Here is a 144,179-nt window from a genome sequence, read left to right on the forward strand (position 1 = left end):
GTGACGTCACGGCAACAAAAAAAAATTAAAGTCTGCACATGGTTTTAACAGCCAATCAGGTGGCTGTTAACCATTTTGAGGGTAAATGTGACGTCACAAGCCATATTTAAGGCCGTGAAGCCTCATTTGAGCCCAAGAAGCCGACGAGACAGCATCGGCTGGGATTTAACATGGGGTATTTTGGATTGATAGATGAAGAAAGAAGATAAAGAAGAACAAGAAATGGTTACAGATGAAGATAGAAGAAGGTGATTAAAGAAAGAAAAAAGAAGATTGGGGTACCTGAGCCGGATCTTCATGGCGGATTTCATCGGATGCTGTTGGAGGCCTTCAAGGTACGTGAGCTTCCTGTTACCCCGGGAGTCGGAGGGCCGCTGCTTCTAATGGTAAGTAATATATTCAATGTTTGTAAATGTCTCTTTTTACAGGTTTAATCTTTGGATGTGTTTTTTGATTTTTTTGGGGGAGGCACATTGACTGATAATATATTAATCGGTACCTCTTTAGGGTACAGATTAATACATTATTATGACAATATTTGGGGGGCATTTCTCGCTTGGTATTGGTGTTGCTTTTTGGCATTTCATGTATTATGTGTATGTCATTGTTTGTTTTTTCATGCTTAATGTAATTAAAGGTTTGCGATTGGTGTTCATTTGTATTTAATGTTATATTATGTTAGCTAATATGTTTTATGGTTACTTCAGAGATTGTTAGAATTTCTTTCTATTTAACTGTTTAAATTCATTCATGTTGGAGTAATTCATTGTTTACATTGGTTAGTGTTACTATTCATTTTGAGTTGTTTCGGAATTAATTGTTTAGATTGGTTAATGGTTTAATTAATTCATAGTTGATGTTGCTATTGATTGTATTGATTGGATTAGCTGGCTACGGTTTGTATTTAGTGACGTGTGATTTTTTGGAGTTTAGTTAAATTTTATTATTGTGTGTCTTGTGTATTAATGTATTGTCATTAGGGTGCCCATTGAGTGCTATAGGGGCTTATCATGCCCATATTATTATATGGGAATGATGTACCACTATACTACTCAATGGGTATAGGGTGGGTATAGTCAGTCAGGGTGGGTGCTTAGGCCTCCCGGGTTGGTATCGGGTCAGGGTGGGTTAACCCCTTAATGACTATAGCGGTTAGTAACCGCTAAGGTGATTAAGGGGTTAGGGGCCATTAGAATGTATTTATTTTGTATATATTCTTTCTGGCAACGGAGGACAGCGGGACCTGCTGTTGTGGTAAGTATAACTTTATTTATTTACTTTATTTATGTATGCTAATGCAATGTTTAATAATGGGCAAATAATCTATTATCCATATCTGGATAATAGTTATGTTGCCCATTACTTTACTGTATGGGTTTGGGCGGGGGGGGGGGGGGGGGGGCGTGTATTGATGTTTTTTAAAATATTTATTAATATACGTTTCTTAATAGTGTATAGGTGCAGGGGGTCTCCGGAGCTGAACCACGTTGGTTTTATGTCCGGGGACCCCCTGCTTCCCGAGATACAGGCACCTTTATGGGGTGCCGGTGTCCCTCTGCATTGAAATGTCCCGCGTCACGTTACCGGGACATTCCTTGCATAGGAGATACCGGCACCCCATAAAGAGGCCTGTATCTCGGGAAGCAAGGGGTCCCCGGACATAAAATCAACGTGGTTCAGCTCCGGAGACCCCTGCATCTCTACACTATTAAAGAAATGTATATTTAAATAAATAATTTTCGGCCGACATTTCAGCTGGGAGAGGCGGCTCTCTCAGAGCAGCTCTCTCTGCAGCAGAAATGAATCACTGGTTTTTGCCTTTTCAGAGGCTCGATGCTCTCGCTGGCAGCAACTCACCCGTTTGGGCATTTTGATATCACTGGTAATCGAGGCTTTCTGAATACCGTGATAGCAACGCCCAAAAAACAGTCATTTTAAATTCCCTGGCGATTTTTTTAATGAACCCTCTCTGAATAAGGCCCACAGAGTTTTATCACATGCCAAACAGTTTATGTCATATCTTTTGACATGTGGGAGCTCTAAGCAATATGCTGGTTTGACCACACGTATGTTGAAAACCCGTATACAGGAACATGTTAGGCTTAAAGTCAAGAAGGATGTTAATCATCCAGTGTCGAAATATTTTGCTATTTGCCAAGCAAGCTCATTGAGACTGTTTAAATGTACTGCCCTTGAACATTTCCCGGTACATAGTTACATAGTTACATAGTAGATGAGGTTGAAAAAAGACGTACGTCCATCAAGTTCAACCTATGCTAAATTTAGACAACAGATACTTTATTCTATATCTATACTTACTTATTGATCCAGAGGAAGGCAAACAAAAAACCCCATTAAGGGGAAAAATTAATTCTTTCCTGACTCCAAGAATTGGCAATCGGATTAATTCCCATGTATACTTATTTGGTATATTCCTGTATACCTTTCCCATCTAAAAAGATGTCCAACCTTTTTTTGAACAAATCAATTGTATCTGCCATCACAGTCTCCATGGGTAATGAATTCCACATTTTAACTGCCCTTACTGTAAAGAACCCTTTCCTTTGTGGCTGGTGAAATTTCCTTTCCTCCAACCTTAAGGGATGGCCCCGAGTCCTTTGTACTGCCCGTGGGATGAATAGTTCTTTTGAAAGCTCCTTGTATTGTCCCTGAATATATTTGTATATTGTTATCATATCCCCTCTTAGACGCCTCTTTTCTAATGTAAATAAATCTAATTTAGCTAGCCTTTCCTCATAAGTTAGAATGTCCATCCCCTTTATTAATTTGGTGGCTCTTCTCTGCACTCTCTCTAGTTCCATAATGTCTTTTCTTAGGATTGGTGCCCAAAATTGTACTCCATATTCAAGGTGTGGTCTTACTAATGCTTTGTAAAGGGGCATAATTATGTTTACTTCCCTTCCATCCATTGCCCGTTTGATGCAAGATAAGATCTTGTTTACCTTTGCAGCTACTGCATGACATTGGGCACTATTGCTAAGCCTGCTGTCTACAAGCACTCCTAAATCCTTCTCCATCAAGGATTCCCCCAATATATCTCCATTTAATTTGTAAGTCGCCTTTTTATTCTTGCATCCCAAATGCATAACCTTACATTTATCTGTATTAAACCTAATTTGCCATTTACCTGCCCACGTTTCCAGTCTCTCCAAGTCCTTCTGAAGAGAAATTACATCCTGCTCTGATTCTATTACCTTACACAATTTAGTATCATCAGCAAAGATGGAGACTTTGCTCTCGATCCCAACCTCAAGGTCATTAATAAACAAGTTAAAAAGCAGGGGACCCAGTACCGATCCTTGAGGTACTCCACTCACGACTTTAGCCCAACCTGAAAAAGTTCCATTTATGACAACCCTCTGTTGTCTGTCCTTTAACCAGTTTTCAATTCAGGTGCATGTATTATTACTGAGTCCAATTTTCTTTATTTTGTACACCAACCTCTTGTGTGAAACCGTATCAAAAGCCTTTGCAAAATCTAAGTAGACCACATCAACTGCATTACCCTGGTCTAAATTCCTACTTACCTCCTCAAAGAAACAAATAAGGTTAGTTTGGCAAGATCTATCATTCATTAATCCATGCTGACTATTACTAATAATTTTGTTTTCCATTAGGTATTCCTGAATATTATCCCGTATTAAACTTTCAAGTAGTTTCCCTCCTATTGAAGTCAGGCTTACAGGTCTGTAATTCCCCGGGTGTGATCTAGCTCCCTTTTTAAATATAGGCACCACATCTGCTTTACGCCAATCTTGTGGTACTGAGCCTGTGGAAATGGAGTCCTTGAATATTAAATATAATGGTTTTGCTATTACTGAGCTTAACTCCTTGAGAACTCTTGGATGTATGCCATCGGGGCCAGGTGCCTTATTTACTTTAATTTATTCAAGTCGCTTATGAACTTCTTCCTCAGTTAACCAATTGTTCATTAATATGGAGGTTGTGGCTTCCTCCTGTTTGCATAAAAGGGATGGTGATCGATCAAGGACTTTGCATCAGAGGGATGCACTCTGGGGACACTCCAACTGGCGGTGTTGAACTCAGAGTGGGGTCTCAATTGCTTCCTCTGATGCTGAGTCCTAATACACCCCTGTTTGTTCACCTTTGGTTTGTCATGCTAATGTATGCCTTGCTTTATATACTGGTATTTCTATATTTGCTGCCTTTTATTTGTCTCTTGGGTAATATTTCATTCATTTAATGTCATACCTGATGTGCAGGGATCATGTGATTCAAAATAATATCTTTAGGGCTGCCAATATTATACTTATGACAGCCTAACATTCAATGTTTTTGTATCTTTTGTTCCACGATTATATCCGTGGATGAGTAATCTACAGTACATGTACATATTGTGACTTCTTAGGCTGGGGCCATAGAGGGGTGAGGAGTTCGGAGCCGCACTGACGCTGAGGCTCGCCTGCTGAAATCTGCGCGATTTCATGCCCATGCAGGCGAGCCAGCGGGCGCGATCGGAGGCAGGGGGAGACTGAGGGAGGCGGGGCAGTGACGTCACTGGGCCAATCACCCGCGACGGACCGACGTCAACGTCACGGTGCCGACGTCACGGCGCCGTGACGTTGACGCTGCTTTGCGCTGATTGGATTTTTTCAGCCGACAGCGCACTGAAAAACAGCTTGGCTGTCGGCTGAAAAATCCAGCGCCTCCGCACGCCTGCGGACGCTCGCGTGAGCCCCCTCTCAAGACATCCTCATTGAGGATGCAGGGGCTCAGCGCGGAGCGTCCGCACAGCTCCGCGCGGCCTGTCCTTCTATGGACTCGGCCTTACTAAGTACACACTGACTTGTATCATTATCCACGGTATGTGTATGTGTTGTAGTTCTTTACTAAGAACACATTGTTATTGTATCATTATTCCCCATGTAGTTAATTTCTTTTACTTACAGTTCAGCTTGTTTCTATTTGGCTTATTACAATCTGTATAGATCTGTTTGTATCATATGAATTATTGTGGAAGTGGGGTTTCGTTACCAATATGAATCAATATCTTATTATGAAATTTGTTTCTAATCTTCATACCATTTTACAATATAATCATTGGATCTAGTCCTTTTATTTGGACATTTCTTCTGATATATGGTATATATAGAATTTGAATCAGCAGGGAAGTTCCAAGATGTCCACGTAGGTAAGGAACCAGGAAAGCACAGCAGCTCAAAAAGCGGGGACCAGGCAAAGCGTGAGCTATAAAGATGAGGTTTATTCATATAGAAGACACAGCAGCATACACAGGAGAAAGGGAGGTATCCCTCTTACACGTTTCGCGCTCTTCCAGCGCTTTATGAAAGTGATAAAGCGCTGGAAGAGCGCGAAACGTGTAAGAGGGATACCTCACCTTCTCCTGTGTATGCTGCTGTGTCTTCTATATGAATAAACCTCATCTTTATAGCTCACGCTTTGCCTGGTCCCCGCTTTTTGACCTGCTGTGCTTTCCTGGTTCCTTACCTACGTGGACATCTTGGAACTTCCCTGCTTATGCACAATGAATGGAGATGCACGCTGCATGAGAGCCCTGATTAGCCACAGACAGTGAGTACTTCAATGTAACGCCTGTATGCCCGCAGACCTGGCCAGTCCCCAGTACTGAGGTGGGTAAGGGTATAACACGCACCCACAGCAGTGAGGGCGTGCCTGGAGTGTGGTAATTGCGTTGCCGGCCTGGTGAGTAAGGGTTAACGTTATACTTGCTGAATCCGGGGTGACAGAGGTCGGAAGGTAAAGTCCAAGAGCCAGAGTTCAGGGGTTGAAGAGAGCAGCGTAGTGATGTCCGAAACCAGGGTTCAAGGGCAGGAGAAGGCAGCGTAGTCAAGTCCAAAGCAGAGTTCAAGTTCAAACCAAAGGAATCCAAACAGGGGCAGGGACAGGAACCTGAGCTAAAACAGACAAGGGAGCTAGGCATAGACACTGCACACACAGGAGCTACAGGAAAGCTAGGCAGAGCAAGGACTGAGAGGACAGAGTGGGGTTATATGGTTAGAATGGCCAATAGGGGTGAAGCTAGGAGCAGAGGTTTGAGTGGGGGAAGCATCGCGGAGGAGGCGCTCGACACGAGAGACAGAGGGGATGGAGGAGCGGAGGAACCAGGTATGGAAAGGGCTGGGATGACGGAGGCACGCCGAGGGGCGCGTGTACCAAGATAGGGGACAAGAGATCGGAAGCGCGCGCGCCCGGTGAGGGAAACGCGCGCGTGCGCAGAACGTGTGCCTGGGCGTGCGGACAGTGCCGTGCAGGAGTGGTTCAGGGAGGAGGATAGAGATTGGGGACGTAGGGGAGCGGGACAGCTAGCCTCCGTGGGACCTGGGGTGACGGAGACACGCTGGGAAGCGCTGGTCCCCCGATCCGTTACATTCAATCAGTGCCATGTTTGCTGCTTGTTCATACTGAACTCTGTTACTCTGCTGTTTGTTCACTTGATTATTGGGACACAGTGCCATCTGTGACTACCATCAAGATTTATTGAACTTCTATCTGCAAAGTTTATTCTACTGTGGCTATCTGTGCTTTCACGAACAATCAGTGATTTAATTACTTTATATAGGTTGGGCATTGGTGGTTTGAGCCCTGGGAGAGACTCAGCAGTCTCTTTTTCACATAGAATTTGAATCAATTGGTATGGTGTCCACTTATACAAATCTAATGATTTATGTGCTTAGGTTCTCAATGTCTATATGTTTCCTTTTATCATTATGTTCTTTTAAAATTTTGGGAGCGTTACTATATGTAATTGCCTCCTGGATTATACAACCTGTTTCAGTTGTTTGTGATTTTTAATTGTTCATGCACTTATTTATAGTGCTTTGTCTACCTCAGTTTGCCACTCCTTGACAAAGACCACTAGTTGGTTGAAACGCGTAGGAAGTACTTTTATTGATCACCTATGTTGCAATAAATTCTTTTTTCACTTTATTCAATTTTTTGAGACCAGTGTTTATTATTCATTCAGTTGGGATCCTGTTTGGTTTAGGAGTGCCCTGGACACTGTTTTTTCTATTCTATTAGCATACATAGGGGCCTATGCTATAAGCGTTCATAAGACACTTATCGGCTAAAATGCCTGCTGCGATTCTGTAAGCCTCGATAAGTGGGCGATAAAGGAATGAATCGCTCAAATTTTTCAGGCGTCAAAAAAACATAGCCGGGTGAACGGCGATAAGCCACTTATCGGCAGGTTCTGAAACTCGTGCAATTCTAGTAGCCGCGATTAAGTTATCGAGGCTAATCGTGGCTCTAGAATGGTGAGTTTCTCCCAAAATCCTCACGCCAACTTTTCCAGTATGTGTTGGGTGGGGGGAGGGGGGTGTATTTATTTCAATGTATTGCACTTTTTGTTGCCACAGGATTGGTACCGCAGGCCAGCGGGGACCACCCGAGGGCCCCCAGACACCCGTGGGAACCACCTGAGGACTCCTGGACACCCGCGTGGACCACCTGAGGACCCCCCGACACCCACGGCCTCTGGTATCAAGCATGTGGTGGTAGAAGAGGTAGGTATTAGTGTTGTGTTTTTAATGTCTATTGTGGGTAGCAGCTGTTTTAATATAAAATGTAATACTAGTGTAGATGAGCAGGGGGTCTCCGGAGCAGAACCGCGTTGATTTGAGGTCCAGGGACCCCCTGCTTCCCGAGATACAGGCCTCATTATGGGATGCTGGTATCTCCTATGCATTTAAATGTCCCGCGTCACGTGACCGTGGGAATGAAATGCATAGGAGATACCAGCACCCCATAACGGGGCCTGTATCTCGGGAAGCAGGGGGTCCCCGGACCTCAAATCAACACGGTCCCTGCTTCGGAGACCCCCTGCTCATCTAAACTAGTATTACATTTTATATTAAAAACTTTTGATCGCTGGCGAGATATGCGCAGGGAGAGGCGGCTCTCTCTGTGCAGCTCTCTCTGCAGCTGAAAGAAATCGCCGGATTTGGCCTTTTAGAGGCGATCATCACGTCGCCGGCTACTCGCCCATTTTGGGAATTTTGCTATCACAGGTAATCAAGGCTTTCTGATACCATGATAGCAACGCTCAAAAAACAGGCGATTATATGGCCAGGTGATTTTTTTTATGAGCGCTTATAACAACATAGGCCCCATATTCTTGTTTTAGTCACAGCCCCTCCCCCCAGTGTAAACTCAGTGTTCTTGTACAGAGTGTGTTAGGTATCAACATCCTTACAAACTCCTGGACATTTCTCTTTGCAAACCAATTCCAGATGTCCCTTCCTCCTCTCCCCCCCCCCCCCACCCCGCACAGCTAAATTATTATTTCATATTTTCTCTACAGTACGCTGTGCAGTTACTGCGGCCTGGTTGGGGATTCCCATCCCTCAATGGATCAAATTTAAAGGAGGATCTGGAATGTAATGACTATGGAAAAGCTGACCAACAATCTCCACTATATAACATTTTCTATAAAAATCTGGTCTCCCTGGCTGGATTACTGGAATGCTTAGCCTGCTTTTTGTTTGTTATAGACAGACCTCCTAGATCTCCAAGAAATAGACGTTTAATGCGAACTCCTCTTCCGGGCTTTTAATGTAGGGCTACATTAAACTTTTCTTTTTTGTAACATTTTTTTATTGATACTTCAAATATAGGGGGGTAGGGGAATTAGAAATAAAATGAGGGGATCATCCCAAAATATAAGGAATACAAACATGAAAAGGGGTGGTGAGGGAGGGGTAGGGAATTGCCCATAGTATTTCAAACAGTGTTTACATTGCACATAGTAATATAATAGCAGCAAGGAGACTACATCATAAGAGTAGCATCGACAAATTATGGATACCTGTTAATCTCCCTCCCCACATGTACTATTTCTATCTATTAATTCAGGGATCCCAAATTTTGTTAAACTATTTGGTATTATGTTTTGAGAATTAGGTTAATCTCTCCATTAACATCACTTCCTCGACCTGCCTTATTATTGTGTTTTTCGGTGGTGCCAGCTGTTTCTTCCAGGTCCCTGATATTGTGCATCTGGCTGCAGTTAGAGTATAGGAAATGAGCTTCCTTAAAAATTGATTCACATTTTCAATCGATTTTGAAAGGATCATGGAAACCGGGTCCAATGGGATTCTAATTTCCAGGGTTTCCTTCTTTTAGGTAGACCATTTCTTAATTGAGTCTGTGTACTTCATCGGATGTGTTGGTATGTATTTTGCATTCAAGCTTACCTGGTCTTTCTCTTAGTAAAGACATCTCTTGCTTGAATTCAGAGATAGCTTTTTCTATTGCAGGAACAGGGCTGGACAAGCAGAATACAGACAAGGATCTTTAATGATAACTAAGACTTAAATGTGGTACAAAGAACAGGTCATCAGAACAGGGAACAGATCATGGTAGAAAAGAGCCACTAGAAAAAAAACAAAGGCAAAGACTAAAACAGGAATAGGAAACTATAAAGGCAGGTAAAAGAAAGAAGACAGGAACTAATAGAACCAAGAGGAAACAGCAGAGGGAAACCAGAGAAGACAGGAGCACACCTGTTGGGCAAGCAATGAAACTGTGAATAGAGTGAGGGCTAGGATGTCCCTGACACCAGAGCTACGTCTACATGTGACCACTTCCGCCTGTGTCACGTGTGTTCCCCGTCTAGTAGCAGCTTTAAAGGAATACCTTGTTCCAGATTTTGTACAAGTCCTAGCTTTGCATTCTGTATTTTGTATCTGTATTGCTTTTTTGTATAATTCCTCGTTCTCGTTCCCCCCACCATTCTGTTCTACATGTTAAAACCTTTCAATTTAATTCGAATTGGGGGCAGGGGCACATAGGGGAGACAAGTCAATAATGCACATAAGAAGTACAGAGGAAACATAAGAGGGGAAAATGAGGCATAGAATTAAGACAACAGTCTAACGGGAGACCAGACTATTTATACAGGGATCACAGCACCAGGCAGAGAAAGGGGTTAAATAAATGGGTTTATTAAGTCCTTGATTCTCCCCTGGCTCTTATTCCCAGGCAGCTTCCGATCATCGACACTACACACGAGCAACTGTGGAACTCTGCGACCGGAATGGGACATTTAGTCGTGGCCGTTTCTCCACGACCAAATGGCGGCCACCGCTTCACCGCAGATGGACCCTCTATCGCAACCGATCTGCCGCTTGAATCTCACCGCCGGCCGCTTCTGAGGTAACTTTTATTACTGTTTAGAGTAAGGGGTTAATTTAAGGGTTTTAGCGGTTGGGGTAGGATGTTTTAAGGTAGAGGGTTTAGGCACTTACCATTAGCGGCGAAGCTTCCACAACCAATTGTAATAAACCACTCTGCGACGGCCAAGTACTTGTAGTTTTGCATTTCCCGTTTGAATGCATGGAAGAACGGAGTTCAGACAATCAGAGCATGGCGGGAAAGATGAATGGGCCAATCACAGGTGAGGAGGTGTTGGCCTCCAAGTCTATCCATTTGCCAATCATGATGTCAGAGCAAGCGGGAGATCAGAAGAGCGCCTACCGCGGCCATTGCCAGACAAGCTGATCCAAGCTGGATTTCAACAAGGGACGAATGGATGGCGCTGACTTGTCAATCAAGACAACAGCGCAGCTTTTTGCCACTGTGAGCTTTCCATCACAACCATAACTGTCTTGGAACAGGATTATGTTTTTTTCTCTGCTCTCTGGATGCAGCCCACTTGCCCTGAAATGAGTAGTGTATTTCTCCCTGTTATGTGATTCCTGTCAATGTCCAGTGTAACATTGAAACAAATGTATCCTTCCCTCCCTGGTTTGTCTGTTGCCAGCAACTATAGCACAGTTTCCCCAGGAAACCATGGTTGTATAGTTAGTCCTGACTATTTCCTGTGTGCACAGACTAGCTCACTTCCTTTTGGATCCAGCAGTCTGTGAGTACACATCTCTTATTGCCTCTCCCATACAAGGCATTCGTAATTTCTTTCTCCCCCACATATGCCACTCACCCACAGTTCCCCTCATCTGTTTTTATTGTTTGTTTTGCAATAAAAGAACAGAAAGAAAAGAAGGGCTCAGTGTGCATCTAAAGGGAGTGAGTTAACCTGCCTCACCCTACCCCTTAGTTACAAGGGGCTAGAGGGCCAGAACAATAACCATTTCAGCCACAGAAACACTAATGTGAAAAAAAATATTTTATTTACTTTATATACTGTAGTATTCCAAAATTTGTGAGGAAAGCTGGAACAATATTCTAAATGTTCTTCAGTTTGGGAAGCCTTCAATCCTAAAAAAAATAAAAAAAATACGAGGTAGTGTAACTCTAGTAAGTGATCAGTAGAGTATGATTCCAGTGCAAAACGAGAGACGGATGGATCAATATTTAAGCCCAGATTTATTAAATGGTTCTAAACCTTAGCACTCCTGGTCAGTAAATCTTCGTCATAATCTCTTCTGTTAGTCATGATGATTAAAGCAAAAAAGTTTAATTACTTCATAATGCATTATTTTGTATTTTGCATATTTGGAGGATCTTTAAATAAGATAGAATTGGCTATACACAGAACATGTAATACCTCATGGAATTCACCTACACTCCTGGGCATAATGAACTCCACTTAAGTTCTAATAACAAGAACAAACGTGCTCAGAGGGATCATACTTCTTGTCATTTAATGAACAGGAAAAGCAGGCATGGAGCTTTTATCTCAATTATCTGTGCCATTGTCATTAACTTATTTTAAGGAGTCAGAGAGAAAACATTCACCTTGCTTGCAAGGACCTACGGGCTCTATTCCTTGTTAGACACACATCTAACTCCAAGAGACGGGGGATATTGGGAAAAACTCCCAGCTCGGACCACAAGGGCGGCAGAGCCTTTTTTTTGCCAAGGCGGAAACTCTCATCACTTATTCCTGTTTTCCATATTGTTTCCTTCTCCAAATGTATAGGTTTTCTAGAACATGAAAGTGCGATTTAGAACAATGAGAACCACATTGGAATTTGTGTTGAGTTGTTTTTTTGCAATGATCAATTTGCATATCGAATATGGAGAGAGGGTGAGATATTTGGTGATCATTTACCAACACTAAAAGTAATGATGCAAATGAGAAAGTGACATTACTAGTATACATTATTCTGGTAAAGCCAAAATGTCCTAAAATAAGAAAACTTTCAAACGGAAATGTGTGTTAGAAATGGATAGTATAGCACAATAAAGTCACGTATGAGTAAGAAGAATGCAGAATTACACTGAATATGTGGCAAGTTAAAGCTGCAGTTCAAACAATATCCTACATGTGTTTTTTTTTTTTAAATAAATCAGTTCTGCATTATCAGAAAATACTTGTAGCGCTAAAAATTAAAACAAAAATTAAAAGACATTTTGAATGTATCCCAATGTAGCAAACATTTTTGTTTCTATAGCAACCATTTACAAAGTCACACCCCCTTTCTTTTCTGAAAGATTCTCTGGCTCTGGAGCCCTGCCCTCTCTCTGGCAGTGCACCAATTTTATCTAGTGACTGCCAGGTCACATGATCTTCCCCACAGAACTTTGCATCTTTGGTCCTCTTCTGCTGCACTGACAGAGATTTAATGAACCCCCGAGCCGATTCTTCGCCGATCGATCACAGGAGAACGGATCGATCGGCAACTTAGCTAATCACTTGTCAGTGTGCAGATTGTATTGATGCGCATATTAAATGGAATTTTATTTATTTTTAACGGCAGCTTGAACTGCAACTTTAAGAGGCATAGTGTGGTTTCTAAGCCTGGGGTTCCAAGTTGTATTAAATGTATACGAAAGCAAAGTTAAGTAACCCTTATAGGTCATAACATGATAACATTTTTGAAATCTATTATTCTGCTGAGTTATGGGTCTACAATAAGCCAGACCTGTGAGCTCCATTTAAAGTGGATAGAATGTGATGGCAGATAAGAACCACTTAGCCGACCTAATCTGCCTACTTTCCCATCTGCTGTAAAACCTCAGGCCCCATTGATCCATGGCTGTCTTTTACATAGACATGTCTTTTTTTGGTTATTTTCATTGCTCCTGTATTTTCAATCCTCATCACATAATGCCTTTTTAAATCCAGCAGTCGTTTTAAATCTTAGAGGAATATTAATTAAAAATATACATTTTGTAGGGCTTAAGTGGCAGCTTTTGGGGATTTTGTAAAAAAAAAAAAAAAAACCTTTCTCCTGTGCGTAGTAGGTAATTTCACTCTAGCACAACAACACTAAAATCTACACAATGAATCACACTACGTGCTGTTAGAATGGACTGGCTTTCACATGTCATTGGCTATAAAGGCTTGAGCCGCTCCTGGATCTTTGTTGAGAAGGATTTTAACCTTACGAAACCCGAAGGCCTATATTTACTACGCAGTACTATTCCATAAGACTCCTCCCAGGGCAGGAAGACACACTGTACTCTTGAGTGGGCTGTGATGTGTCTTCCAGCATCAGAATGTATCTTATGGAGTAACACTGCTTAGTTAATCAGGGCAGACACGTAAGCCATGCAAACCTGTATAGACCCATGTTGTCTTGGGTGCCAGTTTCTCTGGGATAATCAGACAATGCGAAGCTGCTGGACTTCTTTGGAAGAGGAGGATTCCAGATGATGAATCTATCATGGGAGGAGGACTGGAATTCTTTCACCTCTCTGCTCCATCTCTCTGCTTCCTGCAGCACTGGGCATGGACGGGACAGGTGAAGCTCAGAGCTTGTACGCAGCTGTAACAACAACAAAAAGTGTCTCATGCTCAGCAGGCAAAGAATATGGGATTTGTTTGCTTTTATAATTCTGGTGTATTTTTGCACCAATTTTGTTCTTGGGCGGCTTTGCTGTATAACTCAAATTATCTGCAAAATGATGTCGAAAGTTCATCAGTATAAAGATAATGCTACACCCAGGTGGACTTTGTGTAGCTTAAATATCCAGGCTATAATAAAACCCATAAGTCTTTTTATTCCCAATATAGCTCTGTATCTCAGTTAATAAAAGCATTTAACTAGTTTACCTCTGATATTTACAGCATTGTTAACAGGGCCGAGATAAGTAATGTTCAAACACTGCTCAACCTTAATATTCGAATATTATAGGTAAAAAGTGGTGCATGGGAAATGGTTACATAGTGGGTAGGGTTGGTCAAAGATGACCAACAGAAAGAAATCCCATTAGTTTGCACTCAACTAAATAATAACTCTGAGTATAGATAATTATTTATCAAACCATATGGGTACCAGGAGGTTTAAAACACAAAACAAAAAATTATTTATTACTATATAAATACACATCTAATTGAAAGCTATTAAACTAATTTAAAAGTAATCTTAAAATCTCTAAAGATAGCAGCGACGGAGCAGGTGGGCAAACCCCAGTGTGGGTGTATAGATATAGAAAAAAGTTGTGTGTGCTGTGCACGCGCATAGTAAGTGAAACTTCTTTGACTTTTGTCACAGAAATTGTGTTTGTGATGTTTTAATTAAAAATCAAAATACAATTTCTTTGACAAAACGCAAATAAATTTGGACTTAGAATGTGCGTGCTCGGCACACATCCCCTGTATTAGCTATTTGCACTAAGCGTGAATTCCTCGTGCGTGTGACTGTGTGTGTGCGTGTGACTGTGTGTGTGTGCGTGTGACTGTGTGTGTGTGCGTGTGACTGTGTGTGTGTGCGTGTGACTGTCTGTGTGTGCGTGTGACTGTGTAGTGTGCGCGTGTGACTGTGTGTGTGTGCGTGTGACTGTGTGTGTGCGTGTGTGATGTATGCGCACCCATCCTGCACCTTGCATATGCCTCTGCACCTCGCATATGCCCCTGCACCTCGCATCACCCCCCTGCACCTCGCATCACCCCCCTGCACCTCGCATCCCCCCCTGCACCTCGCATCACCCCCCTGCACCTCGCATCACCCCTCTGCACCTCGCATCCCCCCCCTGCACCTCGCATCAAACCCCTGCACCTCGCATCAACCCCCTGCACCTCACATCAACCCCCTGCACCTCACATCATCTCCCTGCACCTCACATCACCCCCTGCACCTTACATCATCTCCCTGCACCTCACATCACCCCCCTTCACCCCCCTGCACCTCACATCACCTCCCTGCACCTTACATCACCCCCCTGCACCTCACATCACCTCCCTGCACCTCACATCACCCCCCTCCACCTCACATCACCCCCCCACCTCACATCACCCCCCTTGCACCTCACATCACCCCCCCTGCACCTCACATCACCCCCCTCCACCTCACATCACCCCCCCACCTCACATCACCCCCCTTGCACCTCACATCACCCCCCCTGCACCTCACATCACCCCCCCCTGCATCTCACATCACCCCCCTTCACCTCCTCACATCACCCCCCTTTACCTCCTCACATCCCCCCCCCTTCACCTCCTCACATCACCCCCCTTCACCTCCTCACATCACCCCCCCTCACCCCCTGCACCTCCGATCACCCCCTGCACCTGCGAGCACGGCGGCAGAGCAGTGTGGTAGGAGGAGGGATGGGCACAGTTTGTGTTGCCCCGCAGTGCCGGGGATCAGGGCAGGGAGGACGGCACATACGGCGAGGAGGCCCATGTGAGTGTGACGGCCCCCCCCCCCCGGGGAAGAACACCATGATGCCGGTGGGGGGTGTGGGGAGAGGAATAGAGGGGGTAATTGGGGGGAGAGGGGTGGGGGAAGGTTGAGACGCGGCCGCACCGGGCCCGCCGTATGCGTGGGAAGCGGCGCGCTCAAACCCCCCCGCTTCACACTTTACCCGAGCAGGAGCCCGGAGTCACTGGCGCCATCGCGCATGCGTGGCACGGCAGTAGGCAGCGGGCGGGGAACGGCGGCCGTTATGAGCAGCGCCGGCGGCTATCGCCGCCGCATGTCAGCGGCTGTGTGGGGGGTGCGGTAGCCATTAGGAGCGGCGCCGGCGGCTATCGCCGCCGCCGCCGCCGCATCTGATTTGTGGAGCGGGTGTGATGTCAGTGTTGGGGTCGGGCTGAGCCAGAACACAGCCCGGCCTCAACTGCCAGCACTGACGTCACATCCGTTTCATTTCTGTCTCCACAATCCATTTTTGCCCCATCACGAATGAGGTGCCACTAAGGAAGTTTCACTTCAACAAGTGTAGTATTCAATATACTGTCACGGCGGTCCTGTAAGTGGGTACAGGTGCATATATTCAGAGCTTATCAATATAAGTTTGTATATAGTAAATCAACAGTGTGCCAATGGGCTTGGGTATACCTGGCTGATTGCACTTCATGCACTGACTAATGTATGCCCAGGACCGTCTAGTGTGCGTCACTATACAGGTTGCATCTATATGCCCTTAAATTGTATACTCCTCAAAGATAGGGCATAATACTCCATGAGTGTGCAATGTGTCTATAGTGCGCTAAATATCACCTGTTTCCGAGATGTAGCTCGTGAGTTAATGGGGATGCCTCACGCTCCGTCTTCAAGCTCCAAGACAAAAACTGGCTGACGTCATCGGTCTGCACGTCGCCTGACACCCGACGATCGTTTCACGCCTCTTGGCGCTTCTTCAAGGGGGGAGGAGTGTACCATTGCTCCTCTATGGTATGTATTTATACACCTCCTGGGGGTGGGATTAGGGGCGTTTTTAGTAATAACGCGAGTCCCTATTCGTTAGTCTGCCTCAGTTTGATTAACTGATTAGATGGCTCTTATTATTGTAGCCATATCGATTAGTATTGAATAGCAATGCATAGAATTAGAACAGAATAATTAGGTAGTACATATGACTCTTAGTGCGAGTGACGTGGTAGGTAAGTATGAGAGTAATGCGTGCATACATGCACTAATATGGACATGCAACATATAAATCTTGGGTCTGGTGTATGTGGAGGCTAATTGGTAGGACCGTGGATGGATATAGACGTACAACATACTAAGTGTATATTGCTAAGGTATATCTCTATGTCTGTCGCGGTATGTACACATATATCCCATAGAGAGTTATGTAGGTGGGTAGGTTAACATCAGGGCTAGATTGAGTGTGTAATGCCCTAATGCCATAAATTCATGTTAGATGGTAATATAGTTAAACATATAGAGGTCCAATGTTGTATATGTACATATATATGTGCCATAGGTACAAAGAGGTAGTGTAAGGTGTAGGAATGACCTCTAGCTGTTTAGACCGCCCAAAAGGGTCAATGCGGTCTTACTAGTTCTTAAAATATATTTAAGCTGACTATAAATAGTATATTATTCAGTGGTCCCACTATATGTAAAATGTATGCCTACCGAGTATATATACATGTGGGGTAGTGACCCTTAGCCCATTTCAAATAAGGGATGGGTAAGTGTATGATATCCTAGAAATTCCAGCATGGTTGACACTTGGGATGAACATATATATATGTACCAAGGGTACTGGGGGAGAGAGAAAGGATGTATAGTGAGTGTAGGAGTGACAGCTAGCTGTTTAGTCCGCCCAAAAGGGTCAATACGGTCTGACTAAGTATTAAGTATATTTACCCTGACTGTGTTCAGATGTTAGATGAAGGGTGAATATATGAATCCCTCATTCAGTCCTATAGGGCTGAGGGTCTTTAACGTGTATATCCATTTACACTCTTTTTGTAGGAGTAACCTATTCCAGTCCCACTTTCGTGGTCCCAGTGGTACCAATTCTATCCCTGCGAAACGTAGATGTTTAGAAACACCCTCGTGAACACCATTTACATGTCTGGCCAGGGGTGTATCTTGTTTATTGCGTATGGATCCCAGATGTTCCAGGATTCTTACTTTAAGCTGGCGAAAAGTTTTACCCACATACATTTTGTTGCATGAGCACGTGATGATGTATATAACTCCTTTGCTATTGCAATTTATGAAATCATGGATTTTAAATGTATTCGCTTTTGTATTGTCTGTGAATGATTTTGTGGGAGGCATGTGTATACATGCCTTGCACTTACCGCAAGGGAATGATCCCTGCGGTTTGTGGTCAAGCCACGTCCTATTGGGTATTGGTTGGTAGTGACTCTGTACCATCCTGTCTTTTAGGTTACGTGATCGTCTACATGTAAGTGTTGGTGATGGATTCAACACTTCTATCAAATCCTCGTCCTCAGTGAGTAGGTGCCAGTGCTTTGTGAAGATACGTTTTAAATCTTGCCACTATGTATTATAAGTGCCAATAAAGCGTATTACTTCTTTGGTGTCAGTCCTCGCTTTATTTTTCGTCAAAAGCATGTCTCTCTGTGTGCATTTCCAGGCGAAATGTACGCGGACAACATTATTATGTGGGTCCGGTACATTGACGATATCTTCATGCTGTGGAAGGATCCATCAGACCTCTTACATGAGTTCTGTGAGAAATTGAATAACAACAAATTCAATTTAAAATTAACTATGCAAATGGATAAAAATCGCATTGACTTTCTGGACATAGCTATTTACAAGGAAACTGATGGGTATCTGCAATCCACACTATTTAGAAAACCCACAGCTACTAATAGCATTCTACAGGCGGACAGCCACCATCCCAATCATCTTGTCCAAAATATACCCACGGCACAATTTCTCCGCCTTCGACGCAACTGCTCCACATTGGCAGAGTTCACAACCAAGGCAGGGGAAATGAGCCAGCGGTTCTATGATAGAGGGTATAGTAAGAATGTAGTCCAGAAAGCATATAAAAGAGCCAAATACACACATAGAGACATGCTTTTGACGAAAAATAAAGCGAGGACTGACACCAAAGAAGTAATACGCTTTATTGGCACTTATAATACACAGTGGCAAGATTTAAAACGTATCTTCACAAAGCACTGGCACCTACTCACTGAGGACGAGGATTTGATAGAAGTGTTGAATCCATCACCAACACTTACATGTAGACGATCACGTAACCTAAAAGACAGGATGGTACAGAGTCACTACCAACCAATACCCAATAGGACGTGGCTTGACCACAAACCGCAGGGATCATTCCCTTGCGGTAAGTGCAAGGCATGTATACACATGCCTCCCACAAAATCATTCACAGACAATACAAAAGCGAATACATTTAAAATCCATGATTTCATAAATTGCAATAGCAAAGGAGTTATATACATCATCACGTGCTCATGCAACAAAATGTATGTGGGTAAAACTTTTCGCCAGCTTAAAGTAAGAATCCTGGAACATCTGGGATCCATACGCAATAAACAAGATACACCCCTGGCCAGACATATAAATGGTGTTCACGAGGGTGTTTCTAAACATCTACGTTTCGCAGGGATAGAATTGGTACCACTGGGACCACGAAAGGGAGACTGAAATAGGTTACTCCTACAAAAAGAGTGTAAATGGATATACACGTTAAAGACCCTCAGCCCTATAGGACTGAATGAGGGATTCATATATTCACCCTTCATCTAACATCTGAACACAGTCAGGGTAAATATACTTAATACTTAGTCAGACCGTATTGACCCTTTTGGGCGGACTAAACAGCTAGCTGTCACTCCTAGACTCACTATACATCCTTTCTCTCTCCCCCAGTACCCTTGGTACATATATATATGTTCATCCCAAGTGTCAACCATGCTGGAATTGCTAGGTTATCATACACTTACCCATCCCTTATTTGAAATGGGCTAAGGGTCACTACCCCACATGTATATATACTCGGTAGGCATAAATTTTACATATAGTGGGACCACTGAATAATATACTATTTATAGTCAGCTTAAATATATTTTAAGAACTAGTAAGACCGCATTGACCCTTTTGGGCGGTCTAAACAGCTAGAGGTCATTCCTACACCTTACACTACCTCTTTGTACCTATGGCACATATATATGTACATATACAACATTGGACCTCTATATGTTTAACTATATTACCATCTAACATGAATTTATGGCATTAGGGCATTACACACTCAATCTAGCCCTGATGTTAACCTACCCACCTACATAACTCTCTATGGGATATATGTGTACATACCGCGACAGACATAGAGATATACCTTAGCAATATACACTTAGTATGTTGTACGTCTATATCCATCCACGGTCCTACCAATTAGCCTCCACATACACCAGACCCAAGATTTATATGTTGCATGTCCATATTAGTGCATGTATGCACGCATTACTCTCATACTTACCTACCACGTCACTCGCACTAAGAGTCATATGTACTACCTAATTATTCTGTTCTAATTCTATGCATTGCTATTCAATACTAATCGATATGGCTACAATAATAAGAGCCATCTAATCAGTTAATCAAACTGAGGCAGACTAACGAATAGGGACTCGCGTTATTACTAAAAACGCCCCTAATCCCGCCCCCAGGAGGTGTATAAATACTGTACATACCATAGAGGAGCAATGGTACACTCCTCCCCCCTTGAAGAAGCGTCAAGAGGCGTGAAATGATCGTCGGGTGTCAGGCGACGTGCAGACCGATGACGTCAGCCAGTTTTTGTCTTGGAGCTTGAAGACGGAGCGTGAGGCATCCCCATTAACTCACGAGCTACATCTCGGAAACGGGTGATATTTAGCGCACTATAGACACATTGCACACTCATGGAGTATTATGCCCTATCTTTGAGGAGTATACAATTTAAGGGCATATAGATGCAACCTGTATAGTGACGCACACTAGACGGTCCTGGGCATACATTAGTCAGTGCATGAAGTGCAACCAGCCGGGTATACCCAAGCCCATTGGCACACTGTTGATTTACTATTTACAAACTTATATTGATAAGCTCTGAATATATGCACCTGTACCCACTTACAGGACCGCCGTGACAGTATATTGAATACTACACTTGTTCTATATCTATACACCCACACTGGGGTTTGCCCACCTGCTCCGTCGCTGCTATCTTTAGAGATTTTAAGATTACTTTTAAATTAGTTTAATAGCTTTCAATTAGATGTGTATTTATATAGTAATAAATAATTTTTTGTTTTGTGTTTTAAACCTCCTGGTACCCATATGGTTTGATAAATAATTATCTATACTCAGAGTTATAATTTAGTTGAGTGCAAACTAATGGAATTTCTTTCTGTTGGTCATCTTTGACCAATCCTACCCACTTGTTAACAGGGCCACCAGCAGATTTCCTGGGGGCCCAGTGCCCAGGGCTGTTGAGTAGAGGGAGGTGTCCGCTTCTCCCCTGTCTCTTTCACACACACCCCCATCTCACTCCCACATGCCCCTTCTCTCTCCCACACTCCCCCTGTCACTCCCACATTCCCCCCTCTCTCCCACATGCCCCATATCCCACACTCCCCCTCTCTCTGCCACTTGCCCACTCTCTCTCTCTCACTCATCTCTCTCCCACATGCCCGCTCTCTCTCTCACACTCCCCCTATCACTCCCACACTTCCCCCATCTCTACCCAACACCCCTCCTCTCTCCCACACTCCCCCTCTTTCCTCCCTCTCTCCCCCCCCCCACATACTGCACACTATAGTCTAATTTGTTTGGGAATATAAAATAAAATGGTCTCCCCCCCTTTTTCTCACACTTCCTCCACCCTGCTCTCTCACTCTTCCTCCTCTATCCCACCTTTCTCCCACACCCCCGTGCCCTACCTGTGGAGTTTGGGTTTTCAGGGTCCGTCCGGGCCCTAGCCAGAGGCAGAGGGGGGAACAACCAGGCGGCTGGTAGCAGAAGTTGGGCCTGACTACTGGTGGGCCCTAACTTCTAGATTAGGACCATTAAGGCGTGCCCCCCTCTGCCGCTGGTACAGGTGTCTCTGCGTTCCCTCTGATGCGCATATAAAACTGCTGAAGTGACGTAAAAGATGGGATTTATGTGCCTTATTGCGTGTCCCAGTGCCACTAGGTGCTTTATGGAAGAGCACTTCTTAGTTAATATGGGATTTAATTTTTTAATAATTTATAATAATAATAATAGCTTGTTCTTGTATAGCGCTGCTAGTTTTTTATGTAGCGCTTTACAGTGACATTTTTCAGACACAGTCCCTGCCTAGTGGAGCTTACGATACACTGGCGACACACTTTATTCGAGCTTGGCTAGTCCCACGAATTCGGGTATACCCGGGTGTATTGAGGTTTGTGACTGTTTTCTGCCCGAGTACATTGAGTTATTTTCCAAGCAGGGATTGAAGCATTTTATTCCCGCTGGCTGCAATACTGCACAGTATATATATATAAACTGCATTACAATTCATGAATTTATGCCATCTGGTAGACACGCGAAGCATTGCAGCCTATTAAATCCTAATCATTATCATTTAACAGATCAGCCGCCCATCAGCCAGGCATGAACCCAGGCTGGGAAGGCAAATGCAACGGGGCTTGTCAGAGGTTAGTAGTGGCTTATTCCAGGTATCTGCCAGGTACATACCGGGTATTTGCTCGAATAAAGTGTGTCGGTGCAGTATATGTTTTTTTTTGTTTCTGAGGCACAGGGAGATAAAGTTACTTGCCCAAGGTCATGAGGAGTAGACATCAGGAATTAAAACAGGTTCCCCTGCTTCAAACTCAGTGCCAGTCAGTGTCGTTACTCACTGAACCGCATCTTCTCCACCCTCTCTCTTAGGCTAAGGTCCCACTGCATGCGCCGGCGCACCCACCTTGCATCCTGGTGGCGCATCCACGGCACTTCACCGCGATCTGCGGTCTGCAAGCAGCTGTTTTTAGATGCCGGGGCGTGGCCAAAAGGGGTCTGGGGGCGCGGCCATGAACTTTTGCAGAATGCGCAGAAATGCTGCTCGGCTCTGTAGGCGGACGCTCACAGAGGTATGCAAGGGAGACTGATTATAGTGAAATTAAATAAGCCTTTTATTGCGCCTGTATACCTTAACATCAGGAAACCATCCAAACAAGGGGTAAACAAAGCTTCTATTCACTTGGGAGTATTTCTAGTGAAATACTATGCAGTTCACAACTCCCTTAGATAAGCATGTCTCCCAGCACCAAACATATAGAATGAGATGAACAGATATAAAAAGTCTTGTATATGAAAGTCTTATCTGTTTGTAGTGGTTTGGAGGGAAAATCTTCTCTGTCCCTGGTTCAGCTCCCTTTTCCTCAGGGTGTGTCAGCATTCAGGTTTAGAAGTTTCCCCTGTGTCTCGAAAGCAGCTCTGCTGTTTCTTCTGGCAGGGCTCAAGACTGTTTGTCTCCAAGTTCAGCTCAGGTGTGAGCTAAGGAGTCTAACTTCCTGTCTCAAAAGACAGGCTTTTCTAACCAGGCTACCAGCAGTTAACCACCACACTGCTGGATTAGAGGTACATTACCTGAACAGGGATAACTCCCCTGTTACAGGCTCCAACAACAAAAAAGTTTCATTTAGCAATACAAAAGTCCAACACGAATGCTGCATATTTCCCTTGCAGAGATAGAGCCGCGCAGAGCATCGCCTGATCCCTGTAGAATTTAATTATTCATATGGATGCCCTGCTGAGCGCTATTTGCTGCCTTGTGCTCCTGTAACCTTGCTTAGCAACTCCTATTAAGTGGCTCCTTAGCTGCCTTTGTGTGTGTGTATCCACCCCGCTCCCCTGCTTATGCCAAGCTGCCGGCGATCTCCCCTCTTCATTGGCTCCCTGGCGCACCACATGACGCGTCGCCGCACGGGAACACCATCCTGTTGTAGCCCCTGCTGGCTGACGCGTCACAGTACGCAGTGAGCCAGGGAGCGAGGAGGGACTGGTGGGAGCTGCGCGTGCCGCAGACTGCAGCGGGGACCTGGCCTTAGACCCAATGCAATATGCTGTGAAGATATTTCTTCATTTCAGGGAAGCTTTGAGCTGTAATAATTTCAATGGTGCTCAGAGCATCCCTATAATGGAGAACTGGCTTCAGAACATATTGTCTGGGTCCTTTGCAGGACTACGTATCAAACTCCAAAAATGTTCATTCTGCAATAGAATTGACATTAAAGAGATATCATTTACAATATGCATATTTTTCATTAATTCACACAGAACTCTGTTCTAGTGCCCTGCTTGCTTTAGCAAGTACTGGAACGTAGATACATGGAGCAATATGAGAAGGTTCTGGGTGCACATGTAATGAGGGCATACTGTATATTGGTCTTTTTCTGAACATTAACTTAAAAAAAAAAAACCTCCATACATTTGAAACAGATTCTGAATGACCATTATCATAACTTCCCCCCCCCCACCATCATCATTACTTCCCTCCCCCCACCATCATCATCATCATCATCATCACCTCTCTCCCCCCCACCATCATCACCTCTCTCTACCCCCACCATCATCATCACCTCTCTCTACCCCCACCATCATCATCACCTCTCTCCCCCTCACCATAATGTCTCTCCCCCCACCATCATCACCTCTGTCTCTCTCTCCCCCCACCATCACCTCTCCCCCCCACCGTCATGTCTCTCTCTCCACCCAACCATCACCTCCCTCCTCTGCATTATCCCTCATCCTCATCTCTCCCCTCCCCATCATAATCATCATCTCTCCCTCTCCCCATCTCACCACCCTCATACTCATCATCATCTCTACCCCTCATCATCATCTCTCCCCCTCCTCCTCCTCTCATCTCCCCCACCATCATCACCATGCTCCCCCAACATCATCACTACACTCCCCCACCACCATCACCAGTGGTTGACAAATCACCAAAAAATCTACTCGCCACACAAAAAAATCTACTCGCCACCTAGTACCAAACGTGTGTTGCTTGGGCCAATATTTACTCGCCCGGGGGTTAAATCCACTCGCCCGGGGCGAGCAAATGTATAGGTTTGTTGAACACTGACCATCACCTCTCTCCCCCCCACCAACATCATCACTTCTCTCCCCCCACCGTCATCACCTCTCTCTCCCCTCCACCATCATCACCACTTTCCCCCCTCTTCCCCTATGCCTACCTGTGGGTGGTCCGGCATTAAACAGGAGGATAAGCCGGCAGAGGAATCAGCATCTGTAAGGCCTGGGTCCCACTGCATCCGGCGGCGCGCACGGCCGCGTGCACGTCACTCACCAGACCAGTGTTCCTCCTGAGCTGGCTCCAGTCCCTCCTCGCTGCAAGGCTCGCTGCACACTGTGAAGCGTCAGCCAGCAAGGGATACACGAGGATCGTGATCCCAAGCGATGACTGTCAGAGCTTCCCCCACCTCCAAAAGGTAGGGGGGGGGAAAGTGTGTATGTGTGTATGTGTGTGTATATGTGTGTGTGTGGGGTGGTGGCGGACGGGAAAGAATGGACGAACGGATGAACGGACGGGGGCGGCGGACAGGAGCTGCACGGAGAGCAGCAGGGGGCATGTGGAGGGGGGGAACGGACCAGGGGGCGCGGGGGGGAGCTGCACGGAGAGAAGCAGAGGGCGTGGAGGGAGGGGGTACGGACTGGGGGGAGGGGGCGGACAGGAGCTGCACGGAGAGCAGCAGAGGGCATGTGGAGGGGGGGGAGTAGCACGGAGAGCAGCATAGGGCATGTGGGGTGTCCCTCCTGCAGCCCGGGAGACCCCCGGTGCTCCCCTCCGCTTAAACCACCCCCCCCCCGGCCACCGCTCCTGCTCCCTACCGACCGCAGATAGTGGTCAAGTGCCTCTCCACGCGCCGCCTATCTGCAGTGCGGGCGCGTGGTCTGAGGCAACGGGGCCTTAGCCTTACACAGCAGAACAGGACAGCAGGGGAGGAGCGCGCTCTAGTTGTCTGACCCGGAAGTCTTTCTTACTTCCGGTGTCTGCTGCTAGAGCATGCTCCTCCCCTGCTGTCCTGCTCTGCTGTGTAACTGTGAGGATCAGCCCAAGGCCCCGCTCCCGTCACGTATTTCACGACGTCACAATGACGCGCACCTGCCACAACCTGCACCCAGGCACCGCGCTGCTGGAAGGGCAGACACTGCAGGGACCGTTCCCTGTCTCCGCCCCTGTGACGCATCACCACGCTCCCCCCACCATCATCACCACGCTCCCCCCACCATCATCACCACGCTCCCCCCCACCATCATCACCACACTCCCCACCACCATCATCACCTCTCCCCCCACTATCACATCCCTCCCCTTTCTTTCCGCACAATATTGCATCAAATTGGGCAAAAAGTGCATGCAAATAGGATGTCAAATTGTGTGATTTTTCTGCATGTACAGTATAAGTGTTAATTACAGTAGCTTTCAACCTTGTCAACTTGCATTCCATTGAGAATAACAGAGTCTAATAAAAAGACCCCATAGACCCCTACATAATTAAGTGTACCTTATTGGAGAGATAATCCATTCTGCTCAGGCAGCTGCTGCGCTCCTGCTCTGAAAAGGCCTGCTTGTCTGCCCATCGCTGCAGACTCTTCCTTTGGTAATCATCAAGTCTGTCTAGGAACCCACGCAGATTCTTCACCTCATTCTCCTTTCCCAGCTGGCTCACACTGGCCAGACGTGAGATCAAGTTCTGTCTTTAGAGGAACACAGGAGAAGTTACAGCTCAAAGGGGTCTTTTATCAGCCGACATTAGGTATTGCTTTGGGGCTTGTGACACACATTTGCTACAGTGAATTGCACGGTGATTAACCCTTTCATGGCCAGAGAGGCCTGCAATGCACTGCTGTTCCCCTTGGTCGTGAAAGGGGTCGTTATTGCTGCAATGTAATATTTATTGTAGCATTAATATTTACATAAGATTTATTAAAGGTTAATCTATGCGTGTAAGTAACGAGCTCGGCAAGTGTCAAATCTTAGTTGTTCTGCAGTTCCTTATGCAATCCTGTGGCTGTATTTAATGGCGCTGGTGCATATTCATACCATACATCACAGGCCCTAGAGAAACACACACAAATGTGCCAGAAGTCACTTTCCACCATTAAATCCCATTTATCAAAAGTCTCCTGGCTGCCACACTACTGCAAAACAAACTGCATCAGATTTATCAAATGAGAACGTCTCACTGCCTTCAAAGGATGATTTCAATTTTTTTAAGCAGTGTTTTAATTCCAATTTTGAGAATATGAAATACAACAAATAGCCTTCACAGCACATATTAATACAGTGGCAAAGCTGGAAACATGTTTACAATTGTATTTTTACTCTAATGATGCTGCAAATAATTCATATATAAAACGACGTACAGTATAACATTAAAAAAAAAAGCCGAGCAGAAAATGAAGACGAGTAAAAGAAATGACAAAGAAATATACTCAGAAATATTTGACTCCATTTTAAAATGTATTTATTTATAAAAATGTTTTACCAGAAAGTAACCTCTCGTTTCAAGTATGTCCTGGGCACAGAGTTATGATGACAAACACATTATTTTCTTCTTTCTATTCTTCTGTCTTCTTTACTTGTAATCCAATGGGGCAGATGCCAGCCATTTTTTTAAAGGATGCGACATCATCCCTTTAAGATGTAAAATCCTTAAAAAAAAAAGGAAGCTGTCACATGGTACTTCAACCAATCGGATTGAGGGTGTACCATATGATGCTTCACATGTTATATCTCACAATCCGATTGGTTGTAGTACCATGTAATGGCATGTGATGTGATATAAAACCTCCTTTTGTTCTCGAAAATGGGCTTTTATATCAGAATGGGGAGTTGCATTGTGTGGTTCATGAACATTTCAATATTTTCTTTACATGTTACAATCGTGAAAGTTCGGGTCACATAGGAGAACAGAGACTGGTAGAAGTGCTCAAAGAAAAATTATTTTGGGATAAATTGGAAAATGCTGTACAGAACGTAGTATAATCTTGTTTCATTTGTGCACAAATTAATCCTAGGCCCAAAGGTCAAAAACCACCTATCCAACACAATGCACCTGCAGACGGTCCAATGGTCCAAACAGCAAATTGATTACATTGGTCCCTTACCTTTAGGGAAGAATGGGTTGAAATAAGCTTTGATAGTGGTAGATGTGTTTTCAAAATGGGTAGAAGGCATTCCAGTTAGAAAAGATCATGCAATTACAACAGCAAAGGATCTATGGAATCATGCTTTTTTCCAGATGGGGTTTCCCACATATTCTTGAACCAGAGAGCAGGGCCCATTTCACAGGTCAGGTTATGAAAGCTACATGTGACGGTACTTATCATCCAGCATTGACTGAAATTGTGGAGCTAATGAATCAGACTTTAAAGTCCAGAATTGCAAAAATGTTGCTAGAAAAAGGTACCACATGAGTACAATCATTATCTGCTGTTCTCATGAATATTAGAGGTACGAGTTCTTCTACATGTTATATACCCTGGGGTTGGGTTTATAACTCTGCCCCATAACAGGCAGGTCTGATACTGATAGGTGTCATATCTGCACATGTGACCCAGCCAGTACCTCCCCCAGGCTGACACTCTCTAGTTGTTGCTAGGCCGGTCCTTGGATACACTAGAGGTATCCAAGGCTGCAATAGCACACTAGGCTTTCTGGAGGAATTAACCCATCCACTGCCTGTACCTAACAGGACTTACACTGGTAGGGCCCAGGGAAATAGGTAGCAGCTAGAGGAAAGGCTACAATCTCCCCCTGGTGAAATTCCAACAACCCCGCTTGGGAATACAGTATGCACAACATCAGCATACTGTACCAACAACATGGTAATTACCTCAGCACATTATGCATTACATGTTGTGACAAACGGCTTACTCCGGGGCTCCGTCGTTTGTCCGGGACTGTTTAGAACACGGTCTTTTAGGGTAGGTTAAATGATGAGGCGTCACGTACTGTTCCTTTAAACAGGCTATGCCTGGTTTATTCAGTCCCAGGCACTGAGACTGCCACAGTGCATACAACAGAAAACAGATCAAAACAAAAGCTGCTCACCTGAGCGATAACTTAACTTAGATATCCCTGACTCAGGGTTGGAAGTGGCTTTTCCACTTCCAACATCAAAACACGGTACTTTTGCAGTCTTACACAAATGAACAGAAAGATTGAACCTGTTTGGGGAAGAGGCTTCTCCCCTCTGTAGTTCAGCAGCCTTCCAGCCTCCTGGCTCTTGTGGGGAGACCAGAGCAAACAGGAAATCAGTCTTTCATACCTGATTCCTAATTAGCATGACAGGTGACAGAAATCAGGCAGCAGACAAACTCTGGTCTGGATCTCTCATCCCTCAGTTCCAGCGCTTGCCAAACTGTGGGATGGAGTGTATGTATTATAAGGCTGCACTCCCAGGCCAAACAGGATAGAAACTGTCTAGTATCCTGGGAGCCCTATATACGGAATTTATTACCATCCCCTGGTTTCTGTCACATATCCTCCCCCCCAGCTCAGACCTCGAGGGATGAGCGACCATGGATATTAGGGAGTGCATCCTTGACAACCCGTCAGCATTGCCATGTTTGTGCCCTGACCTGTGTTCCACAGAAAATTTAAAGGGTTGTAGGCTTAGGAACCACCTGGTCACTCTAGCATTCTTTTCCCTGTTTTGACACATCCAGGTAAGGGGTGCATGATCTGTGACCAACCGGAATCTTCTCCCCAACAGGTAGTATTTGAGCGTCTCTACAGCCCACTTTATTGCGAGACACTCCTTCTCTACTATGGAGTAATTTTTCTCCTGGGGATTTAGTTTCCTACTTAAATAAAGGGTGGGGTGCTCCTCACCTTGAGACTCCTGGGAGAGTACCGCCCCCAGCCCTACCTCAGATGCGTCGGTTTGGACTACGAACTCTTTGGAGAAGTCAGGTGTGACCAACACTGGTTGGGCACAGAGAGCTTCTTTCAGGCTTCTAAAGGCCTGTTCGGTTTCGGGGGACCACTTTACCATTAGCGGTCCTCTTGCTTTTGTGAGGTCAGTTAGTGGGGTTGCCTTAGTTGCAAAATTGGGAATAAACCTTCTATAGTACCCAATTAACCCCAAAAAGGTCCTTACTTGTTTTTTTGTAACTGGCCTTGGCCAATTTTGTATCGCCTCCACTTTGAGTGTTTGGGGTTTGAGTAAACCTCTGCCAATAGAATATCCCAGATACTTGGCCTCCTCCAGACCAATAGTGCATTTAGCGGGGTTAGCAGTTAGTCCAGCAGACCGGACTGCGTCAAGCACAGCTTGGACCTTTGGAAGGTGGGATTGCCAATCTTCACTATGGATTACCACATCATCCAGGTAGGCGGCAGCATACCGAGCATGTGGTTTTAAAATTTTATCCATCATTCTTTGGAATGTGGCGGGAGCTCCATGTAAGCCAAAAGGCAACACCTTATACTGAAAGAGGCCGTCTGGGGTTGAGAAGGCTGTCTTTTCTTTTGCCCTTTCTGTGAGGGGAACCTGCCAGTACCCTTTTGTTAGGTCTAGGGTTGTGAGATATCGGGCTTTGCCCAGTCTCTCTACAAGTTCATCTACCCTGGGCATAGGATAAGTATCAAATTTTGACACCGCGTATAGTTTCCGGTAGTCATTACAAAACCTTGTTGTACCATCTGGCTTTGGGACTAAGACTATAGGGCTGTTCCACCCACTTTGGGATTCCTCAATTACACCTAGTTTTAGCATTTTTTTAACCTCTAAACTTATAGCCTTTCTTTTGGCCTCTGGGATTCGGTACGGTTTAAGGTTAACTCGGACCCCTGGTTCAGAGACTAGGTCATGTTCAATTACGCTAGTTCTACCTGGCCGTATAGAGAAGATTTCTTTGTTTCTTTTCACTAAATTCTGAACCTCTCGTTTCTGATGAACAGACAGGGTTTCAGCTATGCTAACCTCTGGGTCAGTTTCTTGATTCTCTGACGGACCTGGGGGTACTAGGGTTAACAAGACTTCTCTATCTTTCCAGGGCTTGAGTAGGTTTATATGGTAAATTTGCTCAGGTTTCCTCCTACCTGGCTGTCTTACCTTATAATTTACCTCTCTCACTCTTTCCAAGACCTCATATGGCCCATGCCATTTAGCAAGGAATTTACTCTCCACGGTGGGAACCAGAACTAGTACCCTATCACCTGGAGAAAAAATTCTGACCCTAGCACCCTTATTATATGTATTCCTCTGTGCTTCTTGAGCTTTCTCCATGTGTTCCCTCACTATGGGTAGGACAGCAGCAATGCGGTCCTGCATCTGGGCAACATGCTCTATTACACTTCTGTAAGGGGTAACCTCGTGTTCCCAAGTCTCTTTGGCTATATCCAGTAAGCCCCTTGGGTGTCGGCCATACAATAGTTCAAACGGGGAGAAGCCAGTGGATGATTGGGGAACTTCCCTAATGGCAAATAACAGGTACGGTAACAAACAATCCCAGTTTTTCCCATCTTTATCAACCGCCCGCCGTAACATGCTCTTTAAGGTTTTATTGAACCTTTCCACTAAACCATCTGTTTGTGGATGATAGACTGAGGTTCTGAGATGCTTGATTTTTAGGAGTTTACATAGCTCTTTCGTTACTTGGGACATAAATGGTGTTCCCTGGTCAGATAGAATCTCTTTAGGAATCCCGACCCGGGAAAACAGAACTACTAACTCTTTTGCTATGTTTTTAGCTGAGGTGCTACGTAGGGGAACTGCCTCCGGATATCGGGTGGCATAATCTAATATTACCAATATATGCTGATGTCCCCTAGCAGACTTTATTAGGGGTCCTACTAGATCCATAGCAATCCGGTCAAATGGTACCTCTATTATGGGAAGGGGTACCAATGGGCTGCGGTACGCCTTGAACGGGGCGGTGATCTGACATTCTGGGCATGAGGAACAATAATTCGTAATTTCTGCCAGAACCCCAGGCCAATAGAAGCTTCGGAGAACCTTTTCTTTTGTCTTTTCCACCCCTAGGTGTCCCCCCAATGGATGACTATGTGCGAGGTGTAATACTACGTTACGGAATGTCCGTGGTACCAACAATTGTTTAGTTGTAACTGATTTCCTTTTATCAACCCGATATACTAGGTCGTTCTCTACCTCGAAGTAGGGGTAAGCAAGTGACCTATCTGGTTGGCCAGGAGTACTATTCTGGTCCCGTATATTTCCCCTTGCTACCGCTAATGTGGGGTCCTCCCACTGGGCCTTCTTAAAACTCCCAGGACTGACCTCTATGTCAGCGAGGGTCTTATCCGGTTCTGGGGTGGTAAGTGTCTGCTCAACATCTTGATTTGGGGTATTCCCTACCAAAGTAGTGATGGGGAAGGGAATTTTACAGCACTCCTCCTTTTCCCCCTTCTTATTTGGGCCCTCGTCAACCTCCATTTCTGAAAAAGGGAAAGGATTTGTTTCTTCTAATACTTCGTTATGGTCCGCTATTGAACTCTGGGCGCTATTCTGAGCGGGGGACCACATTTTTAGAAAATGGGGAAAGTCGGTCCCTATTAACACATCATGTGCCAGTTTGGGTACAATACCCACCTTGAAATCTAAAGAACCAAACTCTGTTTCAAAAAAAACATCAACAGTGGAATATTCATGATTATCCCCATGTATACAACAAATTGCCACTCTTTGTGAACTGTTTCCCTGTTTCTTCTTAATGGGCAAGAGGTATTCGGACACTAGTGTGACCATGCTCCCAGAGTCAAGAAGTGCCCGAACCCTCTTACCATTAACCTTTACAAATGCCCACAGATGGTTATTCAAGGGGTCCTCTGGGCTAGGGCCCATACATTGGGACAACAGCGAATAAGGTTCCACGCTGTTGCATTGCATGGGCTCATCATTTAGTGGGCAGATTTTTGCTGTGTGGCCCCTCTCATGACAATTTACACATTTAGGTACATAGTCTGTGTCCCACTTAGAGCCTTTTCCCGGCTCCCCATGTTGGCTATTGCCCTTAGTGTGCGAACCACTGTTGCTGGTGCTGCGTGAAGGTGGTCGCCGCTCTTCAGCGCCCCTTAACCCCGGTACCCTTTTACCGTCTCTGGAAGAGTCCTGGAACCTCGGGTAGTGGGGTTGCTCCACGACTGTGGGTTGCGGGTGCTCTTCTGCTGCATTGTACCTTTCTACGAGGGCCACAAGCTCATCCGCATTGTGGAGGTCACTCCGACTGACCCAACGGCGTAAGGCAGAGGGAAGTTTCCTCAAGAACTGGTCCATGACCAACCGTTCCACGATGTGGCTGGCTGAGTTGATCTCGGGTTGTAGCCACTTCCGGGCGAGGTGGATGAGGTCATACATCTGGCTTCGGGTGGCTTTATCCATTGTGAAGGACCATGCGTGAAACCTTTGGGCGCGAACAGCCGTGGTTACGCCGAGGCGGGCGAGGATCTCGAACTTCAATTTTGCATAGACGTTAGCTTCGGCTGGCTCTAGATCAAAGTAAGCCTTCTGGGGTTCGCCGCTTAGGAAGGGTGCGATTAGACCAGCCCACTCAGCTTCTGGCCATCCCTCTCTCTGTGCCGTGCGTTCAAACGTGAGAAGATAGGCTTCCACATCATCCGAGGGTCCCATCTTCTGAAGGTAGTGGCTTGCCCTGGTCATTTTCGGTACTGGGGCTGCCGCTGCCAGTGGAAGGTTACTGATAGTCCCCCTCAGGATCTCGAGTTCCTGCTGTAAGCCCTGAGCGAACCGCTGTTGCTCCTCTCTCAGCAAGCGGTTTGTCTCTTGCTGGTTTGCATTCGCGTTTTGCAGGGCTTCATTCGTCTGTTGCTGGTTTGCATTCGCCTGTTGCTGGTTGGCATTCGCCTGTTGCTGGTTGGCATTAATCTCTTGCTGGGCTATTAGCAGCTGTTGCTGGGCTGCATTCGTCTGCTGCTGGTTTGCATTAGTTTCTTGCTGGGCTATTAACAGCTGTTGCTGGGTTTCATTCGCGTCTTTCTGGGCAGCGACATTGCGTACCAGCGCACCCACCACGTCTTCCATCTTGTTTGCAGAGGATGAAAAAAACTTTTTTTTTTTTTTTTTTTTTTTCAAAGTTCTTCAACCCGCAGACCCCCTAGTGCTCTGCCCGCATTCTACACCATATGTGACAAACGGCTTACTCCGGGGCTCCGTCGTTTGTCCGGGACTGTTTAGAACACGGTCTTTTAGGGTAGGTTAAATGATGAGGCGTCACGTACTGTTCCTTTAAACAGGCTATGCCTGGTTTATTCAGTCCCAGGCACTGAGACTGCCACAGTGCATACAACAGAAAACAGATCAAAACAAAAGCTGCTCACCTGAGCGATAACTTAACTTAGATATCCCTGACTCAGGGTTGGAAGTGGCTTTTCCACTTCCAACATCAAAACACGGTACTTTTGCAGTCTTACACAAATGAACAGAAAGATTGAACCTGTTTGGGGAAGAGGCTTCTCCCCTCTGTAGTTCAGCAGCCTTCCAGCCTCCTGGCTCTTGTGGGGAGACCAGAGCAAACAGGAAATCAGTCTTTCATACCTGATTCCTAATTAGCATGACAGGTGACAGAAATCAGGCAGCAGACAAACTCTGGTCTGGATCTCTCATCCCTCAGTTCCAGCGCTTGCCAAACTGTGGGATGGAGTGTATGTATTATAAGGCTGCACTCCCAGGCCAAACAGGATAGAAACTGTCTAGTATCCTGGGAGCCCTATATACGGAATTTATTACCATCCCCTGGTTTCTGTCACAATGTGTATACAATTAATACATTTTAACACAATAGTACCATACAGATATCCATCCCCAGCTGGAACTTGGATCTAATGTGAGTGGTACTTGGGCTACCTCTATGGTAGTGGGCCGGATCTGGCTTCTTGACCATATTGCCCTGACTTTCAGGTACCTTTACGGAATAGCACCACCTTTTCCAGACTCAGAGATATATTCTACACTGTCTAGGTGGATGTTGCGGCCTACGACCCACAGCTTGAGTAGGTGTTGTTCCCTATTAAAGTCACAAGACTTAGAGCCTCTGGTAGTGTTAACTAAGAGCTCTAGTATAGCTTCCTTCACCCACTCCACCCTGTGTTCTTCTGCACTCCTTATGAGGTTCTCTGGGAGATATAGCTACTCATAACCCATCTTGCAGAACCTTTGTACTAGAACTCTCTCAGCCCTACTGAATTTCATGAGACCTTTCTCTCTGGCTGTGCCGGGTAACACCCAAAATAGTGGCCCTTCCCATAAAGGTGTTTCTATACTCTCTTCCTTAACTAGAGATGTACTGAGAACTGACCCTGACATGTTATTCTTATCTGTCACCACCGATGCTGGATCTAACAGAGACACATCACCCTGTTCCATTTGATCCCCCAAAGGCAAGGCCTTCCCCACAGATAGTACAGGCATGTTACTACATTTAACATTACTAGAGGGGCCACAGGACTCACCAGGGACAAGTGCAGAGGGGTTAGGGGTTTATTGCTAGGACTTATGTCAGTATGGGCGGTCGAGGCAGATTGGGGCAAAGTGGCCACTATAAAGTCTCTGAAGAGAGAACTTTTGGGAATTTCACCAGGAAGAGCGATAGACATGTCCACAGTCCTGGGTAAGCATAGTTGACCGCGGCCTCTAGCCTTTAGAAATCATGCTTCTGCCATGGCTGCAGCATCGAGAGAGTCCTTCACTTCCTTCCACTCTCTGCAATGAAGGAAGAAGGGGTCCACAGTGGGCCAGTCACTCACTGGAGAGGTAGCAGCAGCTGGTAAGCCCTTCCGGCCAGATGGCTTTGCGACATTCTCTTCTCCCGGTGGTGGAGCTGTAATCAAAATGTCATCTGGGCTGGTGTCGGCAGACACTTCCCTGGGGAATTGCTCTAGCAGCCCCAGCGCGTCATAATGCCTCTTGGCAGCTTCCACATAGGTGGCAGCTCTAGAGCGGGCCTCGCACGTCTCCTTCCGGCAGCGTAGGTGCAGGTCGGCAGCCACCTGCGCTCGGTTCCAGCGCGGATCGCCCTCCTGGATCTCCCGTAGGACACACGTAACGACGACCTACAGTTCGACATCAGACTCGGATACGTGGGAGGTCTCAGCATACAAGGAGGGAGTCTCGGTAGGTACCTTATAGATGTCATCAGTCTCGTCCTCCGATTCACCGATGGTGGTCACCTCCATAGGGTTCTCCCTCTCGGAGTAGCTTACCGGGGCGGCAGCAAAACACACCTCGCAGTACGCAGGTGGTTCTTCTCCGCAGGGTTCTGACTGTTTGGCACTGGTGTTGCGGTGGACACGGCAGAGCACTGCTCTGGTGGCAGGGTGGCAGCGGACATGTTCCAGAAGGCACTCATCCATGCTGTAGGCGTATAAGGGAACCTTCTTTCCGCCCCACATGGCGCACCAAGTGTAACAGTCCAGACAGATAGGAAAAATGCTGCACTCCTAAAATTGTAAACAAAATTGATACAGTTACCGGTGCTCCAATGTTTGTACGAAAGCCTGTGATCAGTCCTGGATAGATGATAAAAGGAACAAAGGGCACAACGGATAGTGCCACTATGTCACTTGATAAAGACCAGTACGGTCGAAACGTTGTGTTGGCTCAATAAATGAGTTTGGATATTCTAAATCCGTTGTGCCCTTTGTTCCTTTTAGCACCAAGTGTAACTCCATGGTAAAGTCTGACTCTGGGTAATCTGATACCATTTGCAGGTCAGGATAAAATAGTTCATAAACCCTTGACAGATAATGGTTGATGTTATCCTGGCAGATCCCTGAGCCAGTACCGACAGTTATGCACCAAAGTGTAGAGTGTACGCAGGTCCTCAGTACTCATATTGGGATTAGGCCAATGAACCTCCTCTGGTTTAGGCCGCAGGTAGGGCACACGGCAGATTAGACAACTACACATCTCCGGGAGCTATCCACCCGGGTGATTGCATAGAGGGCAGCAAGAGAGTTCCGTATTTGTCCTTAAGAAATCATAAACTTGAACTTGAACATGAACTTGATAAAATTTCTTCCATGTTTGGGTAGTTAGAGCAGCTTGTCACACACGTCTGTAGCTGTTGAAGTACACGTGCACCTGGCTCCTCACATCCTGTTTGCTCCATTTGGGCACACCCAACTCCTCCCCATGGTGAACGCGATCGTCCAATCCGGGAGCAAGAAGGGGGCGGGGTATCCGCATCTCGCGCCGATTCTGCAAACTGAATGCCAGCCAAAGCTTGCAACTACATGCAACCTTTAATTAATGTTAATGTAATTAATTAAGGTTAATGTAATTTAATATAATGTAATTTCTACCATAATAGATATTACAGAAGCCTATGGTGGAATTAGTAATGCGACAGCGAAGTGGCTATTAATGCGTTATTAACGGTCTCTTTAATTCCTACATTGTGACTACGAGTAAAATATCACAATGTGTAAATCATTAACACAATCTTGATGACTTCCATCATAAAATTGTGGTAATGAGACCCTCTGTTTATTTTTACAGGGTGCGATATTAACTCGATGTATCTAGGCCACGGATTGGAAAAATACTCCAGGGCATCTACAGATGTAGCTAGACTTCACGTCTCTGGTCATGCAAACGCGATGGTCGCAGCACCGTAGGATTAACCCGTTTAAGGGGTCCCATTGAGAAGCAGGGACCCTGGGCAGAGTGACCACAGCAGACACTGGCCCCAGCGCCAAAGACTTGTGCTTGTTCATCCGCGCGCTGGGCACAATAAGCCTGGCTACATCTGTAGGTACCACAAAAACATTACTACTTTAACAAATATTTTAAAACATTTAAAGCCGTCAAAATACTATTAAATATGGTTCCTTAACACAAAAACACAGCAGCAGCATCACCAGTGATTATATGGTGCTGGTGCTTGACACGGAGAGAAGGATAAGGCTTTGGACATGGTCAAAAGGGAGAAAAAAAGAATCCCTATATTGTGGCACTTCGGGAAAAATCACCCTAGTTAAAACTTAATATTTATTAACGGAGAGGTGTGGTGGAAGTACTAATAAAGCAGTATTTTATATATACATTCTTATTAAACTTAATGTAACCCTTTAATTGTGTATGGGTAGCCTGTCTGTATCCTGAGTGAGTAGGTGTAGTTAAGATACTGTTAGATCTCAGATCCCTTATAACCAATCGTGTAAAAGATGTAGATTGGATAGGATGTATAACACACAATCTCAGTGGAACATGTCACTGGCCCCCGATGAAGCCAGTTACGGTGAAACGTACGTAGGGTACGTCTGACGTCATCATCACGTGACGTCGGCTCATCGGAGAGGTGTGGTCCTGTATACCGCCTGAGTGCTTCACAGACTGCGTCCGTGGGCAGCAAGAGCACTCAGACCTTAGGGTTAGCCTTCTCTATCACATACTTGTACAAGCTTGTCCTGTTAGAGGTTGGATATACTGATACTATTAAGCAGCCAGGGCTATATGTATGGTTGCTCTACATCTACTATATTTAGCCAAGCTTAACCTTACACTAATACCTCTTCACCAGTGACATGTTTCACTGAGATTGTGTGTTATACATCCTATCCAATCTACATCTTTTACACGATTGGTTATAAGGGATCTTTCACCACACCTCTCCGTTCTTTTAATTTGTTTTATTTAGCTTTTTGTCCTGCACCTGTGGTTTTTCCAAACAGTTTTATTTTAAATTATCTAATAAATATTAAGTTTTAACTAGGGTGATTTTTCTCGAAGTGCCACAATATAGGGATTCTTTCTTTCTCCAATTTGTCTATACCCCATTCCCTGTGAGCACAACCCTCCCTTCATTGTTTGGTTCTCTTCTCCCTCTATATATGTTTGAGCATGGTAGCATCTGCAGTATCTACTATATGCAGGTTTCTCTCCTATATACATTTTGGACATGGTCAGGCAGATGGCGCTGAACCGTGCTGAGGCAGCGGACTTACCGCCCGCACCCTTTATGAGGGCGGCTTCAGTAGGCATTTCCGCACGCTTCCGCAGGCGTGCGGAGGCGGAGGAAACAGATCAATTTAAGTTTTGGCGCTGAGGGGAGCGGAGAGGCACTAAGGCCTCGGCCATGTTCCCTGCTTGCTGGCGGAAGCGCGCTCCCACTCAGCACTGAGCTCCTACAGCCGCAATTAGAGCGGCTTTAGTAGGGGCTCACCTATGCTTCCGCAAGCGCGTAAAAGCGTAGATCTTAGGGGAATTTAAAATTCCCCCGCTTGCCGGCGCGACAGGCCGGTCACGTGAGCGGTTCGCCCAATGACGTGCCTGCCCCCTGACGGCCCCCTGACAGTGCGTGCGGTAAGCAACCGCAAGGCCAGGGAAAGCATCCGCTTTCCCTGAGCCTCAGCGCGCCTCAGCGAGCAAGCAGGGAGCTTGGCCGAGGCCTAAGGCCAGGGAAGGCAACCGCTTTCCCTCGGCCTCCGCGTGCCTCCGCACGGCTGAAGTCTCTATGGACTCAGCCTTTATTACTATTGAGCCCTGTCTTTTCTTTTTTACTCAAAGCAGCAGTACCCATCTTACAGTATCCTGTATCCTTGCCCCCCCTCCCCCTTCCAACTGCAGGACATATACAGGATATTTGACTTTTTGGGGGCAGCGTGTGACACATAAAAACTACAAATATGACTGTGAGAATAACAATAGAAAGTCACAACATCATCTCCTGATAACATTGCAACTTTCAATATCCGGCAGAGGAAGCCTGACCCCACTGCCATATTTTGTCCACCCGGCAAGTATTTTTGCTCGGTGGACAAAGCTAGTTCTAGCTAGGAAACGGGCTGGTCCCTGGAGGGCAGGCCGCAGCTTAGAGGGAAGGGATAAAATACTCTCCGCACCCAAAAGAATAAAATAAAAATGAGCGGCATAGACTGCTGCTTTAAAAGAGCAACAGTTCAGCTAATACAGAGTATGTTGCATAAAGCAGCAATGCCTCTCAAAAACTGATGCGTTTATCATTACCTGTATTGCAATACTTACAGCTCCTGGGACACTGTGGTTCCAGAGAAATAAGCATTTTTAGGCCTGGGACATAGTGAGTTTGTCCGGGCTGAGGCGCGCTGAGACTCAGGGAAAGCGGTGCTTTCCCTGGCCTTACACAGCGCGCCGTCAAGGGGCGGGCTGGGGGCGGGCCAGTGACATCACGGAGCTGGTTCGCCCTCACGTGACCGGCCCTGCGCTCCGGCAAGCAGGAAAATCTCAAACCTCCGTCAGACACACGCTTCCCCAAGCGTGCGGACGCGTGCGCTAGCCCCTGCTAAAGCCGCTCTCATTGCGGCTGCAGGGGCTCAGTGCCGAGCAGCAGCACGGTTCAGCACGGGTCAGCGCATAAGCGCTGACCATGTCCGAGGCCTAATTCTCCCACTGCTACTGAATCAGACACCACCAACCATTTTGTTTTCCTGCACAGGTCTGTTTGTTAAGGACAAAAGTCAAAAATACCCAATACTACACCGAATGTGACAAAATACATAGTTAAATACTTCAATGTTTGTATTCTCATTAGTAAGGGTCATTAAGTTAAACCCTTTGGCCAAAGCGTTATAAGCCTGCAGCCACTCCACGGCATGACCAGTATGCAGGTCCTAACACTACCTGTGAGTATTCTCGTTTACCTCTGCAGTGGAGGGAGAAAGAAAGGCAGAGGCCCAGCATGGGCCGTCGCCCACACAGGGGCTGCTGTGCCTCTAGGGGGTGCATGCTGTTGCTGGCTCTCCTCATCCCCTCCTCCTCACCACGAGGTTTGTTAGCTTCACGTGCGCGCCAACAGGGGAAGGGGGACAGGGGGGTACTCTCGCTGGCTATTTAAACCCTGAGCTGGCTGGAGCTACTCATTGATTTTGTTAGGAATAATTAAAACATATGGGGATGGAGCACTATTGGCTAAATTTGACATAGAATCAGCCTTTCACCTGTTACCTTTGGCCCCCAGCAGCTTCAGATTCACAGGGTGCAAATTTGAGGGTGCGTATTACATTGATAGATGTCTCCCCATGGGTTGCGCTATTTCATGCACCTACTTGGAGGCATTTAGTACTTTCCTACACTGGTGCATAGTCGGTAAGACGGGGACTAGCACAGTTGCACAGTCATACTGTCATTCCTCGGTATAAAGATTGACACGCTGGCGAGGGAATCACACTCACCCGCAGACAAAGTCAAAAAGCTTAGAGCTAGCCTAGGTCAGGTCAGGGAGGCCAAGAAGGTGACCCTGAAACAAATGCAGTCACTGCTGGGTCTGCTAAACTTCACCTGACAAGTAATCCCCATGGGCAGGATATTTAACCGAAGGTTGCAAAGGGCCACTGCGAGGGCAAGGAAGCCCCAACACAGTATCCGAATCACTAGGGAGCGAGGGCAGACCTGGAGGTATGGGGGTTTTTTTTCTCAGGCAATTTAATGGGAGAAGGCTGTGGGTCATTGACAGTGAGACCAGCAACGCCCTGCAGTTATTCACTGATGCGTCAGGGGGGCACCGGTTTGGGGCATACTTTAGAGGGGAGTGGGGTGCAGGTCCATGGCCCACTGACTGGGCGGAGACGGGGCTAACTAAGAACATGGCTTTCCTGGTGTTGTTCCCCATTATAGTAGCAGTGGAGTTATGGGCCAAGGAATTGGCAAACAAGCACATAATATTCTAGTCAGACAATTTGCGGGTGGTGGAGGCAGTGAACGGCCTATCGGCAACGTAACCACCAGTGATAAGGTTATTGCGCAGGCTGGTCCTGCAGTGAATGCAGGGGAATATAAAATTTAAAGCAAAGCATATCCCAGGGAAGCTTAAAATATAATCGCAGACATTATCTCGCTTTAATTGGCCCGCATTTAGGCGGCAACAGTAGCCTCCAAGCAGGGGCTGCCTATTGCGCAAATTAAGAAACTGGGGAGGTGGAAATCAAATGCTTACAAGGAGTACATTAGGTCCCAGCAGGCCAGGAATTAAATAATCGTGCAGTTCTAACATGCTTTCTGTCTTCACAGTGGAAAAAGCAGGCGCAGTGAAGGAAGTCTGGGTGACAGGTCATTCTTTCATTTATTGGGCCCGGGAGCGGGCAGAGAGCACGCTGTGTTTGCAGCTGGGAATCCCACAAGAGAGCATAAAAATATGATGGCTGTGTAAGAGTGGAATGTGCTGGAGAGATTTGGTGCCGACTACCACAAGTGCATCGGCAGTCTATAGAAGGAAGCCCCACATGATAATGATCCACCTGGGCGAGAACGATATGGTGTCCACCAAGTCTTTAGACTTAATCCTCCATACACGCAGACTGCGCCAGATTTAAAGCTAGGGTGACCACATTGTCAAAATGAAAAACCGGGACACATTAAAAAATTATTTATAAAACAAATGACATCACGTGACGCACCCCGTTGCCATGACAACGAGACACTGACATCAGTCAGTGACATGTTGCCATGACAATGTGGCATCACGTGATGCCTCGGCGCCATAATGCGTCCCGTTGTCATGTCAACTTGATGCCGCGTGACGTCACGGAGCGGGTCGTTGTTATGGCACTGTGCATTACGTAACGTCGCGCTGCCATGTTGACGGAATTTGGAGGGGTGGATACAGCCAAAGGCAAGATAAATATATAATAAATAGATCTAAAAGATCCACACCACCACTGACCCACACACCCACACCGCCACACACAGAGCCACTGACCCATACACACACCCAGAGCCACTGACCCATACACACACCCAGAGCCACTAACCCACACAACCACACACAGAGCCACCGAACCACACACAGAGCCACTGACCCACACACCCACACCACCACTGACCCACACACCCACACCGCCACACACAGAACCACTGACCCATACACACACCCAGAGCCACTAACCACACCCACACACAGAGCCACTGAGCCACACAGAGCCACTGACTCACACACAGAGCCACTGACCCACACACAGAGCCACTGACCCACACACACACACAGAGCTACTGACCCACACACAGAGCTACTGACCCACACTGCCACACACCCACACAGAGATCCACTGACCCACACCGCCACTGACCCACACAGAGCCACTGACCCATACACACCCAGAGCCGCTGACCCATACACACACCCACTGACCCACACACAGAGCCACTGACCCACACACCCACAGCGCCACTGACCCCCCCCCCCCACACACACACACACACAACCAGTGACACACACCCACAGAACCAGTGACACACACACACACAAAACCAGTGACACACACACACACACAGAACCAGTGACACACACACACACACACACACACACACACACAGAACCAGTGACACACACACACACACACACACACAGAACCAGTGACACACACACACAGAACCAGTTACACACACACACACACACACAGAGAACCAGTGACACACACACACACACACAGAACCAGTGACACACACACACACACACACACACAGAACCAGTGACACACACACACACACACACACAGAACCAGTGACACACACACACACAGAACCAGTGACACACACACACACAGGACCAGTGACACACACACACACACACAGAACCAGTGACACACACACACACACAGAACCAGTCACACACACACACACACACAGCCAGTGACACACACACAGAACCAGTGAGACACACACACACACACACACACACAGTCCTACCTTTCACTCTGAAGCATTGGGGGGGGGGGAAGCCATCTTGACTGGCAGCAGGCACCTCACTTCCGGCTCTCATTGCTGAGGCTCCGCTGACACTAACCCCACCCCCACACTCTGCAGCCAGACAGGCCTCCTGCTCTCCTCCTGCTCTCCTCTCTGCCTGTATTCTGTGCTCTCTGCTGCCCCCCCCTGCTCTGATGGCTAAATCCGGAACAGCACAAAAAAACGGGCCATTTGAAAGATTGCGGGGCAGCCGGGACAGCCATTAAAAAACCGGGACAGCCATTAAAAAACCGGGACAGCCATTAAAAAAACGGGACTGTCCTGGCTAAACCGGGACAGCTGGTCACCCTATTTAAAGCCCTCTGGAGTGACACAGTCATTATTTGGTCAGAAATTATACCTCGGCTAGTATGGAGGGGGGCATTAAGTTCGGTGGGCATCGAGAAGGCAAGGCGAGAAGTGAACAGAGACATCCGTAAGTTCATCCTCTCTTGTTGGGGACTGACTGTGAATCATGGGGAATTTGAGGACAGGGGGCGTACTTGGCACAGAAGGGACGGGGTGCACCTAATGGACGAGGGCATGGATATTTTTATTAATAACATGTGCAGGCCTTTGCAAGCGATCAGCAGTCAGGGTTTAGGGTCACAGCTTAGTTTGTGGGGTGAGTCCCCAGTAAGTGGCCTTATTGGGTCCTCCAGGTGGCAGAACTGTCAGGCCAGTCATTGTAGGGAAACCGTAAATACCCGAAATGGTTCTCCACTCGTTGCGGATAGGCCCCAGATAGCGCCCCCCCTCCCCCCCCCCCCGAAAAGATGGGGCGGATCAGAGGAACCGTGGCGTGGTCGTGAGACGTCTCCCGCCGAACGGTAGATTAAGGTGGTTGGAGAAGTGCTCGCCCCGGAAGATACAGTGAATAGGGCTGACAAATTACTAAGCCAATGGCTAACAGATATTTTCAAGTATTGTTAAAGCAATAAAGCTGGACCAATTTTTACTTCCACAAAACTGTGTCGTCTCAGTTTGTGTAACATGTGCTCACCACAAACAGGACCGCGAGGCTGAGGTGGGGATGTTAGTAACCACCGACATGCAACCAAGTACGGAGTGCAGAGTGAAGGTCGTGTAGCCGGGTCAGCGTAGGAGAAGACAGAATGGTCGTGGTACTTGCCGTTGTCAAGGGTAAGAGAGATTGGATAGTCGTTGATCGGTGCCGGGGTCCAGGAATATAGAAGGTAGAAGTCCAAATGCAAGCCTAGTCCAGAGGTCAGAGAAGGCAGAGGTCCAGGTACAAGCCAAAGTCAAACAGGAGCAAGAGAAGCAAGACAAGGTCAGACAAGGCAATAGCAGGGCAGCAGGGTGTTTGAGGCAAACACTACTTGCACAAGCCGAAGTTTATGCTCAGGCAGTTTTCAGCAGGGCGGGCTGAGCATTTAAGGAACAGGCAGGATATTGGTAGGATAGCAGACAGCTGCAGGGTAATGAATGAAACCTGCCCCTTAGACATATTCAGTTCACTGATAGGCAGGGGTGGGGAGAAGTGCAGGTCAAGAATAAGTGGAGATGAAAGTAACCGCTCGTGGCTACGCGGTGCCTGCGCGTAGTTTGCGTGCAGTGTGCATCACCCATGACGTCACAGGGGGCGGAGTCTGAGTGTGGTCCATGCGGTGTCCCCCAGCCTGGTAGCACGGTGCGCATCACCCGTCTTGTCACGAGTCGAGTCACGGAGGTGGGGCCGAATGCTGATCCTCACAGTTTGTTAGGTGGGGTGTAAGTAAACAATGCGGTAGGCACACTAAGCCTTTATGGCCTCAGTGGACCTGTCCTGCACAGGCACATGGAAAACTAGCTACTTAAAAAAGTGGGGAGGGGTGAACTTAAACCATGGGAGGAGGGGCCTCTGACCTCCAAACAACTGATACCTGTTGAAAATTACAATGAATGAACGTAGCTGCAGGCTCACTCTCCCTTGCCCCCGCCGCTCTCTCTTTCCTGCTCTCCCTTCCCCCCCACCCCTCCCACTTTCCCTCTCTCTGCCCTCCTCTCTCATTCTCCCTAACTCCTAACTTCTGGTTCGGATCGCCGTGAGTCCCCAGTGGCCACGGCTGCATGTGCGTGGCAGCGCGTGCACAGAGCGAGATCTCCTGTCACACGAAGGGGCTGATTCTATAGGTTCCTAATGGAGAGAATAAGGCCTGATGCTAATGAGCCTGATTTCATTCAGGTTAAACAGTACATTGCAAAAGATCAATATCTGATTCCACTGAAATTGAAAAAGATTAAACTTTTGCTGTATGGAATGAAATACATTTGTTTTACCTGATTAGATACAATGAGGCATGTTGTCTATCATTCAAGCCGATAAACTCGAACTTTGAGACTTTGAGACTCGATAACCGGATTTCCCAAAACACACTGTTTTTAAACACTGACAAGACTGTAACAATGGTATTTGGGACCAAGACAACATTTTTAAAGCTTCCAGTGACTGAGCTCCAGATCAGAGCCAACGCTAACACCACCCTAACTCCTGTTACAAGTTTTAAATACCTGGGCATATGGTTTGACTCCCACTTAACATTCGGGATGCACATTGATACCCTGACATCCAAAACCTATGCCAAACTAGGGGTACTTTACAGGAACAAATCCTCCCTAAGCCTGCTGGTCAGAAAGCGTATCGCACAGCAGATACTAATGCCAATTATCGACTATGGAGACATAGTATATGGCTCGGCACCCCAACCCCACCTTAGCAAACTTGACATCATCTACAATTCAATATGCTGTTTTGTTCTCCAATACAACTACAACACACATCACTGCGAAATGCTCAAAGAACTAGATTGGTCATCACTCGGTCTAGGCGCAAAGTTCACCGTTCCATCTTGCCTTCAGATACTTTATGGGCAAGCTACCCATCTATCTGAACAAGCTCCTCACCCCTACCACATGCAGCACTTATCATCTGAGATCAGACTCCAAAAGACTGTTCATGGTCCCAAGGCTCAACAAAATATCCGTCCGCTCCTCCTTCTCTTACCGTGCACCCCAAAACTGGAACAACCTACCGGAGACTCTCACATCCACCACCAGTTTAAGTTCTTTCAAAACTAAGGCTGTCTCACATTTGTATCTGGTCTGTAATGTTATATGCCTATAATATATATTTTCTTTAACTGCGAATGCAATGTGTTGTATATAATGTATACCCCGTTCACTTATGTAACTATGTATTTGTAACCATGTATTATTTGTCTTAACTCTATGCCCAGGACATACTTGATAACAAGAGGTAACTCTCAATGTATTCTTCCTGGTAAAATATTTTATAAATAAATAAATAAATTATAACGCTTTGGCCAAAGGGTTTAACTAAATGACACTTACTCATGAGAATACTAATAGTTAAGTATTTAATTATGTATTTTGTCACATTGGTTGTAGCTTTGGGTATTTTTTGTCTTTTGTTGTATACATTTGGTCACGCTCAGTAGTACTCTTTTTGACACAAATATATATAGAGTATATTAGTAAAGAAAATAGTTCCCAGCACTCAATGATGGAAAAAACTGGTAATCAGCAAAAATGATTATATAATGTGTAGGCTTATAATCATAAAAGGATATACAAAATGGAGAATGTGGGAGTCAACAATACTCCAGGTGCAACCAGACACTTGAGGGGGAAGGGTGCAATGGAGGATAAGGAATGGGGAAAACGAGGGGAGGGAAAACAAAGCTTGGAAGGGAGGGGGGTCTGAGAGGGTAGAAAAAAGGGAGGATGAAAATATAAGTCTAGTAGAGGGGGGCAACGTTTCTGGGATGAACCCCTTCTTCTGGCCCATTCCCTATGGTCTGTGAGACGACAAGTACTTCCCTCTCCCTTGATCCTAACCTCCAACAAATGCACAAAAGAGGAACAAATACCCCAACCAGCACAATAAAGGGGTAAGCCCAAGTATGCCTAACAGGTTCAAGTGTGACCGTTCAGGGGATTCCTGCTCCGCAATGTGTCCCTGCCACCTCTGTTTCCCCTGCCTCTGACCGTTCCCCCTTGCCTCCTCATTCATCTCTCCCTTCCTCCTCCCGCACCCGTCCCTCTGCGTGTCCTGACGCGCACCCAGCTCGCACGCGCATTCCCCGCAAGGCACGCGCATGTCCCCAAACAGCCGATCCCCTCCACGGCCCTCACTGCTCGCGGCGTCTCTCTATCCCCTCTCCTGTCACCATACCGCCTTCAGCCGCTTCTCCCGTTCCTTCTCCCTCCTTGGCGGGCGCCCCCGCGGTGCGGCGCTCCGCGTGCTTCCTGCCACACGCTGTGCGCGCGCACTCCACTCTTACAGAGGGCGCGCGCACACGCTCCTGTTGTAGGCTTTCACAGAGCTCCAGCTCCGCCCCTCATAGTGTGCAAGCCATCTCCCTCTCTGATCCACCTGTATCCTCCCTCACTCCTTCCGACCTATCCCTGCAACCTCTCACTCAACCCTCTGCTCCTCCTCTCTCTCCCATTGGTGTTCCCTCCTTTATAATCCCTGTCTGTCCTCTGGCTCATTGCTCTGCATAGCTTCTTGTGACCCCTGTGTGTGCAGTCCTATGCTTGGCTCTCCTGTCTCTTTCAGCGCTGGTTCCTGTCCCTGCTTACCTTTGGATCTCCCTGGCTTGAACTCTGCTTTGTATCGGATTACCCTGCTTTCTCCTGCCCCTGGACACTGGCTTACGGACATCACCTTGCTGCTCTCTATAACTATAGGGAGAAGCTTGTGGGGAGCGCAGATGTCACATATGTGGGGAAAGAAATATATATAGTGTAGTATGTTCTACAAAATAAACAATCAATTCAAAGAATCACGATTGGGAACTCACACTTTCCCAGTGAAAGATCAGCAGTGGAAATAATATTGAAGACTCGGTCAGTGTGAAGTATCAGGAATCAGCAGAATGGTCCCTCAATGAAAAAAGATGACACACTTAGTGCAACATTGCATGTTCCAGTACAATATATTATCCAAGGCAATAAGTATTGCACTTACATTTGGCACTTTGTGCATAGACACATAACAATAATGATGCGCAGCTTGTGTATGCCACCAGCCCTGCTCCCGAGGGTGCGTCGCGTCACTTCCGGTTGGTCCGTCGCGTCACTTCCGGTTGCGATCGATCGCAGGAATGGAGTCACCGGGTAGAGGGGGGGGGGTGCTGGATACACTTCTCAGGCTGCTGCAGGTTCATCTCTCCGCGTTTCGCTGACTTGGCAACTTCGTCAGGAGTTCAATAGGATTCACATCACAACCGGAAAAGACGCGACGGACCGACCGGAAGTGACGCGACGCAACCTCGGGAGCAGGGCTGGTGGCATACACAAGCTGCGCATCATTATTGTTATGTGTCTATGCACAGAGTGCCAAATGTAAGTGCAATACTTATTGCCTTGGATAATATATTTTACTGGAACATGCAATGTTGCACTAAGTGTGTCATCTTTTTTCATTGAGGGACCATTCTGCTGATTCCTGATACTTGACACTGACCGAGTCTTCAATATTATATCCACTGCTGATCTTTCACTGGGAAAGTGTGAGTTCCCAATTGTGATTCTTTGAATTGATTGTTTATTTTGTAGAACATACTACACTATATATATTTCTTTCCCCACATATGGTGACATCTGCGCTCCCCACAAGCTTCTCCCTACAATCAACGACAGGAGGAACTGCATCTTCTCCTTAGAGGGTTGAGCAGCGAAGTTCACCATTATTTAATTATTCACTTATAATTGATGAGCACTTTTTTATAAAAGTTATTTTATAAAAGGTTTATCACTCACAAGTTTATATTATTGCACCTCTATTAGAAGCCCTCACGCCCCCTTTTTTACACTTGCTCTCTATAACCACTGAACTCTGGCACACGGACATCACTATCCAAACTCTATACCCAGGACATTGCAAGTATATATTAACCCTTTCTCAGCAGGCCCGGCAACGCACTACCACACTCCGCGCACGCCCTCACTGCTGTGGGTGCGTGTTATAACCTTACCTACCTCAGTACTGGGGACTGGCCAGGTCTGCGTGCATACAGGCATTACATAAAGTAAGACACAGTGGTCCTGGTACAAAGGAGTCTACATCAGCAAACCCTGGCTTCCAAACAGAGTCCAGCAATAAATTATGGTTCAATCCCTGCTAAAGCCTTGCCCCCGCTGCCTGCTACAGCGTCCGCTGTGGCGGACGCTGCGCTCACGAGAGCCCTCCCCGCAATGGTGCCGGGCCCGCTGCAAGGGGGGGCCGCAGCGCTCGCACGAGAGCTACTCCTGCTCTCAATAGAATTGAGAGCAGGAACTTGCGTCGAGCGATTAGGCACGCCCCCCGGCGGTTCAGCCAATGAGGGCGAACCTGCCGGGTGACGTCTTGGCCGCGCCCCCGTCACTCCTCCGCCACGCCCCCCCGGTCTCTGCTCCTGCAGTGAGCTGCAGACCGAGGAATCGCCGGAACGTGCAGCCAAAAGCGCGGGCGCGCGTTACAGCGGAGAGACCGGGGCCTTAGCCTAAGCAGTAAGAGCCCACAAAACGGCAATAGGCTAGATACAATGTCAACACGATAAGTCCAGGCTCAAAGGTAACCAGATCACGATTTGTCAGAAACACAGGAAAACTTCTGCCAGCTGTTATGAGTCTGCTGTTCTCTTCAAACTGAGGAGTATTTAAACCCCTTGCTTCTGAGCATGTGACACCAGGGGGTGTGGCTATTGTCCGTTGAGATTGCTTCCTATAGGCTATACCAGGACCACTGTGTCTTACTTTAACCTGTTAGGCATACTTGGGCTTACCCCCTTATTTTGCTGGTTGGGTTATTTGTTCCTCTTTTGTGCAGTTGTTGGAGGTTAGGATAAAGGAAGAGGAAAGTATCTGTGGTCTCACAGACGGTAGGGATTGGGCCAGAAGCAGGGGTTCATCCCCTATACGTTGCCCCCCTCTACTTGCCTTATATTTTCATCCTCCTTGTTTTTTGACCCTCTCACACCCCCTCCCTTCCTCCCTCCCCCCTTGCTACCTTTGTTTTCCCTCCCCTCATTTTCCCCATTCCTTATCCTCCATTGCACCCTTCCCACTCGGGTGTCTGTTAGCACCTGGAGTATTGTTTACATTCTCCATTTTGTATATCCTTTTGTGATTATAAGCCTACACATTATATGTTCATTTTTTGCTGATTACCAGTTTTTTCCATCATTGAGTGCTGGGAACTATTTTGTTTACTAGTATTATTTGGGAGGGTTAAGCCCCCCCCCCCCCTGTTCTCGTTTCACCACTCACGCAGACTTTTCCTGCTGTTTATTTCATTGAGTGCTGTCTACTTCTTATACCCCTTTATAAATATATATATATATATGGGTGATAATGGTGAAAGGCAGGGTTGCAGATCTGTCTAAGACATGTGAATGTGCTCACAAGTGATCGTTTTATTTGCTATATGCTATACGGTGGAGGTTTCTTGTTGCCTTTTTCATCCATCATAACTTAAAACGTATATATATATATATATATATATATATATATATAGTGGTGGGTTCTGGGGTTAGAGCTTACAGGTACTGTGTGTTCATTAATCTGCTTGTTAAGGAGATCTAAATGAGAATATTTCTGGAACTAGCTCTTCTGTCCCAGCTTGGGCTCTAAGCACCACAGTACAGCTCTGGGGATCCCCATGGTTCAGATAAGGCTAATAAAATCACTAACAAAATGCAAGCAGCATGGATAGCTCAGGTGACCTGTGGTTACCCAAAAATTTACATAAACATTTTGAGGAGCAGAGCTACTGTACATGCCCTAGCAGAGAGATAATGTGTTAAGCACGAATGTGCCGTACCGTACACTTTGTATAAGGCGAAATGAAATATATTTGTGAAACAGGTTCCCCAGGCGTGTAAGGTCAGCCTCAAGTGCCTGAAGGCTGAGGTCTCTTGCTTGAGACTGTAGCTGGGGAGGCAGAGTCTGCATCAGATCAGCTTTTCTCAGCAGGTTCAGTTTGTTTGCCTCATTCTTGTCTGGAGACAGCCAGATCTCCTGTCCCACCTTCTGTAGCCTTTCCTGTTTCTCTGTGGTTCTGATTGTATGTTCAAGTTGTTCAAGATGGAGCTGGTTCACTTTAGACATCTTATAGTATCCAATATCCTGATGATCCCCCAGCTCAGCAGTTGTTTTCTCTAGTGTCAGATATTGTTTTTCCTTTTCATGTTTCTGTACTTGTTTGCTAATTGTTTTGTCTTCTTCAGTCATAGATATTTTCCTATTTCTTGCTGATTGTATATGTCCTAGAACAAGTGATTCCTGTGAGATAGAATGAGGTTCCCCATTTCTATGTTCCTCGTCAGTTAGCTGCAGGTCGGGTACAGATCCTGGTTCCTGAAAATAACTTGTAATGGATTCCTGGCTTACTGGAGGGATGTCCACTTCATGTTCTTGAGATGATCTTTTGCAAAATGTTTCGCTCTTAAGGCATTCCAGGTTTTGAGGGTGGCCAGATACTGAACCCACAGAAGCTCTTCTGGGAGATGTTTCGCTTGTTAAGTATTTTTGTTCTTTTGGGTGCCCAGAATGTGGTGATCCCTGGGAAGGTTTTGTTAGAAATATTCCACTTCTGATGAGCTCCTGTTTTTTTGGATGGCCAACAGGCCTGAGAGACCTGATACCTGATACCTGAGAATGTCTTGTAGACTTTCTTCTTTTGATGTATTTCTGGTATTGCTCAATTTTTAGGATCTGTTCTATCATGGGCTCTGGGTGTTCAGGTTTCTGTGCTGCACCCACTTTTGAATAAACTGCCTTCATTTGATCTTCTGGGAACATTTGTCCCAGATTTCTTGATGCTTTTACCTTCATCAAAGTTTCTTCAATTTTTTTCTCAGTTATTCTGTATAGTTTGTGAACTTCTGGGTTCAGCAGTAGGATCTCTGTATTCTCGTCAGTAATCTTCTGGGCTGGATCAGAATCTATGTCAGAAGATGCAGATTTCTGCTTTAGGAGATAGTGTATGGCCTTTTGGAAATTTTCAACTGCCAGCAAAGTGTCTGGTTTACTTTGATCAACTTTCTGTTCGATAAGGCTCAGGACACCAGGCTTGGGAAGGTGTTCTCCTGCAGATATGTGGAAACTAGATTTCACATCATGTTCCTCTGAAACTCTCGTTGTTGCTACCTTTGAATCTATTGACTCATTTTTGGTATTCTGAGTAATCAGCCAAGATCTGTCTTTTTGTGTTTGAATTTTGTCATCTGAAGATAGTTTTCCATCACTTTGTCCAGACTCAGAGACTTTTGCAGTATGTGGATGTCTTTCTGGACGACTTTCTCTTTCTATCCTGCCCTTTAGTGTCTTGGTGCCATATTCATCCCCAGCGGTTATCTGTGTGCTCATATCATGGATCTTTCTGTTGCTTTTAATGCCATGTGATTCTCTCCTAGATCCACTCTCTTCAGTATGAGAGTCCCTTTCGTAATCTAGGCGTATCAAAAAATCATCTTCCTTTTCTTCAATGAGGAGATCTGATTGAGTCGTCGTTTGGCTTCTATCCCCAGTTGACATAACTGACAGCCTTCCCTTGTTTTCCAGAGCATCTATTTTGCCTTTAAACCTTCCCCTCCCGCTACCTGTAGTCTTTGTTTGGCAGTCAGCATAGTGCACCTTGTGACACCGCTGAACTTTGTCCACCTGTATTGGCGCCTCTTCACTCATCTGATTCAGCTTTGCTATCAGTAGTGCATTGTCAGCAAGGCAAGACCTGAATTTTGCTTCTGTGCCCTGCAAACAGATTTCCAATGCTGCCTTTTTTTCCTGGGTGCCACTTAGTTCAGTGGTAAGACTGGCACACTGAGTCTTCAGTTTGGACTCCTGCGTTCGAATTATTCTAATCTTAGATTCCAGCTCATGGAAATCCTTGCAGCGTAAATAAAAGGCTTTGGCCAGGTTACCGACCGTTTTAATAATATAACGGAAGACGGCACTTTGCATTTGGTTACACTGTGCAGATGTTGCAAAATCCTGCAGTAATATGAGGAGCTCACTGGCTTTAGAATTAGCTGCCACCTCATCCTCCAGCATTTTCAACGGGCTCAGAGGCTGCATGTCAACGGGTTCAGCTGTAATGACATGAATGGTTGTGAACAAACTAGAAATCCTAAAACAAAGGCTAAGTCTACGCTTATAGTGCCAGCGATGGTGACGTCAGGCTGCAGTCGCTGGAAAAATCTAATTGAGATGACTTCCAGCGATCGCGACCAAGCCGTCGCGCCATCGCGTTGCGCTTACTATAAGCGCACGTGACAGCGGCAATGCATTTGTTTTGACGCGATGTCGCGACGCTGTCGCCGGCACTGTAAGCGCAGCCTAAGAGTCACACTATACAGGGCTTAAAAAGGTTACTTCACAATAATAAAAAAAATGTTTTTCCAAAATACAATATGGGAGATTGAACCCTTAAAGTGACAATGTTACTTACGGTGTCCTGTGAAAATCATATACATTATTATTTTCACCTGACTTAGTGAAATGAATTCTTATCAGATACTTATTCTTCTCCATTTTTAGCTGTTTGCTTCATGTTGGCACCATATTTACTTTATAAAAGCAACAAAGGTTAAATGTGTTAACAACTTCCCTGTACATACTGTACAAAGTTCCCCACACTGCTTAGCTAAAGATCGTAGGATTTGTCACTTTACAACAAAAAACATTAAAAGTTTTAAAAATAATTTAAAGATACTATTCATGAAGCTTTAACCTGTAAACATTCCTAGGTGGCAATACTACTTTTAAAAAGGAAAGTGTCCCCTATTTTACATGCTGTGAAGCGGCTTCTCTGTTTTTCGAGAGCCTCTGAACTCAATTTGATCTCAAGTTCATTCCTAAACAAAATGTTTCTAAGTGATTTGTTCAGACTTTTTTTAAATATGACAAGCTATAACACTTGTAGTCACCACCAAAGTTTGATCTGCACACGACTTTGCTCTTGGAGCTTGACAGATAGATATGTTAGTTCTCAAAGTCCTTAATGCAGGGGAGCTCAACTTCAGTCCTCAAGCCCCCCGCCCCCCAACAGGTCAGGTTTTCAGGATATCCCAGTTTCAGCACAGGAGGCTCAATGATAACGAAACGTTTATTTCTCAATAATACTCCCTGATATATGGTATTCAAATCATGTCTTCTCAAAGATGGTAATTTGTAACTCCTCCATTCCTCTCCTAATTGATCTAGTATTCAGCGAAGTCTTTATACAGAGAAATACTACCTACGTTGGCACCCCCTATTCTGACTGGTTTCTGTATATGGCCTTACCATGTCTTTGTATATGTGGCATAGTGTATGAATAGCATCTTTGCTATAAAGAAAGCAACCTTGTAATAACTCTCAGATAACTAGCGTCACAAGCCCTCACGTCCACAGAAACTAGCTAATAACAGCTGTCTGACATATAATCTTTCCTGCAACACAATTATTAGGAGTTAACGGGACACCCCTTACCTTCAGAGATTCTCAGCAGTTGTCTATAATCAATCATACAATCCTTAGGAGATACTTTCTAACATATAGCCTTTTGTATGTAACTGCCCACTTTGCAGACCCCATTTTGTTCTCCCTGTCTTATTTACTTTAGTGTACAATAAACACTATTAGTTTTACTCATGCAGGTCTCCTGTGTTTTGTGGATGTCCATGCTATCACCGAGGGTTCCATACACCCTGATACACTCTAATTCCTACAATCTCTCCGCACACTTTTTCTAGGCAACCGAATCACATCTCTTGGGTTCAAATATCACCTCTATGCTGATGACAAACATTTAAGCCAGGTCCCCGCTGGCTACTGCAGCGCCCACTGTGGCGGACGCTGCAGGGACAAGAGCCGCCACTCAATGGGGCTGGGTCGCTGCGAGCCGAGTTTTTCAGGGATACCGGAAAATTGAGCTGGCCATGGGCGACGGAGCGCTAGGCCACGCCCCCAGGCGGTTCAGCCAATGAGGGCGAACCTGCCAGGTGATGTTACGGCCGCGCCCCCGTCCCTCCCCCGTCATGCCCCTTCTGTCTTTCCCCCTGCAGCTCTCTGCAGACCGGGGGACTCGGCTGCACGTGCCGCCAGCCTCGCCGACGGGCGTGCAGCACAGGCAGCGGGGCTGCAGCCTTACGTTTCAGCCCCTAACCTTATACCTGCTGTCCAGACCAAGGTCTATGAATCTCGCTCTATTCTATATCATCCTGGATGGCCCATAACCGACTCACACTTAACATGTCAAAGACAGAGCTCCTCATACATCCTCCCAAGCCTGGTCCTACTGACTCCTCCATTACTGTCGGCAGCACTATCATACACCCAGTATCACAAGCACGCTGCCTAGGGGTCACATTTGACTCTTCCCTCACACTCTCCTCTCACATTCTGAATGTTGCTAAAACCTCGTTTTTTTTGCTCCATAGCATTGCAAAGAAACACCCTTTTCTTTTTCGCTGTACTGCTAAAACTCCAACACGCCCTCATTCTCTCCCATCTTGACTATTTTAACTGTAGCCCTGTGTGGTTTGGGCTATAGGTCTGCCCTCCTCCTGGCAGTAATCCCTGCATAAGGGCAGGTTGCCAGGAGCAATCATGGGTTTTCCCCACTTCAGGCAGTGCAGTGAGTCAGTGAAGGCAGTGTCATCAGGCTTTGTGTCCAATCAGAAGACACAGGGGTGTTGCCTGCTGGAGCTACTTAGTGTACTGCCACTTCCTATTTAGTTGAGTCTGTCCCCAGAGTGAGTGGGACAAGGGTGACACAGACCAGGCTGCCAGAACTGGCAGGCTTGAGGCCTCCCTACGGGGAGTGAGAGTGAGAACCCCCTACCTCCTATCCTGCATAGAGGATAGGGGAAGAGCACGACCCACTCTTGGTGCCCTAGGCCGGGAGTGAGGTCAGGGACATCCTGGAGGACAGCTTGCTGTGTGATCTGGCTGCTGAATAGAGAAGACCAATAAAGACCTTGCACTTTTACCTATACTCCTGCCTGAGAGTGAAGTGTATCGGGAGGAGGGGCAGGAACATTCTCTTGTAGATACTTCACCCCATACAGCTGGGGGCTGCAGGAGATTGGAGGCGCTGCACCAGTAAGAGAGACGGAGGCACAACCCCAGAAACCTGTCCTGTTCTCCCCTATGTCATCGTGGGAGACTCAGGGCCCCCTGTTACTAGCAGGTATGCACCACACTGAGACACGTAGCCTGAGCAGTAGATTCCCAAGGAGACCCTATCTGAGATTGGGGGGGAGGGGAATAAGGGTTACATAACCTTATATTATTTGGCCTTCCTGCCTCTCACCTGTCTCCCCTACAATCTATCTTAAACACTGCTGTTAGAATGACTTAACTCTCTTCTAAATCTTTCAGCTTCTCTGCTGCGGAAATTCATGTCCTTGTTTTCTATTAAATCACGTATTTCTTACAAAATTCTCCTTTTTCCTTAAATGTAGATTTTATTGAGATGTGTATAAAAGGTACAAATAAAAGAAGTACCTCAAAAGAAAAGAGAGCGGCGCAAAATAGCAAAAAATGACAAATTCTTTATATACAAAACACTAATCCTACATCAATAAAAACAGAATAAAAACAGAGATATTGCCTTATGAGTTGGACTGCTGCTGTTATGCCTGATGTGGGGATTAGTCTCATATTTATTATAAAGATCACAACAAAATAATATCCCCCGTCAACAATCCAAGGGATATTTACAGTAATAGACGGTACACTCATACGCATGGTATGCATCAATATTGTAAATCAGTAATTTTATAATAAATATGAGTACAGATGATGGGACATGAACAGATTACCCGTGCGAAGATTTGCCCGGTGGTGAATAAGATCAGCACACTTCAACAAGTTAACGTTTGAATAATATATAACAAAGATAGAAAAGAAATAAACGAAATAAAATAAAAACAAGGAACATATACACTTTCGAAAAACAAACAGTGATGAATAACTCAGCCTCAATATAAGGCAGGGGTTTGCCTTCAGATTTACTCATTGAATATGATGTATTTTAGGATGATAGGGGTGAACACACTGCTTCTTTTATTGCATTTTATTGTATTTTATCTCCTCACAACCTCAGCATAGATTAAAAAATGCATTTTTTATATATATAATTGTTTTATATTGAACTTGTTTTATTTAGTTATTGACCCTCCTATTTAAGGCTATATGAATCAGAATCCATTCAAATAGATCAGGGCATTTATGAAATGTTATGCTTTTATCATATTTTATATATAATGTAATATGCTCAGTCCTCCAATTGGTATAGCGGGTAGATGAAAACACATCAGAAGTATATACAGAGAGACAATTGTGTTCACAGGTATTTAATAGATAAGAAACTGCTTTTAATCAAGTTTATGAACACAGGGGTTGCATAGTCCTGAAACTGTAAAGAGTTTTACAAAATTGTTGGATTTTATATTGTAATATTATATGACTTTAGCTTTTATGCTTTGCATACATGTTTTATTGAAGTAAAATTAGGTTATTTAGTGCATGACATGAACCACTTAATACTGTAGAAGGTTGCCCTCTCCTGGAGAAATACAGACACAGGGTTAAATAGCCCAATCAAATACTGTATATGAGTACTTGATTACAATTGAATGAGGAGTGTGTGTATTTAAAAGGGAGCAGGCTTGCCTGATCAGTATCCCTGAGATGACAGGGTGAATGAACGTCACTAGCCATATGCCTGGAAAACCTATGTTTAGGCTTGCAGTGACGAGGTTAAGTTGAGAAGGGCTGCTTAATTAGTCTGACCCTAGCTGCATAATCAAGGTGTTAAAACCCCAGGCTGTACACACATGCAGGAGAGCTGGTGAGGAGACAGGACTGAAAATGCTGAAGAGATTACTGCTGTAAGGTCTGTGTTGCAAAGTACATGTGTGATGAACTGTCTGTCTCCTGCATGCAAAAGAGAAGCTGCCTTATTTTTGTTTTGTCTGCTAAAGAGTAGCTATTTTGTTCTGTCTTCTAAAAAGAAGCTATTTTGTTTTGTCTGCTGAAGAAGAAGCTATTTTCTTTTGTTTTCTGATGAGAAGCTATTTGCTTTTGGTGTGCTGTATGTTTTAGGGCTCAAATAAATAAGCCTTATCCAAAGAACCCACCTGTGTGGTTGCATGTACCCTGCAACACTGAGGAAGCCACTTTGTTGGTGAAACGCATAGGAGGAGCCATCAGAGGGACCCAGAGCACTGAGCAGACTCTCAGCAGAGCCTTGCCAGCCTGTTATGGACACAAGCCTGCAGCCTGGGGAATCCTCCACTGACGATGCACTGACGCGTCACTTCCGGCGATCTGACGTCACATCCGGGTCGACCAAGGAGAGGGGAAGAGGGAGCCATCCGCTGCAGCAAGAGGAGGGAGAAGCACTCCCCTGAGGGATACTCCCAGGGGACAGACACCCGGGCCACCGCAGCTACATCTGGTGGACATCACTCCCCAACCCCCCTCGACTGAAGGACCCAAGGGACTGTCAGAAGGAAGGAGTCTAATCCCCACATCAGGCATACCAGCAGCAGTCCAACTCATAAGGCAATATCTCTTTCTTAAGCTTATAAGAGTAGTTGGGTAATGGTTGAATTAATTAATTGTTCTGCTGGTTAGTGCTTGTATTAATTGCATTTGTTGGCTAGTGTTTTTATTTATTGAATTGGGGTGTTTCTGTGTTTTGAAATGTTTTATTATTGTGTCTTTTGTGCATTAATGTATTTTGATTAGATGAACATTGAGTGCTATAGTGGCTTATCATGCCTTTATTATATGGGTATGATGTACCACTGTAATAATCAATGGGTACAGGGTGGGTATAGTGGGTCCGGGGTGGGTGGTTAGGACTCCTGGGTGGGTAGTGGGGGAGGGTGGGTTAATCCCTTAATCACTATAGTGGTTATTAACCGCTAAGGTGATTAAGGGGCTAGGGGCCATTAGAATTTATTCTGCTATGTATGCTTTCTGGCAACGGAGGACATGGCCCTGCAGTAAGCTGACGAGGACGCCCTTCATATTGCCAGGGGTAAGTAGAAAGCTTTTTATTTACTTTATTTATGCTTGCTAATGTTGTGATTAATATTGGGCAAAGTAAGCAGCAGTAAGCTGACGAGGACGCCCTTCATATTGCCAGGGGTAAGTAGAACGCTTTTCATTTACTTTATTTATGCTTGCTAATGTTGTGATTAATATTAGGCAAATAATCTATAATTCAATATCTGGATACTAGTTATTTTGTCCATTACTGTAATGTAATGTGTTTTGATGGGGGGAGGTGAATTGATTTAAATGTAGGCCATGTTTTATTTTTTGACATACAGGATTGGTACTGCAGGCTGCGGGGATCCACGGGGACCACCCGAGGACCCCTGGATGCCCACGAGGCCAACCAGAGGACCCCCGGATGCCCACGGGAATCACCTGAGGACCCACGGGGGACACCTGCGTGGAAGAACCAGGGGGCTCCACAGCTGTGGGGGCCCTGCAGACCCACAGGGACCACCCGAGGGCCCCAGCGGACACACAGGGACCACCTCGAGAGCCCCAGACACCAGTGGGAACCACCCGAGGGCCCCCAGGCGCCCATGGAAACAACCCGATGGCCCGCAGACACCCGTGGGGATGACCGGGGACCCCCAGACAACCGCGGGGACCACCTGGAGGCCCACAGAGCCTAGTGGGGGCCACCCGGAGGCCCCCAGACACCTGCGGGTACGCTCCGAAGTGCACTGTGGGACCTGTGGACACCCATCGGGAATACCGGGGACCCCCATCGGCCTGGGGTATTAATTGTGTGTAAAATTATAAATAATGGTTTTATGAGGGGCATAGGGGGTGGGTGGTGTATTAGATATTGTAATGTTTATTGGGGGCCTAGGAGGTGGGTAGTGGGGCTGTTGTGAGAATTTATGTTTTATTGCAGGTACCGGGGGTGGGTGAAGGGGGTATTAGCCCCAATGATGGGTGCTTAGGCCTGCCGGGTGGGTAGCAGGAGGGGTTAACCCCTTCATTACCTTAGCGGTTAATACCGCTAAGGTAATGAAGGGGTTAAGTCCACCCGCAATTCCTCCGCAATACCTAAACACCCACCAAGGGCAAAATACCACCTTCACCCACCCCCGTAGCCACAATAAGCCTTGCACGGGTGGTTAACCCCTTCAGTGCCTTAGCGGTTAGCCGCTAAGGTAATGAAGTTGCCTGTAAATGCATTTTTCATGCATCTGATTCATGCCGGGGGTCTCTGGTGCTGATATTATGGAGATCCCGGCATCAATCGGATGCAGGAGAAAGGCCTGATTTTTTCAAAGTGCCGTCTCGCTGCTCATCGCTGCTTCTCCCCACCATCTTGCCAACTTTTTGTGACGGGACGATTTGGAGAGAAATTCGCCATTCTAGAGCGGCGATCAGCTGCAATAAGCTGGTCAGGGCTACTAGAATACAATGAGTTGGAAAAGCTGGCGATGAGCGGCAAAAAGAGGCTTATCGCCGCGCGTCTGCCAATTTTATTTTATTTTTTCCGAGAAAAAAAATCGGCGATTTTTGCTCTTATCGCCAGCTTATCGGGGCTTACTGAATCGCAGTAGGCTGTTTTGGCGAGAAGCTGGCGATAAGTGGCTTATCGCTGTTTACTGCATGAGGCCCCGAATTCTTACTTAATTATATAAACACAAATCATTTGTTTGAAAAGTGGCATTTAAAAGCGACAGAGGAAACAATGTCATATTTTTGAAGGACACTATGTACACATACTGCCTGAGACATAGTAGCCCACCCATTCAATATGAATCCCCCTGCTGCCAAAAAGTCCTGCTAAGCAATACTTTGTAGTCTCCTCTGGCAGAGAAAGGGTTGAAGGTGCAATCCTTCACACCACAACACAAAATCCTATTGAGTTATTATTATGGAACTGATATGGAAGAGACTGGGAGGAGTATGTACATAGGAACACACCTTGAGCTCTTGTCTTTGTCTGTGGAGCAGCGGTGGGCGTCTTCTCCACTCCAGAGATTCGAGAGCAGACATTGACAAGTTTGGTAACACACTGCTGAAGGAAGTCCAGCCATTGACTTAGTTGTAATTCCATATCCATGATCCACTTGTCAGTGTCTATCTGACTGCAGTCGCCAGTCGACTTTGACCCCGACTGATTCTCAAAAAGCTTACCTAAAAAGAGGAAGATATGGACATCGGTATAATAATGTATATCAGGTAATAGTGCTTGATGATCTGTACCAGTCATATACGGGCTGGTTATACAGTTAATGCCCCAAGGCAAATCTGTTATAATTAAAACAGCAATCTATTGTGGTCACTGAAAAAAATGTATGCTTTGTTTTCTTTCATTATTGTGCAGTCTATCTGCTGCTGCCTATATTGATGCAAACCACGTCTATATATAATATATTTGCATGTTATAATCATTTTCCATGTACACAGATTATGGTGAGTAAACAAGTTACAGAAACCTTTCTCCGTACGGAATACAGAATGATACAGAACATTAATGTGAAGGTGCTCATCTCACACAGGTCCCCAAACCTGTCTGAACCCTTATAACCCAGCACACAATGTTCACTCTGTAGCCCGGGATAATTTTACAAAAAGGGAATTTAAAATGATCACAGCCATGGATACATTATAAGCAACAGATGTTGCTATTGTAACACCTAGTCAGTGAAAATGCAAAAATAAGGTTTTAGAAAAAAAAAATGAAAACCACTTAGCGCAGCATACACCATCAAACATTATTCTTTCATTTTTTTTTTGCGTGATTGTGGCTTTAATGTGAAGAATAGGACAAAGATCATTTTCAATGCTGACATCACGAGTTTAGTGTATTGTTTCAAAAATGTGTTTAGCTAAATGTTGTGTGGGAGAATTATCCAATTGCCTCTGCTCTCCCTGTTCTATATGTGTTAATCTATCCTACAGGAATGCACTGCTGTCTAACTCTGGACCAGTATCAAATTTGAAAGAGGCTCCCCATTCACTGAGAAACAAAAGAAATCAGTAGCCGTGAATGCACAAGATTGATATAAATCAATTAGTTATCAGTCAGTAATGGGCCTTATCTTGACCACCTAAATGTAGAATTTTGCCGTGAAAGCCACAATTGGGTATATAATAATGATTCCATGCTAAGTTTTTGTTTGGAGACCCATGAGCTCTCCATGACAATTTATATTTCCATTGAAAATCTAAGTGCTCACAAGCATTTTTCACCATGTTCATATGCAAGGATGATCTTGACTACAGAACAAAAATAGAATATTGCACACCTGCTTGTAATACTTACAAAATTATGTGTAGACAAATACTATTTCCAAAAATACACGAGGTACTCCACGGCAGAGTGCCCAACTCACCACAAGCAGCAAATCTGTATAGCATCAAGAATAAGGAGTTACTAGGGGTGACAAGGTTACAGTGAAGAGCGAATTAACTATGGCAGAGGATACTGCTTGACTCAAGTCAAGAGGCAACCTCTGCAATGAAGAACTCATGTCTGCCACCTTGGCGTGCTCATTAAGTCCTTATTCTTGATGCTTGTTCGCTACAGCCTGGTTCAAAAATAAAATGTAGGAATAAGATGGCAAATCAGCTGTCATCGTTTTACAAATGAATCCTATTCAATTGACATTTCTTTATGTGGTTGTGAATAGCAAATCTGCAGTAGTACTTTGGCTGTCAGAAGTAACTGTGTGCCAGGGAAACCGGATCCAAGGAGGATATCAAATTATCTTCCATAATTCAAAACTTACTTATATCCGATAACCATCTAAGAACCCGTGCCAGATCCTGCTGAGTCACTACGGAGTTTTGAAGGATATTAGTCAATTTCTCCAGTATTAAAGCTCTCTTCTTCTTTTCGTCCACTTGATCCTCCAGAGACAGGTCACCCTGGGCCTCCTCCTCTAACTCTGCTACCATCCAGCTGCGTTCCAACACCCTGTGTACATTGTTCAGGATAAAGGCCAGATGCTCTGAAAGCCCCTGCAGAAGTGAAATATCAGCATAACTAAATACATCTAGCCAGCCACTAGAGAGAGAGAGATTATTTTGTTGACACTTTTATTAAAGTTGAGAATCCACATGGTTTCAATCGGAATACTTTTAAATCTGGTACAGCTATTTTGCCCCAATTTTGAAACTGGGACATTTGGATAAATAGTCTCATTTATGCTAGAATACAGCCAGGAGTTTGTTTGCAATTATCCAGACAATTGTTTATGAAAGTAGATGCTCTGTTGGATGGGACATTTTAGGAAATAGGCGTAACACATTCCCCCATCATACAAAAAACTAAGAGCACAGTTACAGTGTATACCAATAATTAATGTAACCCTTACCTGGCTGCAGGGATATATACTAAGGGTACACTACATTTAGCTTCCCTCATAACTATTGTATTTATCTTCTCAGGGGCTCCTGGAGCGTTGGTTTTGGCCATGAACCAGGCAATGTAACTACATATAATTAATAGGCGCCAGGAACTTTTCAATAGAACAAATTGACTGATATTTATTTTAAAGTCCACAGAAAAAAATAAAAATACCTGACACCTGATGAGCAATAATATTAGTTGTTTCACTCATACAAAATGCTTCTTTGAAGAACAGGATGCATGCTACAAAACCCCATAATGACTTCATAAACATCCCTGTGCGGACTCTTTATTACACTATCCTGGGGTGGGTTGCTTGTCTTCAAATACACCTCAGTAGTTCACTTCAAGGTAGGATTCTATCTATAGGACACATGACTGTGGTATTCCAGTAGGAAAGCTGGAGAAGGAGGAGGGATAGTGAGAGAAAGGTTGTTAAGGCTGAGTCCATACAGACTTCAGCCATGAGGAGGCGCGCGGAGGGTGAGGGAAAGTGGGTGCTTTAAATAACTGCTTGACCTGCAAACATATAATTAATAAAAGTATCGAATTTAAATCAAAGACCACAGGAGAAGTTTTTAAAATTAAACATTTTATTAACTGCAATACAGATTTTATTATTTACTTGCTTACCTGTCCCTGTGGTCTCCATTATATAGGAAGAACTAAGCGAAGTCTTAAAGAAAGGTTCACTGAACATAGACGAAACATCCTAAAAGGCTTCACAGGTCATGGAGTTTCACGCCATTTTTTAATCAAACACAATATGTCTACAGATGTTCTAACAGTCACGGGTATAGAACACATTGGGAAAACGAATATGAGAGGGGATAGACTTTTAAAATTGAGAAAACAAGAGACGTATTGGATTTTTAAACTACAGACACTTAGCCCCAAAGGTTTAAATGAGGACTTGGATCTCCTTGCCTTTCAATGAAGTTGAGGGGTTTTTATATTTTTAATATATATTTTCAATACATTTTTATTATATATTTTTAATACATATTTTAACGAACCATTTATTATTTATTTATTTTTTTATCCAATACGTCCTCTTCCAATAAGGTTCTCCAAATTGTACTGTAGTGTAATGTTTTTTTTTTGTTTTTTTTTTCTTTTTACCCTGTTGATCCATGCTCTTCTTTTATGGGATGCAATTTATTTATGTATTTAAAGCTAATTTGTTGATCATCATAAGACTCATCGATGAGGTATCCAATTAAGTAAAAGAATTCATCATTTAAGTATACTCTTGGTGTGTTGTATTGTATTTTTAGCACATTTTTATTATATGCCATTTATTGATTTATATATGGCCAATTTGAGGAATATCACAAAACTCAATGATGAAATGTTAAATTGAGTAAATGAATTCAAGATTTATATATACTCTTTGAGTGTTGTTTAGTGTTTTTTTTTCTTTTTTTCTCTATATAAACAAACTTATAAAAAAATATACATTGGGACTTTGTAATTTTTATTAATAATGTATCAATTCATTTAAATGTCATGTTGTTTTATTTCTATGTAATTTTTCTTAATATATTTTGTTTTTCTGTGACATGAACCATTACATGGGGGTTGTGTTGGTGTGCACTGATGTAACCAGGGCGTGATATTGTCATTGGAAGCCAATTAGGCTAATTGATGACCCCTGTCCAGAGGGGTATCTATAGTCCACTCAAACACCCCCATGGTATCCCTGATGAAAGCACGTCACGTGCTGAAACGCGTAGGAGGAGGAGCTTCGAGGGGTTACAGCTCTTGTGCATCCCTGTCTCATTGCCACAGTCCTGGTGGTTTAACGTGGAGTCCCTTGGAGAGTGTACTGCGGAGGCTGTGAAAATTCTGAAGCTGTGTGGGGTGTGTGAGATTTGGCTCTCAGCCCCTGTGCGCTCCGGTAGTTCCAGGCAACGGCCGGGAAGGGTTGGTGCGTCACGTCCGGCCGTGACGTCATACCCGGAAACCCGGCGCCCTGTGAGCAGTTCCATCACTGGTGTGCGAGCCCAGGAGAGCTGTGGAGCGGTGTTTCTGCAGCGAGTGCTGGGCAGGATGAAACAAAAGGAGCCACAAGCGCGAAGTGTATGAAGTCTGGGTGAGCGCTTTCCACATTTGATGCCTACGGCACCTTCCCATTTCTACACACTTCAATACCTGCACAGTTGGTAGCGCTTTCCATCCTAGCTACCACTCTGGATTTTAACCTCTCAAAGGCCACTCTTGCCCGAGTCTGTCATATCAGACAGGGGCATTAACTTGTATCCTCACCACCTGGACAATTTCTCTCTGGCAGAGACTTGTGCTATTTATTTTATATATTTTTGTGTATGTATTCATGCAATTTTATGCTCATTTCATATGTGGTTTTCAACATGAAGTGGCTGCTGGGCCTGATCCTAACTCATATAGCGCTTCCCTGTTTGTTTGTTTATATTCCAGTAGGAAAGCTGGAGAAGGAGGGATAGTGAGAGAAAGGTTGTTAAGGCTGAGTCCATACAGACTTCAGCCATGAGGAGGCGCGCGGAGGGTGAGGGAAAGTGGGTGCTTTCCCTGGCCTTAGTTCGCGCGCCATCCAGGGGCATGTCAGGGGGTGAGCCAGTGACATCACGAAGCTGGTTCACCCTCATTGGGCGAACCGCTCACATGACCGGCCCTGCGCACCCGTGAGCGCTCAAACTAAAAAAAAATTGTCGGCTACGTTTACGCATGCCTGCGGAAGTGTGCGTGAGCCCCTGCTAAAGCCGCTCTCATTGCGGCTGCAGGGGCTCACAGACTAGCGTCAGCACGCCTCAGCGGATAAGCGCTGGTTGGAGAGAGGCTGAACAGCTGAACCAGTGCATGCAGCAGAGCCCGACAGACCAGGACCAGAATACACAGAGCAAAGCAAAGCAACAGAGCACAAGGGAGCCCAGCTGTGCATGGCTGTGCAGCAGGTTGTGAGTGGGGTGAGCTACACTACAGAGGATATCTCCTGCAATCTGCAGCTATACTGGTACCGAAGTTAATTTGCGAAGTACAGACCTGCAACATACACACTAGCTCATGAGATCCAACGGGTGTGCCGAAACCCCTAACCTATAGGCCAGTACCACCAGGACTGGGAGGCCTGACAGTGATAGACTCTACAGTTCACTCGTGCAGCGATCATATTGTTACTGTACGTTTTATATGTTTAGTAGTGTGTATGGTAATCCTACAGTTAAGGATCAGTGTCAGCTGTATATAAAACGTGTACATTGATGATGTAGTCGTGACCCCTGATTCACCCCAAGGAATGGGAGGTTGCGCTTGCAAAGAGTAGTTGCAAAAGCCCGCGAAGGAGGAGAGTACATTTGGTGGGAGAGGAGCAGTCCCTTGACCCAGCAGCCCTACGGGGAGGGTCAGGTGAGAGCGTTTAGCCTATTGGCGAAGGAGTTGCCAGAGATATAGGCAGTGGTTGCGCGCACGTGGAGTCAGAGCTGTTTGGTGAGACGAGGAGACGGAGATACTGCGCGGGGAGGTTGTACCCCCAGGCGCAGGCCAGGTGCCCCAGGCCCAGCTAGCCCTGAGTCACCTTAGAGACAGGCTGAGCTAGGGACCGCCTTAGTAAGGGTCTTACCCACCATACTGTTAGTTTTGCCCGGGACTATTCTGTCGAGAGGGAGATCTGGGCTCAGACCCCTTGGGAGTTGCCAGAGTCCGAGAGGGAGCGCCCCGGACCCTAGCGAAGGAAAGAGCGTTATCAACACAGAGACCCTTTTCGAAGATCGTGGCAGTTCCGAGCACCGGAGTGCTCGGCAGGTATTTCATCAAGTGCACCAACTGTAACTTTCATTCACCCGAGACATAGTGGCTGTGCAGTCACCCATACACACACATAAGGCCTGTTGTGAGCGGGAGAACTGAGTAGCATATTTGGACACGGGGTGGGCTCACCCGGTGGCGGGATTGGGGGATTGTTGTTGGCGTCTGCCGAGGCACAAGTTATTGTTGGCGTCCGCCGAGGCGCAAGTGATGGTGACGTCCGCCGTGGCGTGTTATATAATGTGTACCTGCATACCGGAATGTCATGGCATGTAATGTATCGTGAGTTTGACCTATCAGTAAAAGAGATTGGTTTTAGAACTTGGCTGTGTAAGAGTAATTCTTGTATAAACGTCCTGCGAAGACTAACTCCCCCTTTGGCGGGATCTGTCGCAGGTGGAGGCGCTGCACCATATATATATATTGCATGCACCACAGGCTCTCCGTGGCAGAGACTTAGGCCCTGTGAGCCAGCAGGTAACACAGCACATAGTAACAGCTTGCTAGTGATAGGAAGCAGGGTTACAATATATATAACGCCTGTTATAGTTCACCACAGTTGTGTTGTGTCCAGTTACTTCGGCCCCATGCCCCATGTATCTCACACTATAATACTTATACATAGAACCATAGGACTCGGACCCCCACCTCAGCGAGCGGTCCTATAGTCTGAGGGAAAGAGGAGCACACTTGCTTGTTATTTACTGTTACAGTTGAGCTTCTGCCACTCCTTGTATTTTCACATACACCAAGCAGGCACTAACTGCTGGTCTTTTTTCATGGGATGGTCCTGCCTTCAGATGGTATCTGTACTCCTAGATTACTTTCACTGATTTTACATGTAGCACCCCTGTGGATTCCTATTTAAGTGGGGTTAAAAGGAATTAAAGAGTTAACTCCTAGTAATGGCACTTGATGATATGTTGCAAAATGATCAGGCAGGTGCCTAGCTACACCTTGTTTCTAGAATGTGCTGGAAGGGTCACCTGGTCTAGGGTGACTCAGCAAAGAATAAGCTCCACCCCTTTTCTGCCCAGAGACAGGGATAGGGAGAAATGTCATAAATAGGTGGGGAGAAGAACTCACCCTCAGATCCCAGGACCAGAGGAGGGGTTCTCATCTAGAAAATGTACACTGTTTTGTAGTAGTTAATCAGGGTTATAAGCCCCTTTTTTAATTTCCAGACTGAAAAATGTTACTACCAATTCTAGGGTCCCCCTATATGACCCTCAGGTGTGTCCTACCCACAAGAGGGGACGACCAGGCACTGCCCTATAGGCTCCTCAGTGATAGGGCCTAAGAGTATCACCCCATAGCTGCCAGAGGTATAGGTTCCCAGCTGCCTCAAAAGAGGGTGATATGGTGTGCATATGTTAGGGGGATAGGGTGTGGGGGTAGGGGGATATGGTGTGCATATGTTAGGGGGATAGGGTGTGGGGGTAGGGGGATATGGTGCAACATAAATAAACAGAACATTAACTTGACTGGAAATCAGATGTATAATGATGAGATTTTTCTGCATAGATAAATCTTTAAAAAAAAAAAATCACATACTTTATTAAACCTGTAATAATAATAATAATAGTTTTGTGCGGAACCGCAAAATGGCTTTCGCTGAGTTTTTCAAGAACGTGTGAGTTCGTGAAACATGTCACTAAGAGATTCCTGTAACTTTAACACATTTTTCTTCAGGAGATTAATCAGTAAAGGGTTGGAAATTTGCATGTGCAAAGCTCCACTCAACACAGTGACATCACACAGAAAAGGGAAATCGAACAGCTCCCATGGCTCAGATTACTATGTGTACTAATGAATTTAAAAGACTATTACTGTTACATTTTGGTGTTTAAGGCCTAGCTCACACTGCCTGCTACGGTCGCGGGCTCCCATGCGCGCCTCCGCCGTGTGCTCTTGCAGCCCAGCGATCTGTGCTTAAGCTGCAGGAGTAGGGTCATTGCAGACAGTTGCGGGTGCCGTCCCCCGTTCCCCCGGTGTCCCCCGTCCCTCCCCTTTTTTAAAAATTATTATTATTCTGGACCCAGGGTCATGTCTATGGTATGAATGAACCCAGATAGCTTCAACGCAGCCCCCTTTCCAAAGCACACCAAGTCCTGTTATATTTTCTTCACTTTATTAGGAAAGGAGCAGTATATACAGGCACTTGTGGATGTAATGGTGTTTTTGGAGTGCTTCTCTATAGGTGCTTCGTAATTAAGGGCAGGTGAAAAGAATTGGCCTTGCCATAGGGGTTTAACATGAATGTACTCACTCTGCCAATGTCAGGAAGTAAAAGACAGTGGGTACTGCTTGTGACACAGGGATAGGGATCAGGCCATACTAACTGTCAGCAGGGACAGGGGGGAATGGGAAAGCCCATTAACTTGGAGGACTGGAGATGTTGCCAGGGCAACCAGGGGTGTGACAGACTGGAAGGACAAAAGGCAACATAATGTATCCATTCCATCTGCACTGGGAGTGAAACTGCAAGGAAAGTAACATCCAAATACAGATAGCAGGCAGAACTGCCAAGAAAAGGGGGGGGGGGGTGAAACAGAGAAGGCAGAATGGGTATTTCTGTTCCATGACACTCCCCGTCTGGTATCTGGAGATACCACTATATAACAGAATATGTGGAACATATGTGCAATGCAAACATAACATAACAATGCAAAGGTCCATGTCCATATAGTGAGGTGATACCGGCCGGTACCACTGGCATCAAAGTCCTTTGGCCAAAACCTTCTGGTAAGGGAGGCCAGGTGGAAGCACAGCTCCAGGTTAGCTGGTTGCACCATAATGTCTTTGTGTAAAGGTCTCTTGCACTGTTTTCTTTCAACTTTGTGAGAGAACAGTCCTTTTGTCTCTGTAGTTTTCTCTACAGAGTGCATCACCTCGTGGATATGCCAGTCGTGGTAGTCTGTCACCCTATCACCTGGCGTTTGGTGGAAGGAGATGGCCTTTGGCTCCTTGCAGAAGCGGATCAACGACCCTGGAAGACTGGTTGTCAAGTCTGATCCAGTGAGTAGTGCGCCGTTTGGAGAGGCTTCCTGGTGCTGAGCATTGGAGCTGAACGTAACCCAGATCTGGCTGGATTTCTGACGGTGGTGGACACCAGATGATGGGAGGTGCCGGCATTTTTTACCTTCCTTCAGTGAAGGCGCTGGCTCTGCGTGTCCGCTAAGGAATCTCTTCCGCGTGAAGACCACAATTTGATTCTTGGTCTCCGGCTCCCTTTGTGGGTTGCGGCGGAGCGAAGTGAGCCTAAAGATGGCATGTTCTCTATTGTTCGGGAGGCGTCTTTTTGGTGAACGGAATGGTAGCGGAGTCACCCAACTGCCCGGTCTTTGGAGAGCTCCTTGACTGTTAACCTCGGGAGTCCTCTATCTTCCCTTGATGGTGTTTCCTTGTTGTCGTCCCTTGTTGTCTGGAACGCTGTGCACCGTAAGTCATCGATGCATTCCTCTTGCGCGAGAACATCTCCACGGAGTTTGGTGAAATGCTTTTGTGTCTCGTTGTTAACTGCCATCAGGAGGTTATTTTCTCCCTGGACGTGATGAAGAACAGTCTCTTTTGCCCTAGTAAATCCCTTTATGAAATGTCTCTGCGACTGTCTCTTTTTAGACGTGTGAGAGGACAGTCTTTTTGCCCCTGTGGCTTCACCTGCGGGGTGCAATCTTTTGCATCTGTACCAGCCGTGGCGGCTGGCTGCTTTGCCACTTGATATTCTGTGGAGAGGAATGGCTGTACGTCTTAGCTGTGCCATTGCTCGCAGGAGGACCGCCCGATTGTTTATTTTCTTTTGGGAGATCCCTTTGTCGGTTACCTTCAGGAGGTTACTTTCTTCCTTTGGTGGAATCGCCATGTCATCCTTAGTTGTCTGGACTACTAAGTGTCCTAGGCCATTGTCACATCCCTCTGATGCGAAGATGTTTTGTTGGTCTCGGGAGTATGACCTTGTCTCTTCTCTTCACTTGGCCTTCCTGTCACTTGGAGATTGCCAAGACACGATTCAGAGATGTGTGTCCGTTCTGCGGGCGTTGACATAGTCTGGTTTGTGTCCTTTATCAGTGCACATGTTGGCCCACTATCAACCATCCTAGGACAAGTCTTTGGGCGAATGGTGCGTTGTGGGGTCCGTTACGCTGTTTACGGACTTTGTGCACCCTCAAGATGTCCCTACCGAGCAGCAGCAAGATCTTGGCGCCTTGTTCTACCGGCGGGATGTAGTTGGCTATTCCTCTGAGGTGCGGGTGATGACGTGCCATGTCTGGTGTGGGAATCTCGTCCCTGTTTGCAGCCATGTAGTTGCACTCAATGAGGGTGGGGAGAGCTATCTTCACTCTGTTATCCACTGTTGTCTCAGTTGACCCTGCACAGGTTCTGAGGGTCTTGGGTGAGGCATTGTCTTGTGAGTTGAATAAGTTGAAGAATTCCGTCTTCGCCAATGACCTGTTACTTTGATCGTCGAGGATCGCATACATCCGGATAGCCCTCTCAGGTTGTCCCTGGGGGTGCACTGTGACAAGGCATATTTTGGAGCAGGATATTTTGTCACTTCCTTTTCCGCAAACCTCGTGCACTGAGACGTGACAGATGTTGGCTCTCCTTCTCCTTCCTCCCTGCCATGCTCCGCTACGGAGGATGGGTTGTTGAGTTGGTGGCGTGTCAACGCCTCTGGATGTAGAGATGTTACGTGCTTGTCACTTTTGCACACTGCACATTTGATGGCCTCTTTACAGTCCTTGGCTAGGTGAGTCGTGGAGTCGCAGCACCTGAAGCAGACTCCGAATTCTCCGAGTAACTTCTTGCGTTCCTCTAGCGACTTCATCCTGAACCCAAAGCATCTGTTAAGTGGGTGTGGCTTCTTGTGTATGGGACATTCCCTGTTGGGGTCCCTTGGTTTCTCATCTCTGGCGACCGACTGATCGGGTGTAGTTTGGGTGGTGGGAGACACGTCCGTCCTGTGGACCGAGATGGGTTTTGAGTGTCACCGTATCTCGCCACTGGTCTCTCATTCCTCAGGCTGCTTGCACTGTGTGTGGTTTGCGCACCCAAGATGAAACTGGGATCGTTCCTTGTCCTTGCCGCTTCGCGGATGAAGCTCAAGAAGAATGAGAAGGGAGGGAAGGAGACTTGCTTCTCCCTTTTGTATTTGGAGCCTTGTGAAATCCATCTTTCTTGGAGGTTGTAGGGTAGCTTCTCCAAGATGGGTCTCACTCCGCAAGCTGAGTCTAGGATGTTGAAACCTGTTAAGGAATGGTCTTTCCTTCCAAACTCCAGCTCTTGCAGCAGGTCCCCGAGCTCTCGTAACTTCGAGTAGTCTTTAGCTGTGATCCTGAGAAAGCTGTCGACTCTTGAAGAGCGAATCTTCGACTGCTTCGGGGCTACCGTAGCACTCTTCTAGCCTTTCCCATACTAGGTCGAGACCTACTTGGGGGTGGTTCGCGTTTGCCGTCCGAAGTCTCTTCGCGTGCTCCATGGATTCGTTTCCCAGTCATTTGGATAGCAGGTTGAGCTCTTCCCTTGCTGAGAAGCCCAGGCTCTTGATTGCGTCCTTGAACGTGAACTTCCACATCCGGTAGTTCTCAGGACGGTCGTCAAAGTTGGTGAGTCCTGTTTGCACCATGTCACGCCGGATCATGTACTTGGCCATGTCTGTCAGGCCTGAGGCATCGGCGTGTTGGTCACGTTCTGAGGTAGTTGCTGGGAGGGTCCTTGCGGTCGCCTCTTCCTTGGTGTGGACGCGTGATGACTGCTGGTCGGTGTGAGGATATGGTAGCCACAGATGCAGATGATGCAGAGCACAGCAAGGTACAGGATACACTGGAACAGCAGCAGTAAAATAAAAGTCCTTTATTATAACTTCATGGTGCAGACAGGGATGGGTGCCAAAAGCCTCCTTCTCTTATGCGTTTCACGCCTATAAGGCGCTTCGTCAGAGAGTCGGTGTGAGGGGCTGTGTTTTCCCGTGTGGGTGTACCTGAATTGTGAGCCTGTTGTAGTGCATCCGTGTGCGCGCTGGCGTGTGGGTCACTGTTGCGGCTGTGGCTATCCCAGGTAGCGTGTACCCTTAAAGGAACGGCGTTTTCTCCACGTGAACCTAGCAAGTCTTCGGTGTCTGTGAAGTCACTCCCTTCGTGTTGAGATGGTGCGCTGGTGTTTACACTGAAGAGGCTCCTTACGTAGTCTTCAGTGCGTTGGGCTGGATCCTCTGAGGCTATCCATTTGTATGGTTGCTCCCCGCCATCCTGTTGCGCGGCTGCTTCTAAGACTTCGGCTTGGGCTATGGCGGCAGCAGCTTCCCTTTCTTGATTTAGGGCCTGTAGGTTAACGTCCACCTCTGTCTTTTTCCGTGCAGTGGCTGCAGCGGCGGTGGCAGCGCCTGTCTGCTCCTCCTTTTCTATGCGGGCCCTTTCTAGTTTCATGGCTGCCTCTTTCTGAGCGTATGCGGCCCTGACACGTGCGGCCTCTGCGGTGGCTCGCGCCTTGGTGGCGTTTGCGCTTGACACGTGAGATTGCGCTGATCTTGCTGACCTTGACGAGTGTCTGGATGTGCTGGAGCGCTACGATGCGGTCTCCAGGAGGAGCTCTTTTCTCTCGCTTTGGGCGTCCGTGATGGCGGTTCGCACGCGGCTGTCACGTGTCAAGTCAATATTATGCTGTAAGTCCCTTTCTTGCAGGCTTTCGCCGGTGTTAGCCCTGACCAAGTAAGTGACGTATGCCTCTGAAAGCTCTTAGTAGCATGAGTGATCTATCTTTAATTGAGTTATTGCCTGCTTGAGCTGTTGTACGGAATTGCCTGCGCCGGCGACATTGCGTATTCCAAGTGTGGTTGTTTCCCAGGCCTTCTCTAATTTTGCGCGGTGCGCTTCAATGTCAGTCTCATATTTTTCGCGGCCCTTTTGTGTCAGTGTAACTATCCGTTTAGGCCTTGCGTCTGCCTGCGCCTGTTGCAGTTGCGCAGCGGTCTCTGTGTCTGAGTGGTCACTCTCCTGCATGATGTCTGGTGAGGATCTGAGTTCTGCCATGCTGCAGGTGTGTGTAGGCCTTTAGCCAATGCGTGTGGCGTGCAATCTGTTACCTGCGTCAGCGATGGATGACTGTCTCAGATAGTGCCGGTAGGTGTCCTGCAGCAGTAAGCGTACGGGTAGCTGTACTTACAGGTGTCCGGTGGCTCTGACCCGTGTCCTGGCGGTGTCCGGTGGCGTGGCCCTTGGTGGCACTGGCCGTGGGGACGTGCACAGGGTTAGGTGAGATAGTAATCCCTCACTGCGAAGCTGTGCAGAGGTTGGACTCAAAGACAGAAAAGAGCAATCAAAGTTCTGTGTATAATGCACTTGTCTGACTGCAGTGCTGTAGCCTGGTGTAAAGATTGCTTGACTCTGTGTGCAGTGTAAGCTGCTTGCTTGGAATGCTGCAGAAGTTGTGTGAGCTGCAGGCTGTTTAGAGCTGCTGCAGGTTGTGTGCAGTGTAAGCTGCTTGCTGTTTGTAAGGCTTTTGCTGTAGAAAGTCTGTGCTCTTTGGTATAAATCCTGCTGCTCTGTCTGGGGTGCAGAGACTATTCTGTATAGCATAAGGGTTGTGAGTAGCAGTTCCTGTGTATCCCCAAGACACACGGTCTTCTTTTTACTATTCTGGACCCAGAGTCATGTCTATGGTATAAATGAACCCAGATAGCTTCAACTCAGCCCCCTTTCCAAAGCACACCAAGTCCTGTTATATTTTCTTCACTTTATTACGAAAGGAGCAGTATATACAGGCACTTGTGGATGTAATGGTGTTGTTGGAGTGCTTCTCTATAGGTGCTTCGTAATTAAGGGCAGGTGAAAAGAATTGGCCTTGCCATAGGGGTGTAACATGAATGTACTCACTCTGCCAATGTCAGGAAGTAAAAGACAGTGGGTACTGCTTGTGACACAGGGATAGGGGTCAGACCATACTAACTGTCAGCAGGGACAGGGGGGAATGGGAAAGCCCATTAACTTGGAGGACTGGAGATGTTGCCAGGGCAACCAGGGGTGTGACAGACTGGAAGGAAAAAAGGCAACATAATGTATCCATTCCATCTGCACTGGGAGTGAAACTGCAAGGAAAGTAACATCAAATACAGCTAGCAGGCAGAACTGCCAATGAAAGGAGGGGGGGGGGGTGAAACAGAGAAGGCAGAAATTGGTATTTCTGTTCCATGACAATTATTATACTCTGTAGACCGAAGCAAAACTTTGGTGAATTTTATCGCCTGTGTGCGGGGACCGGAGAGCGAGAACCGGGGACCGGAGAGCTGGGACCAGAGAGCGGGGACCAGAGAGCAGGGGAGGCTATGTCATGGGCATTGTAGGACTGAACATAAACATAAAACAAACATAAAAGAAAAGCATAATTGTGTGTGTGCGTGTGTGTGTGTGTGTGGCTGGAGCAGGGAGCTGCCGAGAGTCTAGTCACTTTCAGCAGCCAATGCATTGATTTGCTGCTGAAACTGACGCCACGTTGCTGCAGCCAGAGATCACAGATTGAAAAGATTCCCGCGGCTGCAGCAGCATTGACGCTGTACTTTGCAGCCAATGTTAGTTTCAATACTGAACACTACCATTGGCCGCCAGGAGTCTGTGACGAACGCGTGCGCGCATGTCGTGTAGTGTGCTGTGTGAGCGGGGCCTAACGTGGGGCTAGCAGAAGAAGAAGAGACTGATTAAAGTAAAATGTACAGTTTTTCTGTTTTCGCAGGCTTTTAGGGCTTTTTACTGCTGAAAAGATTGGTTGTAAAATGTTTGCAAGGTCAATTAAGTATTGGCTGCTCTTTTGCAAACAGGCCACAACATTTTAATCCTTCCCACCACTTAACCGGAAAGGAAACAGATCCATCCCTGCTGACCCAAGTGTGGGGGGAGCAGCATTGGAAACAATTAAATCACGTGTAAAGCAGCACATAAATGGACTTGTTATCTTGTGAACCAGCCATTACTTCATTGCACAGCTCTATTGTTGAAGGCTAATTTAACATAGCTGTGGTGGGCAAGCAACTTTACTATGGAAGGAGTGAAGTCGGAAAAAAAAAAACCATGATCCATTATAACATCTCTAGAGGGGTCCTTCTAATAAAAACCAACAGCCGAGAATATCTGGAGGCTGAAGGTGTCACCTGTGTCACCTAGAGATGTAGACAAGCAGAGATATGTGAAATCGCTGCTGTATTGAGAGTGACACGTTTCAGCGTCTCACTCAATCAAGGCACCGATCGGACTTCAGCAAAAGGAATAGTCAAAAGCTTCAGGGCTCGTAGCGAAAATCAAAGGCAAATGCATAATTAGCCTCGCATACATGTGGTCGATTATATGCCCATTAGTATGTAGCCTCGCGTTCCATAGAATCCACTGCTAGCAAAAGTAAATAAATGTAACAGACCGTTACTGAAGTTCTTGGTTGTTACACTTTTCCTTCACTGCTAATCCAATCAAGACGCAACTAAAAAAAACGGCTGAACGTGAGACTGATCCAGGTCTCAACTAGCAGCAATGTTTGAAACGTCTGGGACGTGGATCCAATGTGTTTCGTCACACTAGCAGGTGACTTTATCAGGGATACTGAAGGTGGCTTTAGAACCAATTAAAAGTGTAATGGACTAAAATGTCTACACCTTTATGGTGTGGATACAGCGTATTCAATTAATAAAATCCATTAACCCCTTCCTAACTAGGAATATTATAAAGGGGATAAAAAAATATAGATTACAATAATTCAACAAAGAATATATATCATTAAAAACAACAGATAATATACATAATGATAGTAATATAGGAAAATAATCAGAATAAATAGATGACATTAAAAGAAAAAAAGGAAAATGAGCATATGATAAAAACAAAAGCAAAATATCCCCTCTAAATATATATACCCACTGACTAAGACTAAACAAAAAAATATATACGTATAATGGCAAAAGCCAAACCACACTTAGTAAACCTTTGGGTAAGGAAACAACCTCAGTACAATGATGAATAACTAAAAATAACAGAGCTATTGGTGGCAGGTTTAGATGGGAAAAGGAGGATATAGAAGATAGCGCTATATATATATAAGTCCTATGGGTACATGTGAATCCAAGATATAGTGACTGCTAGAAAGGGTTCAATACACGTAGTAAAAACAATCATGATAAATAGCGCTAATACAATTTCAAAAAGGCCACAAGAAAGCCACACACACACACTGACTAAAGTTTGTTAGGACCTGCAAGTAGTGACAAATGATTAGCTCAGGTGCTGCTGTGGTGTGTAGCGTGGGATGGTGCAGCTTCCTTAGAGAAAAATCATCCTTTCTCCAAGCAACATTAAATCTAGGAAAGAAGTGCAACAAGCATCCACCTCATGGTGTAGTAGGTGTACTATAACATATATATATACAGTATATCCAGTTTGCAACCGGATGCCTACAGTCAAGTGGGGCCTGCGGCTATAATACAAGTCCTGGTGGAAGGAATCTATGCCTCTGCATTGCTGGACACAGGGTCTCAGGTAACCATCATCTACCGCCCCTTCTACAACTCGCATCTGAAACATCTGCCTATGCAGTCGGCGGAGAAGATGAAGCTGTGGTGCCTTAGCAAGGAAGACTACCCCACTGACGGCGTTGTGCAAGTGCGGTTGGACATACCGCTGCTGAACACCAACAAAAACCACCCCATGGAAGTGGAAGCTCTGATATGTCCAGAGTCCTGGGAACATCCAAGATCCCCATCATACTGGGGACCAACACAGATGTGGTGCGGGCTCTGAGCCGAGCCTATCTGCAAGAGGCGGGTGAATTACCCCTATCCTCCCTACGGATCCACTCAGTCTTCAAAGAGGAGTGCTACAGGATCTCCGCCCAATTCTTCAATCTAGAGAAGGGGTTGACCGAGATTCCACCAGGGGGAGTGAAGCACATGGATGCGGTGCCCAACTTTCTGGGACGTGACGAAGCTGACTGGTATTTCTCCCTGGAGACCACACCCGAAGAGGATGCCAAGAGAGGGTTCCGGGTGGTACCAGAGATGAAGTAGTGGAAGACCGCAATCCTAATCGCTTCAAAGTGGCGATACAGAACATTTCGGTTACATATCCAGTTACGCCTGTGGAATCCATGGCCCATGTGAACGCCGCTACCAAGCAAGAAGTGCTGGCAAGGCTACAGTTCGACTTTGAGGAATTTACCCTGCCCGCGGACTGGAAGAAGTGGCTACGTGCTAAATTGGCGGAGCGCCGGGAAGTATTCTCCTCCAGTGAGATGGATGTGGGCTGCAGCAAGAACACACAGCACATGATTTGGCTGAATTACGCCACGCCATTTCAGGAGCGTTCCAAACGCATCACTCCCAGAGATGTAGAGGATGTGAGGAATGTCCTGAAGGAAATGGAGATGGCGGGCATCATAACGAAGTCCCGTAGCCCCTATGCCTCCCCGATCGTGGTAGTACGTAAGAAGAATGGGTCAGTCCACCTGTGCATAGACTACCAAACCCTGAACCATCATACAGACCGTATCAGTACACTTTGCCAAGAATAGAAAAATCCTCAGTGCCCTGTCAGGTAGCCAGTGGTTAGCACCTGGTACTACCAGGTACCTATGAGCTCAAAAGACCAGGAGAAAACAGCGTTTGTCTGTCACCTCGAGTTCTACCAGTTCACCCGGATGACCCAAGGCATTTGCGGTGCTCCGGTGACCTTCCAAAGATTGATGGAGGAGACCACTGGAGATATGAATCCATGGGAATGTCTAGTCTACCTGGATGACATCATTGTGTTTGGTAAAACTCTAGAAGAACACGAAGAACGCCTCCTGTAGGTGTTAGATAGACTGGGCAAAGAAGGCCTGAAGTTATCCCTGGACAAATACCGGTTCTGCAGCACATCAGTCACCTACGTGGGTCACATAATGTCTACAGACGGAGTGGCGACTGACCCAGCTAAGGTTGAAGCTGTAGTGAACTGGCCTAGAGCAGACAACGTGATGGACCTGCGATCCTTTCTTGGATTCTACGGATACTACTGCCGCTTCATGGAAGGCTATTCCTGTAAAGCCAAGGTTCTCAATAATATCCTGAAGATTTACCCAGAGGAACCTAGGCAGAAGGCCGCAACCCCACGGATGCCATTTGGAGACAAGTGGACGTCCGCCTGCGAATAGGCATTCATCGGGCTCAAGAAAAGCCTCACGGAAGCACCCGTCTTTGCTTATGCCGACCCGAGCAACCATATATCCTGCATGTAGATGCAAGCTTCAATGGACTTGGAGCTGTACTGCACCAGAAGTACCCTGCTGGCCTCCGCCCAGGGGCGTATATGAGCTGAAGCTTGACACCAAATGAACAGAACTACCCAGTTCACAAGCTGGAGTTCTCGCACTCAAGTGGGCGGTAGTTGACAAGCTCCACGACTATTTGTACGGAGTCTCTTTTGAGGTGCGGACAGATAACAATCCGCTAACCTACCGTCACGCTTGTGCTCGCCACAAATCAGGGTCGGACAGCGTGGCTGAGGTGGGGTTGTATAAGCACCGACCTTAGACCGCACAGGCTGATCCGGATTGCGCAGTTCGTAGTCGTACATAGCAGGGTCGGGACTGGAAAGAGCAGCGTAGTCAGTGGACGAGCCAGGGTCAGGATTGGAGACATCATGGTTAACGTAGTCCAAGCAGGGAGTCGGCAACATGAGATCAAGCAGGTCTTCCTGCTTCAGCAAAATTGCTGCAGGTCGGGAACGGGGTTTGCGCGAGTGGCGTCCATGGCCCATGGCGCCGGTCTCAGGAAGGAGAAGGCTGACCGGAGAGGGCACACCGCCAGGCAGCACTGGTAAACCAATGCTTCAGCGCAGGAGTCCAGGTCGAGCCTGTGCGGGGAGAGAGAGCAACAGACCTCAGGAATCAGAGACAGGCCTCTGCTATGGGAAGGGCAGCAGGCCTCAGGAAACAGGGAGCTGAAGTTACACTGGAGATCCACCGCTTCAGCACAGGAAACAGGACACGGCCTCTGCAATGGAGAGAGCAGCAGGCCCCAGGAACCAGGAACTAGGAACATGAACAAGGAACAAGGAACATGAACATGAACAGCAACAAGGTGGTCAAACAGGTAGCTGTGGCAAACACAGTGAACATCCAAAAAGGATTATGCTCGGCAGAGAAGGATTGTGGGAATGTAGTACTTAAAGGCCAGTGGGTCAATCCCTGGAGGAGGGTGTGAGGGCACTGCTCCAATGAGTGAGTACAAGGCTGGAGCTGCAGTAAATAGCTTGCACAGCTGCTGTAGATAGCAGGGGGGGGGTTCCAGGACTGCACAGGTCTGTAAGGTAAGCAGTAAACTGAGGTGTGGATTCCTTACACCTACATACTGACCTCCACCAAATTGGATGCCACCGGTCACAGGTAGCTAGCGGCACTATCGAACTACCAATTCACCTCAAGTACAATTCGGGGCCTTTAAACATCGGATCCGATGCTCTGTCCAGAAGACCTGGACTGAGTGCAACATTGGACGATGGCCCGTGGGAAGAAATCCCTGGACCTGGGATTCGGGCAATGTGCTCAACAGCCGCAATAGTGGAGGACAAGGTGGCATTTTCTGAGCTAAGAGTAGCCGACTTGCTGGGATGTCAGTTAAAGGCACTCCCTGCCACATACTGCCACCCAAAAAGCATGTACGTCACCCAAAACACTATCATGAGGTGGAAGGAGATGATAGAACACCAAATGCGTGACCCAGTGGCTGGAGCTATCCGCCATGCCATACAACAAAACAAACCCTCATTGGTGAAGCGTGCTCCCACCGACAGTCGCTGTCATAATGAGGGAATGGGACAAGTTCCGCATAGAGCACAGTCTCCTCTACAGAATTGTCCACTATCACAATCACCCTGACAGGAGACAGTTAGTTCTGCCCAGAAGCCTGCAGTGCCCTGTCCTGCAGTCCCTATACGACGACCACGGACACCTGGATGTAGATAAGACTTTTGGACTAGTAAGGGACCGATTCTTCTGGCCCAAAATGCGGGAGTCTGTAGAGTGCCACTGTCGGAAGTGCCTGAGGTATGTCCAACGAAAGACACTGCCCACACACACAACCCCAATGAGTCACTTAAAGAGCTCCGGTCCCATAGACCTTTTCTGCATGGACTTTCTTTGTATTGAAGCTGACTCAAAGGGCATTGGGAATGTCCTGGTAGTGACCAATCACTACACCCGGTACTCCCAAGCGTTCCCAACTAAAGACACAGAAGGCTCTCACAGTAGCCAAAGTGCTGTGGGAGAAATATTTCATCCACTATGGATTGCCGAATCGGATGCACTCCGATCAGGGGAGAGACTTCGCTTCTGGGTCTAGTTTCCCATCACCTGCTCACCTAATTACAAGAACAGGAATTTAGAGCAGAGAGAGCTGCTGTTTCAGACTCTCTCCTGGAGCCTGGAGGCTGGGGGCACACTGCTCCCCTGTATCCAGTTTGGGGAGTAAGCCTCCTTCATGAGTTGCAGTGTCCAGAAGAATTGCCTGGACTCTCAGGAGGCTGTCCCCATCTATCAGTTAAGAACTCCATGTATATTTCTATGCCTAAAGACGGTGAACATTATTGAGTATATAGTAACCCTAAACGGGAGTATGTTATTTAAGCTGGGCAACCAGGTTAGTTGACCAGCAACAATTAGAGAGGCTTATGCTGCTGTATAGTTAGTTTCCCTAAAAGGGATAGGTTTTATTTTTATGATTCTGTTTTCTTAAAGTGACCGGCTGTGTGAAATATTGTGTCACTGACATAAGAGCAAACTGCTGAAGGTCAATGGACAATACAATATAAATATATATTATATATTGGATTGTTTCCGGAGGACACTAGGAGAAGTGACACGTTACCTGAGTTCCTGCTGGACGGTGGCTCAGAGGGGTTTTGATCGTGTCCTGATTGTGTGTAGTGGAGAGGCATGTGAGCAGAACAGCAGAGTTCCTATGTATGGTGCATGAGTATTACTCATAAAATGCTCTTTTATTCATGTTGTTTGTGAGTTTTAAATTGTTGGACTCTGTTTTGTATATTAAATGGTATTATTTTACATATTGCACTAGGATCGGACGCTCTCTTTTTTCGTTTATATATATATATATATATATATATATATATATATATATATATATATATATATATACATACACACACACATACACATATGTATATATATATATATATGCATATATATATATACATATGTATATATATGTATATGTGTATGTGTGTGTATATATATATATATATATATATATATATATATATATATATATATATAACCAAACAAAAAGAACGAAGTAGCGCCTCTAATACAGCCTATACAAAACTGTGATTATTGTAAACCAACTATGAAAGCATCCAATGGGGTGGCATATGTGGGTGAATTAAATCCAAACCAGTATTAACCAAGGGTAATAGGTTCTATAACGTATTTAAAATAATCAATAACAAAGACCTAATACTTTAATATTTAAAAATAATACCATATAACCATAACGTATAAAAAATATATATAATAAAAAATGTATAAAATGTAATAAAAAATATATAAAATTGAATGAAAAACCTAAAAAACCTCAGAAAGCACAAAGTCCTGTTCCAGAATAAAGCATCCAGATATATGGCAGCCCGTTTCAAAGGGGTCACTACTCCCTGTTGATACCTATGAAAAAAAAAAAGAAAAAAAACAGGCGCACACCTAGTGCATTAAAGTATAACAAATAGTTTATAGAACAATAAAATCAGTCAAATGCCCACTCACAAAAGTACAGGGTTTAAAAGCAGGTATGAGATAGGCTCTCATAAGCCAGTACTGCCGTCTGGTATCAGCAATGGAGTACTCTCCTGTCTGCTCTCCGCATGGTCTGAGCAACCGGAAATGACGTCCCTCCGGTCGGGTGCACCGCACAGGAAGTCCCTCCGGGAACCAGCACCTCCAGTTCCTTGCTTCTGGTCATTGAGACATCAGGGGAAAAGGATCCAGCGTTTTTTCCTTTCAGCTTCACACAGCCTGCAACGTCTAGCAACCCGCAAAGGTAGAGTTCGTGGGGAAGTGACAACATCTTTTCTTTTTTCATATATATATATATATATATATATATATATATATATATATATATATATATATATATGTATATGTGTGTGTGTATATATATATATATATATATATATTGTTACGCCGATGCTCGCCACAAACCGGGACCGGACCGCGGGGCTGAGGTGGGGTTATATAATCACCGACCTTAGTCCGCGCAGACTGATCCGGAGTGCGCAGTTCGTAGTCGTACATCGCAGGGTCAGGATTGGAGAAGGCAGCATCGTCGTTATTGAAGCCAAAGTCGGGGTAGGAGAAGACAGGACAATCGATGGCCGAAGCAGGGTCAGGATAGAAGACATCTGGGTGGTTGTAGTCGTAGCAAGGAATCGGCAAGAGGCAGACAGGAGTTCCCCGCTTCAGCTTAGGAGCGTGAGCGCGGGAGTGGCCTCTGCGCGAGGAGCGGCCTCGGCCCATGACGCCGGTCTCAGCACGGGGAGACAGCAGGCTGGCCGAAGTACACCACAGGACAGCGTCAGGGAAACCAACGCTTCAGCGCAGAAGTCCAAGGCAGGCCACTGCATGGAGATAGCAGCAGGTCGCAGGAAATTAAGGGTAACCACTGCTAGGAGTGAATGCAGCAGTTACCAGTGCTGGCTAACATGCTTCAGCACAGGAGACAGGAACAGGCCTCTGGATACTCAGGAACTAGGAAGGTTAGAACACTAGGAGAGAGGTCTGGACGGTTTGTGGCAGAGACGGTAACGTCCAAGGTAGGAGTTATGCTTGGCACTGGTTCAGTGCCAACGCCCAGGATATAAAGGTTGGAGATCCAATCACAGGAGGAGGGTGTGTGAGTATTCCTCCAATGATGGAGCACAGGGCAGAAGCTGCAATGAGAAGCAGCACATGTGCCATTGATTGCCAGAGGAAGCTTGCAGCTGCATAGGTCTACAAGGCTATAGTCAAAGCCAGTAGTGGATTCCTTACATATATATATAAAAACGAAAAAAGAGAGCACCCGATCCTAGTGCAATATGTAAAATAATACCATTTAATATACAAAACAGAGCCCAACAATTTAAAACTCACAAACCCGGGTAAACCCGATCTGGCACCTATTGCACATGCGGATTGTTTCCGGAGGACACTAAGAGAAGTGACACGATACCTGAGTTCCTTCTGGACGGTGGCTCAGAGGGGTTTTGATCGTGTCCTGATCGTGTGCAGTGGAGAGGCGTGTGAGCAGAGCAGCAGAGTTCCTGTGTTTAGTGCATGAGTATTACTCATAAAATGCTCTTTTATTCATGTTGTTTGTGAGTTTGAAATTGTTGGACTCTTTTTTGTATATTACATGGTATTATTTTACATATTGCACTAGGATCGGCGCTCTCTTTTTTCATTTTTATAGATCTACTGAGAGGTCGTTGGTTCCACGTAGAAGGCTGCCAGTATCCTGCAAAGAGTGCTATTCTTGATTTGAGTATACATTTTTTATTCATCCATTCATGGTTTTTTATCCACATTGATTTTTTCCAACATTTTTTTATCACAGCCATTTTTTGATCTATGGTTTCATAGACACTAGCAATTTTTTCGTTTAGGATATTTACATTTATATGTTTGTTCATCATTTTTCATGTTTTTAGAGATATCTCTTTGCTATTGAAATAGAATATAGTTAATCATAATTTCAAGTAATTTCTATATGTTAAATTTGCAAGTGTATATAGATCCCAATAGGCGCAGTCTTTTTGTGTGTATATATATATATAACACACAAAAAGACTGAGACAATCCCCAAAATAGCACTCTAAATATACCACAGAATAACTAATCTAATATAAAGAAAAAAGACTAAATAGAAAAAGGAAATGATTTTAATAACGAGCAATAAGACACACTAAAACATAAAAAACATAAACATTTTCTTTATATTAGATTAGTTATTCTGTGGTATATTTAGAGTACTATTTTGGGGATTGTCTCAGTCTTTTTGTGTGTTATATTTATTTCTCTTTCCCCCAGCACCACCAGTGTTTCCCTAGTTATTTAGTCACAGGCTATCCTGTTTAGAAATTGTTTTTTCTCAGGATTCTCTGTATTAATTTTTGGGTCTGGCTTAACCACTTATTTATATAGTGTGAGCAACTGCCTTTGTGTGTGTGTGTGTATATATATATATATATATATATATATATATATATATATATATATATATATAACACACACACACACACACACACACACACACACACACACACACACACACACACACACACACACACACACACACACAAACACACACACACACACACACACACACACACACACACACACACACACAAAGGAGACAGCGCTCAAAAACTAATAAAGTGAATAAGGGATATAAGTGAAATAAAAAAATAATATAAGCAATATGTATACTGTATATGTGCATACAAAACCAATTCTAAATATATGGTGGAAAAACAATGTCCAAATATAAAGTCCAGATCAATTGATAAATGTAAATACCAATCTGGATAAAGAGTCCTGTAAAAAGGAGAAGCAAAGTCCAATTGGCAGGAAGGGGGGCTGCTTGTTTTAGGAAGTATCACTTCCAATAGATAGAGCTCTAGAGCACTAGTGTATGTGCGCTTGTTATCTATCTCTCTATAATATAATAATCAATATAGAGTCCTTTTCAATACAGATCATTTCCCCCTTACAGGCAGTCCTCGGTTATCCGACACAATGCGTTACTCAAAATGGCGTTGGATAGCGAAACGTTTAAAGCTAAACACGTTTTCCCATAGGAACACTGTTTAAATGAAAGGTTCCGTTCCTGAAGGCATTTTTAATGCTAAAATACACCAAATGTTTTACGCAGGCAATAAGATATGCAGCACACACATAAATTATATAGTGTATATACTGTATTATATAAATAATATAACATTATAAAGTATAATATTATATAGTATAATATATTATATAGTATAATATAATATTATATATATGCTCTTACGACGCTTTGCAACGTTGTTCATGTGTATGTGTGTATATATATATATATATATGTACACACATACACATGAACAACGTTGCAAAGCGCCTTAAGAGCGTTGGATAAGCCGTTTTGGCGTTGTAAAAATGAACATAGGTATGCATTGCATAGCGTTGGATAAGCCATTCGTTGTAAAGCGAAGCGTTGTAAAACGAGGACTGCCTGTACTAAAATGTATTGTGCTTTCCTGCATTTGAAGCACAGTATGTGAGTTATAACTGGCACTTTGGTCACTGTTCTTACCTGCTTCGCTCGGATGAGTTTGGCTGCATTGATCTTCTGTAATACATGACTTACACTTGAAGGGATTTCCAGCTGGCCCAAGGATGGTAGTTCTACATTATTCGTCCCTCGTTCATCCATTTTTGATGTTGCAAACCAAACTGCTTTTTCTTCCAAGATCCCTGCAGCTTAAATTAACAGATGGGCTTCAGGTCAGCCTTGTACTCGAAGTGTTGGCTGTGTGATCCATGCTTCCGTTCAGCATCCTAACTGCCTGCAATATGGCAGCAGTTCAAATTTCAAGATGTGTTCTGACGTGTGACATCACACTTAGCTCAGCGGATGATGATGTCATTAGATTCTTGTGGGGGAAAAACCCTGAAAATTGCCATTAACGTTTTTGTAGTTACCCGCAACACATTTCTCATCAATATATTAAAGGGTGCCATGCAGATTAAGATGTTATTTAACATCCATGCCCCTCTCCAACACATTCTCCTGATCCCTTCAGCCCAAATGCTCCAAAAGCCTCAATCATACCAGAAAAGGCAGAGTTGCAGAGCAATCCAGTGACGTCATCGTAGCGATGTCGCCGTGCGACATGTGCACATGCAGAAGCGATTTGTGGCGCTACTGCAGGGAGACATGGCCAGATTGCTTTGTTTAAGATGCACTGTGATTGGCTTTGCCGTGACTTGTCCGTCACCTGTGAAAAACAAAATCTCAAATCTCTTCATGCTACAGTAGCTTTGCAGTTCGTCGTAGCGCTTATGTTGCTACTGGTATGTGCGTTTTGATTGTTTTTTATTGTTTTGTTTTGAAGCTGCGCGGCTTCGCCAGCGATTTTCTGATATTATCACAGCCTAATAAGAAACAACAACCGAGTCGCAGCAAAGGCATCCGCCGTAGGCTGTGATTATACCAAGAGCTTCAGTTCAGCTGCGCTTATCTGTGGTTTATAAGTAGCGATGTTGCAGAGCTACATGTGCACATGCACAAGAGATTTAGCAAGCGACTGCAGCGACACATGCTCAGATGTCACTTCCTTTACCATAACGCCTGCCTTTCCAACACCAATCCAATGAATCCTTCCATTGAAGATTTGTCCATAGTAGTGATTGATTAATTTATTGTTTATTAATAAAATAATGAATGTAATTTAATTAATTACTTTATTATTATTTTAAATAAATAATTAAGTCAGTCAATAATTATCTCTGTTCTTCAATGTGTATGGTATGTTCTTCAAGGTATATATGGCTTTTCAATAAAGGAAAACTGTATTTTATATGAAATCCTAAGGTAAATGTTTTCTAGGATTTTCATTGGTTAGATTTTGGAGGAGCATGATTGGTGCACTGAACTTTACTTTGATTGTACGGCTGCGTCATGTGATGTGGCTGTCGCCTCTTGAAAAAATATTTGCCCATCTCCTCAACGGTCTCCTGCTTTGCAGCAGCGAGCGGGGAGACAGGTGAATTTGGCATAAGCAGTTTTCAGCGATGCATAACACTTGTTTTTGAGCGGTGTGGTGTCTCACGGCCTTAGAGTCTCTGCAATTTGCTTGCTTCTCAACTGTTTTCACTTCACCTTAAATGCTGTTAGGGCCGGATACCTCAAAGTTTGGTAACCTAAAATGCGTTATTATTGACCCCCCAAAAAGTGCGTTCTTTATAGTGTTGCAAGTAAGGTAATCATATCCCAATGAAACAAATGTGGCTAATACGGTTTTTGATCATTACATTGAAATTTAAACAAATTAAATATATTAAAACAAAAAGTACAAAAAATGTACAGTACATTGCAACCATAAATGCATTTATTGTCACTTTTGGCTACCTAGGAACTCTCAATGGGAACCAACATAGTGCCCTGTATTTGGAATTGGATTACCTACCCCAGCATGGATGAAGACCATTCCCATCATCATGGCTGAAGCCACCAGGATTTCTGCACATAACTATTAAGTGTTTAATTAGCAATGCACATAAGCATTAATATATAACTACATATATTTTATACTTGTACCATTTACAGTATGTGATGAAACTCCTTTCTTACCTGCGCCCTTTGACACTACACAGCTATACCCCCTGCACTAAAACGCACACCTACAAATCCTCCTCTGAGTCTGCTCTGGAAGCTGCCCTCTCTTATGATCGCCTTTCCTTCTCCCACACTCCACGCCCTAATGGCAGGGGTGGAGGCGTGGGGCTCCTGCTCTCCTCTCTCTGCCGTTACCGTACCCTTCCTATTCCTCCCTCTCTTGCTTTTCCCTCCTTTGAGGCTCACACTGTCCAGATCTTCTCTCCTCTCCCTGTCCACATGGTGGTCATCTATCGCCCACCTACCTCTACTCATCCCTCATCTGCCTTTCTCTCTCACTTTGAATCCTGGCTCTCTTCCTTTCTCTCCTGAGACTTCCCTGTTCTTTTCCTTGGGGACTTCATGTAAGGATTCGGGAGTCACGCCGCCTTTGGCACGCTCCCGCCCTACCTCTGTTCACCCGCGGGGCTCCTTCCAAGGGAACATCAGCCGCAGGCCGCACTGCGTGCACCAGTGACGTCACCAGGTACTGCAGGGGAAGGCCCCTCCTCTGGATTGTGCTGCGCGGCGCGCACATGTGACGCGTGTGCAACGTGCCCAAGCTCCGTGGCAACAGAGCTAATCAGCTCCAGCACATTCACATGTCTCCTGCGCCTAGCCCAATTACTGCTTCCGCTGAGGCCGCGCCTCCGCTCTACCTCTCCATAGGATTGGACAGTCCTGCCTATATATGCTAGCTGTGTCGCTGACACTTTGGCTGAGCATAGATTCATGATCTGTTGTGCTTACCTGTTCTTTGCCTCCACAGCCTTGCCTTGCTGAACCTTGCTCTGTGTACCGACCCAGCTTTGTTCTTGGACTCCGCACCTCTGGAATACTGACCCCGGCTACCTCTGACCCTCCGCATCTCTCCAACCCTGACTTCGGCACTCGGACAACGACTTCTCTCCATTCTCCAACCCCAACTACGGCTAATAGTACCTTCAACGATCCAAACCTCCTCCTACTCTGACCTTGGCAAGTATACAGTAACGACAACTCTTACCTCTCCAACCCCGACCCGGCTACCTCGACCAATCTACACTCCAGACGTGCCCCCGTGATCACTTCATCTGAGCCAATTGATGGGATTCCTGATCACTGCACACCAGTCTTCATCCAAAGCCATATTTTAAAACTCCTGCTTTTTTACATCCACCATCGTGTGAGTAGGCTGTGCATAGAGCCAAGCCTGCAGCAGCATTTTTTCCAACACTAGAAATACATCTGCACTTATATTGTTTCTATCACTGTTTTTTTTCCTATATGCTCCCACTTGATTGTACGAATAACTTATCTGCTCTTTGGAACCAGAGAAGACAGGTCCCACCAGAGGGTTTGAGCTTTGAGTATTTGATATATTTTATCACTGAGTGATATATATGTATAACTGTTTCACTTGCACGTTGTATGATTGGTTGTATCCAACATCATTAATATTCACTATATATTTTTTAGTGAGCACTTATTGTAGTTCACGCCTTTTTCTCACTTTTACCTGTACTCTCTTACCTCTCCCATCATACTTTCAGTGTCTCTTCTGCTAACCAAATTTCTGAATGTCACTCTGCGATATCATGCTGAATGATCCTCCGCCGACTTAAACTCAACTTTTCAAAAACAGAGCACCTCATATTTCATCCCATACTTGGCCCTACTACCTCCTTCCACATTACTGTCGGAAGTTCTGTCATACAGCCAGGAGCGAAAGTACACTGCCTAGGGATCACACTCGACTCCTCTCTCACATTCTCCACTCCCATTCAAAACGTATCTAAAACCTGTTGCTTTTTCCTCCACAATATTACACAGATACGCCCTTTCCTCTGTTGCTCGACTGCTAAAACTCTGACTCAGGTCCTCATTCTCTCCCGTCTCAATTACTATAACCTCCTGCTGTCCGGCCTTCCTGCCTCTCACCTGTCTCCCCTACAATCTATCCTAAACGCTGCTGCCAGAATCACTCTACTCTTTCCTAAATATGTCTCAGCGTCTCCCCTGCTGAAATCACTCTCCTGGCTTCCGATCAATTCCCGCATCTCACACTCAATTCTCCTCCTCACTTTTAAAGCTTTACACTCTTCTGCCCCTACTTACATCTCAGCCCTAATTTCTCACTATACACCATCCCGACTCTTGCGTTCCGCTCAAGGATGTCTTCTCTCTGCCCCCTTCGTATCTAAAGCCCTCTCCCGCCTTAAACCTTTCTCACTGACTGCCCCACACCTCTGGAATGCCCTTCCCCTCAATATCCGACTAGCACCCTCTCTATCTACCTTTAAGACCCATGTTAAAACACACCTTCTTAACGAAGCATATGAGTAGCTCCATGGCTAATACTATACACCTGATGCATAAAGCTTGGCCCCTTGCAGACACACTTACCAGAATGCCCTCCTACTATCTCTGTACGTTCTTCCTACCAATTAGATTGTAAGCTCTTCGGAGCAGGGACTCCTCTTCCGAAATGTTAATTTTTATGTCTGAAGCACTTATTCCCATGTTCTGTTATTTGTATTATTTGTTATTTAGATGATTGTGTATTACTGCTGTGAAGCACTATGTACATTAATGGCACTATATAAACAAAGACATACATACAAAATGCTGACGCAATTTGGACTCCTTCACAGCTTCAAATAAATAAATTAAAGGTGACATGAAACACACTGCATGCCGCACTTTTTCTGTTGTCTTCTTTTAGTCCTGTATTTATTACTCGTGTGTGCTACATGTTCGCATGTGACAGTTTCAGTGGAGGAACAGACTTGTATGTCAAGTGTGACATTAGTTTTATAGTTGGTATTTAGTTAGGAATATTTTGTTGACTCTCTAAGAATGGTGTGTGTCTGAGGATTAAAGAGATTGTAAGCATAGTTTTTCTACACTGAATATATTGGTATCTTAACAATTTAAAAAAAATCTAATTTGTTCTTCACAATTTTACCCATATGTGTACCTGTATTTGTGTAATGTTCTATAAAGCACAGAAATAATTCTGCAACAATGACATTGTATATCACATTATATAATGTACAGGTAAACATATAAATAACCTGTACATAATAACATTTTAATGTTTGTTTTAATTGTGTGCAGACTATCTATGTTGGGCTACTTTGCTCAAAAAGTAGCACTAAAGAATGAAAACATTAAAATAGTAATAAGTAAAGCATTACTGCTCCTAAAGTAAACAGTATTAATATATGGGCTTGCAATTGTCATTTAATTGTTTGAGGAACATTAATGAGTAGAATCAGTGTCTGTTTTAATGTGTGTAGCAATACCTCCGACAATTATCATAGATGAAAGCCGCAAATGTAATTATAGTCCTATTCATGGCACCTGACCCTTCCCAGACACACTATTAATGGTTTTTGAAATAAATTATATAACAATAAGAACAATTTGAGATTTGGCCAATTTTTTTTTATACAATCAAAAAACATTTAAACAATATATATGTATATATACACACACAATGGTTATAATGTACATTGTTAACATAAACAAGTTGTTATTTTATTCTTTCTTATGAGAGATGGGGTCAGGCAATGATTGGTTGCCCTCACTGCTCCTTCTGAACCCCAAGTGTTCGGACACATACATGAGTTGGTGATGGAATGGGTGCGCTTGTGGTGGTACTTGTACCACTTTGATGTGCCGTGGAAGTAGCTGGTGGCACATACTGTATGTGCCAAGTGAGAGGGTTAGGGGCTGCCAAATGGCATGGCTTGCTCGGTCAGGAGGCAAAGCTGATTGTTCTTGGCATACTGTATGTCTGCGTGTTTATATGTTGGACATTTGCGCCAGTTTTCATAAGAAAATGTTTTTCTGTTGCAGTATAATATTTTGTTCTAATTTTGCTTATACATTAGGTTTTTGGATGAGATTTTTTTTGTACGGTAGAACAACCGGTTCGTAGTCTGTGCTGCAAAGTTTAAACCGGAATCATTGGAATATATCCCCGATAAAAATACTTAGTTCTCATGTATAACAATTGTGATCATATGGAGTACTGATATATGGGATCCGGGTGGAATAAGTGTAAATGATTCACGTATATATTGGATATCCTTGTCTTTAATTGAATGATGACATTTTCATAAAGTCGACCCAGAGTGAACGTATGTGTATATCCTCTCTTGTGAGCAGCAGATCCGGGGTGTGTAGTATCCGTGTGGTAAATTGTTCAGGCGGTCTTCTGGAGAAAAACGGAGCACAACCAACAAGCCGGAAAAAAATGTGATCAAGGGGTAATTCCCATAAAAATCAATTTATTAGTAGCTTACACGGATAGCCAGTAGATAAAAAAAACGCACATACACGTTTCTAGCCGTGGCTCTTTATCAAGATGTAAAATACAAAAAACAACACATCAAATGTATACATACCGGAATCGTGCGGGAGTGACGTCATTGTCCGGCAACCCATAAATGAGACGCCTTGCTTCCGCATGTGTACAACGTCACTCCCCAATAACATATATTATTGTATATATTTCTTTGCTAATTTTTTAGGTTTTTTTTCTGCATGTGTATTTTGTTGAGCATTGAGTTGTCTATAAAGTTATGCTGTCCTATTGTCAGCTGACTCATGCAGCCAATGGGGAGTGACGATGTTTGTTATATTAACCCCAAAGAGGTGGGGGGAAAATATCATTTAATACCATTACATTTTGTATCCTAGCAATTTACTTAATTTACCTGTAATAGGATAGTTTTTTTTTTTTAAATGCCGTTCCTTTGTTCATGAAGTATTGTACTTTCTATCAGATGTTTGGTGTGGGTGTGTCCCGTTGTCACGGCATCCGCAGCATCTGCTATCACCACAATCGCCATGACAAATATATATAAATATATATATGTTGTCGACCATGTTGTATATCCCCTGAGGAAGTTGCCAAGAGCGAACAAACGCGTAGGGACCAGCTTACTGTACATCAGTGTCAGCATCAGGTCGATCAGAGGAGGGGGCTGACCCATTTCTAAAGCAGCAGCACAGACTTTGAATCGACTAAAGAACAAAGAAGCCCTCCCGCTTTTCCTCCTATTTGGCAGATAAGCTCTTTGTACTGTTGTAACATGAGTATGTTGTGTTTATACTATTTATGCCATTTATGACATTTTATTATCATCTAAAATGGATCACACTAGGAGAATGTGCTTCTTTTGTTTTGTTTTCATAGATGACACAATGTAAATGCATCCCCCACATGCTGTTGAAAGCAGAGTATATAAGGATGTAGGAGACATGTGCAGAGGTATAACCAGGGAGATGTATGCGAGGGAAAATAGCATTGGTTTTTGTTTAGCTTGCGGCTTTTAAACATTACAGCTTCATGTCAGCATGCAAAACAAAAACAGGCCTATCCCTTTGTAAGGACTTACTCACAGTTCCCAGTCCCTATCTGCAGCGCTGGGAGGATAGACCCCTTACCAACCTCTGACCCCAAAGTCCAAAGAGGTACCTGTAATCAGGGGCTCTTTACATCAGTCTCCGGGTCTGGGTTGGTGTCCGTGGGGGCCACCCTCTGGTGGGTTCCAGGGTCCGCTGCGAGCTGGAATAGAGGGCTTGGTTCCCTGGGATCTCTGTGGCAGCACAGTCCCTCTGGGCTAGAGAACCTCAGGCAGTTTGTGCAGCACACCTGGTTAACTGGAGACTGGTTAATTGACTCTGGCGGCAATTAACCAGCTCCTTGCTGGACTCATCAGCTACAGACAGGATCTAGGTGTGCTGCCTATTTCAACCGGGAAAAGGCCCTGTTATAAAGGGATCCATGCTGCTTGTATTAAAACCCATGAAAGATACAACAGCATCCCTCACTGTGGCTGCAGGGTGGCCCATTCATCCTATTCTCCATCATAAGGTTGCAGTTTCACAGCATTTCCCTTTCTACATCCCCTCCTTTACCCCATGTTCCATCCTCCTTTTTCTTTGCCCCTGAGATCTGCTTTTATAGTTGGGGAATGGAGAGGTGACATTAGTGATGCTGACCACTTTCTGGGCTCCAGGATAAGGTCTGTTCTAAGGAACAAATGGGGTTGGGTGCTAGATTAGGTAGCGAGGGATCCAGCCGCATTGATTGATCAGACACAGCCAGAACAATAGGATCAATTGTACCCCGGTCAGTGACCCATATATAGCGTTGTTTCCCGCACCCAATGGGAGATGGAGCGACTAAGCGTGTGCTTTACCTGAGCCTCACAGGAGGCCTGCACCTCTGCTGCTGGGAGCCTGGGGTGTACCTGGATCCTCCGGTCACAGCGCCTCCACCTGTGAGGGATCCTGACAGCGCCGGATAACCTCTTCACAGGACCCAATGCAATAAGTACACACAGCGTATATAATAACAGGTTTACTGAAATACAATTGGTAACACTATAATACATATGACTCAGGCCTCGCACGGCCTTACCCACACACCGTATCCCACTGTTCAACCTTCTTGCCCACACCCTAGTAGGGTCTTCTCCAATGTACTGAGGTGCCCTGGGCACCAAGCCCTCTTTGATAAAGCGCGCACGTCGCGCGAAACGTGTAAGAGGGGGTTCTTCTCCTTGCTGTTTTTCATGTGCCATCAATAAAGGATTTTGTTTGTACCTGTTTGGAGTAGTCCAGCTACTACATTTTTTCTCAAAGCTTGTGCATCGTCTTACACACTCTGTTTACATGGATACCCTTCAAGACTGGAGCACGCCGACGGTTTAAACAAAGATCTCCCACTGAGTGAGTACATATTCATTTCAATCACTCACCAATGTTAATTTCTCTAACACTAGCTCACACAGTATAATACAGGTTATCATGTTGGGTGCCTTTGGGAATAGGCCAGTGGAACTTGCGGGCTGAGTGTATACTTTGAGAAAAGAAACAAGGCTTATTTGCAAGTGTTTCTTTGATTTACATTTGTAATTCTTATCGTCTGGGATTCATTGTTTTAAGAAGACTAATATTGGTATTTACTTCTGGATAGCATTGATTGGGAGTGTTTCACTCCTATTTTTCTCTGGGCACCTAGCAACCCTGGTGTCCACAGGAACCAACCCACCCCAAAGTGTATGAGACAGCGCTGCCCACCGTTGGAGTGTAGAGTTGGTGCACTTGATCACTTGTCTGATATCTGCCAGGTGCTCCAGCACCTGGTACCGCCGACTACAGAAAGGGCCCTTCTGTCCCACGCTGTCACCGTCAGCGAAGACGTCCGCCTCCACGTGGGGTAGAATCCAGCTTGAGGGTTCCACCATGAAGAGAATCTCTATCTGTGGGGTGGTCTGGTCCCAGACCACAGGCCGCTGATACTGCGTTGCGTCTTCTTGCTGTGTCCTTGATACTGCACTCAATACAGGGGCAAGGTCCCTATCTAGAAGTGCTGTCCCTGTAGCATCCACAAACTAGTGGGAGTCGGGGCCTAGCTAGGTCTCTGGCCTAGTGCAGGGTGCCACAGATACCCTGCACATACACCCTCACCTCTCTGTGTCCCAGCTCCGACTGGCGCAGTTCGCACCGTGCAAAATGTATCAATCTGGCGAGCAGGGGAATTCTAGAGCCCTATTGGCTAAGCTTAGCATGTGACCTGCAGCCCTATTGCTATCTTGGGCTGTAGTCCCCGCGGAGTCCTTTCCCGAAGATGGCCGCCACTGTATGCGCTTGCTTCTGCGCATGCACCCGATTCTCTAATGGCTGCTGCACTACCTTATACGCATGCGCCAGTCTTGCGCATGCGCAGTTATGCACAAGATGGCGGCGCCCTGCTAAGGGAGCCGCCGCAGACCTCCGGCGACCAGCTCGCCATCCTGACAACCAGCGGGTCGGCCTCTGCCTCCTGCACATCTCCCCAGCCGCCGCTGCCAGTCGCGGCCGCAGTGGGAGGTAAGGGAACAAAGGGGGACATGGAGGGACCCAGTCTATACTTATAATGAACGTCCAGTTACTGTGTAAAACTTGATGAAGGAGATCAATGGAGGAGTCCAGGGAGCATAGCGAGGGATCTGTATACACTGCAGTTAATCTGATCCATGCAGTATCACAAATTCAAGGTAGTTCCCTTTCACCCCTGAAAAGACAGAAACGTATCTCTTTCATTTTATATTTATTTTCATGTGTATCTTTATTTATATAGCGCTACCCATGTACATAGTGCTTTGCAGCAGTAACAAATGGGACATAATAGGAATAAGAGCTTCATGCATAAAAGTAGACATCAGGATGATTAGGTAAAGTAGTCCCGGACCTGAAGAGCTTACAATCTAATTTATAATACTCTTGTAAGTGTCTATACATTTTCTTTAGTTTGAATTGCCAGCATGTGGAACCTAATGTAACAGAGTTTCCCCCCAACCAATTGCAGATAGGGGCCATTACAGGCTGTGTGGTGCATATACCTGCTGACAACAGGAGGGCTAAGTCGTCCGCCGATGGTAGTGGGGACACAGGAACAGGCTTCTGGGGTTCATACCCCACATATCTCCTTGGCAGTCCAGCGCCTCCACCAGCCGTGGAGTCCATGAGCACGGTAGAACTTATTACCTCTCCCCCCAGTAAGGTCACGCACCTGGCAGGAGGTATATTGCAAAACAGGAACGGGTTTATTACTACACTCTGCAGTAACAGTTACACAGCAGTCTTTTGCCGGACACAGTCCGTCAGGTCAGCTATCACTGAAGATGGTCCCTGGACCGTCACTACAGGCCAAGGGCACCCGCAGCCATCCTAGCTCTTCCCAACCTCCCTAGCGGAGGCAGAGGCATGGTCCACATTCACTGTCCCTCGGGAAGGGGGACATGGGAAGGCCCCAATCTCAGGCTCCCAGTTGTGTGACCTGCCTTCCTCAGAAGGGAAGGAACACACTAACATTAGGGCAGTCCTGCCCTTAAGTACAGCCAGAAGGCGGGCACCCCGTTGTCCAAGCTACAACAGGATGTACCACCCTGTGCCGTCACTCAAGTGCAGTACCAAAGTGGAGGGGGAAAACCCCTACCAACTACTGGCAACCTGATAGTACCAGGGCTTACTGCCAGCCCATTGGGTAGAATAGTAGTGAGGGGTGGCCCTGCTACACAAATTATAAAGTAAATAACTACTACTCAAGACCTTGTATTTGGGGTTTCCACGTAATAATTGATTGACTCAAAATCTCATAATCAGTCTGAGGAGAGATAACAGACCTAATGATATATTCCATTGCAGGCCCGTCTGCTAGCAAAAGGGTTAAGTAAGAATGAATTATTTGTTAGGGCTGGTGCTTTTATTTGTAATGTTAACACTTAAATCACTTGTTCTATGCTGTTATATTTTGGGTTAGTTTCCTGGTGTTGTGCTCTGGTTTCTGAAATGTTTGCAAACTCCTAGTTTGCCACTAGGTGTCAGCATTGCAAATAATATAAATTGGAATTACAGGTCAACAATTTTCTTTGTTTAAAGCAACAACCTCTCCCATCCTCCAAGAGCAAATATATTTTGTTTCAACTTATGTGAACCTAGGAGTCCCACCAAGCAAGTAACGTTCATTCTGAAGACAAATACATATGTAACGGGTTTCCCCCCCCCCAATCTCACATTGGCCCGGGTACTTTAATAACTAACCCCCATTACGTGTGTGTTTGGTGGTGCACCTGTAGGCAACAGAACTCCTGAGTCTCCCGCTTGATGTTAGTAGGGGATTTTCAACAGAACAGGTGGCTGAGGTAGTGGGTGCGAGTTCAACTTACATCATGTGCAGCGCCTCCACCTCATCAGGATCTGTGCTTCCGCAGGGAGATGGTCCTGGTGAGGAACTCCTTCTTGGTGGTGCCATCCACTGCTGAGTAATTTCACACTCACACAGTGGGGGTATCTTTAACAAGGTCATCTTTATTGTAGACGGTGATGTAGCAGACTGCCCCATGCAGCTGCCGGCTCTAGCCGCACACCCCTCCGTGCTGTCCCTTCGCCAGGTACGCCCTCCTGAATTGAAGTGGGATCCCCTCTTCTCCTAGGGAGACCCTCTCTGTGCCAGGTCCCTGGACACAGAGTGGCTTAGACAGGCTGATTGGTCAACCTGGACCGCTAGTTACTTCACTAAGGTCACAAAGTGTTCCTACAATCCCTTATTTATTTTATTTATTTATTTATTTATTTATAAAATATTTTACCAGGAAGTAATACATTGAGAGTTACCTCTCGTTTTCAAGTATGTCCTGGGCACAGAGTAAAACAAATAATACATGGTTACAAATACAGTTACATAAATGAACAAGGTATACATTTATATACAAGACATTGCATGCACAGTTAAAGAAAATATATATTATGAGCGTATGAAACAGTTACAGACCAGATTAAAGTGTGAGACAGCCTTAGATTTGAAAGAACTTAAGCTGGTGGTGGATATGAGAGTCTCTGGTAGGTTGTTCCAGTTTTGGGGTGCACGGAAGGAGAAGGAGGAACGTCCGGATACTTTGTTGAGTCTTGGGACCATGAATAGTCTTTTGGAGTCTGATCTCAGGTGATAGGTACTGCATGTGGTAGGGGTGAGGAGCTTGTTCAGGTAGCTGGGTAGCTTGCCCAGAAAGTATTTGAGGGTGAGACAGGAAAGGTGAACTTTGCGCCTAGACTCTAGTGATGACCAATCTAGTTCTTTGAGCATTTCGCAGTGATGTGTGTTGTAGTTGCATTGGAGAACAAAACGACAAATTGAATTGTAGAGGGTGTCAAGTTTGCTAAGGTGGGTTTGAGGAGCCGAGCCATATACTATGTCTCCATAGTCAATAATTGGCATTAGCATCTGCTGTGCAATACGCTTTCTGACCAGGAGACTTAGGGAGGATTTGTTCCTGTAAAGTACCCCTAGTTTGGCATAGGTCTTGGTTGTCAGGGTATCAATGTGCATCCCGAATGTTAAGTGGGAGTCAAACCATAAGCCCAGGTATTTAAAACTAGTGACAGGTGTTAGGGTGGTTTTAGCGTTGGTTCTAATCAGGAGCTCAGTCACTGGAAGCTTTACAAATTTAGTCTTGGTCCCAAATACCATTGTTACAGTCTTGTCAGTGTTTAAAAACAGTTTGTTTTGGGAAATCCAGTTTTCGAGTCTCAAAAAGTCAGACTGAAGTATGTGTTGAAGGTCAGAGAGGCTATGGCTGTGTGCATACAGGATTGTGTCATCTGCATACATGTGTATTGAGGCTTCCTTACAAGCTGTGGGAAGATCATTAATGAACACTGAGAAGAGTAGGGGCCCCAGAACAGAGCCTTGCGGGACACCACAGGTGATATCCAGGGGGTTGGAGTTAGAGCCTGAGATGGACACATGTTGGGATCTTCCTGATAGGTAGGACTGAAACCAGTTTAAAGCATGTTTCCCTATTCCAGAGCTCTGGAGTTTGTTAAGCAGGATAGCATGATCAACTGTGTCAAAAGCCTTTGCAAAATCTAGGAATACTGCACCAGTGAGTTGTCCCCGTTCCATTCCACACTGGATTTCATTGCAAACTTTTAGCAGGGTAGTTACGGTGGAGTGTTTGGGACGAAACCCAGACTGGAATTGGCTAGGGAAATTTGTCTTGGTGTAGAACTCGCTTAATTGGGAGTGGACACATTTTTCCATAACTTTGGATAGAATTGGGAGAAGTGAGATTGGCCTGTAGTTTGAGACAGTGTTTTTGTCCCCACTTTTGAAGATTGGGACAACTCTGGCAGTTTTCCAGGTCTTAGGGATATGGCCTGCAGACAGGATAAGGATTGCCTTATGCAGGCAATACAAATTCCTAACAGCTTTCCACAGCTGCCAGAACACTGCTAGAACACAAGACTTCCACACTGTAACTAACTTTGTTGTGCTTTATATACTTCAGGAGGCAGTCGCATCCCTGATGTCACTATCCAGGGACTCAGAGCATACAGCCACTCCCCTCCATACATAGGGCACATCACCATTGGATGAGGGAAAACCTCCATAACTACTGCTGGCATACCTGTTCTTACCAGGACTTACTGCCAACAGAGAGGAAAGCAATATACCATTATTATGCATGGCTATACATACAAAGATAATACAGAAATGGCGGTGACGTCAAATAAATTAGAAATTCTTCAAATATGGTTGTATAATTATCCTTTTCTTGGTGTAAACCCTCTGTCTGATGTTGGTGATATATCTTCTCTACCAATGTTAACCCATCTCCCTCCTTGATGTAATCACGTCTCCCTCCTTCTTGGTGTAATCACGTCTCCCTCCTTCTTGGTGTAATCACGTCTCCCTCCTTCTTGGTGTAATCACGTCTCCCTCCTTGGTGTAATCACGTCTCCCTCCTTCTAGATGTAATCCTCTCTCCCTCCTTCTTGGTTTAATCACGTCTCCCTCCTTCTAGATGTAATCCTCTCTCCCTCCTTCTTGGTGTATTCGCGTCTCCCTCCTTCTTGGTGTAATCACGTCTCCCTCCTTCTTGATGTAATCACGTCTCCCTCCTTCTTGATGCAATCCTGTCTCCCTCCTTCTTGGTGTAATCACGTCTCCCTCCTTCTTGATGTAATCACGTCTCCCTCCTTCTTGATGTAATCACGTCTCCCTCCTTCTTGATGTAATCACGTCTCCCTCCTTCTTGGTGTAATGACGTCTCCCTCCTTCTTGGTGTATTCGCGTCTCCCTCCTTCTTGGTGTAATCACGTCTCCCTCGTTCTTGGTGTATTCGCGTCTCCCTCCTTCTTGGTGTATTCGCGTCTCCCTACTTCTTGGTGTAATCACGTCTCCCTCGTTCTTGGTGTATTCGCGTCTCCCTCCTTCTTGATGTATTCGCGTCTCCCTCCTTCTTGGTGTATTTGCGTCTCCCTCCTTCTTGGTGTATTCGCGTCTCCCTACTTCTTGGTGTATTCGCGTCTCCCTCCTTCTTGATGTAATCCTGTCTCCCTCGTTTTTGGTGTATTCGCGTCTCCTTCCTTCTTGGTGTATTCGCGTCTCCCTACTTCTTGGTGTAATCACGTCTTCCTCGTTCTTGGTGTATTCGCGTCTCCCTCCTTCTTGGTGTAATCACGTCTCCCTCCTTCTTGGTGTAATCGCGTCTCCCTCCTTGGTGTAATCACGTCTCCCTCCTTCTAGATGTAATCCTCTCTCCCTCCTTCTTGGTGTATTCACGTCTCCCTCCTTCTTGGTGTAATCACGTCTCCCTCCTTCTAGATGTAATCCTCTCTCCCTCCTTCTTGGTGTAATCACGTCTCCCTCCTTCTTGATGTAATCACGTCTCCCTCCTTATTGATGTAATCCTGTCTCCCTCGTTCTTGGTGTATTCGCGTCTCCCTCCTTCTTGGTGTATTCACGTCTCCCTACTTCTTGGTGTAATCACGTCTCCCTCGTTCTTGGTGTGTTCGCGTCTCCCTCCTTCTTGGTGTATTCGCGTCTCCCTACTTCTTGGTGTAATCACGTCTCCCTCCTTCTTGGTGTAATGACGTCTCCCTCCTTCTTGGTGTAATCGCGTCTCCCTCCTTGGTGTAATCACGTCTCCCTCCTTCTTGGTGTAATGACGTCTCCCTCCTTCTTGGTGTAATCGCGTCTCCCTCCTTCTTGGTGTAATCGCGTCTCCCTCCTTCTTGGTGTAATCACGTCTCCCTCGTTCTTAGTGTAATCGCGTCTCCCTCCTTCTTGGTGTAATCCTGTCTCTCTCAACTAACTAATCACTGCCGGATATCTACCCAGACAAAATCCCCATAGTCAGCCTTACCCACTACTAATTCTATTATCAAATAAGGTGTCTATATGTTTCCTACAGCTTAAATCTGATGTCATATCTGATAAGAAACTGCCCGCCCTCCATACAAGGAAATAAACTAATATTACAGATGTAGCACTACTTCTCCCCCCCCCCCCACCCCCATCTGGGAGATTTACCCTAGCTACAGTCCTGTGTGGTGCTCGGTACCTGTTGGGCTCAGGAGATGCTGAGTGTTCCGCGGTGTAGTGGGGAAACAAGACAGGCTCACGTGATCCTGGATGTTCTGCCTTGGTGTCAGCGCCTTCAGCCATAGTGGGCTCCGGTAGAACTGAAGGCAATACCCACCATAACAGTCTCTTATCCCCATACATCTAGCCAATAGATTGCGACTCAGCCAGATATATAAAAAGGGATGGTCTTTATTCTGCAGCCACTGCATGATGTTATTACTGCGATTGCAATCAGTTGTCAGGATAGCTTCCAGGCTCCTGGATGGTACAGGCCTGCTGGTAATAATGAGGCCTCACAAGAGTAGTGATTGCACCCAATCCATGAGGGACTGAGAACATGTCATTCTCCCAGCCGGGAGATTTGGCTTACAAAGCTCATCCCTTGATGAGGAAGAGGGAACTGCCTGAACATCACCCTGTGAGGGCTGGGTTCATCTATATAATTTAGGACACCTCCTCCTTGGTGCAAAAGGGGAGGGCACAAGATCTGCATCCTTATTGGACAGACAAAGACTCGCATGTCATCTTCACTTCTGTCACTCACAGAGGCTGCAGGAGGGGGGAAACCCCAGAGGATAGCCTGTCACTGTCTGGATCTTACTAGAACTTACGTGACAGGGAAGGCAGAAAGGTAACTGGCCCAGCCATGGCTACACAGAAATGATTACCTCAACGTATCATCAGTCATCAATAGCAACTGTCTGTCAATGGTGTAACGGGTGCTCACCACAAACCAGGTCAGGGCCGCAGGGCCAAGGTGGGGATAAAGAAACACTGACCTGTAGCCACAAAGCCGAGTCCGGGTTGCGGGTTCCGTAGTCGTGGGTAGCCAGGTCAGGGTAGCAGAGAGCAGCGTAGTCATGATCCAGGCAGAGGTTAAGGCAGGCGGCAAAGGTGCAAAGTCAGGATACAGGATGGGGTCAAGGCAGGCGGCACAGGAGGGATGGTCGGGGTCACAGGCTAGGGTCGGCACCAGGGAAGCCAAAGGAACAGGGAAGGCTTCGGCAACAGGGTAAGCAGACCAGGCCTCAGGAAACAAGATAGGCCTGAGGAAACAGATAAGGCTTCAGCAAAAGGGGCTTAAGCACAAAGAAGGCAAGGCCAAGTGCTTGTGACTAGCACAGGTACAAAGGATTATGCTCAGCCCCTTCCTGGTGGAAAAGGCTGACCCTAAATAGCAAGGAGAGCCAATAGGTGCAGAGCTGCACACAGTAACATGTCTCCCTATAGGTGTATCAACAGCATTCCTGACATTCCCTATGTGTTCTAGCACCCGCGTCTTGAACTGTCTATGTGTTTTACCTACATACATTTTTTCGCAGTCACACGTCATGAGGTAAATCACTCCGCATGTCAATTCATTAAATCTTTGATCTTAAATAACATTGTGTTGGATGAATTGCAAAAAGTTTTTGTGATCCTCATATGCGGGCAGGCCTTACATCTGGTACATGGATAATAACTTTGTGGTTTTTCCCCCAATGTTTTCGAAGAATATTTTTTGTCTCCTGCCATTAACTACTGTAACTCCCAATAAATCTTATTGTATTGTCTTTGTTTTCCAAATTTTTATTATTGGAAAGTAAACTTGTTCTTTGAGATGTTAGGGCTCTATAATAAGCTTTTTTAATGATCTTATTACTTTAGCCCTGTTCACGGAACCTTAAAGTCACGTCTACAGATTGTTTCTTATATTCTGCTGTTGATGAGCAGTTGCATCTCAGTCTGGAGAATTGCCCTATCGGTATGTTATTTGTTATATGTCAGGGGTGGTGGCTGTTCTCCATTAGGAGAGTATTGGTGGAGGTGGGTTTTCTAAAGATACTTGTCTCGAGACTCCCTTCCGATGTTTTAGATATCGTGATGTCCAGAAACTCCATCTTAGTTTTACTTGTTTGGAAAGTCAACTTCAAATTATGTTGGTTCGTATTCAGAACTTGGATGAACTCCTTCAACAGTTCTTCAGTTCCATTCCATAACAAGAGGACATCATCAATATACCTGACCCACAACTCTATATGTCCTGTAAATCTTTCCTGGGTCTCTATGAAGACCACCGTCTCCTCCCACCAGCCTAGATATAAATTGGCATATGTGGGCGCACAGGTGGTGTACACAGACAGCTTTCCCCCCCCCCCCGTGAACCCAAGCCACTTCAGTGGCTGGGTGCTTCCCCGTGTGACTGTTCTCCCAAAGTCGAACAAGTCCTTGTTACATTGTCCCCACAATCTTCAGCCGGTAGGCCTAGGTCTTCGGGGTCTTTGATGCCATCCTCCGTCAGGATTCAGAACGTCCATCTCTTCCTCCCTTCGGCCAAAAGGCCCGCAAAAAAGTCTGAGTCTTTGTCGTTTTCCCTTCAACGAGGGACGGTGACTAGTCATAGTGCTTGGGTCGTGCCGGAGCACCCCAGCCCTGTTGAGTGGGGCGGGTTAAAAAATTTCGCCCCCCCCTTAGCCAGAAGGCCCAGGAATGGCGTAAATGAGGGAAGTATTGGGCGCACACTTCGCACAACTAGGCAATGGGCTCTGCACATTGTTACCACCATGCATTCTTGCATCTTTATTGGGAAACTTTGTCCCTCTTTTACTTGACGAGAAACGAAGTCCCTCTTAACTTTTCGGGAAATACTATCCCTCTTAATTTTTTCAGGAAATGCTGTCCCTCTTGACTTGGCGGGAAACTCAGTCCCTCTTAACTGATTGGGAAATGCTATCCATCTTAGTTTGAGGGTGAGGATTGGGCTCACCACAACTTTGCTGTACTGAGGCTCTCAGCCCTAAGTGCACTTAGTTTTGATCAACAGTCATTTAAGTCCCTTGTACACTCACAATTTTCTCAAAGACACCATTTTGGCTCTGCAGTAGGCTAGTATCATTGGGTATGGACTTCCACCATTTTGAATGTACCCTTCTTCTGTTTAGATTGATGCAATTTTATTTTTGTGTATTGGGAAAGCTTTGCAATATATGTATAGTCCACATGTAGCCCCTTTACCCCCACCCTAAGTGAGATTAAGTCTGTTATTCCATATTTGCTGTGGTGTGGTGCATACCTGTGAGGTAACAGGAGGGCTGAGTGCTTCGTGTTGGTGTGGGGAGAACAGGACAGGGTTTACAGGGTACCTTATGCGTGGTTCAGCGCCTCAGTCAGCATGGATCCTCTGGATAGAAGGATAGCCCAGACTGACACCTTTCTTTAGCCCAAGACAGTGACTCACACGGGTATCTGGTTCCATGGTATTTATTGCATTGGTTAAGATCTTATTCCAGGTACATCTCTTGCTTCCCCCAAGAAGGTCACTTCAAGGCTTGAGGCCCATCCAAGTTTCCTCCTGCATGGTGCTCCTCCTGAGTCTCCTTGTGAGACCAGGGAAGTTTCTGTTCACGCCACAGAGGGAGGAAAGAGAAACATCCACTTTTGGGAAAGTGCCAGTATTTATACGCTTGGGTTGTGCTTGTAACCCTGCCCTATAACAGAGCAGGTCTGGATACTGACAGGCCATCACTCCAGCATGTAACCCAACCAGTATCAACCCCTCAGGCTGAAACTTTCTGGCTGTTGCTAGGCCCGCCCTTGGATACACCAAATGTATTTAAGGCTGCAAAAGCACACAAGGCCTTTCAGAAGGAATTAACCCATCCACTGCCTGCACCTAACATGACTTACACTGGTAGGGCCCAGGAAAATAAGTAGCGGCCGGAGGCTAGGCTACACACATAAAACAAACTCTTCGACCTAAAAATTCCAAAATGGACAAAACACAAATATTCTTCCTTTTTCTTTCTTTTGCTTGCCCAGCTCCATGTTGGCTGGCAAATGTAACCCTCTGTGCCCGGTTTCTAGGCACATTACATCGGTGTGTATTGCATGGTTACTCCGCATTGGTTACCTTGACTCAGGGTCTGGTTTCAGGTGGATGGCCGATGATGTAGCAAGGTTGTAGAAAAATGGGCACCAGGAACTTTGTAGTACAACAATCCTTTTGTAACAATGCTCGTCTCAAGCAGGAAACGGACCTGCAGGGCTGAGGTAGGAAGGTGAAAGAACCGACCTGAGCCAGTGACAGAGTCCTGATAGAGTAGTGAGACGTAAGCTGAAGGTCTGGGCTGGCAGCAGAGTTGCGTAGTCGGTGTGGATGCAGAGGTACAAGGCAAGCTGAAATCAAAGGTTAGTCGAGGTACATGAGCCGGGTCTGGTAACGTCAAGACAATAGGAAAGCGCGTTGCATGAACTGAAACTTTGCCCATCAACATCCTGCTAACAGGGCTGTCCTTTTAAAGGAAGTTGCTAGGAGAAAAAATGGAGGATCCAGCCACAGAGAGCAAGCAAGACCAAAAAAAGTGGTCTACGGGCAGTACAAAGGACTCGGGGGCATCCCTTTAGGTTGGAGGAAAGGAGATTTCACCAGCAACAAAGGAAAGGGTTCTTTACAGTAAGGGTAGTTAAAATGTGGAATTCATGACCCATGGAGACTGTGATGGCAGATACAATAAATTTGTTCAAAAAAAGGTTGGACATCTTTTTAGAAAGGAAAGGTACACAGGAATATACCAAATAAGTATACATGGGAAGAATGTTGATCTAGGGATTAATCCGATTGCCAGTTCTTGGAGTCAGGAAGGAATTTTTTTTCCCCCTTATGAGATATCATTGAATGATATAACACTTTGACTTCCTCTGGATCAATAAGTATAGATATAGGATAAAGTATCTGTTGCCTAAATTTAGCATAGGTTGAACTTGATGGACGTACGTCTTTTTTCAACCTCATCTACTGTGTAACTATGTAGCATCTCACTCTTCTCATTCAGAGAGGAAATGGAGCCAAGAAGCTGGGTGATAGTCAGGGACTGTAGAGGTGCTATAGGGGGCGGTAGATGCCAGCAACCAAGACGGGTTTAGAAAAGGGGCAGTGTCGCGGCAGCTCTGCCCCCTCGTGCTCTGCCAGAGATTTTTAAACACTCTCTCTTTAATTCCTCCTCTTCCTGGGTCACCGTTATTGGCCTGAGGATATGTCTATCATTGAGTGGCTCATTAGCACACCGCAGAGTGAAGCCATCCAGGGGGCAGCAAGCATACATAGCTGCATTTCTTGCAAAGGGGTTACAGTTATTTCTGAGGATCTCGATGTTGATTGTTATTGTCTTTTTTTTCATCGTTGCATTAAGATATAATTTGCAGCAAACCAATTTTGCTAAAACATATTCTGAGTCATGGATCCATTTGTCACTAGTGATAACAGTTTAGTCTCTGTGAATATTAGAAAGTAGCTACATTTGAGGGGGAGCCCCTGCACAGCTGAGATGTATAAAGGTGATGTGCTCACTAGGTAAAGTACAATAGCATAGACTGGGAGAACAGTCAGATTCTGATGACTTGTCATGAATCTACCATATGTCTATATCTACATAGCTGATACAGCAATGTTACTCTGATTACAGTCACAATAAGTGCTGTTCGTTTTTAAACCCCTATATTTTATATTCGTTGATGACATTAAAGATTTTTTAATACAACAACATATCATTTCTGTGATTGTGTGCTCGGATACTAGGTTCACTTGTTCTCCCAGTCTATAATATTAGAAAGTATCAATCTTGGCAAAAGAAAGTAAAGAAAGGAACATACAAAATGAATTGAGTCTCCTGAATAATTTTAGTTAATGGTTCGGTTTGCCTATGACCTAGTGCCGCCTTATATTAACTTTTCACACGTCTGCTGATAAGTAGTTCCATGTACCCCTTATAATTAGTGGTAAAATGTCATTAAAAAAAGTAGTGGCACTGCACATAAATGCAGATGGAGATTATCCTCTTGTTAACCCCATTTCTGATCTTTGTTCGCCCCACTGACAGCTAATGTGTTAAGGGGGCAATGCTGTACTACCGATTACCCTCTTCAGTAAATATTTTCTTATATTAACTCCAAGACCTACAACCCACCAACACCCAAGCATGATGCCCTGTTCTACGCTTTTGAGGTTATGTTATCCTGATCAAGTTCACGCACTGCATGCTCATAACACTGACACTGTCACATTTCACAGTGCTATGAAAGCCCTTCCCTTATAACTGCTTATAACTTTTAATGTACAGGTGGGCTTAGAAATATTGGTAAACTAAGAAGCCACAATGTACTGTACATCCAATATGACAAATTATTTGATTCATTTCTATATGCTTTTTCTTCTCATAAGTATGGGCCATTTCATTTAGTTCCATTTTCTGGCCAAAACATGTTAAGCCTGCAACCATGTCAAGGTAAACCCCTCCAGCAGGTACTCAGCACTTTTGGTCTCTGAGAGGTGACAATGCACCACTGACTATGTTCTACTGACTAAATTCTCATGTATTTTTGTGAGACTTGAGCAATTTAGAATGTTCATAATGCATATATAGGTGTACACACGTGGTAAGTATTCTATAAGTATACAAATGTAGCAAGATTAACAACCGGCAGTACTGTGACAAGGCACGAGATTCAACCCGTGTGAACACCTTCTTGACCATGGTCCAACCACGGACAGCTAGCAGAATTATTTGTGGGTTTTAGTTTTGTAATTGCTGTCCGTGCCCGTGTGAAGAACACAAGAACATAACATGTATTTCTATACAATATACAAAGTCCCATGTCCCTGTAATCCGAGACCCTGCTGTGTGGGACAAGTAGGCTGCCTCCCCAGGAAGTCAGGCCACCACTTCCAAGCATCAAAAGATATAAGAGCAGCCTTACACCAGTCCAAGGGTCAGCACTACTCCCAACTCTTCAAGGGCCCCACCAGTGCACCAATAATGGGAGGAAACCAAGGTACCCTTGGGTGGGTGTAAACTTTCACTAGGATGGAGACAGTCGGATTGTATTACTATGTACAGGAGAAACTGTAATGTTCATGTGGTTAATGTTCTATAGTGTATATGCTATATCTATCTTATTAAATGTTGGTAAAGTTATACTGCATGTTGTTTACTCCATCTCCAATGTGTGTTTATTCTGCTAGCATATAGTTTTCCTGGGAGGGATTAACCCTGTTCTTAGTCAAGACCCCTGTCAGGTGGAGGCACCGTTACCCCCAATCTCTCATTCAGTGGAGGATCAGGATCCATCCAAATTGTCAACAGCTGAGTGAAAATAAACTTTTATCCAGTAGGTGATTATACAGTTTCTTTGTTCCAATTATTACGGTGAACCAGATTTGTTGCAGTTCCAAATATATAATTTATTCTTTATCTTTTACCAAACTTCGGTTAGTACAGGCATTCGCAGGTTAACAATGGATAACAGACTTAGGCTGCACTTACAGTGCCGGCGACAGCGACATTGCGTCCAAAAAAATGCATTGGCACCGGCGCTTATAGTGGACGCGACGGCAACAAGGCACGACGGCGACACGGCACGACAGCGCTACCAAAATTCTGGTAGTCAGTGGAATTAGATTTTTGGAGAGACGGTCTCCACATGTGACTGGCTATAAGCCAATCAGGGAGCTTCCCCGCCCATCTGCCTTCCCCCTTGCTGACGTCACTGGCCTTGCAGCAAGCGTCGTATCCAGAATCTGAAATACAACTTTCGCAATGGCGACGGCGATGGGTGACGTCATCGGTCGCATCGCGTTGCTGGCCATGTAAGCGTAGCCTTAGGCATTATATTTTCTGTTCTGACGCATCTACTAAGAAACTGATTCATATAGTAATTCCTAGCTATTAATTTAACCTATTACAATTAAGCAGTGATAAGATTAGGAAGCAGAGAACTGCATATAATAACAAAAAGAATTACACAAAACAAAATCATGGGCGTACGGCCCATATTCTTATTTAAACATTGACTAGACTTACATACATAGTTACATAGTTACATAGTTACATAGTTACATAGTAACATAGTTACATAGTAACATAGTTACATAGTAGATGAGGTTGAAAAAAGACGTACGTCCATCAAGTTCAACCTATGCTAAATTTAGATAACAGATACTTTATCCTATATCAATACTTCCTTATGGATCGAGAGGAAGGCAAATAAAAAGCCCCGGTGTCCTATCATCCAATGATATCTCATAAGGGGAAAAATAAATTCCTTGCTGACTCCAAGAATTGTCATTAATCCCTGGATCAACATTCTTCCCATGTTTACTTATTTGGTATATCCCTGTATACCTTTCCTTTCTAAAACAGACTTGGTGCCTATATTTAAAAAGGGAGCTAGATCACAACCGGTGAATTACAGACTTGTAAGCCTAAAATACAGTAAAAGTAAAACTGCGCTGATAGGGATTCCACTGAAGATCCAAGTGAAGGTTACACAGGTGCACACCCCCTGACGAGGCGTAGCTGTATGCGAAATGCGTTGAGGTATCCAGAGTCCTTGCGGGTGACGGGTGACGTCACACGCAAGATGCGGCTACAATCCCCACCTTCCCCTTCCTTCACCCAGTACCGGGCATGCTGCTCAAGCTCCACAGCAGGCCCGGTGTGGTTTTTAAGGAATTAACAGCAGCCAGCCCTCAATCGGGATCGGTTTAGAGGACTAACCTACACCTACTATAGAGGTACCGGCCTTAAACGTCTAGTGGTTGAGTGGTGTGGGGACGTACCATTTTTGATGTAGCTCTGTCATTTAATGTAAGTGCTGCATTTTTTACATTTGAATATATAAAGTTTCTATTGAGTAATTGATGTTGGCTTTTCTTGCGCTTCTCTATTTTTTGTGTTATATGGACCTGTAAGCCCAACATCAATAGTGTGGAAGCTACTTAAAGATTTAGTCAGGATAATATTCAGTAATAACTTTAGTAATAGTCAGGATGGATTTATGAAGGATAGGTCGTGTTAACCTAACCTTATTAGTTTCTTAGAGGCGGGAAGTACAGTAGGAATTTAGACCAGGGTAATGCAGTTGATGTGGTCTACTTATATTTTGCAAAGGCTTTTGATACGGTTCTCACATGAGGTTAGTGTACAAAATAAAAAAAAATTGGATTCGGTAAAAATATTAGCCCCTTGATTTAAAACTGGTTGAAGGGTAGACAACAGAGAGTTGTCATAAATGGAACATTTTTAGGTTGGGCTAAATTGTGAGTAGAGTACCTCAAGGATCGGTACTGGGACCCCTGCTTTTTAACTTGTTTATTAATGACCTTGAGGTTGGCATAGAGAGCAAAGTCTCCATCTTTGCTAATGACACTAAATTGTGTAAGGTAGTAGAATCAAAGCAGGATGTAATTTCTCTCTAGAAGGACTTGGATAGACTAAAAACTTGGGCAGGTAAATGGCAGATGAGGTTTAAAACAGATAAATGTAAGGTTATGCATTTAGGGAACAAGAATAAACAGAATAAATGTCCCTTTATAGAGCATTAGTAAGATCACACCTTGAATATGGAGTACAATTTGGGCACTACTTCATAAAAAAGACATTATGGAACTAGAGAGAGTGCAGAGAAGAGCCACCACATTAATAAAGGGGATGGACAATCTGACAGGAGGAGAGGCTAGCTAAATTAGATTTATTTACATTAGAAAATAGTAATCTACGAGTGGATATGATAACTATATACAAATATATTTGGGACAATTCAAAGAACTTTCAAAAGAACTATTCAACCCAAGGGCAGTACACACAACACAGGGTCATCCCATTAAGGTTGGAGGAAATGAGATTTCACCAGCAACAAAGGAAAGGGTTCTTTACAGTAAAGGCAGTTAACATGTGGAATTCATTACTCATGGAGAGTGTGGTGGCAAATACAATAGATTTGTTAAAAAAAAAAAGTTAGATATCTTTTTTTAGAAAGAAAAGGTATGCAGGGATATACCAAATAAGTAAACATGGGAAGGTTGTTGATCCATGGAGTAATCTGATTGTCAATATTTGGAGTCAGGAAGGAATTTATTTTTCTCCTTATGAGATATCATTAGATGATATGTCACTGGGGTTTATTGGTTACTTTCCTCTGGATCAATATACTGTAAGTACAAATATAGGATAAAGTATCTGTCGTCTAAATTTAACATAGGTTGAACTTGATGGACATACAGTATGGTTTTTTTCATCCTCATCTCTTATGTAACTACGTAACTAATGCAGCTAAGTTATAGCTATCCTTGTTTACAAATCATTTTCATTTGTATCTCGTTCAAAGTGACCAGTATTTTTACTGCAATCTGGCACACAATTCTGATCTCCAAATGTTTCCTCAAATAGGATCAGATATTACAAAAAAAGAACACAATACATATTTATTATGGATTAAAAATCCCATCACATAATTAATTGGTAAAAGTTATATACATGTCCATTGTACCTCACATGTATGTGTACTTTCTAGTCATTGCTCATGACAATGTGTTTTCATTTGAAGAGCTACTCCAACAATGCAAAATCTCAGGGAGCAGAAATTCATTTTTGCTTTGAACCATCAAAAGTACACAAGAGTCCTCAGCTGTTTCAGGGCAAAGGCAACGATGAATAGTTGTTGTAAAGGACTACACTAAAGACCTTTGTAGAGCCACCTGGGGCCTCTGAGTCACTGATGAGCAATGTTCGTATGCATCATTCCCGCAATATTTTGTCCAGACAATAATTTCAACTTAGATTGATTGCATTATAAGCCAACAGGACAAATGTCAGGAGATTTCATAATGTCACCGTAACCCAAAGTGTCTTTAAAAGAACTAAATATGTCTCAGTAAGATATAGGTCAATTGAGCTGTTAAACTATAAAGGGGTTATTCCTTAAACTGTGACAGTGCCTGTCTCGAACGGCACCCCTGTGAGCATGTGACTTGTGTATGTGACAAGGGTTAACACACATAGCCCGCAGGACCCCAAAAATTAGTAATATCTTCCCTCAATCAGTGACAATGTATATCTTAAATCTCTTCCACCACTAAAGATAGGGCCCTACCAGTGTATGTCCTGTTAGGTTCCGGCAGTGGATGGGTTAAATTCCTCCAGAAGGCATAGTGTGCTATTGCAGCCTTGGATACACTTACTGTATCCAAGGGCGGGCCTAGCAACAGCCAGAGAATGTCAGCCTGGGGGAGATACTGGTGGGGTCATATGTGTAGCTGTGACACCTGTCAGTATCAGAACTGCCCTGTTATGGGGCAGGGTTACAAGCCCAACCCCAGCGTATATAAAATGGCTCTCTCCCAAAAGTGAGTGTGTCTCTTTCCTTCCCCTACGGAGTGAGCAACAGCTACCCTGGTCCCATAAGGGGATGCAGGAGGAGCACCATACAGAAGGAAAGTTAGATGGTTCTCCAGCCTTAAAGTAACCTACTAAGGGAAGTAAGAAAGTAATGTGCCGGTTGACTACTGATGCAATAAACACCATGGAACAATATGCTAGTGTGATTCACTGTCTTGGGATATGGAAAGTGTCAACATGGACCATCCTACTACCACAGGATTACTGGAGGCACTGCCAACGAACAAGGTACCTTGTAAACCTATCCTGATAATCCCCACATCATCGTGGAAGTACTTAGCCCTCCTATTACCTCACAGGTATGCACCACATCGCACGAAAGACACTAGTAGAAGACGAGATCTTACTTAGGGTGGGGGTAAAGGGGCTACACATAGAATAAAAATGTCTGTATATTTAAAATATTGAATATTTTAAGGGTATTATCATGACAGTGCTGATCAGAGCGCTATCACATTGATTCCCATTGAAGTCACTGGATTGTTCTATGGTATATTCCCTTGATGTATACCAAGGGTGCACAAGCTGGGGGGCATACCAAATGTTCTGGGGAGGGGCACGGCGCTTACAGAGGCCCGTGCTCTTCTCCAAAGGATTTAAATTAAATGGTGGTGGAGCACGCCCAGAGCGTCTGTAAGTTCCCTTACCTTGTCTCCGGTGGCTTCTGATGATGCGTTGCCATGATAACGGGGTGTCACATGACGCTGTGGGGTCACATGACCTCGACGTCACATGATGACGTGATGTCAGAAATGCCGGAGACAAGGTAAGGGGGGGGGGGGAGTACGCGGGCAGGGGGGGAGAGCAGACAGGGGGTGCAGACAGAAATGTTTGCACACCTGTGATCTACGCTATCACTTTAATAAATAAGCCCCCCAAGTCTACAGACATTTGGACAAATAATAATTAGCTTAAGGTTTTTATGGTATGGGGAACGAGAGGTCATGTGCTAGCACCAGAGTTGAAAGAGCCGACCATTTAAGAAAAAAAATAAGTTTTAAAAGTTTGTTCTGGCTTTGATTTATTAGCCTGGTGGTAAATAGAAGCAACTTGAGAAGTTTGGGCTGGTTTGACCCATTTAACAGCTGTAAGTAAAAAGTGGTCCAAACTTTTAAGGAAAAACGTGTTTTTTCACTAAATAGTGGTGTTGAGGGATGACCTCTAAATGTACATAAACATACCGTTGTGTGCTCATTTGAATGCAATTAAGGTCCAGATTCACCAACAGGTGCTAAGCTTTAGCATGCCTTTACTCCTATTTATTTGGTATCTAGTACAGAGGAACACAGTAGTAATACAAACTTTATTTCATATAGCACCTTTCTCCCAATGGGACTCAAAGCGCTTCATTCAATTCAATTACAGTACAGTGCGCAGTACACAGCACACAGGAATTTTACAAACATAGTCCCTGCCCAGAGGAGCTTACACTTCATGTCTTTGGTGCCTGAGGCACAGGGAGATAAAGTGACTTGCCCAAGGTCACAAGGAATTGAACCAAATTCCCCTGCGTCACACTGAGTGTCATTGTTATCAGTCAGTGCCTTTACTCACTGACCCGCTTCACAGTACAAATTGGTCTAAAAAACGATGAGAAAACTCTTATGTTGGGAAAACATCAGCAGCATTTCCCTGCAGTTTTGACATTGGCGACACTTTTGTAGCACTTGTACCTGACCCCTGCAATGTTTAACTTGGATTCTTCTTAGGAAACCTCATTGGCTGGGAGTCATCAAAGCACGAGCTGCACTACCGCGCCCAAGTCGGCAATACCAGCCATTAAAGTCGATGGTGGGTACAGCCGATTCGGGCATGATAGTGCCGATCGTGCTACGATGACTCAGTGAGGAATTAACATGTGAGGAATTAACATGCAGTGAGAAATGAACATGCATTTATCATTTATTTTGTTTTTTTTAAATGTTTTTAACGCTTTACATATTTGTTATGGAGTCTGTTACTATGTGTAAGTCCCAATTTAGTTATTCTTCTTAGAGAAAAGAAGGGAAAGATTGAGTTCAGTAAACAAACAAAGCTATTAAACACAGTTGCGGGGAAGAAAGTGTACGTGCTCTGATAAAAATAAATAAAACAGTATAACATTTTTATTCAGGAATAAAATACTCCAAATATAATACCGCACTTAAACTCTGTGTACAGAATATTTGTAGGCCCTAAATTGCTGCTATTATCATGTTTTGCTCTGTTATCTTTAGAGAGTTGAGACTACTCCTATAATTACCATGTTGTTGACTTAAGAGGCTGATACACAGTAGACAGATTAAAAGAAAGTGGAACTTTGTATTAGGGAAATATTGGTTTATTTTCATAACTTAAACTGCCAATGTAACCAAGGAAATTATCTCTACATATTAAACATGCAACCGTGTCAATCTATTTTCCCATCATTGTACTACTGCATGTTTTAACATTGTAAGATCTGTTTGTCAAAAGTCTATTGAGCACAAAAAAGGAGCAAAACAGATGCAGAAAACAGCGTCAGATTTATCCAATTAAAAGGACTGGGAAGCTTTCCTTTGTTAAATTTGATGCATTTTTTAAAAACTAATTTTTGACCACTTTTGCAGCCAGAAGAGTTTGTTAAATAGTCCTGGACATGAAGGTGAGTGGTGGTTGAATCGCTGCCTTCTTACTCTAATCTCCATCTGCCGATTAGGTGTGTCATTTGCCCCCACATATTCTCAGCTGCATTTTGATCTTAGACAGGACTGAGTGGCTTTAGTGGTAGGGTGGTAGGGTGACCATATTTGTCCTAGCAAAAACCTGGACAAATGTCACGCATGCGCAGTCGGCGCATGCCGACTGCACATGTGCGAACGGTGAGCGCCGACTGCACATGCACGAATGGTGAGCGCCGACTGGGCATGCGCGAAGAGCGCTTGCTGACAGAGCATGCGCTCTTCGCGCATGCCCAGTCGGCGCTCACCGTTCGTGCATGCACGGTCGGCAAGCACTCTTTGCGCATGCGCAGTTGGCGCTTGCCAGGAGGATTCAAAAAACGGGACAGCACCCGAAAAAGTCGGGCCAGAGCCCTAAAAACCATGACTGTCCCAGCAACTCTGGGAGATCTGGTCACCCTATTTAGTGGGCTTCTTTTGAAAAAATAGGTTTGTAACATTATAACGCATCTCTTAAAGCAGCAGTCCTATCTGCTTGTAATGACACATTTCAACGTTCAGGGCCACCCAGAGCAAGATTCTACTGGTCTCCCCAGGAAAGCTAAGGGTTAACAGACCCATATTTAATAAGCAGTGCTATTCCATAACACACCTTCCGCCCATATTTAGCACAGACTTTTGCCACAAGACCATGTTCGCCGCTAAATCAAGTCAACAGGCTATATGGTGTCTTCCTGCAGCAAAAGGTGCCTTAAGGCGGAAGACTTTCACCAAGTCTGGTAATATAACCCAATTCCCAATCAAAAAATACATGGAATATATCTCATTGAAACAAATACCTAGCTACCCCTTATTAGCTACTGTGCCTGTGACAGTATGCACAATACTTAGCAATATGTTGCTGGCACGTCAGGCAGTGAAGGGGTTAAGTTAATAACGCCTTAATCAATTCTAGAGAGATGCTGCCCTGCTCTATTTTCCATTCACATAGCTCATCTCACCAGGGAAGACAGAGTCCTGTAGTCTGACGTCAGCAGCACAAACCTGCAGGGTATGGTATTGTAACCGCTGCTACCAACGCATTTTTAAACATTCCCGCCAGAAGGCAAATTGTATTTTGAGGTGTTCTTAAGGAAACGTTACCATGCTGATGTATGCTTTATCAGCAACAGTAGTTCTACCATTCAAAAGCCCACTCGCTTATCTGTAAAAGAAAATTGAGCAGGTATTGGACAGTAAATTAGAGAAAATGTAGCAATATGCCATAATAAAACACACTTTAGTTTTTGAATGAGCAAACTTCAATCCTACAAGTGGATTTGTAGTGTAACTTTTTATTCTTTTAGAAGAGCAATCAACTCCACCGGGCCCTAACATTTTTCTCATTTTCTTATTTTTCTAAAAATGCACTGGTGCTATTCTAGTCAGACACATAGGCCCCCGTTCAAAAAGGTGAGAAATTTGAGTTAACAATGCAGTAACCTAACGTCACCTGAATGGAAGATAAAGCATTGTTTGCTGTGTGCTGAACTGCTCCTTATGCTAAATGGGAGCCATGGATACTGGTAGATGTGCACACTTATATGAGGATACAGGATACAATGTGGTTATGGCCCAAACAAGCTCATTGGACCTATTCATTGTGAGAAATTGAAGTCAGAATAACTCCATTAAAATGTAATAGAGTTTGAGTCAGGAACCATGGAACCTCCCTCATTTGAGTTTTGTGATCTACACCGTCTTGAAGCCCACACACTGATATGAATGTCCATTTTACATATGTCTAAGTATAGTGCTGTATTCATTTAAACTAACAAAGATAAAGGTGTGAGATTGTGTATGATGCCGAATAATGGACGTCATTTCTCTGTGCTCTCTACCTGTTTGGGAAATCAGGAGCACATTTCGGCTGCTTCGAATTTTGTTTTCTTTACACCAGCCAGCTCTGTAAACACCTTTGCAAACACAATGTGACTTGACCTTAACATTGCTCTGTAATTATACATTGCATTATCTCAATAACTCAGCACGCATAACATAATTGGCATGTATTTGTCATTCTGCAGCTGCAGCTGGCTCAGGCGCAAACACCTACTGAGCTTTGTATGTTCAAAATAACTCCGAAGGACGAAAATAAGTTCAGAAAGTGGAAAATGTTAAATATTAAGGGTTTTATTCAAAGTGTGCTTTCAGTATATTATTGTCAGCAAGTGTTTTGAGGAACTGACTTATTAACGCAGACAAGTAGATAAAGTTATGCAGGAGCCCTTTTCAGGCCCTCTTTTGTACCCTTGAAGAAGAGACGTGAGGTTTTTGAAAGCTCTCTACAGTACAGTTTAATTGACTAAGTACTCCTCTGCTAGTCCCATGAAAGCTATCATAACCTACAATAAATCTACTCTTTTCTGGCTCTTCAAAGTTTAGCTTGTGAAAATAAGTACACTTTAGGTTACACCGGGTCAGCCTTAGGCTTTGCTGGGCCCGAGGTGGAACACTGACCGAGAAGCCCGCCCAGTAAAAAAAAAAGGGGGGACCTACCTTGACGAGCAGTCACGACGTACGTTTCCGCCATCCGGGTGGCGTGTGACGTCATGTTGCCATGGTAACGCGTCTTCATATGCCGCCGTGATGTCAGCCTGCTCCAGAAAAGGTGAGGAAAAACACAAATGCGTTTCCTCCTCTCCCTCCTGTCGGTGCCGGGATCTAACTTCTGACCGGAGGGGTAGGGTGACCAGATGTACCAGTTTTTAGGGCTCTTTCCAGACTTTTTGGGGTGTTGTCTCAATTTTGTAACCCGTTGACCGTGTATGCGCATGCGCGTTCACACTTGCTGGCTGCTTGTGCACATGCATGACCGTCAAACGCTAATCGCATGTGCGCGGTTGGCAAGTGCCAATCGTGCATGCACACAAGCAGCCGGCAAGAGCCGACCGCGCATGCGCTGTTGGTAAGCGCTCTTTTTGCATGTGCAGTGCTGACTGCACATGCGTGATCAGGTCACCCTACGGAAGGGGGAAACGGAGGAGTGAAATTTGGACCCCTTTGCTCTCCTTGCCCTTCATTTCTAAAAATATTCTTCAGGTTACCTGACACAATAGTTTACTGTGTAAGCAATGTGAAAAGGAATGAGGAAAAATCCATATCCAGTGCAAATCAGTTCTTTATTTCCAATTACTGGAATCTAATATGTCTGCAGTTCTGCAGAATACTTGGCCAGTGGACACAAAATGGCCACAGGGTCAGTGCTTGCTCCGGCATCCAACAGAAAGTCGTTAAGCCATTGGGAGATTATGCCATGGCTTTCTATTGGGGACCCGGAGGCCATGTTTGTAGTTTTTTTCAATGACTGCTTCGGTATTAGGAGATACCTTTTTATTTGGACTAACAATTGATATTTTAGGAGAAGCTTTCAACTGTTCCACTCTCTTTCCTAGGTCAACTGCTGTACTCAGACCTAGAATAACTTTTGAGAAGACTATGTAAGGATCCATGCCTGTTTTAGGCTCTTGTCCTGGGTTCTCCTTCAACTTGTAGACTAGGACAGAAAAGAATCCCTATAATGTGGCACAAAAGAAAACACTCTAATTAAAACATCATTTTTATTAAGTAACTTTAAAATAAAACTGTTCGGGAACCACATAGACAGAACACAAACTGTACTAAAAACAATTAAAAGAACCGAAGAGGTATGGGGCTGAAGTGCTAGTATTACAGTGTTATATATATCTGTTTACTAGACTTAGTGTATCACACAAATGGTGTGGGTATAACTTATAAAGTGTATCCTGAATAGACAAAGTATAGTCTAGGTGAATTTCTGTATATATACCTTCAGGCTAAATAGTGGATGGAGCTAAGAACTCAACTTGTTGCCTGAATGAATAGTATCACTACGGCAAACCAAGGGGTGCTAATGAATCCTAGAGGAACCTAACCCAGCTGGGTAAGGTGCCTAGGATTGCCAATTATCCCCACCATTAGGCTGTAAGTGTACTGTCTACAGCTCGAAAGCTAGGGGAGCTGCCCAGGTAAGTATAACTCTGACAGCCCCACACACGCTAATATTAGCCAAAGGAACAGATAGTAACCAACAGGATTAGTATACCCAGAAAGTCTGAGTGCTGTTGCTACCCACGGACGCAGTCTGCGAAGCACTCAGACTGGAGCACAGGCCCACACCTCTCCGATGAGCCGACGTCACGTGATGGTGACGTCAGACGTACCCTACGTACGTTTCACCATAACTGGCTTCATCGGGGGCGGGTTCCAAGAGCTCCTGTAACTTTTTTATGCGCGAGCATTGCCATAGTTACAAAACGCGTGTGCTCTGATTGGTTATGATTCCTCTCCAATCATAGCGCTTCTAATGGTGACGCTCCCCCGAGAGGGAGGGGGGAGAAAGAGAGAGATGGAGGGAAGACCCTCCTATGTGTAACCAAGACAGCCTCTCTGCGCTGGATAGTAAAACTCAAGGTGCGTATAGTGCTGACACAAGGATTTCTAATAAATTGATCAAACCGAGTTGTGTGGAAATTATTTAACCCCTACTGATGTTTATTTCCCCTTAAGAACAGCATTAAACATGAACCATGTACAAAAGGGAGTAAGTTATATAGGTGTGTTTAGCCCACTACAGTAGAATAAATCCCAGGAATAGGGCTCATATTTACTCCTAACTTAAGTTGATGGGGTGTTCAGAGAAGGAGGGGTTAATCAGATCATATTCAACCCTGCACTATATCTGTCTATATACTGTGTGTAGCTTAGATAGGGAGACATACAGAGGAGTAACAATGGGGTCATAGAAATGGAGTATATAAAAACCCCTCATTTAACCCATCAGGGGTTAAGGTGGATAATGTAAATATCCATCTAGACTCCTTTTGTAGTATTTTTTTTATCCCAGTCCCCACCTTCAGAGGTGAGACGAGCGCCATTATAGACTATGACTGAAAGAAAAGTTCCACAAAAAATATGACGGAATTCAACAACAAAAAAAATCTACTTGACCCCCCCAACACCAAACTAGGCAGTTACTAGAGATCTGTAATTAAGGAGATGTGAAACAACCATCAATCCAACAACTAGTTAACATGGATGTAGAATCCCTGCACAGCAACATCCCTCACAAGGATGGCATTGAGGCAAGCTTCAAATTCTTTGCAACATCTCCCCTGGACCAGAAATACAGCGCTGAAGTAATCCCAAACAGATAGAATACATCCTCACACACAACTATTTCCGTTTTAACAAGGACATTTACCTACAACTAATGGGCACTGGGGATGGCACCACAATATGCCAATATATTTATGGCAGATCTTGAACAGATTCCTAGCCAGATCCCGCCACAAGCCTTACAAATATTACAGATACATTGATGTTATATATATAATATGGACAGAGGATGAAGACAATCTAAAACAATTTCACAAGTTTTTCAAATCGGTCCATCCAATTAAACTCAATATACATTAACTGTGAGCCTAGTGAACTTTCTGGATACTACAGTAACACTGAAGAATGGCAAACTACACACATCCATATACAAGAAACCAACAGACAGATGCAGTTACTCCATAACTCCAGCGTCCATCCCACTCATACAAAACAAGCCATCATACACAGCCAGGCTATCAGATATCACTGCATATGCTCTGACATTGAAGACCGTAACAAACACCTCCATAGCCCTGAATCATTCAGACAGAAGGGATACAAGCCAAACAATGACATCTGCACTGAAAGCACCACAACACCACCTGCTACAATATAAAAGAAAAAAAACCACACGCATACCGCTATTGGTCACATACAACCCTGCTGTAGAGGAAATGAGAAAAATAATGAAACATCTACAACCCATACTGAGAGGATGACACATTGCAAAATTCCCCCTGGCACTCAAGCGGGTTACTATGATGAAATGTTACTTTTTTTTTATTGTAATACATTAAAAACACATTTATTTTTATGTATGAGTTTGGCAAGAAATATGTGTACGAAGATGTTTAGCAAGCTGTGAACGTACTTTTCTTGTCAACTATGTATTGTAGCCAGGTCCCCTCTGGCTCCCTGGTCGTTCCTGTCCCCCTTCCTTACCTCCGCCAGGGTGAGGGCTGCTGCGGGGGCGAGTGTGTCGCCGGGGGCTCCCGGCGACGTCGGAGACAGGGCACGTCGCCATCATTGTGTCTGCGCATGTGCGGAGGCTTGCGCATGCGCAGACGCTATGCGGCGGCCATTATAGTGAGGGAGATAGGCTTGCGCATGCGCAGCAGAGTTGCGGCGGCCATTACAGCAATCGAGGCAGAACCAAGATGGCGCTCCGTAGTGCAGGGACCCCCAGAAGTCGCGCATGCGTAGTTGCTGTTGGTGGCAGCCATTAGAGAGTAGCGCATGCGCAATCGTGATCGTGCATGTGGCCCCAATGAGATAGAGGCCTATGGGTTACTACACGTCCCAGGATGCTTAGGGGCTGGAGCTCAGGTGAAGCCAGGAAGCCAACGGCAGGGCCAGATTCTCCTGCTGGCGAAAGATAAATTTGGCGCGCAGAGGAAGATCAGTTGGAGCTGGGACACAGACAATGGAGGGTGGATATGTGTAGGCAAGTGGCTCCTGCACTAGGCCAGACATCCCCCTTAAGTCCCAGCTAGGCCCCAACTCACCTCAGCTTGTGGTTGCTGCAGGGACTCCCCTTAGGATAGGGACCTAGACAAGTTAGGGCCCAGCCAGGAAGAGGAATATCCGGGCCAGTGTTTGAAGGGAATCATTCTCTGCAGTAGCAGTGAGAGACTGTCTGGGTGGTGATTTCCACCAGAGGGAGACCATCCTGTTTGGAGGAGGACGCCATCGCTGAGGCTTTGCGCTGGACACAGGCGGGTCCTCTTTCATTGTTCTGCGGTACCCGGGTGCAGGAGCCCTGGGCAGGTACAGTCACCAAGAGCACCACCATTACCAATACCACACAGGCACTGATCACGCCTAAGGGGTGGGTTGCGGAACTCATGGGACTATTGAGATACCTGGGAGTAAGGTGTGGGGTACAAAGCCCATGCGAGGTGACCGGGTAGTTGTGCCATTAGTGTTATAGAGTGACACCCTTGCTGATGTGATTGTTATATTGTTATGCATATACAGTAAACTGTTTTATATATACCTTTGGTGTATTGGTTACTGTATGTGGGTCCTGTGTAAGGGTCATTCTACCCTTAGAATCCTACACAGGTGGAGGCGCTGTATATGAGTATCGTTCCAGAGGATACACTCCAGGCTCTCACTGGCAGAGGTTCAGGCCCCCCTCTCAGCCTAACAGGTAAAGCACCACACACACCTAGTAATACATATAGATTCCCCTCGCGTGCACTCTATCTGAGATTGGGAGGGGGGGAGGGGGGTGTTACATATTGTTATATCTCTGCAAGAACCCAATAGTTACAAAAAACAAACAAACACATTGTTGAGAAAATAACACATACAATATCTAATGTACGACCCGCCAAACCGCACAATCCCACTGTGACCCCGGGTTAACACCCCTTCTCACCGTCTCCTGGTGGAGAGTACAATTTGTACAGGGAGACCATGGAAAGGAGGTTGTGAGATTGGGACCTGGGTGGGAATAACCGGCGCATTTCGTGTCATTGCACTTGGGTGAGCAGAGAAATCGCACGGATGCATCTAACACAAGTTGGCAGGTCTGTTAATGTTAGTGGGAACAATGACAGACACAATTATACAAGTGCTTGAGGTGATACACAGGCATCAACTATTCAAAACACCACAGAAAAGTCCCCCTGGGTATGAACATGATGCTGCATTGTTTAACACAGGCTAATGCCAGAGCTACCCCACATGCAGACAGCACTAATCCACTGCTCGGAGTCGAGCTTCTCAGCCACTGATTAGTGCGGTCTGGGAGCAGAGACGCACGGAGGCGGGGGCGCCTGGCGCGCGCTCACACTCCGCGCGCTGACAGCGCCGAGCTCGTGGTGTTGGCACTGCGCCAGCACGCAGGGTCGGGGACCTCTGCGTCCTGCGCACTGACGTCAGTTTATCTCCTGCTACCTGAGCGTTGATTTGAAGCCGCCGCCTCCTCTGGTCCCCGAGCCGCTGCTCCTCCGTTCCTCAAGCCTATCTTAGCATACCAGCTGCTTCCTATCCCCGCGGCTCCCGCCCCCTGCCCCGGAGCGGTTGTGCGGGACAAGGGCAGCACCGGCATCGGCGGAGCAGTCACTAGCTGGAGCTGCAGGCCGCTTCTGGGATGATGTGCAGCGAAGGGAGCGAGCAGCGGCGGGGGTGCTGTGTATAAAGGCAGCGCAGGGGGGACCTCTGCTGGGTGCAGGGTCAGGAGCCCACTACAACCTGCAGTGTGAGGACCTGAGACACACCCGCCGCAGGATCATACTCTGTAAGTGCAACTCCCCTCACCACTTCTCCTCACCACTTCTCACAGTGCAACTCCCCTCACCACTTCTCCTCACCACTTCTCACAGTGCAACTCCCCTCACCACTTCTCACCGTGCAACTCCCCTCACCACTTCTCACCGTGCAACTCCCCTCACCACTTCTCACAGTGCAACTCCCCTCACCACTTCTCACCGTGCAACTCCCCTCACCACTTCTCACCGTGCAACTCCCCTCACCACTTCTCACCGTGCAACTCCCCTCACCACTTCTCACCGTTCAACTCCCCTCACCACTTCTCACGGTGCAACTCCCCTCACCACTTCTCACCGTGCAACTCCCCTCACCACTTGTTTTCATCTGTGGCTGTCAGTGCTGGTTACAGAATCGGTCCCACTTAGGACCACATTTATGTCATAACAGTGCTATGCCTAACTCCTCCGGCAACGAAAGGGTGACCAGATTGTTTTGTGCTTTTGTCGCTTGCTATGCAGTACACTGAAGGCCTGTCTGACAGCAGATTGTTAAATCTGACATCTAGAAGTAGGTTTAAATATGTTGGGAAAGTTTTATCCCGTGTTTATCAACATTGTACTGTGAGAGTTGATACGGGTTTATTGCCCTTATCATCTTCCTTATGACGTGGTGGGCTTTCATAAATCTGATTACCTTCTAACAGGGCTAGGTAAAAAACGAGTGACAATTCAGTGTCGCCCTTGCAGCCGGAAGCAAAGGAACATTACCAGACCAGGACTTCCAAGTTCATAAAGTGCAGATTTAATTTTTTTAAATTGTCATATCAAACACTTAATTTCAAGTTGTGAAATGGGCCACTACTGTTAGTACGGTGCTCATTGGGACCACAGTTATAATGCAGAAAGTTGAACTTGGATTGTAAGCTCTCCGGGGCAGGGACCCCCCTTCCTATCGTTGTCTTGTCTGAAGCGCTTATTCCCATTATGTGTTATTTTATTATGTCACATGTATTACTGCTGTGCAGCGCTATGTACATAAATGGTGGTATATAAATAAAGACATACATACATACTACCCTCCAAACCCTGAGCAGGTACACATGCTGTGATGTTCTTCTTTCTCTTTCTGCAGCCCTTCAAAGCTCTGGGGTACGGAATCATGACAACTTTGTCTGCCACACATTACTTTGTAGGGTTGGTAGAGGGACGTTAGTGTGTGGCTGGTATCTTCTTGAAGCCGGGGGGTTAAACAGCAACGCGTTTAGAGTTGTATTTGATCTATTGTGAATATGGTTGTACAGTATGGCGTTGCCGTGTATCACTGACACTTGGTTCCCCTAATAGTAGCTTCTTTCCTAATACAGTTTAAGAAGATCTCTGCAGAGCTCTGCACTGTTGGGCATGAAATGTTGATTTTTGTGGTCATGGGATGTAATTACAGCCACAAGTCCTTGTCCAGCAGTTTCTTTTACTGTTGCTGTTTTGAAAGCCTTTTTGGCAATTGGATTTCAAGAATTAAGAAACCTAAACTCTGCGTTCTTTTCAGTAGGGTGCGGTTTAAAAAAAAAAAGAAAAGCTCTTACACCTTTCTAAACCCAAACACAACACACAGAACACAAAACCCCAGCAAGCTCTTTTTGGGATCCCCTGAGCCCCCACAAAATATATGTATCTATTTAGGTGTCAAAATGGAGTGCTATTGAGCGTGGCATATGTATACAACAGACGACAGAGAAGCCCAATGCTACATCCAACATGACAGAAATACACAGTAAAATACTTATATATTCTCTTGAAAAAGGGTAATTTAGTTTAACCCTTTGGCCAAAGCGTTGTAAGCTTGCGAGCCACGACAAGGCACGACCTTTCTAAACCCTTCATAAACATCAACTTACTTTTTTTTTTTTTTTTCAATTAAAGAATTGAAAACAATAAACGATTATGGTGACGTGAAAAGTATCCGCCATTACTAAAGTGGCTAAAAATGAACTGTGTGTTGGTTCTTGCTGATATTATTGGTGGGATCGAGTCAAGTACTTTGGGTCTGTGTTCCCTGAACAAAAAAGTTTTTAAATCCGAGCAAACTTTTCCATATTGGGTCCCACTTCACTGTTAATTGTAGGACTACCACCTTTTTACATTGAGCTTTGTCCATCAATATCTTTTTTTAAAATTTTTTTATATATATATATATATATATATATATATATATATATATATATATATATATATGTGTGTGTATATATATATTCGCAAATTTTAAAATACTGGGCCTGGATTTAAAAATATTTTAGCAGTGAATTTCACAGATTACATGAAAGCCACCTAAAGTGAATATTGAGGAGTTTGTTGAATCACTATTTAGGTTGGTTTAGATGCTTTTAAGTGCATAGTTATGATTTATGATGATCATTGACTTTTTTTTTTTATTGTAGCATTTTATCTTTCATCCTGTTAATCACCACAGTCAATCCATGGGTTTAACGGCATCCTAGCACATATAGCCCGGAGTCATCAGAGTGCGATCCACTGCATTGTCCCTCAATATTTGCTATTTATTGCTAACTACATAGTCTCAATACAACACTTTAGTAAAGCTACAGTTGCTGATGATCTGTGTTCATACTTTATTCTTATAGACTGCTGCTAAGGGGAATGAATGGACAATACATTGCAAAACATGTACAGTTTTTGGGGACCTGTGTATAAGATATGGACGAATCGCTGTAAACGGTATTCACTTGTTCCACTACAAATTTACCAGCAAAAAAAAGACAGCTGGAGACCATACCTGTCACAGCACAGTGCTACACTCTGATCCACACTGTACTGCACAGTTCTCAGAACTGCATTGGTCCTGGAGAAATGTAGATTCTTTTAATGGACCCAACAGCAAGGGGCTTCATAGATGAGATATTGCGTGCAGAGCTTTCCAAGCCTGGCAGATATCTTCTGCATGTGTAACTTTGCCATGTGATGGTGAACATGAGATCTCCTGAGGTTTTGCATAAATCATTACTCCTAGGAAGCTTTTGTTGGTCCGTTTTGAATTTAAACTCAAATGAACCAGAGCTCGTCTGTTCTTGATCGCAAAACTGTTTTGTCTACCTGGCAAGAATAGAAAGATGCAACGTCATTTGGAGATCACGTTGCGATTTTTTTCTTCTTATTCATAACCTCGTGGCCATGTTTATTGGGTTTTCTTGTCTCAAAATTGGTGCGAGAAACATATCTCGGGCCTCAGCAGAGGTCAGATGAGATCGGGGGGAAGACCTTGTGCAGGTAAGCTTAACAAAATACATTGGGGAAAAAAAGTGTGTGTGCCGAGCACGCACATTTTTAGTGAAACTTCCTTGTCTTTTGTCACTGTTTAGTCACAGAAATTGTATTTGTGATGGTGATGTTTAATTAAAAATCAAAAACGTTGTATTGAGTGCGCTGCCCCTCCAAATGACCGCCCCCTCGGCTAACCGGTTCCACCCCGCAGCTCCTAATCTCCCGTGATCAGCGGGGCACAACCGGCAAACAAAAAAAAAAATAGGAGCGCATGAAAATGAAACCAAGAAAAGCCAAATTAATACATATATTTAATATCATAAAAAATAGTTTATCATACAAACATACATATACCAGAAATATATAAATAAAACCTGTCTACAATGACACTAATATAATGCAAAAGAGCCCAAGCCACGTGAGTAGAGGGTGTAAACACCTAAGTACACAAGCCCTAGTTATAACAGGAAGGAAGAGGTGCTGGGATCGCTAGATGGCACAAAAAAACAGACCTTAGGCACTCAAATTTTAAGGTCTGTTTTTTTGTGCCATCTAGCGATCCCAGCACCTCTTCCTTCCTGTTATAACTAGGGCTTGTGTACTTAGGTGTTTACACCCTCTACTCACGTGGCTTGGGCTCTTTTGCATTATATTAGTGTCATTGTAGACAGGTTTTATTTATATATTTCTGGTATATGTATGTTTGTATGATAAACTATTTTTTATGATATTAAATATATGTATTAATTTGGCTTTTCTTGGTTTCATTTTCACGCGCTCCTATTTTTGTTTTTTAATTAAAAATCAAAACAAAATTTCAGCGCCAAAATGCAAAAAAGTTTCACTTAGAACGCGGGTTTTAGCTATTTGCACTTCTATATTTATAGTAACTGAATTCCTCGGGTGTGTGTGTGCACGCGCCAGTCACTGCGCGAAAAGGAGATATCGGGGGAACAAGCGATGCAGTGGGGAGGTGGGTGACTGCGGCGCCGTGTGAGTCAGCGAGTGGATCCAGCGCTGCCTTCCTCCTCGTTATCAGACACGAGCCCCAGAGCTGCTCCACCTATCTCTTCCCCCCCCCTCCCCCCTGGCAGAGCTGCGAGGATGCAGCATCCGGATCTCGCAGCCCCCATCTGAAGAGGAGATCTTGGGAGAGTCAGGGCACAGAGGTGTGTGTGTGTGTGTGTGTGTGTCCTCCGCCTCCTGTCCGGTGACTGGTGGGAGCTGGCAACACTGATGTCGCTGTTGGCCTCTTCTGCCAGCAGTGACGTCACTTCCAGGACTGGACTTCCGTCACAATCAAGGCAATTTACTGCCAGGGAAATTTTTGTGGGGTAGGTGCCGGTAAAGAAGTTTCACTTTAAAATAATCACTTTTTTGCTGGATCGGTGCTTCAAAAGTGATCACAAACTATGGGTAATCTATTAGCCACCCTTTAAGATCGCAAAAACAATACTTCTCATTATTAGAGGAGCCGTCTACTAATTTCAAAACAAGGTGATGCTGCGGGACTGAAGCTTACATCCTCGTATTGATGCTTTATGTTGACATTTTATTTATAATGTTTGACATTTCAGACTACAGCATTGTAACACATACGGTCTACCCTATCATGTTATGCACTTCACTCAGTTTGGGTTGGTCAAGTGTGACACACCTTTGAGCTTGTGACTTGCAGAATAGATGTCATCCCATGATCTCCTATTTTTAATATAGCCCCTCCAGTTAATTGGTGACCTGTTTGTCACCTCTCTCTGTGATGCACAGGAGATATTTCAAGATTACTTTAAGGCTGACAGGCCAGGACCTGGCTATTGTCCACAGCATTCTAAACTGTACATATTTCACTTTCAGTGGGCCATCAGTGATAGCCCCCCAATTAAGCCCTTTGTAGATCAGCACAGTCACAGGAAGGGTCTTGATCTGTCATAAAAACAAATTGTTTATGATTTTTAATTCAAACTGCATCCACATTAACCCCTGAAGTACCAGATTGATTAAAATACTTTATACACCCCTTCATTTTTTTTTATTACTTAGATTTTTTATTAATCATTTTTCCAAAAGTAAGAGGGGTACAAAAAGAAAAAAGGAGGGGAACAATACAATGGTACAATATTGCAAATAGTCTGATTACACATTAGGAGAGGAGGAGAGTATGGGAAGGGGGGCGGGGGGGAGGGGACAGCATTTGAAACCATGTAACATATTAAATAACAGGTTAAATACAACATAAATCACAAATCACTCTGTTCAGAATAATCTAGTCTAAATATGGGGATATACCTGCATGTCTAAACCAAGGAGCCCATGTTTCTGAGAATTGTGAAGTGAAACCAGTTAGGTAGGCAGTGCATTTTTCCATATAGACTATATGCCAGATTTTGTTATTTATTTGGTTTAAGGTTGGGGGAGTCGGTTGTTTCCAGTTTTTGACGATGGTGCATCTAGTAGCATTTAGAATTTGGGAGATAACTTTAGTTTCTTTTTTGTTACGATTGGCCATTGGTTTTCCCAATACTGTATATATTGGGTCCTGGGGGACCGTGATTCCCAAAACCCTGTGTATTAGAGCAAACACTTCCCTCCATGTTTGCTGAATTTTTGGGCACGACCAAAATATGTGCAGTACATTCCTCATTTCGCCACAACCACGCCAACATAAAGGAGAGACACCTGGGAGAAAAGAGTTCAATCTGGTATGCGTCATATACCATCTAAATATTAGCTTGTAAATATTCTACACCCCTTCATTTTTATTAGCGTTCCTTTAATCCCAAACTGCCTATAAGGTAAATGTATATACTGGGAAGCAGCTGTTAATACCATATTTGTCTGAAATCCCCTTTGAAGTCTAATGGAATTTGTGTGTGTGTGTGTGTGTGTGTGTGTGTGTGTGTGTATACCAATCATCCAGTTGTCTCACTCATCTCCCACAGGGCACTGTAAAAATGAGCACCATGATTAATTTAAGGTCTTGCACCTCAGAAGTCCTCAGTCCCCCATTTACTAGAAAAATATGTAATTAAAACAAAACTCGATTTTAGTATAAAACCTGTCAGTGTGGTCACTCTTTAGATCCAATTAGAGCTCAAAGACCGTACTTATTCCATTTTAGATTTAATATTACAAAAAGTGGACAGTGTTTCTTACAGAAAGACAATTGCATTTATATAGTATGTTTTTGTAGACAGTTTACAAAATAGGAATAAAAACAGAAAATTCAATACATTACCTACTGAAGGAAGGTGAGTGACATGAGGACGCAGTGGCGTAGCTAGATATACGCGGGCCCCCGGGCAAAAAAAATTCCAGGACCCCGTTACAAGTGAACATATTCTGTAGATTCAGGAGAAAAGTTATCCTTGAATTTTAAATTGGGGATATCTCTCCTCAGCTCTCTCCTCCATGCCTACCTGTGGGACATGGTGGTGATGGAGGCAGGCTGGGGGAGATGATGGTAAGTGGCAGAGGTGGACTGCCAGAGTGAAGCAGAGGAGTTAGTAGTTGACGGAGACAGAGCAGGACGGCCGTGGAGGAGCACCCTGTAGCAGCATAGATACAATTGTGGATTCGGCGCAACTGCCCATGCCTGAGTCAGAGAGGCTCCCGGAGTTCTTCAATAAACTTTATTAGCAAAAACACACAAGGGCTAACACCGCATTCTCCCCCTCTACGCGTTTCACCCTCACAGATAGGGCTTCGTCTCGGAGTCACTCTCTCTGACGCAGGCATGCGCAGTTGCGCCGAATCCACCATTGTATCCTGACCATTCCAAGACGGTGGCACGCAGGAGCAGCCGAGGTGAGCGGGTCCCAGACCGGAGATGCAGGTGAGGTAAGCTACTAACATCCCCCTGCACCGGTCGGTTCTGTGGCCAAGCGGAGCTCCCTCGTGTATTGCCCCAGTGTCTGATACAATCAGATTGCTGCTCTGCACACGGAAGCGCACGACAGACTCTTTGACGACTGTAGCAGCATAGAGACTGGATTAAGAAAGACTTCCGCGTCGGACCGCTTGGGCGCTCATCTCCCCGGCTTTCCTGTTCTGCCTCCCTGCAACTCCTAACTCTGCCAGCTGCCCCTCTGCTTCACTCTGGTGGTCTGCCTCCGCCACATACCATTATCTCCCCCCGCCTGCCTCTATCTGGGGGAGAAGAGGGTGCAATCGTCAGCAGGGCCACCGACGGGGGTAGAGCAGGCCCCCAGGCTTTGCTTGGCTACAGTTATACCCCTGCGAAGACGTTTCTTAAAGTAGATTTTGTTTAATACAGCAGCTCGGCAAGCACTTGGAATTAAGTGTTGCCCTCGTGTGATGAATTAAGGCCCCTGGTCCAGAAAAATGCTCTCCTACAGCACTAGTATCTATACTTGATGAAAAAACCTATTACTATTTCATTCTCGTGTCAATCTTATTCATACATGTCACAGGAGACCAGGTCTTTTAACAAATTTATACCGAAATCATTCAATAGGCAAAACACAGTAGTGAAATAAAATGGGGTTTATTTGTATAAAAACCTCGGAGACAGAACAGAAATACAAAAGACTATACACACTTGCTGGGGTCTCGGGGTTGAAATCTAGCCTTTCCTAGATGCAGGGTGCCCGGTTGCTTACCCTGACCGGGACCTTGTCCTGGAATGAAATTCGGCAGAAAATCCTGACTGGGACTTTGTCCTGATCGTCCTGGAACTGATTTTGGCAAGAAATCGCAACCGCTACGTTCAATTGGTAGAACTTGTCCACAAAAGACTGGACTTAGTCTTTGTGGGGCAGACTTTCCTAGCTTCAAAATGAGTCTGGTTGCTCTGCTATGTGTAACAGCAACTTTGAAAAAGCCCACCCTAGCTTCATCAAGATAAGTCACTAGATGGCCTGGTTCTCTGACTGTGGCTTCTCCTTACATACCCTCTGCTGAGCTATGTTCAGCATGGAGGAAGGAGGAATGACTAGGAATCAGAGCGTGGGAATTCCTCCCCGCCAGCCAATAAGAATAGGGGCTCATCCTTTGGCTGATGTCAGAGGGCGTGCCAAGACGGCTCGGGATGCTTCATGGGTGGGACATAAGAATTGACCAATGGGAAATGACCCGACATTCTGCTGCTTCCCCCAGTCAACCCATTTCCACCTACTGGGCAGGTTCCACTTAGTCTGGCAGACCAGAGTGTCCTCCCCGCAGGGGGTCTCTGTTCTCCGGACTCAGTACTCCGCCCTGCCCAGGCCACTTGGCACCCTGACACCTTTCAACATCCCGTCTCCTCTGAACTACGATGTCTATCCAGACATCCCGGCACCTTTTGTATATGCCCGGGCTGGCTGAATAGACATTTATAGTAAATGCACAACTCAGAATAAAATATGTTTTATTACAAAATAACTATTGGGGAGACCCATATCTGTGCAGGAGATGGATCTGGTATAACTAGGAGCGAAAACCAGGACTCTGGGGGACACTGGGCAGCCCCAGTGTAATTCCACTCGCGTATAAACAAAATAATTGCATTTTGACCCAAATATCCCACATAAAACTTGCACACAAGAAGTTTCATGTTTCTAGGGCAAATGGAACATGTAAACAGGAAAAGCAAGGGGCACTTTATTTTATACATGTATAATCCCAGGTTTATGGTGCTAGGTACCTGCCAGGGATCCCATGGTTTCAGGGGTAACCAGATGGTCTTAAACCTTTATTGTGTAGCCTGGTTAACCCCTCCCGTCAAAATACATATTCCGTTGCATCTTCTGTTAACAGGAAAGTGCTATCTTTCTGTGGCTTTGGCTGGGGGGCTGGGTGGTCTTGTTCCTCTGTTAGCAGACATGGTGTTAGTCAAGGTAATCTGTTGCAAAAGTCTTTATCTTCAGGGAAGGTCAATTGTTCAAAGACCTTGTGCAATTCTTGAAAGTTGCCTGCAGCTGTATTTGCCTGTATTTTGCTTATCTTCTTCAAATGAACCCTATTCTGCACTAAAACATCAGTTAGAACTGGAGTTTGTTTTGCTGAATGGTTTCTTTGTATACTTAACCTCCGCTCTATCACAGCTGTAGCGTAGGATAAATACAGTGACCACCAAGGCAACAATATACCCTATGAGTGGGGTGACCAACAGCCTCACAAAGTCGGAGGATACTATACTAAAAGCTCAACTACGGAACTGTGATCTGGTGCTTTTCTTTCTCAGGCTATTAGCAGGGGGGTATTTGCCTCTGATATATCCTGACTTAAATGTTGCACATTTATATGCAATGATTCTATTGTAACTAAGTATGAGCAAATTATTTTTGCTAAGTAGTTGTATTAGGATTTCTTTACTCCAAGCCCACTACGGGCAGACACTATTGACCCTTTCAGGTAAAGTAGAAAATATTCACTAAACACAGGGGCTACTTTAGGTTTTAAACAGTAATTTGTGGTTCTTTCTATACAGAATAAAATGTATTTATTTTTCATATTAGTAGAGGAGTCTGCATCATTAGGGATTCTCTCTCTCTCGTGTTTCTCAAGAAGATAGGATCATATCTGTGGTATATCTGTAAACTGTCACGTGTCACTTCAATGTAAGCATGGCTTATTCTTAACAGATTTATTGCCACTCACAAGCCAGGAGGGACCCACAACTTTCCTCTCACACACACCAGAAACAGAAAAAGTTCTTAAGAAAAAGTGAACTCTGTTGTTGCACTGCTCACTTGGTTTTATATTGATACAGCCCTTTATAGCCGCTTCAGCAGATCTAGAATGTACACCTAAGATCCTTGCTAAGGTGATGTTTGTGCAACCCACTCCTATAGTAATGTAATGAGTAATGAGTGTAATTGATTTTACCTGCATGACCAACAATGTCCGTGGTGGTGTGCACGGTGACTCCTTCCTGTGCAGCCCCTTTCCTCCGTGAATGGGTTAATAATTGCATGCTTTGTTCTGTGTGCAATTCAGAGCAGTTTAGAAAACAAGTAGTTGATGCTGTCACATTTAAAAGAATACAACAAAACTGTTAAACATTGTGGCAAATCTATGCTGAACTTGTTCTGGAAATTGTAGATGTCAATGCAAAAAAGAAAGAGGAATGTTTCTAAAATAGGTTGTAATTTAACCCTTTTATTGCTCTAATCCGTACAGTGCACGCTATGAAGATTTAAATTATATTTAAGTTATACGGGCTCTCCGCAATCGGGGCGGGATCCCGAACTACACAACTTTCTGTTGGCTGTGGCGAGGAGCCTGACACCGCAGCCATTGTGTCCATTGAGCAAATTTTCTTGCCAGGTGGACAAAACAGTGTGGCGATAAGGAACAGACTTTGAGGGATTACAAACCACAAGCCATACTGAAGGGTCGACGGCTGGCCACTTCCAGGTCAGCGGTCAGAACACATAAGAGGTCAAGTGATCTGTCCGGCACTGAAGCGGTAAAAGAGAAGTAACACGCCAACAAAAAAGTTGAGACTACACCTTTTACTACCCCACTTCAACATCCTGTTAGAGGAAAATATGCGATGCATGGATTCATGGGAATTACATTTTGTTTATTGTAAGTTTGCAGAGAAGCAGCCGCTCTTCCCAAATGGTCATTGACAAAATATCAAATGTTCTAATTTTTGCAGCTCTCCTTCAAAATTGTGTAATACTGTACTTGGCTTTCACTCTGGAAGATTGAATGGTTGCCATGTTTAGACCCCAGTCTGTAATCTTCAATGTAATGGCGCAGAGCTCCAATAGTAAAGTGGAGACTAGTCAAAGCATTATCTATCTATATATTTAGGTTTCCGGGGTGGCCAACACCTAGAGCTGCCAAGTGGCTTCTCCAAAAATATTGGGCACAATGTTGAAGTAAGCGACACACTCGACATGAGCGCCCAAGCTCGACGCACGGGCAACACGCGCGCGTTTGATACACACACAACACAAGCTCGCACGCTTGACGCACATGCACACGATACGTGCTATGTCTCTCTGCTCCATGCTGTTTCCTCCTTTCCTTGGCTCCACCCTCTGGCTCCTGACACTACCTCCTGATTGGCTGCAGCTGGGTAATGCAGCCAATCAGGATGGTGGAAGATGCCCAGCCCCATAGGAACAGCCCTGCTCTCTCCATATTTGAGGAAATCCTGCGGTCCCCCAGGCCGGTCAGGTCATTATGTCCAGAGAGGGAATATCGGACACATACATGTCCAGTATTACCTCTAATTTTTTACTGGACAAAGTGTCCAACTACAAGACAGTCCGGTTCAATACTGGACACCTGGCAACCCTACCAACTCTAGTCCTCGAGCAACCAACAGGTCATGTTTTAAGAAAGTCCCTGCTTCAGCACAGGTGGATTAATCCGTGACTGTCAGTTTTTAATAAATACTGTTACCTAGAAAGCTCCCCTGATTGTTATACCCTTGGGCCTAGTGTGTAAAGCCTTATTGCCACAACCACTGAGTAACTTGCTATTTATTATTATCATTTTATAAAGCGCCAGCACATTTCTCAGCGCAGTACAATGTGGGAACAGAATGATATACATTAACATGAACAGGATGGCATGCCAAATAAGAACAAACAGATACAAAAGGTAATTAGCATTCCTGCTCGTGAGATCGTACAATTGAGGTATCTCCGGACTCTCTTGTTGCACCTCACGTGTACCAAACAAAAGACGGCACTCGGCACACGCTCCCACTCTGCTCCTATTGGTTGAGACTCCTTACTGGCCCTGGCTGCTGATTGGCTAGTTTATTCTAAGGGGTGAGAGGAGTCTGACACATGGGAGTGGGGAGCTGACGGGCAGTTATGTCATTTAGCGTTGTCATGTATTTATTTTGATTTATAAAATGTTTTACCAGGAAATGACAAAATAGAACTCTATGCTGCACACGAACAATAAAGTGAATTGATGCAGTTATCGGTGCTCCTGATACCTGTGAAAATAATCCAAGATAATCCAGTGCTGAAAAGTGAATCCGGGCACTCCGATTTTGTTTAGGAAAACGTATTTATTGAGCCATGAGAAAACGACGTTACAGCCGCTCTGTCGTCCTTTTTCAAGTGAAGTGGCATAACAATAGTGTCCCAAAAAGAAAGACCTAGGTGTAGGCAACCATCCGTCAATGTCAATTTGGAGGCAAGAGAGGGGGGCGAACAGCGCGAGCTCCCGGACGGCTTTGAATACTTACATGGACCCCGGGTAGTCCAATTACCTGTATTTCTCTTCTGTTTTCTAAGTGCATTCTAGGTTACCTTTTACCTGAGTAAACATATATTGCACTATTCTTCTCTCTTATAATAATGATTTCTCAAGAGTTCTGCTGTCGGTATGCAGAGCGGTCTTTCCTCTGAAATGCTCGTTTCAACTAAACACCATGTGAGTGGGAAAAACTTGAGTCCCTTTAAATTATCCACATTGCCACACAGTGTTGCACTATTTTTCTTCCTTCCCCCCCCCCCTTTTTTTTATATGTACCTGACGACATTTGCACGCCGAGATTTGTATTTTGTGCTTGTAATTAAGACCCATGGAAAGTCTTCTTTTGGAGCTGCACTGTCTCTTACGGTTGTACTTCTATTTTTATGTTTTGAAGTCACTGCACAATTTTTCACTCGGGGGTTTATGTGCGTTGAATTTTTTTCCTTTATCATATATTGGGGATCAATAACCTAACCGGTGTTTTCCCTGCTGTCTTTCATTACATACTACACAATCTCTTAAACAGGTCCAGTATCTCTAGACTTTGCCATCTCCACAACGAACAAATGGCACTTTTTCAATTTCTCTTATTTTGAATGACCTTTTGCTATGTAGCAGATAAATTGGGGGGTGGGGGTTGAGGAGAGAAACTTGATATTTATTAATTTACATTGGTGACCATGTGTTTTATTTTATATACAGTAAACCCTGCAGAACCGAAGAAGCCTGCGATTTCATGCCTTTCAAGACTCTCCCACACAGAAGGGGCTATGGTAGTACCGTACATTTTTGACTATCTAGATACTCCTAGTTGTTTGATCTAGAACAGGGGTGCTCAACTCCAGTCCTCAAGAACCCTGGCGTCAGGTTTTCATGTTGTCCCAGCTTCAGCTTAGGTGGCTCAATCAGAAGCTCAGTCTTGGACTGAGCCTCTGATTGAGCCACCTATGCTGAAGCTGGGATATCCTGAAAAGCTGACCTGCTGGAGGGTCTTGAGGACTGGAGTTGAGCACCCCTGTTCTAGAGCACAGAAGCGTGGAGGTTAAACTATAGCCTCAGACATCAGAATCTAGGAAATCCTTTCTCCCCCTCTTCTTCCCACCCCCCCCCCTCTCTCTCCCCCATGTATGTTTCCAGCAATTGTAATGGTGTAAAAATGCTTATTCTTTTCTTCCAAGTGGATGTTACCATGCTATCCAACACACCTGAAATACGCTTACAGGATTTTACTTCATTTCTAAGCTCTTCTAAATTCGTTTTTTAAATGTGTGTGTGTGTTTTTCATAGTTAGAACATTTTGACACCATCTGATGGAAAACTATTGGGAATATGACCTTGCCAACATGTCCCTTACTGCTCTGTGAGCGTTCCACAGGTGATCAAACAATTAGCTCCGTGTGTTTGCTAAAACTAGAGCGTTGTGACATGTTTAATGTTCCACTTTCTACTTATCAGCTTGTAAATTTAGCTTGTGCAGAAATGGCCAATGTGGATGAAACATGTTACATTTTATTTATCCTAATACAACTAGTATGATATCTAAGGTTTTCATTAGAGGTCGAGTCGACCGCTAGCTGTAAAAATTCTTTATTTTCTACATATAAAGCACTGCTATAAAAATTTAAGTAATATTTTTAATACAGCAAAACTTGTAACACAATCTTTTCTCTCTTCTGCTCCTTTTTTGTAAAAAAAAAAATTCATACGGTGAACATACCTTAGTTTGTAATATTTTAGGAAAACTGATTTATTTAATACTCTTAAAACGGCTTTTTACATGTGTTTTTTCCTCCCAGGTATGTTCTGTATGAATCATGTGATTTAGCATAGTTTCAAGAAAATGAACGACATAATTTTGTGTGTATGTAGATAAATATTTATACATAAAGTGTACAATAATATGAGTACTCTGTGTTTTTTCTTTTTTAGGTAGATTTTGTCACAGGTTGGCATCTTCTGCATCAAATTTAATTTTTCTAATTTTGACCTATCTGCAAATTTTTGTTTTCTGTGATATTTCGATATATAAAAAGAACAAATAAGGGATCAGCATTCAAAATACAAGTTATACAATACAAAATAAAAAATAGAATTTCCAAAAATCTACAAAATTAAAAATAGAAAAAAGTATATACATATGTTGTCTGTGAAAATGGTTTTTCTTTTGACAATGTGTGCTTTTATTTATTTATTTTTTTCTATTAACTTTTTAGATCTTTCCAAGGCCACGGGCATGGTCAGTGCTTAGGCGCTGACGCTTGTCAGTGAGCCCCTGCAGCTGCAATGAGAGCAGCTTTAGCAGGGGCTCGCGCACGCTTCCGTATGCATGCGCAAGGGTAGCCGGCAATTTTTTTCCGTTTAAGCACTCACGGGAGCGCAGGGTCGGTCACGGGAGCGGTTCGCCCAATTAGGGCAAACCTGCTCCGTCACTGGCCCGCCCCCGGACAGCGCGCGAACTAAGGCCAGGGAAAGCACCCGTTTTCCCTCAGCCTCTGCCCGCCTCCGCACGGCTGAAGTCTCTATGGACTCGGGCTAAGCTTCATTTTGTTGACTCTTAGGCTTGGATTATAATGGCGGTGCACATGCATGCAACGCCAAGACAAAGTAATGTGGTAAATTGAGCGTGCACATAGTGCGCGCGACAGACGCATCCAAGCGCGCGAATTTCAAACAGATTCAAGAAGTTGATTTTCCGGGGCGACGGCTGCGTCACATGAGCGGCTTAGCCAATGAGGGTGAACCGCTCACATGACGTCATGGCCACGCCTACCTGTAGCCTCCCTGTGTGTGGGGTGCGTGCGTGCTATAAACAAGGCCTTAAAATGGACGTGTTTCTGCGATAGGCGGCACAATTTTATATGAAGTCGTTTTTTTAATTTCAGTTTTTTAATTTCAGTTTTTTTTTTCTCATCTTATTTAGTTTCTTTTGACCTTTAGTAGGATAGAAGTGTATGTTCATGTTGTATACATTTTTATATATAGTGAAGAATGGAATTTGTTTTTGGAAATTTTATTTTTCTAAATATTAGTTTATTCTTGTATGCTTTCTGCCCTTTCTGTGAAGAGGGGCCAGGGATCACTAGCACCAATAACCATGTGACATGGTCACACTAAAAAAGAGAGACAATGGCAGCATAAGAAAAGGACAAACCGTTTGCCTTCTTTAAACATTCTTGAGCACACACTTCTAAGCATGTTCTTACAGTAAATGGATAGGGGGACAAACTTGATCAGTGGCTTTACTAGCCATTTCTAAACTCTGCAGGATTACTTTAGAGGCTTTTGCAAAGGGTTGTGTGAAATTGTCTAATACAGCGGTGTCCAATAGGAATTCAAAGCTAGCCAAACTTGTGGTTGTCGTCTTTCCAGATTTGCCACGTTCTCGTGTCGGTTGCAATAGCGTCGCGGTCATGAGTCGTGATGCCTGCTGCGTTGCGCCTGTGCCCAGGGCAGCAGACCGCTTTCAGAGGCCCAGAGCTAAAGTTTCTCTCTCTCTCCCACCCCTGTTGGTGGCCTTGCGAGACCCCCTCTCTATATCTCTTACACCCTCCTACCCTTCTCTCCTATCTCCACACACCTCTCTTCCTCCCCCACACACAGTCACCTTTCTCCACCCCCAACGTCTCTCTCATCCCTCACTCTCCCCCTCCGTCTCTCTCCCCCTCAAAAATCTTGTCTTTTGGCCAAGGCGCACGCACACGCCGACTGGGCCCTGCCCCATAGAGGGATGGGCCTTGTGTGCGGAACAGCAGCCACTGGGGACCTCCTGGCCTAAAGGGTTTTCTGCAATTTTCAAGTCATTTGAAAACTGTACTAAATACAGAAGAATTTACAATGCATCTGATCTCAGACGCACTATTAGAGAGGGTTGGGGTTCTGCAGAATTTCACAATATAATTATAGGGTTCCTTAGCCAAAATAAGTTGAACACTACTGCCTTAGCCCTCGATTATAGCAAGTCCGCCTGTGCGCGCGCCCTCGTGACTTCACGCACGTGCAGAACCTGCACTGCAGGCTTGAAGTGATGGGAGGCGTGGCGGGAACGTGGCCATGAAGTCACGTGAGTGGTTTGCCCTCATTGACTGAACCGCTCACGTGACTCGGCCGTCGTGCGGCAGGATCAGTTTAAAATGCCTGCTCAAAATTTGCGCGCTTGGAAGCGTTGGTCATGAGCACATTTGTGCGCATCGTGTGCATGCACAATTTAACACTCATTTTGTTTTGGCAGATTGCGGCGTCGTGCGCACACGCGCCGCAATAAGCACGGCCTTAGAAGAATGATTACATTTTACAAATATATTTGTGTAATTCTCATTTTAGATTCTAAGATCCATAACCCCTCTCCAAAGCTGCATCCTAGTGGTAAGAGGGACTCCCCATTTTTACACAGGGACTGCTCCCCTGGTTTCTGAGATACTTGTATTTAAAAATAATAATTGATACTGGTTTTGTCACATCGCTACAAATTGGGTCGCAGTGTCACAAATAGAAAGTTGCAAACATTATCTACCGATGATGTGACATTGGCTGCATTATCGAGCCCTGACCTCCAAGTCAATTTTGTGTGTCCCGGGTTAGTATTCTTGCCTTGTTTACAAAACAGATTGGCTATTGCAAACCAGAGGGGTCCCTGGAGGTTGGGGGGTTTGGATTAGTTCTGGGGGACCCTCCTGCTTTAGAGGGGTTAAATTTAAAAAATAAATAAATAAAGTATAAGAATTGTAAGCAGTGTGAATTGCTGCTTTCAGGTACAGTTGCACATTGAAACGTAAAGTTACAATACAAAGTGGAATCATTCAGCCATGCAACATACTATGTAATTTTAAAAACTTGTTGCAAAATGTTATGTTTAATGGTTTTGGAAATTGCCCCAACGCCTAATAGTCACAGAAATGTAATGTTATATAATGTAGGTTTCTTGCTAAATAACACAATAGAAATTCTTAAGATGCAGTAATCATTGCTGGGTAAAAAAGCATTTCCTTGGAAATTTGTTTAATTTACATCATTATGATCGGAATTGGGTATAAACTCCTTGCACAAACGGCAGGCATTGTGTGTGTATTTATTGTGTGTGTTTTTGAAGTCGGGCTTTTGGTAGAAAGCAATACCAGAAATGAACGGTTGAGTGCTACTACTTTGTAGCAACTTTAGTAGTGGGATCTACACGTATCTACTATATCTACTATATATTTCTGAAAGCACTGTATGTTTGTCTGCATGGCCTGTGTCCCTAGGGCCAATCACATTGCACCTTTGGCCTGTCACTCCGCCTCAGGCCATGCCCGCCCCCACACACCTCTCATTGGCCTGCGGCCAACACCACTGCCACACTGTCCTAACCCTCAGTGACCTTTGGGAACGCTTCAAAGCACCTAACACTCACTGCTCTGGGAGATTTGGGAACGCTACACAGCACCTAATCCTCACTGCTCTGGGACCACGCTTCAAAGCAACGAATCCTCACTGCTCTGGGGCCACCTCTCAACCCACAAAACCCTCACCGCCTGCTACCACAGATCAGGTACAGAATCCGAACTATATAAACATTGCTTTCAGCACTCCAACATTACACACGCTCACACAACACCGCACGATTACCTCCACACACCGCACGAACACGCAGCGCATACCGACGGACACTGCCTCTTAAAAACACCCCCCTCGACCCCCCCCCAACCTCATGCACATGACGAACGCACGCCACAGCTCTCCCGCTACCGCAGCCCCTCACACCCCCCCCACCCGAACAGCCAACGCACGCTGCTCCTCCGCAGCCCCTCACCCCCCCACCCGAACAGCCAACGCACGCTGCTTCTCCGCAGCCCCACACCCCTCCCACCCGAACAGCCAACGCACGCTGCTCCTCCACAGCCCCTCACCCCCCCCACCCGAACAGCCAACGCACGCTGCTTCTCCGCAGCCCCACACCCCTCCCACCCGAACAGCCAACGCACGCTGCTCCTCCGCAGCCTCTCACCCCCCCCACCCGAACAGCCAACGCACGCTGCTCCTCCGCAGCCTCACCCCCTCCCCACCCGAACAGCCAACGCACGCTGCTCCTCCGCAGCCTCTCACCCCCTCCCCACCCGAACAGCCAACGCACGCTGCTCCTCCGCAGCCCCTCACCCCCCCCACCCGAACAGCCAACGCACGCTGCTCCTCCGCAGCCCCTCACCCCCCCCACTCGAACAGCCAACGAACTGGAGCTGCGCAGGGGGGGAGGCGGAGAGGGACGTGGAGGGAGGAGGGAGCAGGAGGTTTTGGTCCCGGGCAGCGCCAGGTCTCTCAGCTAGTTAAAAATAAAGGATGCCATGCTTCATATCACGGAGCTACTGTATGACTGACAAAACCAACAGAACGTAACATCTTACCTGCACAAGGGTATGTTTCACGCCAAGTTAAACATTTCCACGTCCTGCTTCTCCAGGATTTCATTAAACTTTAGTCTCTAAATGCCATGTGTAGTGTGTATCTATCTATCTACGTGCATACACGCACATACTGTACATGCACGCACGCACATACATGCACGCACATACACAATCCTGATCATTGGCAATAAAATAAGTTGTGTTCTAGCTATCAAACTACATTTTGTAAGTGTTTACACAGAGTTCCAGTGTTATATAACTATCAGAAATGCATAATTACTT

The 144,179-nt window shown here is 45.2% G+C and overlaps 2 protein-coding genes across 4 annotated transcripts in view; one reads left to right on the top strand and one right to left on the bottom strand.

Annotated features, from left to right (window-relative positions):
* Nucleotides 1-11,152: 11,152 nt before the first annotated feature.
* On the bottom strand, nt 11,153-87,151 carry LOC142490110 (uncharacterized). Of its 2 annotated transcripts, XM_075591922.1 has the most exons (8): nt 86,874-87,151; nt 63,117-63,348; nt 61,306-61,518; nt 51,167-53,435; nt 26,158-26,350; nt 13,489-13,697; nt 11,722-11,910; nt 11,153-11,241 (listed from the first exon to the last, which is right to left on the bottom strand). In XM_075591922.1, exons 1-8 carry the CDS (start codon nt 86,991-86,993, stop codon nt 11,220-11,222), a joined length of 3,447 nt encoding a protein of 1,148 aa, XP_075448037.1. In that variant the 5' UTR covers nt 86,994-87,151; the 3' UTR covers nt 11,153-11,219. The 2 variants fall into 2 exon arrangements, with proteins under 2 accessions (XP_075448037.1, XP_075448038.1); XM_075591923.1 differs by lacking the exon at nt 11,722-11,910.
* A 37,582-nt stretch (nt 87,152-124,733) lies between these two features.
* Nucleotides 124,734-144,179, top strand: part of FNDC3A (fibronectin type III domain containing 3A) — a 220,193-nt gene continuing 200,747 nt past the window's right edge. For both annotated transcript variants that reach the window (XM_075591927.1, XM_075591924.1), the window contains exon 1: nt 124,734-125,105. The gene's annotated coding sequence lies outside the window, so the exon portion shown is untranslated. The remainder of the gene's footprint in view (nt 125,106-144,179) is intronic.

The sequence above is a fragment of the Ascaphus truei genome, chromosome 3 (genome assembly GCF_040206685.1).
Source record: "Ascaphus truei isolate aAscTru1 chromosome 3, aAscTru1.hap1, whole genome shotgun sequence".
Taxonomy (NCBI): domain Eukaryota; kingdom Metazoa; phylum Chordata; class Amphibia; order Anura; family Ascaphidae; genus Ascaphus; species Ascaphus truei.

Bases quoted from the DNA above. Each gene is read 5' to 3' on its own strand.
- LOC142490110 (XM_075591922.1), bottom strand. From the start codon at position 86,993: ATGGATGAACGAGGGACGAATAATGTAGAACTACCATCCTTGGGCCAG. The intron at 63,349-86,873 runs GTAAGAACAGTG...TCACTTCTGCAG, and splicing joins AACTCATCCGAGCGAAGCAG to GGGCTTTCAGAGCATCTGGC. The intron at 61,519-63,116 runs GTAAGTTTTGAA...TCCTCTTTTTAG, and splicing joins TAGATGGTTATCGGATATAA to GTAAGCTTTTTGAGAATCAG.